We start from the raw sequence: 143,654 nt of genomic DNA, 5'->3' as shown, positions 1-143,654 counted from the left end.
GGCAGGTGGGATAGGAGGGCTCAGTGATGTTAAAACTGTGCTGAGGAACGGAAGAAAAGGTGGGAAGGGCATTCTGCAGGCTGCCAAGATGAGTAGAGAGAAGACCGCTGTTGAACAAAGAGAGAAAATCCAGTCACAAAGGACACTCCTTGGTGTGAGGGTAGTCAAGTGCCAGGCCCTCAGGTTACCTGAGATGTGGGAGCAGCTCAAATTGCTAAGCATCATGGAGAACTGCACTTCTTTTTCATTTTCATGCATTTCAATACCAATTCCTGTAATCAAATGTCATAATATTTTTATGGCAGAAATTTCCTTTTTCTTCTGAGGTTTATCTCTTATCAAGGTGAAGTCCCTCTTGACACAGATTAGTTAGTGACCAACCAGTAAGCGATGGGACAGGAACCCCATATGGTATAAAGGGAGTTACAAAACCAAAAAAACAAAAACCCACAAACGAGCCCAAAGGTTCATCCTGTTTCTTAGGGAAGAGGCAGAAATACAACTGCACATGTACCTACAAAGGACTGGAGCTCTTAGAAGCTTTGATGACCTCTAACTATAACTGCTGCTGTTTCTAGTAAGACTTCTACATAAATATCACTTGATCAATAGGCCTTTATCTGTACAAAACCTTTCTAGAAAATCCTTTACTTGTGTAATTTTTCATATCATCCCAATTTTGTTTCCAGCTGTGCTGGCAAGCTGTAAGTTTGCCTGATTTTCAGAAAGTTGATGGGGAGATGTTTCAACCCTGATTTCCACATTAAACAGATTTAATAATCAAAAAATAATTTTAAAGAAAATAGGTAGCTTTAGTCAACTAGGCAAGTTCATCACTGTAACAGATACCTTTTTTTACCTCAGTTCGTAATTATAGCACATGGGATTGTCTATTGGCAGATACTTTAAAATAACTGGATTTTATACCTTCAACAGCTTCACTGAGTAACTCAGGAAGATGCCATGCAGAGGATGTCCTTTGAGAAACAGTAATTATTTCCTTAGGTCTCTCTGTTAACCTTCAAAGCTTCATCCAGGGGTTTAGAAGCATACAGAAAAGCCCCAAGAAAAAATAGTTTAGTCTTGGCAAGCTTTCCCCAACAGCAGCCTGTGAAAGAGCCTATTACAGAATTCAATGATGACGAACAGAGTTCATCAACCACAAATTATATCAATCCAAAAGCTGGCAGAGGTTCCACTTAATGTATTAAAATACTTTTGCCCTCATGAATGGATCATGGGGCCAGGTCACAGAAGAATAATGAGGAATATAATACCTACTCTTACTGAGCAACCTTTGCACAGCTATTGAGCTTCAAGTGTCAGTTTTCAATGGTGTTTGTATTTTTTCTAAATTGACTGACTTGACCTCAAAAACTCCGGCTAATTGGACTAAATGAGAGAAGAGAGGCTGATGTGAAAAGGTGTCTTGGAAGTACATTACAGCTTCTTGTCAGGCTGAGAGAAAAAAGCTGTTTCTGCAAACTCTCAGCAACACTAAGGTGATGATTGCCCTTCCCCAGTATTGAGCTGTTCTTTCCTGTGTTCAGGGCAACATGCTGCACTCTCAGTCCTGCCAAACAAGCAGTTCAGCTCAAGACAAAATACAGCCCATGTCCTCGGCCTTGACTCAGGCTGTTTTGATGATCCAGTCAAAGCTGAGACCTTGGCTGGCAGGGACAGCAAGGGCTGGGGGGGCAGGCAGGAGGCTGAGGCTTTCACGCTTCCATAAGGGTCTTGTATCAGTGAGTATTGTGGATCAACAGGAGCAGGTGTCTAGAGTGAAACACTTGTGCTGAGGACCTGGTACCTATACTACACCTGTCCTGTATGGGCCATGTCTTCAGCTCTAGCCCAGCTTTGTAAACTGAAAGCACATCTGTGGCTATGACACACTCACTGCACTCCTGAAACAGCACCTCCAGTTTTTCCAAGGAAATCCAGAGCCTGCAACCCAAAAGTGCTTTGTTGTCTCTGAAATGCTGTGCTGAAGGGGTGTCTGTGCTGGGAGTGTGCTGTAACACATCCCCCCTGAGCTGAACTAATGCAGGTGCACCCTGCAGTGCAGCTGCAGCCCTGTCCAGCCTCACCTGCTGCCAGCAGGGTGAACGTCCTCGCCGATGGGGAATCTCTCAGCCCAGCTGCAACACTCCTGACCCACACTAGTGGCCTCAAAGGCTCCCTCAGCTGCACCAGCAGTAGAACAAGGCAGACATTGATCAATTTATACTTTTCACTACCGTTTTTCTCTCCTTGATTTTATCACACACCTTCCAGAGGGCTCCTCACCCCTTGCCCATCTTCCTTGGTCAAAAGTAGTCAGCTCTCCAACCAGATCTCCAAGTGAGACAGTGCTGCCTAGGGCAGCCTCTGGCAGCAGCGATGAGGAGTGGGCCAGGAAGGCTCAACAAATGAAGCCATCCAAGGCACCTTTTTCTCTTGCCCAAACATCCTGCAGTGGGAACTCCACTTCTCCCATCTAGGCATCAGATGGGGCCCATAAACTGTGGGTGGAAGAAGAAGGATACATCACTACTCTTTGTTCCCCATCTTAAGGGCTAGAGTGAAAACTCACAGTCCCCACTAATAGCAGGATAGAAATAGGACATATCCTGTTACTTTTAGGCAATAATCTCTTCACATCATTCACTTCCAAGACCAGAGAAAGAGAAAGCACACACAAAAAGACAGGACATATTCAGGGAATAGATTTCACAGTTGCAGGTTCCATAAAAAGCTTGAAGACAGATGTATGGCATAGTTAATTAGCCTTTTTAATTTTTTTTTTTTTTTTAATAGGACACATAAATGACAATGAGATAAACTGAAATGCCTTTTGTTTTTGTGAAATGCCATGAAGAATAGAGGGATTCTCTTTTCACTGTCACATTTTGGATGCTGTGCAATTCTTATGATACAGCTACTTGGGAGCTTCTGCAGCATTACCAAGCAAATTTACTGAGATTATCATTTTTACAGTGGATAACGAAAGAATGCATTTAAATTATGAGCCTGACATGAATATAGCATTTAAGTATATTTAAAATTGGAAAAGTACTTTGAGACTCTCTTTACTTAAGTCTTAGTTCATGTCTTATTGCAAGAAATAAATTCTGATGTTTGATTATTCAATGTCCTAATGGTGTTACCTGCCATTAATTGCTGAATACAGATAATATTTTACTTATAGATAAAAATATGTTTGTTCAGGAGTGGTAGAAAGCAGTAATTAAATAAAAAAAAATCCAAATATAAATAAAATAAATAAGTTAATAGTAACTGAAGGATAAAATCATGTTTATATTAGTAGAAGAATTATCTCCTATTTGTGACTAAATTCTGCCAATAATATATTAGTAGAGTCTTCATATTTTGCACTGCAAAATTAACTTGCCACTTCTGCAGTAATTCTTTACGAAAGATGTATTAAGGTCATGACAGAGTTCCTAACTAATCAAAAATATTTCACAATGGCAATGATTAAGTGTTAAAAACTAAAAAAAAATCCAGCCTCAGGATTACTTTACAAGCACCGACTTTGGTCATTGAATCCAGAGTGTTGGAGCCTGTTAAATATTAACAGACAAATGCTGCGAAAGGATTAGCTCAGACTGTGAGCAGGTACTGTGAGAGACAAGCCCTTCATGCTGGGGCTGGGTAGAAAGGACTGTGTTTGTTATAATTCTGAGGTGAAAGCAGAGAAGTGGATGCCTATTTGACATTCAAAATGGTCAGACTTTTTGTCAGAACATAAAATAAGTGGAAATATCAGGAATTTTTCCAGTTTGTAAGCAGTGTCCCACATTTGGCAGTTTTAACACTGTAGATAAACATAATTGAATAATTCTTTTAAAATATACTTTAAAAATGTAACAAAAAAATCTGAAAATTAGTTTGTGATGCCTTTTTTTACCCAAGAAATCTAACTAGTGGGAACAAAAAGTCTGTTCTAGCATGTGGGAAGATGGTAATAGCTTCATGAGTTTTAAATTAATGGTTGTCTGTTTTGATCTTTCCAGGTATGCCACTTCAGACAGAGTTACTAAGGTGCTACAGTGGTGTCTTGTTAGTGTCATCCTGTTATCATGCTTATAGAGTTGCAAAATAATCCTGAGCAGCTTCTGCAAACTAAACTGTAAGCAGGGAGGCAGGGCTGGGTCTGGTACAAACTCTGTGACTGCACTGACACAGGTTATTTTGCCACAGGAATCTCCCCTGAGAGCTGTGGTGAGTGTCTGGGGGCAAGAGGCTGTGGCTTCTCCAGGCTGCTGTGTGCTGGTGACACCCAGATTAAGTATTTCTCTCCTTTTTTGGACTGCTGAAAGCTTCTTAGGTCACTTAATATGGCTCGTGCAACTTTTCATACATCACAGAATCACACAATAGTTTGGGCTGGAAGGGTTCTTTAAAGGTTATCTAATCCCCTCCTGCCCTTGGCACGGACAACTTTCACAGATTACTCCCAGCTCTGTCCAGCCTGGCCTTGAACTTCCAGGGATGGGGCATCCAGAGCTCCTCTGGGCAGCCTGTTCTAGTGCCTCACCACCTTCACAGTTAAGAATTTCCTCCTAATATCCATGGGTAAGTGTGAGCTCAGAATCAGGGACAGGGTATTGGGATTCAGAGAGAAGCTGAAATGCAAACTTCAGCAGAAACATCTGAGGGGCTTAACCTGTTAGAGACCACCAAGGACCAAGGCCTGCAGCAACAGCTCTGCATGACCTACCAGAGAAGGACTGAAGATGTCACATCACGAGGAGAACTCCGGGCCTGGCCTGGGGACAACCACCCTGCTGCAAGGCAGGCCTGTCCTTGGAGAGACTTTGCACCCACCCCGTTGGAGCTATGTCCGTGTATCTGTGTCAGCTGAGGGAAAAGACTGCTTCTTATGAAAAGCAGTGAGTTGAGGAAGGGCTTGGTGATGGCTGTAACACAGAAAAGTCAACATAAAAAGAAGCGTCAGGCTAGGGCTGGAAGGTTATATTGGTTCTGTATGTGGCAATTTTAAGACTGCTGCTAGAATAGTGTGTTGCCAAGGAGGATGTTGGAGAGGGGAGATTCAAAGAAAGGACACAAAAAATGAACCTGAATGAGGAAGGGATTTGTAGAACTGAGTTACTCAGCTTGTTTGAGAAAGGGTAAGAGATCTTACAATCTTTTTAGATAGATATCTACATGTGAAACAATGCTGGTTTGAGGGTTACTTTCACAGGCATGAATTAATGGGAAAAAGAGAGGAGGAAAACTTTAATACGGTTGTAATCTGCTATCAGCACTGTCTGGCGCTGCCCATTTGCTTTTTTTAGTGATACAGGAGCAACACCCACACACTTTCCCTTCATCCCTGGGAAAACAGCACAGCTCCTCCAACCTGGCTCTTCCATTCTGCAGACAGCAGGTTCCCAGCATTCAGTAGCCAGGAGCTGAACTCTGCCAGGTAAACTCAGACTTGAAATAGGACAGCATTTCCCTGAAATAAGGTAATTAACAGCTGGAGTGATTTGTGGGGGAAATGCCCAGGCTCCTAAAATGAAATTAAGTGTCTTTCAAAACAGGCTGTAATCCAGTTGGAGAGAACAGCTTTATGCCCTGTTTATGCAGAAGACCCGAGTGAAAAAACACTTGGGTTGCTTTCACCTCTACAGTCTATGAAAAATACACCTGATGTTTATAGACACTTCAGTTCCTGATCATCCTGCTGACTTTGCAGTAGTGCGTGTTCCCGAGCTGACTGGAGACAGAATGTGGTGCTGCTCTATTTGCTGCTTGTCAAGTTTGACAGTTGTAAAGAGGAGGGGAATGGATCACTTGCAAAAAACTAAAAATGTATTTCTTCACTTCTCTTTTCTAATACCAATCAGTATAGCAGCTAGTTAAAAACAAAACAAAACAAAACAAAACAAAACAACACAACCAACAAACCAACCAAAAAAAAAAAAAAAAAAAACCACAAAAAAAACCCAACAGAAAACAAAAAACAAAAAACAAACAAACAAAAAAAACACCACAAAACAAAGCAAAAAAAAAAACAACAAACCAGAAAGAATAAAACCAGCATCCAGTACAAAATTTCATGCCTGTTTGGTAAAATGTTCAAAATAAATGTGTGGATGTAGAGAAATTCTACAGAAGAAAGAGGTGAGTCAGATCTCAAAAACCCAGCTCTGGCAGTTTGCATTTCCTTTGGTTCCATCCCTTTCCATGTGGTGTGTCTGAGCACAGCCCAGAGCACTGATGGCCGTGTTTTGGCTGACATGGATGAGGGTGCACCCAGGAGAAATAAACTGCCATCGTGTCCTCTGCTTTCTTCTCTGATCCTGATGCCTGCTGGCTACGAAATGGTGCTGTAGCACTTCTGCTTTACATATACACTGGCCAAGCCTTAATGTGCATTCAGAGCAAGCTGTTTTCCTTGGTCATGACAGCTGCAATGCAGAGTAAAAGGAAAGGCAAACAGGCACTTAAATGGGCTTTGAAGCCCTCATTGCAATGCAGTGAGAATAAAAGCCTCTTTGCTGCCAAAAAAAAAAAATGCAGCAGTATAGAGGCTCTTTCTTCACTGCATCCTCAGCTTACACTCACAGTTTTACTTATTATGTTCCTCCACAAATTGACACCAGTTAAGATGTGGCAGCATGTGTTGTCTGCTGCTATTACATGTCTGGCCTGGGAGAGCATCCCACTCCTCCACTCTCCCAACTCACCTTGAGCACCCACCTTCCAGCATGGAGGTGCATATGACATGGAAGTGGCAAGATCTGCCTGCATCCCTCTGCTCAGCTGGGGCATGAGGCCAGGTGCTGATTGGGCTGGGGCAGTAGCAGGAGCTGGCTGCAGGTTCCACTTGGCATAGGTGGGTTTTGGTCACAGCACTGCCAAAGGCTGTCTCGGCAGCTTTGGCCAGGCATTTCCATCCCTGAGCCTTTGCCTTTCTCCCCTCATCCCGCAAGCTCCTCAGGTGTGGGGCTTTTCCTGTGCAATGCACAGAATTACACCAAATAACAAATAAACAGTCTATAACAATCCATGTTGCTCTATTCCTCCCCTGGCTGCACACACAGCTCCTCCACTGCTTATGTTTGTCCATCTAGTCAATGCAAGCAGGTTCCTGAGCACAGGACCACAGCTGTCTACCCTAACCTGCCATGGCTCCCACTGTGGCTGAGCGAACGCTCCCCAGAGCTGCTTCCAGGCACAGTCTGGCAGCGAGGGCAGCAGGGTGGCCCTGGCTAGCAGGCAGTGTGCCTACAGCCATCTCCATCTGCCAGCCAGATGGTGAACTGGCACAAACATGGGCTGTCCCACAGCAGGCAGTCCTGGCTCCCAAGGAAGTTTCTGGCATTCATTTTTGAGTCGAGACACATGTCCATGGTCAGCCTGCCCCTGAGTCCATTTAGCCCCAACACAGGCAGTGTCTGTCCACAGACTGTGTGCAGCTGCACCCAGGTCCAAAAGATGTAAACTGGTTTTTTAGAACCAAGCTGGACTGAACTTGTAGCCCAAAAGGAGTGGGAGGTAAAGCAGCATCATATCCATGCTACTGCTTTCATTCCTCAGCTGTTCCAGAGAATGGAGTTGTTTCTGACATAATTAGGGCTCTACTGCTCTGCCGACAGAACTTATGGTAGAGTCCTTGTGAAGAAACTTGATAGCAGTTATCTTCAATTGCTAGAAGATTTCTGCAATCATCCCCTTGGATTTTCCTTCATTTATTGAAGAGGATGGAATAAGAAAGTGGATCTTTATATTGCACAAAATATATCAGAGCACTGGGAGTAGCATCTCAAAAGCAATAGATTTTAACTTTATGGGAAACATTTGAATAACCAACTGGACAAAAATGTGTACTTAAGTAAGTATTCCCAAAGTCTATAAACTTTATGCTCCAGGAAAATTTTGCTTTTTGGAAAGCTTATTCCTCAGCTTTATACCTGAGGTTGAAAAGCTAAGTGGAAAATATGAGGTAGTCCTAACTGCTATTTATATCATTCTAAATTATGGAAAACATACATTTTCTCTTGAATAATGCTTGCATCACCTTTTTCCAAGCAGCTGCACAAAATCATTAGACTTCCCTAAATTAATATGTTTGCTCAACATTGGAAAAAAGAATTTGCCCATATCAGCATTTTGTTTCAGTAACTTACAAATTATTATCTCCAAATGTCAGATCCTACATGTTGATTAATAGTAGGCAATTTTACATTGCAACTGTCCAGTTTTTATTGTAAGACTCTGTAGGTCTTAGTGGAGGACTTGAGTTCATAATGAAATCGAAAAATGCAGGTTTAGTTATTTTGTATTCTCAAGCTGTCAAGACAGTTGAACTAGTTTCTCGGAAAAGCAAGCTCAGGTTTGGGAGATGAAAATCTAACCACAAGATGGCATCTCGTTCTCACAGGAACACCCAGCAGTGGGCAGGAATATTGCTGAAAACAAAAAGAAGCAGTCATAGGCATTTCAGTAATACAAAACCATATTAGACAGGACATTTGCTCATAGTGCTGCCCAGAATAGGGCTGGTATGAGAATGAAGTAAAATATGGAGACAAGCATATCTTCCTCTCACCCCACCCAAACTGTGGTTGTGATCTAATGTTTTTAATTGCTGCAATTGAAATAGAAAAAAAAAGTCTGAATCCACCATGAACATAATGCAGGCACTTTGAGGCTATTAAAGGGAAGATGGATAACTAAAACTGGTTTGAAAACATTTTGAGTGTGAATTATTCCAAAAGACAGTCTGTGGCTGATGTTCTTAACAGGAAAATACTTTATCTGTCTCACAGATGAGACAACCCTTTCCTATAATTCTTTATTTCCAGTACATGCATAATATTTGCAGTATGTTTCCAGTTATCAAAGAGTGATGAGACACAAAGCCAAGGGCTCACCTGAGAATTATTTTAGTAATATTACCACAGGGAAAATGTGACTGGCACTGGAATTGATATAGTATGAAAGCTAAATTTAAAGATACACACATTTTAGCTGACACTGCAGTTTAAAACAGAAGGCTCTAGAACATAAATGTCTTTTATTTCTTATGTGTTCTATTAAGTAGAACCTTTGCAGTCTCAAAGCACTGTATTAATTAAAGACATGAGTGTGGGTCCTCTCTTGCCTCAGACATTTGTTTTTCCCTGAGTTTTTCCCTCTGCACCAGAAGTGGTACCCCAGGGACCCCAGTGCCTTGGGGAATGTGCTCCCAAGAGCAGAGGGAGAGGAGAGGCAGCGAGGTTCCCTCCAGGCAGCCCTCTGCTTCATGGCAGCAGCACATTCACCACCCCCTGGTTTCAGCTAGGGTTTAAACAGGATCCATGGGATGAGATGCTGGATTCTAGAACATCCCCCTGGCCACCCTGGAGGGTTTGGAGACCAGACAGGGGGGTCTGGGATCTGTACAAGGGGGTCAGCCAGCCTCACACAGAGCCCAGGAGGACACTGCCTCTGATCCTTGTCCATGGGAGTGAATGTCCCCATTGTGTGAAGAATCACAAGCCAAGAGAATTTGAAATAAGTAGTAGCTAGTTTATCACAGTGTGTAAATGTAGAATCTAGGATTTTTAGTATATGGGTTTGAAGAGGCAAAATGGAGGAATTGGGGAATGGTCCTGTCCTCCTTGTCCTTGTTCTTTCCCCCCATTTTCTGCTGAGTTGTATTACAAGGATTGGTTTAGAGTAGAAATGACATGTTAATATAGGTAGTAAGTATTGGTAAAATTCTGTAAATAAAAAGTACATTGTGGACGGTGGTTGGGTCAGAGAAATGGTACAAAAAGTCTGGGACTCTCTGATCTGGCCCAGTCTGCCACGTGTCCTGCTCTGCTGGAGATGCCTTGCAGAACTGAGAAAGAACTAAGATAATGTACCCTGCCTTGCAGAGCTGAGAAAGAACTGAGAGATAATGAGGAATAAACAACCTTGGAAACATGCACTAGCTGACTCAGCCTGTCTTCTCTGGCTCCGGTGTGAGACATTTTGGGCAAGAGAAGCTCGAAAACCTTATTACCTCAGGGAACAGCAACCCTGAGAATGAGGGGCATGGTAGAGAAGGAGCATTTGCCTGCTTAGCCTGAAGCTGCCTGAAATCTCCCTCTTGGCCTGGGTCATGCCTCTGTGTGCTGGAGAGGTTACAGGCAGTCCCAAGAGCAGTGGAGTGGGGCCAGTGGACGGAAAGCAGATGAGCTGAAAGGTTGGTTGCCTGTGATATCCCCAAAACCAGCAGCCTATTTGGCCAAGAGAGTGTCTTGTAAATCATAGTCCTTTCAAAGGCTGCTCCTCTAAGGGTGCACATACATGAGACCTTGCTCAGGCATGCTGCTGTACTTGCAGCTGCTGTTCTGCTTGCTCTGAAGTGAAGTATCTTGTAAGTGTCCTGTAAATCATAAGCTAAGACAAAACTGCATCTGGTTGAAACTGCAGTGAGAGTTTCAAGAGTCAGGCTGCTGTCATCTGTATTGGATTGACAGCACCTCTTCACAAAATTTTACATGGGCCCTCTAATAACCATGAGAGGTCATGAACCCCCCACAGTGGCTTATCAGGCAGACAGCACCATGTTCCCCAGTAAAGTACTGAGGATTCAGCTCATCTGCTCAGCTGCGAGTATTGACTGCTGAAGCACGTTTGTCCTACTGAAGGCTTTCACTAATGCATTGGACAAGTATCCTGCTGCAATTATCTGAATCTAAGAATCTTAAAAATCTGAAATTTAAGAAATAAAAGTGCAGCTGTCTTCAGCTGTGGCTTGTAGAAATGCCTTATCAAAGTTCTCCCAAGCTCTGTCCCTTTTGTAGCTGTGTAAGAGACAAAACATTAAGTGAACGACTGTGTATTATTACTGTGTTTATTAATGGGAGGAAACTCTTTCAAAAGTTTTGTCTGGTCTTGAATAGAAAGAACTATGCAATAAAAAATAAAAACAATTATGACAAGAGTTCAGGAAATATCAGGCAAAATATAATTGAAATTGTTCTTTTTTCCCACATTGAATTCTGTGTCATTTTTATCCAGCCTGTTTAAAAACGGATCTGTTCTGTTTGCAGTGGGAAAACAACAGCATAGACAATTTACTGAGAAAAATCACTTATTTGAGATTTGTTATACTCAGAGAGTTCCAGCAAAACCTATGTCATCACAGAAGCTCATGAATGCTATTACACATCTGCACACATAGAATGTGACATTCCTGACACTCCACTGCCATCTGACTAGATGAAAAAATACTTTAGGACACACTTCAGGGCTGAGTGCATCTTGCAAGAGCTTCCTTAAAACACTGTGGTTTTTTTATTAATTATGAAAATTTTACTCAGAATTATTAGTATTTTTGTTTCTAGTACTGTGGATTAATTTCAGCTTTCTCCTCATCATTGCTTTCATCCAGGAGAGTTATGTTCCATCTTGTGCTGCACAAACCCCTGACACTTGGAGAAAAGCCCAAACTATGCTGGCAGAGCTCCCCAGAACTGAATCTTGCTCAGGTAGACATGGCTGCTTTGCCTACATAACATGAGTCTGAGCTTCCCAAGCCAGAGAGGAAGCAAAAATGAGCCAGATTTGAGATCTTTGCACATGATCTTGCCAGCAGCTCCTTCATTTACTAACACTTGAGACCTGGGACTTCACAATAAAACTGTTTAGCCCTGAAGATTACCCTTCTTCCACCTCTGTTACCAAATCTGGGAGCACACTGGAGTTCTGGTGCCTGAACTAGAGCAAGCACCAACAACAATTTGGTGTCCCTCCTCCACTCTGGTTCCCACAGACAGAACATTCTGATGAGTGCTGCAATGTATCTGCAGGTAAATACAGGTGCAACTTCAGCTTGAATAGCTTACATGCAATCGTTTCCCAGACGTTCAATAATATGAGCCCATTTTTTAAAAGACATCACATATATAGAATATAATACATGCAGGCTTCTTAGATTCCAAAATAAGTGGATCTTCACTAAGGTTATCCAAATAACTCAAACAAATAGATTAAATAACAAATGCAACATGCACTTCCTTGACTTCGTAAGTCTTCAAGTTTAAACTGCATAATTTAAGATATTCACACAAGTCCCATAGCTGCTTTTCTGACCATTATGCCTCTTTTGCCATTGAACATCAGCCTTCCTGGCATGGTGAGTTCTGTGGTTAAAAGATCTTCCTGTTCGTCATAACTCCTGCCAAAAGAGGCCTCTTGACTCTCCCTTTATCCCCAAACATGTGGCTCCACATGCTGCAATCTTCTATAGAGTTGTGATGAACACACAACCAACACAATGTACAATGAGAACTCCCAGGGCCCAACAGAGTCATGACATCCAACCTTTACCTTGAGTCAGTTAGGGGTGATGGAAGGGAAGGGAAGGGAAGGGAAGGGAAGGGAAGGGAAGGGAAGGGAAGGGAAGGGAAGGGAAGGGAAGGGAAGGGAAGGGAAGGGAAGGGAAGGGAAGGGAAGGGAAGGGAAGGGAAGGGAAGGGAAGGGAAGGGAAGGGAAGGGAAGGGAAGGGAAGGGAAGGGAAGGGAAGGGAAGGGAAGGGAAGGGAAGGGAAGGGAAGGGAAGGGAAGGGAAGGGAAGGGAAGGGAAGGGAAGGGAAGGGAAGGGAAGGGAAGGGAAGGGAAGGGAAGGGAAGGGAAGGGAAGGGAAGGGAAGGGAAGGGAAGGGAAGGGAAGGGAAGGGAAGGGAAGGGAAGGGAAGGGAAGGGAAGGGAAGGGAAGGGAAGGGAAGGGAAGGGAAGGGAAGGGAAGGGAAGGGAAGGGAAGGGAAGGGAAGGGAAGGGAAGGGAAGGGAAGGGAAGGGAAGGGAAGGGAAGGGAAGGGAAGGGAAGGGAAGGGAAGCTATGCAATGCACAGTACAATCTTGGTAATTCTGCCTGTGTAACTCCACATATTGGTATCACATCAGCACTGTTACAGATTATAGTGAAAATCTGAGAAGCCACAGACCAGAAGATCACCTTTCCTGCCCCTGGCAGTAGCCTGTTAACATATACTTATTAAATGGGGCTTCAGCTTCTCACCTAAAAAGACACCCTCCAGATACATTTTCCTTTATTGATCTTTTATCCAGAAGATACTTCTTCCTAGAGAGAGCTTCTATGTTCCTCTCCTTATGCATCTGTTCATTTGTTGTACAAGACTTGCAAATGTTTTAATATTTGTTCTGTTTTCACATGGTCCATAAGCACATTATTGTGACAGAGAATAAGTGTTTCAGTTCCAAACACATACAGCCTGGAGACAGATCACGGACACAGATGTATCTCAGAAATATCCCAGAGACTGGCAACACTTACTGTGTGGTTATCAAGAAAATTTTCTGCTTATAGTAGATCTTCCCTAATTTAGCTACAAAATTTATTAGAAGAGTGGGATTAGGAGATAGCACAAATGCTATTGTTATGATCAAAGAACATCTTTAAGCCTTAAGGTGCTTGAAGATTGCTCTGGTTCCACAATGAGTGGATTAATTAGTAAAATCAGTAACATCTCTTCAAAAGGATGTAAGGAACCCTTATCAAATGAGTATTGGTGCCATCAGACTGCACTGCAGATCAGTTAGCCTATAATCTTCTCTTTCCCTATGGAACAGGGAAAGGGAGCACCACACTCCCAATAATAGAAATATTAATGCAGTGCTGAGCCTGCTTTGCCATGTTGACAACATACACTTAAGGAGATAAAATGATGTCAAAAGACCACTTTAGATGGAAAATGAGAGCTTCTCTCTGTTTCTCTTCCAGCTGCCACTCCTGTGACTTCATTTTAGTGTTAAGAATACAGTTTTCAATCCAAGATGCAGGTGTTGCACTGAAGTGGTGGTGAGGATGTCCTATAGGATGTCCAAGGGATGGAAGCATTGACAGCTAACTCTGTGCAGACTTCTGCACTCACAAAACCAGTCTGGGTCTGCTGAACACCACTGGATACAAAAGGAAGAAGGAGACCATGAAGTTCAGTGCTCTCATATCTGAAAGCAAAGTATGAAGACATTTCATTGAAACCCTGATTTAGCCTGTAAGCATCCAGATTGCATTTGCACAGTGCCTAACACACTAGGTTTTGGAAGGTCTAGGGACCAGAAAATAACATTATTTTTTTCTAGGTAGGATTTAAATAAGCATTATAGAGCTACTTTAGCAAATTTATTTATTTATTTATTTACTCAGCTTTAATGTGCTGGGTAGCTTCCTTGACTAAATTAAAATGACCTAATAAAAACATCCAAATGCTTCAGATGACTCTGTGGGCCTTAAAAGAGCATTATCATGTGACCATATTACTTAAGCATTTTCCAGGCACAATTAAGAAAACAGTGATTGGAAAAGTATTGCAATTGGGACAGATAACATTTATGTGGTGTGTGGGCTGATGGAAGATTTAAAAGCGCTGTTTGTTACGCTACAGACAGTTATGAAACAAATGATCTGGCTCTAACATAAACTGTTAAACTGAAAACGTGCCAGAGGGAGACAGCTGCCAGTACATTAAAAAGTCATTTTCTCAGACAACAAAGACTTAAACCAATCATTTTATAAACATATTTCTTTGCCCAACCAGATTTTGGTAATTCTAATGGTTTGCCTACTGCATGGAGAAACAAAGTAAGCTTTTGCTCATATGATTTGTCAGGAATTTCCAATTTGGAAGAACAGATGGTGCTAAAAAACTGAGCAAGGATAACAGAATTATCAGGCTTTCAACTGCAAAATCCATTCTTTCTACACACATTTAAAATGGAAGCAATGCATATCACAAACCTCTGACCACAGCAAATCCACAGTTTGCATTTACATGATAACAGTTCCCAGTGCTGAGAATCAAAGTTTGGAGTCATTTTCTTCAGATTTGTGACAAACATTTTGGATGAGAAATTAAAGACATGGCCAAACTTGCCATTGGTTCAAATTTGGACATCCCTATTACATTGCTGAATGTAGGGATTTACATGGCATAAGGACTCAATGCCACACTTTCCAAACAATCTATGCTATATTTCATCCTCATCCAGGTGACTGCCAGGACAAGTCTTAAGAAAGCTGGGCATCCAGACAAAAGTCAGAGCACTGTCTTTTCTTCAAAATAATTTTGTACTTTCATATCATCACCCAAACAATTATTCTTGGGTCCCCTACTCCACTTCTGATATCATGTCTGTGACCTTCAGCCAGGTGGGGAAACCAGAGATCCCAAATTACTGTCCTTCTGCATCTGCATGTTCAATAGCCAAGAAAGTAAAGGCAAAACTTGAATGTAAAAATCTGAATTCCCAGCACTAACAAAAAAACGAAACAAAATAAAATAAAATAAAAAAAACACAAAGGTGACTCATCACCTAGGCTGCTCTGAGTCTCAAGAATGAAGAGTACTGAGGGGACAAGAAATCTCAAATTCACTAATTCAAGCCACAGAATTAATGAGGAGAAAATGGGGTGGCTCTACAACCCTGTTAATGTCCATATTTTGCTAGACAACATATATTCGTTTACTTTGCCTTTCACATTTGTTCAGTGAGCCATATTCTGACAGAACTATTGTCTCTGGTTTTATGAGAAAATTATTTTAGCAGTTACTTTTCTAAAAAGTACAGTTCCTGGCACTGTTCTAGAGAAATTATTTTTCTTTTCTTCTTTTTCTTGCTTGCTATTCTTCCCTTTCTCCCTTCCCTTCTCATTTTCTTTCCCTTCTTCCACCCTTTTCTTAATTTCTTCTATCCTTTCCTCCCCTCTTCTCCCCTTCCTTCCCTTCCTTCTGTAACTAAAATCTTAGCCTACTGTGAAAGGAAAAATGAAAAATTGCCTGTATGGATTATAAAGACCTAGAAGCCAAACCATAAGGCAAACCTCTTATGTATTTATTACCTAAATTCCATAATTTGGGTCCAGGTTTCTGTGGGCTTTAAAAACATGGAACTGGTAACAAGGTCACCACTAGGATTTAAATCCAGGGCTCTCTTTACAGCACAGAACTGAGAGTGGCAGGTGGCAGCCATGCACAGACACAATCTGTTAAAGCAATAGTAATGATCACCACTCAGCATTCCTCTGTCTCCAGAAGTGGCAACACTAATGAAAATGGAATCTGATGTATTTTAAATACGTCATTACCAGACTTCTAAGACAAGTCTAACAGCAGTGGCTGCATCCATCAGCAGCAAGGCCCACAGCTTCTGCTTCCCAAGAGATGGCAAGGCACTGGCTCTGCTCTGCAGCAAAGGGAGAAAAGAGCAACCACATAAGTCTGCCTGCCTGGTGTCTGGCGAATCTGCCTTTTTCTGATACAGACCCTGCATGTCTGGCTCTGCCTAGTTCAGGAGGCATCAGCCTTGCATGGGTGAGAGAGTGTCTGTGCTCCCACCTAGGAACCAAGGGTGTGCCAAACCCCCACATTCACCCTGATCCTCAAAGCTCATCCAAAGCCCCAGCCAGGCACATACCCTGGCATCCCTCCCCTGGCCAGGTGCTGCTCATCCCAGCTGAGCAGGATGATTCAGCACTTGCTGGAAGGTAAGTGGAGAGGCTGCCAAAGTCTCCAAAGTGCCGATGTCTACACTGGAGAGTTATTCAGGGCTCCCAGCCAGTTTTCAGCCTGCACACATCTATCATCCCCCCCTTAGTCTGGCAATTTCAGTCTGGAGCTGCTTTAAGACCCAAAACTAACATAGTGCCTGTTTCTAGGACTGGGTGGATCTGCAGTGAGGGTTCAGGCAAGCCAGTGTCAGTAGTCCTGCATCCCTGACCCACAGCCCTGTCATTCCCAGGCATGCCAGGGTTCCCACGGGTGGCACAGTGGCAGTCCTGGCACACAGAGAGCTACTGGCTCAATGCTCCAGTACACACGAACGGGTACAGCAATAACGAGTCAATGGGAGCATCAGTCACGCTGTGACATGGAAATGTTCCCACGCTGGGCTGATGTGTAAGCTCAGAGCTCCTCAGCTCTGAGGGGGGACCTCAGCAAAGTGTACAGTGGGCAAGCATCAGATCTAAACATGCACACCGTTGTCTTAAACAAAACTTGCTGTGGAGGGTGCCAAGTCACACAGAAAGAATTTTTTAAAGCATGTCATTCCTAATTTAGGAGATTTTCTCATGAAAGTTGTTCTGAGCACACATATAAATGAAAGATAGAAAAGGAAAAAAACTTTCTTCTTCTATCTATGTTTTCTTCTATCTACACTGGCATCACAAGTCATTTCATCCAGCTGCCTATGAAGAGATAATCTTTATTCTCGATTGTGAACAAATAAGGTATCTAAGAGACAGCAGCCCAGCTCTCTGTTTCATTAGGAGGTATACAAAAGTGTATATTCTATATGACAATTCTAAATGCAATATTCTTATGAGGCCTTCTTTGGGGAAAATTAAGCTGAGACACTAATTTTCGTCTTGTGTTGGTGTTTTGCACAAACGGGATGGGAGCACTGGAGATGTTCCTCGAGCTTTATTGCAACATCAGCCTCATAGGAGGCTGAGACAACTGAGAGATGGCAACAACACACGTCTTGCCAGCAGCAGCCAAAGATCTCTTTGTTACAGGGCATTTTAAAAATTTTCCAGCCAATAGCACATTGCTAAAGCTTACAGACAATTGTTCTAGCCAATCACTGAAAGCACATGTACACCTGCTTCAAACAATGCTTGCTTGTGTGCTTTCTAGTAACAATACACAATGCTCCATTATTAAGCTTAAAACCTTCTACTATCTTGCTAAGCATATTTTTCTGCAGTCTTAAGGTCTATTCTAGCCAAGCCTAAAAACTCAAACTATTGTTTCATGTCCTTGCTTACTGTATCACTGTATCTTCTCTGCTTTCAGATTTTGCAGCTGCAGCTAACTCTAAGCTGTCTGTTCTTTGTTTCTGAGGCCTGATTTTACAGCTTCTGAAAATCTTCTTCCCTTTACTAGTAATTTCCCACACCATCTCTTTTCTTCAGACAGTATTTTTTAACCAGTATCTGTAATAGACACACATTTGAGTAGCCCCCTTCACCTGTCAGCCATCACCTCATCCAAACCACCTCGGCTGTTGTATGAAAATGAGGGTAATGTGGGGAAAGAGCAGACGAGCTTAGTTTATCTGTTAAATGCACTCTCTTAAAAAGCAAGTGGTGAGGTAAATTATACCTAACTAGAACCTCAGGTAGTGTCTGCATCTGTAGTCTCTAGAAGCCATAACAACCCAGGCACACTGTGTACATATGAGAGTGAGAAACCTGAAAACTGTTGTGCACAGAAGTATCTCTCAAAGCAGACATCTGTGATGGGGAAACCACTGATCTCTAGCTTTGGACAACCATGCTGCTTTCCTGGTTTTGCACTATTTGCTTTTTCAGCTACTTAGCTGTGATGAATTGTAATGGGAGCCATTCTGGGTAATGCAAGTGAGAGTGGGCTGGAGCAGGCGAGCTGCTACATAAATTGGGCTGTTTGTTACAGCTTTTAAGTTGCTTAAACAGCCACACTGATGAAATGTTGGTAACCATCTGCTACAAACATTCGTAAATAAATATAAACCAACCTAAATATTTCCTGGCTTGTTGCTCTGTTGCAGGCATGAGTTTTTTCTTTGAGGAATCTTTTTAAATTTACCTGCAGTTTATGCACAGGCCTGATTTTTTCAGGCTATTTAGCTACCTGGGGGTGATTTCACGACACTGTTCTTTGGTCCCCCTCCATGCAAATTACTCATGACTGGACGGAGAGGGAAGATGTGTAATTCTGAAGGTGACAATGATGATTAGTATTGATATTATTTATCAGTGTCAAAGCAAACTCTTAAACTTTGAATTCTTCAAGAAAGACTGGTTAGAGAGATTAATTTTAAGCTTTCTTTACCTGCAATCTGAGCAAGTGGGACAAACTTGATCTCCTTACAGAAGGAAGAGATTTTTAAAGCATTTAGAAGTCTTGTCCAAATCTCAGCTGTGTTTGCCTCTATATAATAGAGAAATAATAATATAATAATATAGAAATAAGAGATGGAATTCTGAAAGTCTGAATCTTTGGTTTTGGCCTTACATCAGGGCCGACTGTGTTTTACACAACACTTCTCATTTCAATGCATCCTATTCAATGCTTCCTCTCTGGCTTGTGATCACATATCTTTTGTTTCCATAACAATATTTTTTCCATAATAATATTTTTTCCATACTTAATGGAAAAAATATTATTACGAAAACTGTACTAGAAGTAAGATATTGGATACTTCTTCAAGCATCTACCACAATAAATGTTACTTGTTGACTGTCACTATCATTTTGCACCAGACTGCCCTGAGGAAAAAATGCTGCTCACTCTCAGATCCACTCTCCTTTCTGACACCTTTGTCTCTGCAACAAAAACTGCCTCCAAGCTAAGAGTTCTCTAAGCAAAACCCACAATTTGGGGAGAGTGTTTAAAATATTATGAAGAAATGAAAGGACTTCTTGAAAGCTAGATTTTTCTGTGAGAATATTACTTTCTGGCAAGGGGTAGTTAAGGTTTACAACATGATTTTACAATTCCTCCAACACACCAAGGACCGTGTTCATTTTAGACATCTTTTGTATTTTATTGAGGATCTATATTGAGTTATCTCTTATGTGAACAAGACTTCTAAATCAACTGGTGAGATGTAACATAGTAGAAATGTCTTTTAAGTTTTTTTTTAATTCAATTATTCCTTTTCCACTAGAAAACTAGATCAAATATGAGCATAGCTGTATTGTTTTGTACAAACCGGTGACCTTTTTATTTCTTCCCTCACTTCCGCATGATTGCAATGCTTCTGAAAGCTGCCAGGATGCATTAAAATCATTCATGAATTTGTAATAAGGGTCTTGGGTTCCACACAGCAAGTATTTTGCAGTAGAAAGGATACACTGCCAAAGGATTCATCCCTGTTAATAGCATACTCTGCACTTGTGAAACACTGGCCTTTCAGACTTGAGCAAATAATTGAATGTCCTTTTGGCTCTGTTCCACTAATGACCCTCTGGAATAGCACAGAATCCTAAAGTCAGAGACTAAATGGGGTCCCTTCTTACTGGGACAGTCTGCTGAGTGTATTTGATATCCTGCTGTATTAAATAAATCCTGATTAAATAAAAAGTGAGGCTTGCACTTGAACAAAGTGCTCAGGGAGGTAGGATGAGCTACTTGTTTCTTTTACAGTAATTTGAAAAAAAATATTAAGATTGGCATTAATGGAGTGAGAGTGGAAGTGTCTATGTTTGTGTGTGAAAGTACCAGAAGAAGCAGTTGGATATGTTAAAAAGTTATGTGAACAGAGAGGAAGAACAAACTGACCTAGAGATAAAATATCAAACAAGGCAAAGAACAAGTCCAGGGCCAAAAGATACACAAAGGCAACACACATTCATGAAATTCATTAATTTGTGAAGAGTGAAACAAAATAGTGAATTATCCCAAACACCACTCCCTCCCAGAGAATATAAAAAAGCAAGTTCAAAATCTGTTCACTTGCCAATCCAGAAACCAAGAGGCACAACGAGGAATAACAGACAGCATCCTTATTCTATGTGTGATCACACACATGATCTTGGCCAGACCAATTAAAGACACACATTTTAGTATTTCCCAGTATGTGGGTGTGAAAGCATGAAAAGAAACAGTCAACTGTTTACAGAGACTTTGTTCTTCAAAATCTGTCAAAACCTTGAGTTCCCAGGTAAATGATGCACATATCCCCCTGGCACAGATGTTTGCTGTCATTGCCGTTCTGCAGCTTTGTGTAAGGCCAAGGGCTGCACTGCAAAGACTGGCTTCACAAAGCCATGGCAATAGAGGTGGTCTGGGCAGCTTGAATGAGAATTCACACGGATAAAATTGTCACAAGTGAACACAGCCAGCACAATATCTACTCATCATTTATATTCTTCTTGAGCCTTTAAAACTAGACAGTAAATGGATTACAGGCCTTGACTGTCCTAGTTTCCTCACCTTAAAACACTTCAGCCAAAGAAGAAAATGGCAGTAAATTAAGACCTTACAGACTGTGTGATCCCTTTATGCTAGAGGTAGAACATTTTCTTTAAAACAACAGAGGAAGTTATACTGAGTCTTCCAGAATGATTTGAGATGAAATCTTAGTGTAATGCTGTAGCATCAGTGTGGAAGTTTGGGAGATTTATAAGTTTGACTATAACATGAAAAATTCTGATTTCAGGTTGCCATCCCAGAGTCAGAGCAGTTTCCAAGTTTTCATGAAAAGTTTCTATGTGCTGAAAATTAAGATACTTGCTGTGGAAGTTCATATCTCCTGGCTATACAAAGCAATGTGCCAATCTGGGAAAGTCGTAAGTTTGAAACTGGATTATCTCCTTGGTGCAAAAGGTAAGTACCTCCTAAGGTATGTTAGATCAGTCTCACAGATCAAGAGGCCTTACAGATCACCAGCTGGGCCTGTGTCAAAGCAAGGACAGAAGTGGACATAGATACCTAAATGAGGACTTCAGTGGATTCAGGATGACCGAACTGTGTACCAGAAAACCTATTGCAGTGTCTTCCTCTGAATGTGTCTGACTTCCCAGGTGTCCTATCCAAAGTCATGCCCTGGTACACATTAAAAAAATTTCCTCATCCTGGGAAATATTGAGTAGTTCTGCACAAGCCTGTCCAGATACTCCTTCATATGAGGGGATGGATACAGCAAGAACATTAACCTGGAGCATCAGCCACTTCAGAAACAGCAGTGGCAGCAACTGCTTTCTTAGGATTGCCAAAGGATGAGCAAGATATACGTGAGATGTGGTATTGAACAACTCTTTAAAGTATTGATGCAGTCTCAGAAATCCCAGCCTCCTCTCTTTTCCTCTCTCCATTCCTCCCAGCCACTACCTTGTGAGGCTAAAAATTCAGGTTTCCTCACACACTTCCTTCAGAAACTGTTGAGTTCTTTGCTGCACTATGGCAGAGTTTGTAGCAGTGGAGCTGGAAGAAGCATTAGCAGTCATAACAACTTCTTCATAAATGTCTGCAGTGCAGTTATGATCTTCACTTCTGGGGCCTCTGGGCACTACTCCAATATAAACATGGACAAGCAAAAGATAAGAACATGACCCAAGGAAGAGAGAAATCTGCTCACTAGCCCAACACAGCCAATGCTGCCAGCTGGCTCATGCGTGTCCTATTCAAATGGCTCCTGTGTCTTGCACCAGGCAGAGGCTAATAAATACAACAGCTAAGAGGAAGCCTCACTGACTGGCATCTGCCATACTCCCTTGCCTCATTTCTACATATCCAGATACTTTTAAAAGCATGTTTTTATTTTCCAAAGTAAAGGACATATGTAAGGCATAGTTTAGACTGTAATTCTCATAACCAGGCTGCACACTTCAGTTTCAAACTATTCCTTCAGGTCTGAAAATTCAGCTTCAGGGATAAACCTCCATGATGATCGTTTTGGAGCTGTGCCTATCACATGTGACCCGACATCTGTGCTCCTCAGAGCCATATGTGAAAACCAACTGTGTTCAAAGGAAGAAGACAGGCAAACCTGTAACCCCTACAAAGAAAAGACAGAGGAGTAAGGATGTGAGCCATGATCTGATGATTTAATAGCACCTAGCAATTAGGCTACTGGATTGCACATAATAGTACTTCATCAAGAGGGATTGCTCCATGTAAAAAAAAAAAAAAAAAAAAAAAAAAAGAGCATAGCAATGAAAACTGTCATTTGTGGTCTCATTTATGCTTCCATTGGTTCCACTGGGATTAGTGTTCTGCATGAATCATAATGGAACACTGATAGCTTGGCCAATGCTCAGACAGCACATCAGGGAAGGGAATAGCAAACAGTAACGTAACGTCCTGTTTGGAGCCTTAAGAGGCAAAAATCCAGCAGTAATCACTTCCAAGGGTAGTAACTCAGTTCTTATTGCCTTCATAATGACTCCACAGTTATTCAGTCAATGAAAATGTAGCCTGATATTGAGCATCAAGAAGACAAATTAAGAGTAAAATGAGTCTCACTCACACATCCATGCCCTACTTCAGTAGAGGACTGCAAAACCACAGCATGTACTCTTAAAGTATATTGCCCTCCTCTGTAGCGTGCCGAGATGGCTGAAAAAGAGGCAGGAGCAAACTCTTTCTTTACTAAATACTGTGTGAAGAAAAAAAGCTGTTAAAATTTAGTAAGAAAATTTTCCATTGGAATTAATGAATAGTTAATGTTATAAAGTTCATGTTACCCATCATTTTGGCTGAGAGTGAGAACACACCAAAATTATTTTATGAGCTTCAGATTTGGCAATAACAACATGCATGAAGTGCCAAATGCCAGGAGGTTGGTCTTATTAATTTTTGTATAAGACCCACTATTCCACACAAAACAACTCTAATCAAATAACAGCAAACAAACAAACCCATCAAAATTGACATAAACCATACCAGTGAAACACAAGCAAATTTAATCTTGTTTGATATAAGCTTCCTTCCTGCCTCTCTCCTGTATCTCAAGTCATGCTGGAAATAACTTACAAAGCAAACTCCTGGCTGCGGACCCCAAATGTCTTATGGTCAATGAACATATCCCCCAAAGACTTGCCTCGCATCTAAAATGGAATACAAAGGATTTTACAACTACACAAAGGATTCTACAACTATAGCAGCTAAAAAATCCATCCAAAATGAATCAGGGGATTACCATCAAACTGGATATAAGACAATGAACAAAAGCTAATGAACAGAAGACTCACTGTGTCATGTCTAAAATTAGACTGCATTGACATTTGCACTGTCATGGGTTTGTGGAATACTCAAAGGTATATTATTGTTACAAGCATCATATATATCTTTATCAATTTGATAATTAGAGCTAGTTCAGTACATTGCTAGTTCAATGGGTAAGTGACAGGACAATTTTATACAGGAATAGATGATGGAGTCGGTATGAAGAGGGCAAATTAGTGCAAACTGTAACACTGAAATAAAAAGAGAACAGCAAATCTTCTGAAGTTCCTGAAAGAATGGATGAACAGCATGAACAGAAGGGACAGCAGTATCTGCATCACTGTTCCCCAATGCAAGTGCTCAGTTCTGAAGCCTGTACAACCAAACCAACCTTGTTGGCAATATGAGATGCAGAAAAGTGCCAGCATCAGAAAAAAGATAGAAACACACAAGTGGGAATGGAAGGAGAGGTTGGGAGAAGTTGGTGTTTAGATGATCTGAAACTGACATGGAATCATGCCTAAAAGGCTTGAAATAAGCAGGGTCATTTTGAGAGAAATGTGTCAAGGAATGATCGTATGAGTGGTAATCCCGGCAGGTTTGAGAACACTGCACCCTCTGTCTGAAATTGGGATGGGGAGGCAGGACAGGCTGTGGAAGACAGAAAGCTTCTGCCAAGCTGGACCTGGCTGGAGTTTCCACCAGTGCTTCCACCATGTAGCACTGGTCTCACATGCCTTATCACCTGAAAATCCATATTGCCGAGTGATTCTGCCCAGGAGATGCAACGAAGAAACTTTAGGTTACAGTCTGAAGAAATCCAGCCAAGTAAAAGAGAGAAGGGAGAGAAGTAGTGGAACAATGGCCCTTGTATCACTGTAAGAAATTATACACTGTAAATGAGCAGTAAAAGCTGGCAAAAGAAAAAAGAAAAAAGAAAAAAGAAAAAAGAAAAAAGAAAAAAGAAAAAAGAAAAAAGAAAAAAGAAAAAAGAAAAAAGAAAAAAGAAAAAAGAAAAAAGAAAAAAGAAAAAAGAAAAAAGAAAAAAGAAAAAAAGAAAAAAAACCCTGAAGCTGAAGCTTCAAGTCATTATGGCACCAAAACACAGACATTTCTTGAACCATCTGGGTAGTTTGATTTCAATCAACTATGTGTTTGCAAAATGGATAGTCTGATCCATATGCAGAAATATTTCCCTGAGCTGAGAAGTGACAAATCATAACACAGGTCTGGTGTAACTCTTTCAGAAATTCATTTTGGAGCTCCTGTTACCATAATGATGCTAATAAACTGCAAGTTGTACAGATGAAGAGAAATAAAAGTTGGTTGTTGGCTTAAATTATGGTTTAGAAAGTCTCAAAGCCCGTGAAGTGTACATACACTCAGAGAATCACCAAATGCATGATGCTGAATTCAAAGATGAGCGAAGTGCCGATTAGGAAAGAGATTATTTATGAAAGTTTTTTGAAAAACGGAGTTTTTTAGTCCATGGAATATTCTCACAGAAAACAAGCAGAAATGCAAAGCCTGGCAACTGCTGAGGACAAAGTAACACCCTGGTGTAAGTCGGAGGTAACAGATCCACGCACAACTGTTTCTGTGCTTGATGAAAGGCTGGTTAACACGAGAATGGGACAGCTGCTCAACGAACATTAAACGTGACAGGAACAAGCCCCTACAACAGCAGCTCTCATTTTCTACATGACCTCTAATACTGCAATTGCCATTCAGCTTGGTTTCACATATGCCTCCTTGTCCTCATGCCACTTCACTCTTACAATTATAACCTCTTCTATAAAATCAGGAATATGTCTGCAGTTTTCCTCAAGTACAATTGACTATAGCACTCCTTGAAACGCCAGGAAAATGGCTTTTCTTTCAGACCATGCACATTTTTACACAAAAGCACTTCCAGCCTCAGTTTCTGCTGCCATAGCCGTTTCGTAGCCAGAAGAATGGGCGCTTATTTAAAGTGTCAATAATAGAAAGTAATAAAAGTGTGACACATCCTGAGGCGCTGTGAGCTGCTCCTGACGGTGAGCTGCTTTGGGAGCACGACCCTTTCCCGTTCTGTCGGTCGCTGTCACACCATTATCGGATCAGGCTGGTCAGGGCAGCCTTGCTGTTCATTCAGTGCTGGGGGGTGGTGAGCAGCGGCGATGCTGAGAGCTTTAGCCGTTCGAAACATTTTTTTTTACAATAAGGAGCTCCGACTTCGGCTTGCAGAGACACCGCTCTGTTTCTTTCAACTGTTTTCAGCCCACCTCCATTAGAATTTTGACACCAAACCAACCCACAACACCACCAAAACCAGACAGTCAACCAACCCCACAAACTGAGCTGTTTAAGCACGCAGAGCCTCTGTAGATACACACGAATGATAATTTTAAAACCAAGTATTTATGAAACATAACACCGCTAAGTCCATGTCGGCGGCTGGTCCTGCCAATCTAACTGCAGCTCGCAATCAAGGTGACTTGAGGGGAAAAATTTCCCCTTGCAGGGACAATCCCCTCACAACAGGGTCTGTCCCCTCAGAAGGACGATCCCCTCACAGGCTTGGTCCCCTGAGAAGAACAAACCCCTCACAGGCTCGATCCCCTCACAAGAACAAGCCCCTCACAGGCTCGGTCCCCTCAGAAGGACAAGTCCCTCACAGGCTCGGTCCCCTCAGAAGGACAAGCCCCTCACAGGCTCGGTCCCCTCACAAGAACAAGCCCCTCACAGGCTCGGTCCCCTCACAAGAACAAGCCCCTCACAGGCTCGGTCCCCGCACGAGCAGCCCCGCCCCTCCCGCCCGGCGCGCGCCCCCTCAGCCTCCGCCCCCCTCCATCCCCGCCCCCCCGGGCGCGCACGTGCTGGAAGCAAACACCGCGCGGCGCATGCGCAGTTCGGCCGCCCCTCCCTTAACCCCTCCGGCTGGCGGCTGGCGGGGCCGGGGGAGGAGCCTCAGTCTCCAGGCGCCTGATTGACTGATGTCATTTCCCCGGCTCCGTGCCGCGCCAGCCCATTGGCTGCCCACGGACCGCTATCTGCACCGCGCCGCCCGGTTGGCTGTTGCCGCGCCGGCCGTTGCCCTATCGCAATTCGGGCCACGAGGATTAGGGCATCTAAACCCCGCCTCGTCCCTCCTTGCTCCAGCCCCTCCTGCCGCCAACACCAGCTCCGCCTTCCCCGCCTTTTCCTGCCTCCCATTGGTCCAGAACCGCGTCGCTCCTCCCTCCGGCCCGCGCGCTGAGCTCTCCGATTGGGCGACGGCCGAGCTCGCTCCGGTCCCCCCCTCCGCGGCCGCTGATAAAGTTTTGTTCGGAGGCGCTCGGGCCCCGCCCCCTCAGTCCTGGCCCCGCCCCCTGCGATCCCCGCCCCGCCCCTGACCTGCCCGAGGGGGGCGGCCGTTGAGGCGCGCGCGCGCTCGCGGCGGCGGCATCTCCTGTCCCCTCCCGACCCTTCCCTCAGTCCCGCTCGGCGGCCGCGGCGGCAGCACCGGGGGCGCCGGTCTGGGCAGAGGTTCTTCCTTCTCCTCCGCCTCAGCCCCGCTATACCCCGGGCACGGTGAGCACAGCCGCTCGGAGCCGGGCTCGCCTCCCGAGCCGCCCGCTCCGCGAGGGGGGAGCCGGGGCGGTGCTGGGGCCGGCGGGGAGGCGAGGCGGGATGTTGGGAGGCTGCGGGGGCTGCGGGGCTCTGCCCCCGCCCTGGCACCGCGGAGCCGCTGCGGGCGCGGCCGCCGCTCGTCGCGGCTAGCGCTGCTCACGCTTGTCACCCGGGACCAGGCTGGGTTTTCGCATCGTATTTCATGTTTGTCGTATTGCCTGGGAAACTTCCCCAGCCCGATACAACTTCGAGCAAAAAGGCAAAAGAAAAAAGCCCAAGCCATTTCATTTAATGTTACAGCTGCTGGAAAACACAGCCCGGCAAGTTCCTCTTAAAATATAATTGCAACATCACTCCTGTAGAGGAAGCGAGACCTGGAACATAGGACCGCAGGGAAAGCACTTAATCTCTCCTTTTGTGTAACGTGGGAAAAGACTGGGCTTTTCTGTGCCACAGGACTCTCCGCTGGGAGGTTTGATGTCTTTTAAAGTATTCCGAAGCTTTCCAGAAAGATTTTAAGTGCAAATTGCTCCTGTAAGGCTCTGATCCGGTGAATTGGAAATGAGGTTGGGTGTTGGAAGAGTCTGCTGTGCTGTTTTTCTGTCATTTTGGGTAGAAAACGCAAATGAAACCATACTGGTGCTGGACGTGGCTGGTCTGAAATTGGAGAATATTCACTCGCCAGCCGATGGTTCTAACACCCCTTTCTGAAACTTGTGTGCGCTTTTTTCTGCCTTTGGCTTGACTGACCTTGCTCAGCAGAATCCTTTGTATCATTGCTACTACCAAATCTTGTGTAACATCTGCCAGTGCTATGGAAATGCATAATGTAATTAGGGGTTTGGATGTCCGTTTCGCTTCCTGTTTGGTTTTTCTCAGAGAGATCTTTTTGAAACTCGGAGACAGATTAATGCTTTTCTTTTTTTTCCCCTCCTTCCAATTCAACAGATGCAGTTTATGTTGCTTTTTAGTCGCCAGGGGAAACTGAGACTCCAGAAGTGGTATGTCCCATTATCTGACAAAGAAAAGAAGAAAATCACAAGGGAACTTGTTCAAACAGTATTAGCCCGCAAGCCGAAAATGTGCAGCTTCCTGGAATGGAGAGATCTGAAGATTGTCTACAAAAGGTGGTTCTGTCTCACTAACCTCGTAATTGCCATACATTACAAACTGTGTATTAAGTAGCAAGAAAATAATGAAGGTTGTTTCTGTTTTGTTTTGTTTTCCTTCCCTCTGCTGGTTACAGAGAAGACTGACTTTTCCCTTGAATCTAATTTGATAACCAAGCGAGAGTCATTCATGTGTAGAAAATCACTCATGCATTTAGAAATATACTGAAGAAATGAGCTTTCCTCCTGTTTTCATAAGGAGTGGCAGTTCTTCTTGGTACACTGTTTAGGCTCACAGAGTACATACATGCTTCATACTTGTACGCATTTCAGATTTAATAAGTCATAAAAAATTGAGGTAAATATTTACCTCAAGCAGTGGCTTCATGAATCACCTGAAAATGTAACTTGCTTTTAAAGGCTCATAGAAATAAGGAAATGATTTTTCAAAGTACTTGTTGGGTTTTTTGTTTATTTGGGGGTTTCTTGTTGTATTTTTTTTTCCTCTGTAAGTACAAAAAGGGATTTTTCATAATTGAAAAAACCATAGCTAGCTTTCTTTTTGGTGGAAGTACTGTATAATTTTCTTTACAATAATTTCATTTTTCAGTTGTTCTCTAACCTTTCTAGGAGTATTTGGCAAGCATATTTTAGCTTTGTGTTGATCTTTAGAATGCATCACAGTGTAGTGGTGTGACTATAATTCTTCTCCAGAAATAACAGTAAACCTCCTCCTGATGTGGTAGGCTGCATCTCCTCCAGCTAAAGGTGGTGCTACAAAGCCTTGAGTTATCTCTCTTCCCTAGTTAGCTGTAAACCTGAGAAGGTTTATGCATTTCTGTTTTCTCATGGAGGTGATAGATAGTTTGTGCCCCACAGTAAATATTGTTGTATTCCCTGTAGATAGGATAGAAAGGACTGGACCAGAAAAGAGGAATTTGTAACTCTTTTCCAGGATAACAAATGAGTAGTATGAAATATGTTTAGATGTTTTAAGTGCTGCTCTCATACATACATTGGTTTGTGTAAAGACGTGTGTGAGTATTGGTGGTCTGCCTAATGCATATAGTTATTCAACAGGAGGAGGAAAGAAGAGAAACAATGCATGAGGCTGTGCTGATACCATACACAGCTTCTTCTGCTTCTTGATTTCCTCACAGAACTCTTTGAACATGTATGTAGACAAGCTTGCTCAAGCACTTGCTGTGCTTCCTTGCGTATGAATGCCTGCAAGTGCATTTTCAGCTGGGCATTCATGGGACTAAATCAGAAAAATGAGGCATTAGTAGGCCCCTCTGTTTCCTTCCTTACCCAGTCTTGAACAACCTTAGCTGTTCTGGGGATGATTCCACACAGCTGCTTTCCCTCACTGTTTGTTGCTGTTATCAGCTACTTTGCCACGTCCTTTTGTGTCTAGGGAAGTTTCTGGGTGGAAATTTGGGTAGGACTGTTTGAGTTGCTGAACGTTGTGGTGTTCTTGCATCTCAGTGGTGTCTTATGGGTCTCGTGGTCAAGGAGAATGAAGAAATTTCCTGGGAGATGTCTATGTCTGGCTAAAAATGGTCTAAATACTGCAGTCTGCTGGACTGCTGGTGTGCACAGCTGACTGCAGTAGCTTATTTCACTCTCTGCAGACCAGCCTGGCACAGAGAGCCTATGAAACTGCTAAAGATGAGCTTGTACCAAGCTAATGAACATCTCAACTTTTTTTTTTTGACTGAAACATCACCAGAAGGACTAGGTATAAGAGGCTATAGTTTAAATGTATCTGGTTACACTAACAGCTCTTAGGTTTGTGGGACTTGTTCCCATCATTGCATCATAATTAAAGCACCAACTAGTATGATTTCTCTGTAAAGGGTGACTTTTTGTAGCTGAAAAGGTGATAGCTAAGAGAAGAACACACCAGAAGGAACTCTGTGGCTTGTGAAATTGAAAAAGGTGCTCCCAGTTCCTCTTGAGCATCTCTGGAGGATCTCTGCTGAGATTTGTCCTTGCCTGATCTATTGCTGGGAAAGATCTGAATCTGCTGGTGCACATGTTTTTCAATATAAGTTATAGAAGTATGTGCCTATTGCTGTTTTGAGTCTTAAATTATTGAAATTTAAGTGCTGGTTTTTTTTTTTTAGAGTGTGTTTTTTTCATATGTAGGAGAATTGAATCTAGATATTGCAGCTCAAAGAGTGATTGGCAGTTTCAAGAGTATATTCAAGGGTCTCATCATAGCTTTTTGCAGGAACAAAATGAACTCAAATGCAGAAGTTGGTGAGACAGTAGCTTTAGCTTCCTTATGATACCTAACATTTGTTAAGACTGCTGGTCTGTTTTGATTAGCCTCCTTACCTCTGTAGCATTTCATCGTTATAGGACGTTTTCTGACTCTTCAGGGAAGTGGATCTTAAAATTCATCTCAATGTAAGTGATGTAGCTTTTATTTCCCTCTGGTTTCATACATGTAGTATTCATTTATAATGGTTGCAACATAGGCTTAGTCATTGCCTTCTTTTTTTCTTTCAGCACTGCAAAACACACAGGGAAAGGTGCCTAGCTTTTGTCATGGTGTGTGAATTGCCTTATATGTATGCCTTATATATATGCCTTATCTGTGGCTGGTTTGGAAGATAGTTTTTCAGGCTGATGGATGCCAGAAGATTAAAAAGAAGATGTGAGCTTCTAACTTCAAGAAGCATAGAGATTTGAAGTGACTTGCTGGGAGAATAAAAATTTAAATATGAGAAGCCAACAACAATTCCACTTTATGAAAATGGAGGGGTAGTCATCTGCAGACAGCTGATTAGAAACTTAACAAACACAACTGATGTCTTTGCTCTTCTCATGTTGTCATTTTAAAATATTATAGTGGTTTTTGGAGCATACAGGGTAGAAGTTCATGTGGCTTTCCTCCTGCAGCAGAAAAAATGTGTTAAATGTTAAAATACCTAATTTTGCTAAAGAAGGAACTTGGGATGTGAATTTTTTTTCTTTGAAGGCTTGTATTCACAATTTTAGCTTCTGGCAATATGAGTTATTTTCATTGTGTAGTATATTGCAGTCAAAATCAGAACTTGGAGAAAAACTTAGTTTATATAAATTTTACTTCATTAGCATTTGGTTAACTGCATTCATGGGACTTATTATTAGTTATTGTTGATTAGTTATTTGATTAAGAATTGTGTCTTTGCTTTGTGTGTCAGTTTGGAACTGTATTTGGAGTATGATATTATGAAACTCTTATAGCTTTTGCTGCTCTTAACGCGGCAGTTGTCTTTTACTTTTGTACAACATAACCATAATCAGAAGTTATGTTAAAGACTTAGAACAAGTTTTAAAACTTTCTACTCTCCCTGCACTGAAAGAAGCAATGAAAGAGCCAATTGTGCAGGTTTTGTGGCTCTTAAAGTACTGTGAACTGAAGGTACCATGTGGCCAGTGGGATGTGCCCAGCTTGGCCTGATCCTCTTTTTCCTTGTATATAACTTAGCAGCCAGTTGTACCTCTTAAAAGTATTACTGTGCTGTTGATTAGGTAGCTTTGTAAAACTGGCAGAATGCAATGATTATAGCGAATTAGATACTTAAGCTTGATAACTTTAATTAGATCAGGTCTTCTTTGTACAGGATTCTAGTTTGTGTGGCACTAGGAGGACCTCAGTATCAAGAAGCAACAGCTTTTCCTTAGAGAATTAGCAGTATCAAATTCTTGTTCATTTTGAAACTGCCGGGGGCTATAAGCTTTGCTGAAATAACAAACTGGAAAAGTGCTTCACTGTGGTAGACTCTGTCCTGGACTCTCAGAAGTTCATGTTTTATTAAAGAAACGTGTGAAGTTGTGGGACAAAAAAAAAACTTTTGTCAAGCACAGCTTATTAGTGATCCCAATTTTCATTGGGTCAGCTATCAGCAAACCACAGATTCGCGGGCTCATTAAGCACTTGTCTGCCTCCTCCTTGTCACTGAGAGTTCACTTCTGTTTGTAGCAAACTTTGTAAGCTTTGGACTTGGACAGTTAGGATGTACGTACATGCAAAGTGACTTAGACGCTGACAGACTCACAGGTGATGAACTTCCAGGGGTGACTTCAAGCAGGTTTTTTCTCATCTAGAAGGAGAACACCACTGAGCTGGTGGAATTTGCAAGTTGTGCTCTGCCCACAGTGACCCGGTCTCTCAGCAGAATTACTGAACCTGGCTGGGAGAGCAGAAGAGGAGAACTCTGCTGAAGCATTGCTTGTTTTGAGGCTTCCCACTGCTGAGTTATTGCAGCTCTTGAGGGGAAGATGCATGGATTTGTTTGCTATCAAAAAAAAAAAAAAAAAAAAAAATCTGAGGCTATCTGTCTGAAGGCAGGAATTTGCATAAGTATTTATACAGGCTGTGTTACCTTTTTGTTCTTTAATCCTGTAGTACATTTTCAGGTGATTTTGTCCAAACAGTTTTTGGTAGCTCTGATTTTGCTCCCCTTTCTGATAAGTGGAGGTATTTATCATAGAATATTTTCCTAAATGAGGATTAACAGCTGAGTTGAGTCTGAAGATAATTTAATAATATTTAGTGAGATAAAGACCAGAACTGCAATAGAAATTGAAAAGGCAGAATGTTTCTTACAGGCTGCACTTCATTTACTTTTGACTATGTACTTTTCTGTCAGAGTTTGCCTTTTTGTTGGGTGCATATGAAAGGTTTCTGTCAGGCTCATTAGGAAGAAGCTGTTACTGCAGAGCAGAAATCTCTTTGAGCCCGAGTAATCTACTTGCCTTTGTGTGGGTACTGTCCGTGTAAACTTCTACACTTGGCAAAACTTCCAGTGTCTTCCTCAGTGCTGTGTATTATAAGAGAGCACCTTTTTCTGAAGACCTTCCTGCAGGGGAAAAAAAATAAAATAATGCCCCTGAGAATGTGGATCTGAAGCATTCCTTTGTAGTATGCTCATGCTTTTGGGTATGACTAGTTTATACTCTTCTGCCATTTGCCATTCAGGCTTATTAAATCTGCATTTGTTTACTTTTATTGAGTAGTGATCCATTAGTCATGGTTGCTACTTAAAAAATAAATACCAAAATATTCTCTGCATATAATAATAGATACCCAGGCCTCCATTCTATGTTGATACCTGCTGAGTGGTTTTTGTTTCTTGGTCTTACTTCTCCAGAACTGCAGTTGGCAGAGCTTGAATGTGCAGTCTACTCACTAGCTGCCAAATATGGTCTTTTGAAAGTATGTTATGTTCTCTTTTAAATGAGGACACTGAGAACAGACCATTTTCTGAGGAAGTATTTTATGTTGGTCTCCCTCTCTCCCCTTCCCCCCTTCTTTTTCCATGAAATAGTTCTGTGCATCAAGAGAGACTCTCAAGTACTAAGGGAGCAGAGAGGGACTGTCCCATGTGAATAAACTTAAAATACGAGTCAAATTGGATTTGACAGTGTCTGCTGGTACATGATTCAACTTGTGTTTAGGCACTGTAAGGAAACAGTTTAGCTACACTTCATCATAATCAATGCTGCTCATCTGAAGGTGATGAAAGGCTTTGTTTAGATGGATTTGGCCTGAGTGCTGGTGATTAGTGTAAATGTCAAATAATGTGTCGATGCTCTTTTTGCTACAATGAAATATGATAGCATGGAGCCTAACTTACAAATTCCTCAGTAGGTTTGAAAGTATGTTTTTTCTTTACAAGATTTCTTTCTTTTTAAAATAAACTTTTTAAAAATAGTTTAGGTTCCTTATACATATTGAATATTGCAAGCTACTACAGTGACTATAAATGTCCTTGAAAAATTAGTGAGGCATAAACAGAACAATGTAAAATCAAAAGAACTGTGCTCAGATAGGACTTCTGATGAGCTGATGAATCCCCATGGCAAAGAGATGAAAGAGAGGGAATGAAGATGTCCTCAGTGGAGGGGTCTTCCTCTTTTCACCCATCATGTTTTGTGGTAGGATAGGCAGTATTATTTTATAGTATGTATCATGTAGTTTAAAGATTTTGTATAAAACCTTGTATAAAAGCTATTTGATTCATCTTTCATGTTGAAGCCATAGCAATTTGATTTGGAGCATTTTGAGATCATAAATGGTACTGGATAGGTATCTAGGAGACAAATTTCAGCATAGCTGAAAATACAGTGGGGTTTTTTTCAGAACTTCTAGCCAAAAAGTCTAAGTTCCAGCTGGTAAAATATGTGTAATGTTTAAAGGATGCATGGATTTCTCTCTACAGGAAACAACTATGCACCTTAAACTAGGCATTCACATCTGAATGACTTCTTTTTCAGTAGGGCTGGCTACTCCAGAGTGCTTAATGTGGTCCCCTCTAAAGAGGCAAACAAAAGCTGTTTCTGGTTCATGTAAATTAGCAGTTAGGACAGGTGGTACTTGAAATCTGGTTTGTGCCATATGTGACTGAAAGGCATATGGTTTTGGCATGTTAGAAAAGACTAAATGGAGTTTTCAGCTTTCATTCCTGCTTTGTTTTTTTATCAGCTTTCTTTAAACATGACTTGAACAAATGTATGGTAGAGCAGTAGAATTGGATGGTCTTTCTGTTAAAGTAGAACTCGGTCGTGTTTGAAGTTATGACTTCCCTGTCTTCCAAGATGGAAATGGATTGCTAGAAACTATTTGATGGCCTCTCGTCAGTCTGATGCCAGGACAGTTGGTAGGGTTTGAGTTGTTGACTTAGTAGTAATTGGGGTGGATGACATTGGTCTTGGTTTTGGAGTTTTTTGAAATTTTTAAATTCTCTATAAAGACCAAATCCTAATTGCTAATTCAGTTTATCTTTCTTGAGGCATTTTCTGTGTTTTTTGATATCTGTGTATAGCTTACATCATGGAAGTTTAACATTAGATCAGTTAATATACTGGTGTATAGATGTTAAAAAAGAAGATAAAATATCTCAGAACTCTTCCCATGATACCACAAAATCAAATTATTTAGTTTTCCAACCACTTCTTTAGCTACTGTAGTTCTGTCACCTAAAGGATATCAAAGAGTGAAGTCATGCTTGACTCAAAGACCTCCCTTGTACATGTATGTGTCTCTCATGTCTTTCAGCCATTCTTTGGTAGGACTTGGTTGTGATTTGGAGTACCAATATGCTGGACTTGAGTAAGGAGGACTGCTGAGAATATGATACTCCTCAAGTGCATTCATTTTGCTTATGCTCGTACACTAACATCAGGATTACTTTGTTGTTACAGATATGCAAGCCTCTATTTCTGCTGTGCTATTGAGGATCAGGACAATGAACTAATAACTCTGGAAATAATTCATCGCTATGTAGAACTTCTTGACAAGTATTTTGGCAGCGTGAGTTAGTTTCTTTATATTTTGTCTTTTTGTTTTATGCCCAGAGCACTTCTACAAGAATGTAACCAACCCCGTAATTGAAAAGGTGCATTTAATAGATTTTGTGTGGCTTGCTTGGCCAAACTAAACCGGTGGTTGCCTCTATTAAAATACAAAATTAAATTACTGATTTGGAGAAGAACTGTTATTAAACTGGTGTTAATTGCCTGTATTTGTTTCATTTCATAGTAGTCTCACTTGGGGTCAGATAAAATCTTACTCTTAGCAGGAAGTTTTCTTCTCCCTGGCACTGCTCTCGTGTGAGCACTTCTTACATCTGCTTCCAAAGGAGGCAGTTGGTTGTGAAGTGGCAGGAATGGTAAGGAAAGACGAGACATCTGTTTGCCCAGAGAGCAAACACAAACAGCTGTAGTAATGTGCATGAGCACTCCTAGAAAAACTGGTGCTCATTCTGCCTTGCTTCATAGTCCTTCTGACCATGAAATGTCAGACTGAACGAGAAATTTGAGGTATTTGTGTTCATATCCTTCTGTAAGATCGCGTGAACTGCCTTTGCATACTGCGGGCAACAAGAGAACTTTTCTAGGGAATATTCTCTTGTGTCTTGAAGAGCTTTGTCTTACAGACTGCTGTGAATTGAAGCCTTTTTAACAGTGAAAGCTTTTCTCAGAGGTTGCTGTAGCTGTTTTTAACTCAAGCAAAAAATGCAATGAGTTTTTCTTTTCCTCCAAGGTGTGATTTTTTTTTTTATTGTTGCCCCAGTCCTTACAAGGTTACAGGCTTAGGCTAATGTCTTGGTTTGGGAAAGTTTGGTGAAGCTGTGAATAAGTTAAGTTTTGTGAGAGGATGTACCTCAAGTGAGAATATCGTCCCACTTTACAATAATGCTTGATGTTCTTTTTAGGTATGTGAACTTGATATCATCTTCAATTTTGAGAAAGCCTATTTCATTCTGGATGAGTTCCTCTTAGGAGGGGAAGTTCAGGAGACTTCCAAGAAAAATGTTCTTAAAGCCATCGAACAAGCAGATCTTTTACAGGAGGTAAGCAAATCCAACTTCTCTGGCCAAAGTGTCAGCATGGTAGGCTGTGACTCAAAAACTTCCTGTTCCTCTAAGCTTCTAGAAGGTATTTATAGCATGCTTAGCATGTCGTTTTAGCTAGTTGTCCGAAGTGTGCAATAGGATGATGTTAGCTGCTGTTTTCATTTGGTTTGGCATGTGTACACGTTACCTCCTGTGACTTTGTGTTCTGCTAGTAAATGCAAGTGGCTGTTTTGTGTTTATACCTAGATAACTGTAGATCATGCTAATTTAACTTAGTGTTGTTCATGTGTCTTTCATTCCTCCTTTTTATTTATTAACCATTAGTTTTTATTTGTCATACCTGATGCATGTTCACTTCTTTACTGTTCCTTTGCTGAAATCCAGAAGCTAGACTCTCTTCTTTGAGACTTGTTCAGGTATAGTTCTAATTAGTTCTTAGACCTGCTTTTCTGCTATAGGCTGCCTACTGTGGAACATTTCCAAGCTGACAAAGCAGTAGTAGTAGTGCCTATAGAAACATAAAGAATAAAGTATAAGAATGTTGTTTTTTCACTTTGAATGCTTTTGTTATTTGTTGTTATCATTGAAGAATGACGGATTGCATGTCTACCATTTTTTAAAAAACATTTGATGTGAAGGAGTTCAATGGTATAGAAAAACTTAATATCATTTCTCTATTTTTCTCCATCCTTTGCTGGTTATTTTGTGTTTATTTGATTTTGTTTGGCTTTTTTCGTACTGAAATGTATACTGTTAAGGTCCTTGAATGTCTAAATGAGAATCAAAAATTCTGATGTGCTGTGGGAATCATCAGTCTTGTGTGCAAGTGAGTGGAACATATGGTTTAAGAGGGATGGTTCACCTTTATTTTTTAAAGTGTACTGAGGTTTATTGCCCAGATTCCATATAGATCCAGGTTGCTCTATTTTTCCTCCTCTGTGAATATTCAGTTTATTTTCTCCCATGAAGAAATTGCTTTATTCTCTTAAAAGCCTTCTGTGTTCCACTTGGTAGTCTTTTGTTGGACGTAATATTAGTAGGATGGGGAAACACATGGTATTCTTTACCCTGGTAGCTGTGTTTGTAATCCCTTCAGAGTACAGGCAGATCCATTGAAGTTCTTGTCATGAATAAGGTCAGCCATTACACACAGATTTGCTACCCTGTTTTTCTACAAAGGAAATATATACACTTATTTACTTCTTGTGTTCTGATTCAATTTAAGTCCTTCTTTACTCTTCGTAGGAATTATCTTAACCAGAAATCCTGTTGGAGTTTACAAAGAGGGGAGAAAAATAATCTGTTTATTCTCTTAAAATCTTTTGGTCTTTATATGAAAACAGATATAAGAGATTAGTTCTATATTCCAGTTTATCTCCTGCAAATGCAGTTAATTGTACATAAAGTAGAATAACTGTATTCTTTCTCAGTGTTTTTGAAATTCACTATTTTTGTGAGGCTCCTCTAAAGATAAAATGTATTCTATTTCCAGGAATTCATTACTATTTTTCTTTCCAAGCAATGAACATTCTTTTTTTACAGAGAATATAATTTCATACTAATGTAACTTCAAGTTAAAAATCTTACACAAATGGAAAGACCACTTTTTCAGTGTGAGGCTTTTCCCTAGCCCTCGTGGCTTTACTCTGATTACCCTTCCTTTCCCCATCTTTAGGAGATTTTCAGTTGTCGATGTTCGTGAAATAATTCTGGTTAACTTGAAATCTAGCAGTTTATCACAGCACCACTGGAGTCCTATGTTGGGCTTCTGTGTTTTTTCACTCTTAGTTATATTGACTGTTGATTAAGCATAAAACCACTCCCTATATCTGCATTTTAGTTTATAAACCCTGTAAAACTCCGAGCTCATATTTAAATTGAGCTTCCAATAGCTTTGGACTCTTCTCCGAAGTTTGGTTTTGTATCAACTGCTGCAATGTAAATGCTGGGTTTGATGAAGAGAGTTGTTAAAACAACAGTTTCTCACATACGCAGTTTTTTTATACTTTGAGTTAATATCTACTTCCCAGAATACTTCAAAACTACCAGCCTGAAACATGGTGTGATTCCAAATGCAGAACATATTTCTCGAAGGGTTGTCATGTGTTTGTTTTTGACTGTGTCAGATTTTAATTACGTGCAACAAAGTGTTTTTTCTTTGGTCGTGAATACTCAGATTGCCAAACATGTATATGTACGTATGTACACACATACGTATATGTAGTTGAATACACAATAATATTAATTGAATATGCAACATTGTTAATTAATAATGCTACATGCATTCGTGTATGAAGTACCTTAAAGATCAAGAGCTGTATGGCATACTTACACAAAAGAAAATCATTACAGATACATTAAGTGACTATATATGTAATGTTAAGAGGAAATATGCTAAGGCACAAACTGCTGAGTAGTGAATTAGTTCTTAATAGCCTTGCCTACTTGTGTTTTCTGTGGAGGTTTTCCAGAATGTACTTCTGTGTCTGAGCACTTACTTCAATTTGTCCTAAAGTTCTTGCTGCTGTGAGGTTCCTTTACTAACTGCTACAGCTTGTGTGACTGAGACAGGCTAACTTGCTAAACCCCTCTCACCCTCACATTCTTGTTAGTTCTTCAGGAATGTACTTAGTTCAAGTATTCATTCCCTGCCCTCTCCCCTGTATTTATTACCCCCTGATAACTTATCAACAGTCAGTCATCAATACTGGCAGTGGTACCCAGATGAAGGGTAGTAAAAGGTTATTAACTCCAGAGCTTCCATTCTTCATTGTCACTCTATTGTTGAAATACTTCTGCTCAAAAGAATGCTGTTACATGTCACTGATCATTTTATATCTTGTTTGCTAGAGAGATTTTAATACTTAACTAGTGATTACAAAGGCATGCTCTGCTGAGAAGGTGGTTTTTGCTTTTGTGAACAGCTCAATTATACTGAAAGAAGCTGGTAGATGCAGTGTGCTGTTGCATGAATTAAATATATACATGTGATGTGTGGAACAGCTAAACGATAAGCCTGTGCATCATTTTGTGACACTTGAGTTTTTTAAACATGAAACTACCAATGATAGATGTTCTATACAAAAGAGAGCATTTGATTTATTTCTCTCAAAAGGCCAATTTCTCTGTTTTTTTTGATGGCTTGAGAAATTCAGTATGGTGCTTGGAAGTTTGTGGCCATTTACTGTGCTAAAATCAAGGAGTTAATAATTTAATATTTAAACTGAGCAGTCATGTATATATTTTAAAGCAAATCTGTACAGATTGCTCATCTTCCTTTGAAGTAGGAAAAAATTCCTAAACATTGGCTATGAATAAAAATGAGTTTTGTTGATTATGCTTTGTAAATTTTAGAAAAGTATTTTGGAAATTATCTCCATTTTGTCCACTGCTATTCTTTTGTTGGATTTATTTTTTTTTTAGTATTTGATTGCAGAACATCTAAATACTTAAAATTATACATATTTTTAAGAAGTATCTAAATAAAAAGGCCAGTGAGTCTGTTCACAAATCACACTTGCTTGTGTTACTACTTCAGTAAAGATCAAAAACCTAGAAGATATGTGAATTTTTTTTTTTACTTAGGCTTTTGCAGTTTGGCCTCAGGCAGTATTTACTAGTCCTTTCACATGAAGAATAAGAGATAAGCTATCAATTAACCTCTTTTCCTTTGCTATTTCAAACCCTTGCCTCATCCTATATTCAGAAGGGTGCTGACAGTGTTCATATTGGCTGACTTGCCTTAGATGCTTAAGGTTGCTGCACAGATTTAAGCTTTTGGTTTTAGAATGAGCATCTTTGGAAATGAAACTGGTGAATTTCCTGCATATGCCATGAGAATTTTCTTACTGGAGTTGAAATTTGCTTATTGGAAATCACAGGTTTTAAGGTATGCATAACAGTAGATACTAGGTTGTTCTTGAGATATGCCAAAACTCCTTCATTTTGTCATTAGCACTGGCAAAAGAAAATTCTTATATTTAAACCTCCAGTGGGTGAGAGTATAAGGGATTTAGTCTGCTTTAGCAAACAGCCTTTGTAAGCATCTTTTTATTACCATTTGCCTGGGAAACTTACCACAACGAATGCAGTTAATTCAGTCTTCACTTAATGTTCTTAAATATGGACTGTTGAAATAGACTGCCTTCCTAAATTGGCAGTGACATTATTTGCTTTGGCTGTACCTGTGTTCCCCTGAATGTGAAAGAAGAATGAGTAATGGAATCTTTATTATCATGGAGATCCAACTGCCTTGACTGCCATCTGCTCTTCACATATAACTTCCATCTCAGTTTCAGGTGGTCAGCTTTGTTGGCCAGTTGGTCACTGCAGTTTTAAGACATGTATCTGCTTGATTTTAGGCACAGATCATGATCTACAATTACATTTTAGAAGATACCTATATATGGGGACCTATGAGAGTTAATGTGAATGAGAAATGATAGATTGTTAGTTCATTATTTAGGGATTAGGAAATAGCTATGATTTTTATGGATTTGGAATCCTTTCCAGCTCACAGAAGAACAAGTTGTTGTGCTTTGGTAGCTGATGTTTTGTAAAATGTGTTTCAGAATTCAGTCTCTGGAGATGTATTTATAGAAGAAAGGGGTTATAGGGCTAGTAGAGTGTTTGCCACTCTCCATGATACTCAGAAAGTTCCCCATAGCATTGTTCTCTCTGAATTCAGGAGAGATGGATTTGACGGGTGGGCAGTTACATCCAAAGGACAGTGGTCAATGGCTTGGTGTCCCGGTGAATACCAGTGGTGTTCCTTAGGGGTCAGTAATGGGATCTGTGCTATCTAATGGCTTGGTTAATGACATAGAGGGATTGAGTGCACCCCCAGTAAATTTGCAGGTGACACCAGGCTGAATGGTGCAGTTGACACTCATGAAGGATGGGATGCCATCCAGAGGGACCCGGACAAAGCCTGAGAAGTGGGCCCATAGGAATCTCACAAAGTTCCACAAGATCAAGTACAAGGTGCTGCACTGCTTCAAGGCAATCCCTGGTGTCTGTACAGGCTGGAGGGTGAACAGGTCAAGAGCAGCTGGGGAGGACTGGGGGGTGCTGGTGGATGAGAGGCTGGACGTGACCTGGCATTGTGTGTTGGCAGCCCAGCAAGCCAGTTCTACCCACGGCTGCAGCAGTAGCAGTGTCCCAGCAGGTGGAGGGAGGGATTCTGCCCTCCCACCCTGCTCTGGTGAGACTCCACCTGGAGTGCTGCATGCAGCTCTTAGGAACAGACCTCTAAAGACTGTGAATTTAATTGTAGCAGACAGCTCTGTAAACTTTGATATTTTTGGGTTTTTAACAGATAATTTTGAACTGTCCTTCTTGCACTGTGGAGTAGGCTTTCCTGCAAATACTTAGCTAATCATACTGTCATGTCTAAAGCAATAGGAAATATTCTAGAAAACGAATAGTAGAACATGCATCTCTTTTTCCCAAATACTAATGGGGGAAGAGGAGGTTAACACTTGCAGATTTAAATATCTTCTTGAAAAAGGGGCATTGAGTAGCCAGGAAGTTAGCATATCATGCTTTGACCTCTTCCCATGCTCAGTCTGATTTTTTTTTTTTGGTTGTTTCTTTGTTTAAGTGTGTATGCATGTAAGATGTGACTAATTCTATTACATCAAAGAAATCAAAATTAGAAGATCTTAAGACTCAACATGTTGAAGAAAGAGTCTTTCATAAAAGTTTTAAATATGCATTCATTAAGCTTTGCAAATTGAAACATCAGAAAGTTTCAATTAAAAATAAGACAAATTAGCATAAGCAGTCCTTGCTGTCTCATAACTATTCAGTACCCTCTCTGATGTGAATTCCAATACTGATCAGTTTTCTAACTGTGAACTTGATCATTTATTGGTATAAGCAGTTATGGTAGAACTGTTGAGGGTATGTTAACAGTACTCTGAACTCTTTGTAGATTGCAATTCTAATAAGAGTGTATTTATTCTGTGCATTGAACTGATAGATTCTTTCCCAGAGACTTTCTTCTGTCCTGAGCAACAGCAGCACTGTGTCAGGGTGATGCAATGAAAATTTTAGCACTGCTGCATGTACCATAGCTGTTTTCAGGAGTTTAGTCATGTGCTACTCGTCAATTAATTTACAAAATTCAATGAACAATTGCAGAAGGCTCGAGAGTAAGGAGTATCTTATCTTCAGAATCAGGTGCTCTTTCTGAATGCTCACATTAATCTGCACTTTAATAGAACAAGTTCACTGGATGTGGCAGAACGTTGAAAAGAGCAATGTTAATGTTTTGATCTTGAGATTGTGAGGAGAAAATCCCATTTTTACTGTGTTGTCTGAGATTATCTGTCATGTTGCAGTGCTGCTACCCTTTCCTAGAATTTTCACTACCTGTGAGATGGTCTTGAGTGCCAGAGAATATTAGGTGAAAAGAATACCGATGTCCCCAGGAGTCATCCTGTTGTGTTTGGTTTTAGATTCTCATTTCTTTGTGGTCTTCTCTGTGTGTTGTACAGATGTTGAGGCACATTGCTGGTATGTGTTTTAGGGCTTTTATTTATTTTTAAGGGAGAAGATATATTTTTTGTTGCCAAGCTGTCTAGCAACAGTAGTAGTTCTGGTGATGGATATGAAGATACAATAGAAGTCTGTATATTAAATTTTATAAAGGCTGAAAATTTGATATTAAAAGGCAAAAAAAAAGTCTGAGAAGACTTATTGTTCACAACTCTGAGAATTCTAAGTATGTTTGATTAACAGATGGATTGATTAAAGTGTAAATGTTGAACTTTTTTGCACTAAGCAATAAGACATGAAAGTGACTACTCAGCAAGTAACAATGGTGACTTAATTAATATGAATTTTGAATGAAACTTATTTTTCTTCATGAAACAAGTCTTATTTTAATATTAATGTTAATAATAATACTGTGTGACAGTTAATCACTGAATGAAATATATGTAAATTTGGTATCATCCTATTCTATTACGCTCTCAATCTGTTCCAGTAATGAACAACTGCTTTCAAGTCTCTTTAAAAAAGTAAAATCTTTGAATTAATATTCCTTCATGCACAACTGAAGCTTTCTAAAGAACTCTCTACAACTTACTCTTTTAAGGTACTAATGTCCTTTATGTGGTTAAGAAATGAAAAGCAAACTTTAGAGGTTTATTTAATGCATCTACTTTAAGTCTTTGAACAGATGTTTTCTTCTGACACATTTCAATTTACTTTCTTAACAGTGGACTTTCAGGAAAACTATTAAAATTGTATTAACCTAAAGAATAACAATAGCTGAAACCGATTTAAGTGAAATAACTGAATTTACTCTTGTATATAGTTTAGAATATTTTAAGTCTTATTTTAAATGTAAATAAGCTGTACATGATTGGGGGGATGTTGGTGGTTTTTTTTTTTTTTTTTAATTTAGTAGTTATTACATTTTCACTGCTGCTTGATTTTGTTTGTAGAGCCAGAATGAAGACTGGGGAGGTTTGTCTGAGGATATCTTATGATTAAGAGCAATCTAAGGCATTAGCCCTTTTGACCCCATCTAAACAATTGGTAACTACCAAGTTTACCATTTTGGTGGCATGGATTAAATGGGTGCTATGCAAAGAGTGCTGCACGTGTAATTAAGTCCTTGCAAGGGTAAACAGAAAATGGGTGATGGGCTTAACTTTCTGCAACACTTGCATGATGGTCTTTGAAGAGTGCTTTGAGTGTTTCCTTTATTTTCCTTTTATGTACTAACCGCATCAACTTGAAATGTCTGACTTCTATTGGCTTTCTTTGGTGTTGATAATTGAGATAATGCAAGTTAGAGAAATGGATACCAAAGCTAATAACTAAACAGATGTTTGGCTTTGTTTACTTACAATCAGCCCATATAAACATGTGTTTATTGGAAAATGAGCTGTTTACATCTGCTATGCAAAGAAAATGGGCCCTAAAAAGACTGGGTGCTGCTGCAATTGACTGTATGTCAAAATGCCGGATGCTGCATGACAGAACAAAGCTTATTTGCATATATAGTGCATTGCAACATATTTTTGTCCAGAGCATAAGTGGAATACGTTGTGGCAGTCCTACTAAAAAAGGTAAGATTTTAATTTGCATAAAGTAAGTTTAAAACATACATGAAAATGATATGTTGGAGAAAACTTAATTAGTCTGCTGCTTACTTGATATAATGATAAATAAGTAGTTCAGTAAACAAATTGGCTTTTGTAGTGTGGAACTGTGCTAATGGATCTAATTTCATATGCAACTTTATAAATATCAGCATTTAGTTTCTAGATAACAGAAAATAATTATCGTAGGCAAAAATATTTGTAACATGTTCAAATTCACAGTTGGTGTATGGGTATTTTTACCATTTTAGAGTTTCCTAGTATATGATACAGTCAGTGATGTGTGTTGGGTGCAGGGGAGTAGCCAATAATCTGCTTGCATATTAGACCTGAAGAATTAGGGCAGCCAACAAGTCATTTGTTGAAAACGATTTTTTACGAGCTTGGACATACTCTAAAACAACTGTAAGAAAAACCTAAGTGCTCATGATACTTTACACATTTTCCCACAATTTTATTGCTTTTTGTATGCCCTTCATGATAAGAAGTTCATGTACAAAGAGTGTGATTCTCATGGTGAGGTTAGAATTGAAACTATGCCTGTAAAACTTTCCTTGCAATTAGAACTTTAAAAAGCTACCTGTATTGTTTGAGACCTGTGCTATGAACAGAGCTTAGGAGTCCTAATCTTTTTTTTTTATTGTCATTTGTGTCTCAGATGCCTACAAAGACCAATTCTGGCACCTACAAGCTCGGGCTTAGATAATTCTGTGTAAAACTAATTTACTTACCTACAGTATGTTCCTGGGTGAATTCTGTGTATGGGCATAGCTTTAGTTGAAGAACTATGCTTTGTCCCCATTAAATTAAACACAGTGGCATTGTCTGATGCCCACGGAGTGCTCCTTCCTGGCCTGTACTGTTCCCTGGAAGGAGTGAAGGAGTAGTTACTGTGGTCAGACCCTAATTTACAAGGTTGTCATGGTTCCTTGGAATATGGAGAAGTAGAAATGGCAGCTGCTGGGCTGAGTGGAGAGGGACAGATAGATGGTTGCACATAATCAGAGATGGGGAATAGTTTGCTTGCAGTAAGGAGCTGCAGCTTGTATATAGGCATGAAGATCATCTGGGTTAAGGAAAGATCTCCTGAGGTAAAGGAGGTTGCCTTGGGGCAAGGGGCGGAGTTTGACTCATAGCTTTGGTGTTTGGATTAACCTGACATTTAACTAATTGGTTATACAACTTTAAATTACTTTAATCCTTGTTACTCTTTGAGGCATAACCAAGCCCAGGATGAGTAGAACTTGTTTTTTTGTTGGCTGTTTTAGAGAGAGATTTTCCTGTAAACGAGGGTGTTGAGTACTATATGTTCCATGTGGCAATTTTGATAGGCCACATATTCAGAAATAGTCGGTTCCCTAAAGAATGTGGTGAAATTTATGGTAAGCCTTGCATAATATTGGAAAACCAGGTGAAATCTTTATATACTTCCAAATTGTACTGTGTAGATTCTCCTGTCTGCTGAGAGGATTTTACAGTGTCTTGATCTTGAGTCAGGACGCAGTTTGCTCATCACTCAAACTCATGGTGACAGTGACTTCTATTGAGAAGGCCGGATCCAGCCCTACTGCCACGTTTGTGTTGTGTTGATCCATTTGCCCTGTTGTTCTGGTGCTCCTGGCTTTTTAGCCAAAACTTGAGCTCATGCAGGGCTAGCATGAGGGAAGTGCCAGGAGGAAAAAAGCAGTGACATTGAAAAGGGAAGTAAAAAGCAGCTGCTTTTGGCAAGCCAGGACTTCTGCTAAAGCCGATAGTGCAGCTTAAATTGCATCCTATTTTTAAAAAAATCACTGTATCTAAGTGCTTTAAATGCCAGTGTTCCACACATCTTGTCCTGGCTCACTGTCTGCTATGAACCCCTAAGTCAGCTTGCATAGGTAGGTTCTAATTTACTTGTCATATGCTGCACCCCTGCTGTTGGCCTGAATCACAGGAGTGTAGCAAGGAGCTTCAGCAGCAGTATTGACTTTCAGAGTTTTCAGCTGTCCTTTTTCTTCCTCTTTCCTTTGTGCCAGAAAAACTATACGACTATTCTAGAACTGGATTTCAGATCCATTTAAACTGATCCAATTCAAATTGCTAATTTTTAAAAACATATACTCAGCAGCTTTTTTCCCCATGTGTACAACTTGTGCCTGCAAACATTTGTCCAAACAATTGCAAGGACACAAAGGGCTGCAGGACCAGGAAAGAAGGGGGATGCTTAAATGCCATTGCCATGGAAGCTGAATAATATTGGAAGTGACATGGCTTGTTGCAGCAGTATATTCTGGTCATCCCTTCAAAGATAACAGCTCTGCAGTTAAAGAAATGCTTCCTTAAGCAGAAGAGAATAAGCAATTCAAACCTGTATCTGCAGTGCTGGTAGAAAACATAAATGAATCCTTATGTTCATAGTTTGGCAATTTGCCAAACATCCGGACACTGTCTGATTATCTGGTGGAGAAGTCCGGGATTTTTAATAATTCTGGCTCAAACTTAGCAATACAAAGCATTCAGTATGTGCATTTGTGTTTTTGTTGTGGGGAGGTTGAGCCTCTGATGGATTCTTAGGACCATCCATACTGTTCAAGGCTGGGCTCTCGATTGTTCCTGGCTCGCTGCATAGCAACTGATTGGCACATGTGAAGCAGAGCCTCCCGGAGCGATTATCACCTCTGAGCTGGCAGATCAGAGCAGCAGCTGAGAGGCAGGAAGCACCTACTATTATCCGGTTAGAGTACACAAAGCTTCAGCTGATCTTTGTACTGCCTGTGGGAGAGAGGCAGGCAGGCCACTGCTGTCATACCCTTCTGCTCTGCTCTGTTGAGGAGGTGTTTTAAACCCGAAGTCTGCGCATATGCTCGGATATTTCGGTGAATAACATTTGCAGGACAACTTGCTGTTTCATACTCTAGTTGAGAATTGTGTTGACTGGTTTGCATCAGTCTTGAAGATTTTTTGTTTTCTCTATACAGAAAGCTGTAGACAAGATCTTGACTAGGAGTTGACATTGATGAAGCATGCTTTTTTTATTTGTTTGCTTGTGGGGTGGTTTTTTTTTTTTTGTTTTTTTGTTTTTTTGGATTTTTTTTTTTGTAAGAGCATTATAGTTAATACTTGTCTTTGAAGATGTTCAGGACCTTGTGTTTTAGGCTCTCTGAAAAAACACTGGGTTCTTCTTTGAAAGTTCAAATAGAATTTTGTAATAAAAATACCCTAATGGGAAATGCCAAGGCCAGGCTAGATGGGCCCTGAACAACCTGGCCTATTGGAAGGTGTCTCTGCCCATGGCACAAGAGTTGGAACTAAATGATCTAAAATATCCCTTCCAGCCCAAACCCATCTATCTAATAGAAGTTTCTGAATGTTAGCTAACCAAAGATTGGGAAACAGTTACTCTCCTGTTTTGAAATCCTTGAAAAGACAAGTGAACAGCAGCAATTTCCTAAAGCAGCCATTCATTAGAAATATTTCCTAATAACGATTCATAAGTAGAGAGTGTAAAAGTAATTGCTTTTGAAGCATTGCTAAGGAAGTGGTTGTTAAATGTGAATCTCTTCCTACTGCAAAAACTTCATGTTTCTAAACAGAAACCCTCATCCTCTGCTCTTGATTTCCCCAGAGCTTGCTTCTGTAGAATTCTTCAAACTTGCATACACTCCATGGACCCCCATCTTGTCTGTTGTTTGAGCTAGGGTTTTGTTAGATGCTGAGTAAAAAAGCCAAGACTTTATCAAAAGGTGGCAGTTGTAACTTTTGTGGCTTGCCTTCATAGACTTTGTGCTGGTTTTGACAGAGAAGTTAAAATAATAACCTAAGCAAACTTTCCCTGAAAAAGAAGTCACGCCAAGTATTGATGAAGTCTGTGTCACCGCCCTGAGATGTCACCACTAAAATGGCAGCCCTGCAACACGCTGAACTTGAGACAGTTTGGCAGAGACATAAATAATTTCTTTTCTCTCTCTTGCCTGAGGAAAGAACACAGTTTTTTCTTGTCCACTAGAGACAAAAAAATACCTTAAATTGCAGCAAGAAAGTAATTCAAGGTAGATGTTAGGCAGTTTTTTTAGTGGAGATGATAATGTAGCATTTAAGTAGATTGCCTAGGGCACAATAAAAAGGCATTACTGGATTCCTTTAATAGATGAAATACCTCTCAGGAAAGTTATAGGTATGCTGTTTGGGGGACTGGATTAAATTAAGTCCCTTCTAATTTTATTTTGGTTATGATTTTTAATTAGTTTGGGTCATGACACTGTTGGCTGAGAAAATGTCAGTTGGGTTGGACTGGCTAAATAGTTGTGTTTATTCAGAACAACTCTACCATTTTTCTAATTTAAAACATCTCCAATGACTCAGCCTGAAAATTTCAGAGAGTATTATTAGCTTTTTAAAATGAGTTGTAAACACAGATGTCGTTTTGAAAAAGATTAATTCTAGTAACTTTAAAATATTGCAATTCTACAATGTGCAGCTTGTGTTGTGGAGCTATTACTTTTGTGGCAATACTAGGATCTAAGACCTGTGTGTTAAAGTCAGATAAATTGTTTACATCCAAAGTTTTAAGTGATGATTTTTCAGAGGTGGTATTTCATGTTAGTTTGCCCTTGTGTTGTGCTGTAAGGATACCATTGCCTCTTCCCTAGCTTCTAGATCAACTAATTTATAAAATCATTAGATCTAGATTGTCTTAGGCAACATCTGAGCCTGTGAAGCATGTCCTTGAGGTCTGCACGTTCCCACCAAAGGAAGGCAAGGTAGTGTAGATACTGATCGTGGAATTTGGCAACTGTCCCTTCCCTATATTGTCTTTTCTGGTATTTAGACCACCAGGCCAACTGCTCTGGAGATAGTGTAGTGGGGAACACAAAAAAAAAAAGTCATAGTTGAAACTTGTGAGATGCTATAGTTCTGTGATGGCAAACAATTGGTCAAAACTTGATTTTCCTTTTGGTTGTTTGTCAGGCTGTCCACAGTGCCAGGCCCTCAGTGTGGGATGGTCCTGGACATCCTTGGTGGGGAACAGAGGCCTCACAGGAATGCCACTGTTCGGCTTCTCAATATTGCTGTGTTATCACTTTGTATCTCCATTTCTGTTGTCTTCCATTTAATCCTTTAGTTTCACCCCTACAAGGTCAATTTATTGCTTTAAGTCTGCTTACAGATGGTGTTTACATGTTCTTTAAGCTAGAAAACCACCAGGAGTGAAATAACTACTTTCTTCCTATTGCTATCTGACTATCTATCTTGTTTTATCAATAAACCATAAGTTTCTGTGAAGATGAGGCACTAATCCCACAACAGAAATGTGAGTCAATCATCTAATTTTGTGTACCATGATTTCCTCAAGGTATAAACCATTGAAAATACAGACCGGATGGGGAATACCCCAGGACTGTGTGACACTGCAAGTTGGGAAAGTACATGAAACGAGCACTTCCATGGCCTTATTTGTTGATGTTTACAGTTAAAGAGGACATGGTCAGTGGTTCCAGGCCAAAGAGGGTGCTTAAGAATGTGTACACACATAATCCTTGAGTACAACAGTGGGTTGCAGTCAGCTTGAAAAGACCGCCAGAAAATGAGCTGCTCTTACTCTTCTTTCTGTCCAGAGAGCTAATGTAAAATTAAGGAGAAATCAGTTAGGAGATTTGACAGGCATTTCAGTGAAGACACCAATTTTGATGGCTCCACATTTCCAATGGTGAACACTGGAACACATGAGGTTTTTTCAAGGAAGAGGGGAATCATGTGTATGCATACATTTCCCAGATAAAAACCAGGCATTTTAGATTATTACAGTATGCCTGTTCTTCAGTTGTCTTCATGAACAGTCAGCAGTGTAAGTAAAGCAGAAGTTTTCCTTAGGGACCTTTCTGGGAATATTTGTCTGTGGAGGCTCAAGGAATGCTAAAGTTAGTACTTTCTTCTTTTTAATCAAACCACTGCTCCATAATAATGTACACTATCATCATGCAATGCCTTTTCCAGTTAGGAATGTGCCTCAGCATTTTGTTTTTAATGTCCACTGTCCTACTTAGACCATGTGAGAGGTGTTAAGTGTTGAAATTCACATTTGTAATTCTTCATTATATATATTCTTTTGAAACTTAAAATTATAGCATGCATCATATAACTTACTTGTAGCTTTCAGAGTTATATAGGTGCTATTATTTTGTGAGCTACTGGATTTCTAATTAGCTTGGTCAGAATAATTTAAACTACTGTGACATGGTCTTCATATTACTGATACTGAAAAACAGTATAAAAACTGTACAGCTTCTAGAATATTTTGTGCTTTTTTTGTAATTTGAGACTAGAATTTAAAAACATGCAAACTTGGACATGCAAATAAACTGAGATGGCACAGAGGAGAGAGCTTTAGAAGTCCATGGGAACTCTGTCAGTTCTGTTTTAAAACTTTGGTCATTCTGGGAAGTGGGATACTAAAATAGATTGACGATTGTAATTGGTACAGGATCAAAGATGGAAACTGACACACAGAGAGTTGAGTTCCGTGTGTTTTCATCCCAGAAAAAGTTTAATCGGCTTATATGGGGCTGATGCTCCTAAACTGCTGTTACTCCATAATTAAAATTGAGTGTTGCTTTCTTTCTAGCTTATCTTTCAGCAGATTGAATACTAACATTCATGCCAATCATGCAAGAGTGTATTGAGTTCCGCAACATAATCCAAAAGCAAAGAAAACTTTGCCTGCTGTGAGAGGTGTATCAGAGGCCTCAGTTTTTCTAAACAGACCCTCTTTCTAAGAAATGTAATTTTTGTCACCAATAATGCCAGTGCTGGCCCTGGCTCACTGCCTTTCTCTAACAGAAGCCAACAGTTGATGCCTGATGTAGAGACAAGTAATAGATAGGGTGGTCTATCTCTGGAGCTTCAAACTTTTTTTGGCTAAGAAGAAACTCTGAGCTTATGTAATAAAGTATTTGTCACATGAAGTTGTTTGGTCTGTTGTTGGACACAGCATTCTAGTATGGGGGGGTAAAATGATGACTCTCCCCACTACCCTCACCCCCTGGAAATCTAGAGTAGTCAAAAATACAATATTGTATTTCTGTATCAAATGTCCTTTTAATGTCAGAGATAAAATAGAGAGATATTTTTGTTTTCTTATTTATCTGTCCATCCTTCTGTTATTTGTAAGAATATGTACATTTCTTTTGTAGCCACGTCATGAATACTTTAATGTACCAGTGTACTAAATGGCTTCATTCATCATGCATGCAGAATTTCAGAGGAGATAGACCTGTGACTTACTCATGACAGAACATTATCATCAGCTTGCTGAATCCAGTCATCCTGAATCTAATAGAATGCCACAACCATTCTCTGCTGTTGTACTTTCCTCTTTCCCCTCTGTTTTACAGTGTTGTCTCTTCATGTCTCATTTCAACAAAACTTGTGCTTGTTGGCATATGGTTTAACTTTTTTATTGTGTGTAAGCTTGAAGTCTTATGCTTTAAAGTTCTGTAGCATTTTCTGAGCTAAACATCTATATACTGCAACATCTATACTGTAACATTACTCAACCCACATTTATCTTTTAAGTAGGTTGTGGTGGTATTTAAACATATGCTTAAAGTCTGCAGGTGAAGTTAAGACTTACAGAGAAAGTAGTGAAGAAGTATCATGTGAAATGTGTGTACACACAAGTATTAAATGATGACAAATGAAATTCTACGTAGACCATGCATCTTAGTTAAAGGTGCAAATAACACTACCCTTTCTGAAGACTGGCACAATAGTGTGACTGACCTTACAAAAAGGAGGGAGGCAGAATTGATTAGGTCAAAGAGAAAGATGGGTAAATCTGAAATTAAAACATTTGTATTTAAATGTGCAGAACGCTCTTGTGAGTAATTTAACAGTTACTGCCACTGAGAGAACAGTATGGTTGCTTTACAAAGGAATAATGGAATCATAGAATCGTTAAGGTGGGAAAAGACCTCTAAGCTTATTGAGTCCAACCATTAATGGTTAGGATTGGAAAGATCTAAGTCCATTAACAGTGAACTTGCAATATGCCTTCTTAAATTGGCGTTTCCAGTTTTAAATGGAGGCTGCCTTGGGTGAATTGGAGAGCTGCCACAAGGGTGAATATAAGTGCATTCAGTTGAAAAGTGGGCAGAGTGAGAGGGCATATAATGAATCCTGTTTGTAACCTAAAACCAGTGCTGATTCTGAAAATTTGTTTCCATGAGTTATCAAGGAGGCGCTTACCAAAATGAACTACAAACAAGCTAGTTCCATGTACTATATGTGGTAATGCACTACCTTCCAAATGTTAAACTGACATAAAAATGGGAGATTTAGAGGATTAGACAAAAGATTTGGATTGGATTTGCAGCATTCTGAAATCTTACAAAACAAGATCGTAGGAGTGGTTTTTCCATTTCCAAGTTTGCCTTTTTTTTCTGTAAGCCATTAACAATGTGTTTGGATGTCTGGTTAATGCTGCTTTAGCCTGCATTATTTCATGCCTGTTGGCTTAAAATGCTGTGCATTGAGCTGTAATGAGATGTTGTTTTTCTTGTTATCTGTATACAGCTGCTTGCTTCTAAATGACTAGGTAATGAATTAGCTTTTCTGGCATGTCTGAAATAAAGTATTGCATGCACTTTTGTCTCATGTGAATGACTTTTTTCCTCATCTTTGTTCTGATAGTTCAAATTTGTGTTGTTTGCCTTGGGTGATTCTGAGCTGCAGGTAGTATGTAACACTGCAGAATATTTTACCTAAGAATTGGATAAAATGTTTGACACTTAGTAAAACAAATAATGTGAACAAAATGTTATTAATTCTATTTTTTTCTTAAAAGTAATAATTAATGAAGTTATTCCTCTAGGAAAAGACATTAGCCTTTAGGTGTTCCTTGAGATCTTATTGTTGATGAGCACATAAGAAGGCACATTTATCTCAAGGTTACTGCTTTAGTAATAAAAAAATTAAAATATGTTTGACTTCTATGGGTGATGTATCTGTGGACAAGTAGCTAATGTCCTTGAAATAGGTTGCTTTTAATGGTTAGCCAATGACCTTAATTCACTTGAAGAAATTTAGTGTTTAAGTATATGAGTGTTGGAAATCATCTCAGACTTTGAATTGGCAGTGAAAACAAACTGCTCTAAAAACAGGAGCAGTACTGCTCTGTATGTCTTCATAGCTATACAGAAGTTTATTTTCAGGAAACTTTGTAAATACCCTGTTTCAATCCTGAGTAACTCTTAAGTGCCCACTGCTGTCTAATCAATTTAAAATTGAAAAGTGAATTTATTTCAAATATTTTGAAGACCCTGAAATGCTTGAGAAGTTGTATTCTTGTAGAATGCTCTTGAGTTCTGGTGCCATAGTTAGTTAACAGTACAGGATTTTTTGAGTAAAATGCCTCATGTTGGTGGATAGGAGAGGAGTGTGTCTTCTAAAATGAATACAGCAAAGTAATCTGGGAATATAATACAAAAAGTTACATTAAAAATGCTACATAGGCATTTCTTCAGTCAGTGCCTCCTTTTGGGGATTTGTTAAAATACACATGTAAATCTTTAATCCTGCCATCCTGTCTGGCTTTGTCAAGGTCACTACAGTTCTAAGAATATTTAAATATTACATCAGTGAGGGAAGAAAACCAAGACAACACTACATCTTTAATACACCAAGTATCTTGTTTTCAGATTTAACTTGCCTTTTTATTGCAATTTTTTAGTTGCTGCTTTTTGGATTTTAGAAGCCATCTCAAAATGCTGATGGCCTGTTCCAAGCTCTGACTTTAGAATGAAGTTGCCTTAAAGTATTATAGCTTGTTCCTTCACTGCAGAATCACCTTCTACATGAATGATGATAGTAAACTTGATCATTTTATGCCATATAGTCAAGGTTGATAGAATGTTCTGATGTTATTTGCAAGGTTTGAAGTGCTTTAATTTGTATTTTACTGACATTATTTTTCTAATAAATATTTGCAAAGCAGTTGAAAAATAATTGGTTGGCTGCCTTAACTGTTATCTGCCTTTTTTTTTCTGCATGACATGTCTTGTTTTAGGATGCTAAAGTAAGTTTATTCATAGTCTTGATATTAAAGCTTTTGTTTCAATACAGACACAGTATCCCTTTTTATTTATGATGGAATTGTTAATAGTCATGGAAAAGCTCAGCCTGATGTTTCTAGTTTAAACCATTTCTTTTCAGATGTTATGGAAGTAATGAATACAAAACAGATGATAATTCTTTGGAATTTGGTATTAATCAACTTTCTCTGAATCTAAGGAAATCTTTCCAAGATGAGAATTAGCCTAAAACTTTATGCCTGGTGTGGAATAATAAAACTCCTGTCCTGAAAACTCTTCCTCTTTGAAAGGGATCAATTTAACACCAGGCATACCAAGGTACCTTGACCTGGCTTTATGAATTAAGCATGGGATCACTGTATTAAAAAATCCAAACAAATGAAACTCTTTTATAAAGATCTTAAGGGATACTGTGTCTTAGTTGCTTCAGTAGTTTCATTCACCCATTTATTTGTTATTCCCGAACAGATTTTTGAGAGCCTTGAAACAATTTACCACAAAATTCACTGACTCCATTGCAAGGTCCTTCCCCTCCCTCCCCGGTTGCTGTCTCTGTTACTCGGCTGTGCTTTGTTCCCTGCTGGTACATCTTAATTGTTTTATTTTATTATGCTTAAGGGCAATAAAATGTACCAGCTATTCCTGTGAACCATGGCAATCTAATTAACAGCTCTGTGAAAAGTGCAACTAATGTCATGTTTGCAAACTGCAGTGCTTCCATGTTTTCATGTCTTTTCAGCTTTCTTTTTCAATTCAGCATCTTCCATACTAACTCATGTACAGCACCGCTCAGTAGAAACAGTGTTCATTTACTACTGTCTCAAATTTTCCCTCCCTAGGAAGCAGAGACCCCACGTAGTGTACTTGAAGAAATTGGATTGACATAAATCTCCTCTTCAGCTGATGCCATCTCAGTGTTTCATACTGTAAATGTTCACTGCCTTCATTGTAATGTTTAGCTAATGGTGTAAGATGCTGTTTGTCAGTATTACTGTTTTGCTAAGCTGCTTCATTCAGGCCTACAAGAAAAATACTTTTTTTTTAAAAGGGAACAAGAAACCTAAGTTCAAAATTTATAAATGAAAGGGAATTAGATTTAAATTGACCCTGTGTTTCCCTTCACTGCATTTATAGGAAAATTGCATTTGACTTGGATAAGTCTACTTTTTTTATAAGCGAACTTGACTTCAGGAAATAAATGTATCATTATGACATAAGCATAAATGAAAAGAAACTACATGGACAACTCCAAATATGAAATGTTACGCTGTAGAAATTGTGTTTATGCAACCAAAGAACTTGTTCATCTACATTTTAGTCATCACTTGTGATTATTCTGCTTATTTCAGTTGTTGCATAAAGATTGGAAACATCTGTTTACTACTGAATTTGTCATTATACCAAAGAATCCTGCCAAGATCTGCATATCAAACTGGTAAAAAACTGTTAAGGTCATAACTGCTTTTTTAAGAAAACTGATCAACTCACTAGACATGAAGGTGTACTTTAGTGTAGCTACCTTGAGGAAAACTGCAAGTTACTATACTACAAAGGGAATGCATGTAGGACAAAAGGAAAACCAGTCTGAATAAGGAAACCGTTTTTAGGTCTGATATTAGCTTGCTTTTGAACACAAGAACACAAGAAAGGAGGTCAGCTTTCTAACTGAATAGAGAGAGATGCATAATGAAAACTGAATACTTTCAAAGATGGGAAAGAAGAAGCTTTACAGAAGGGACCTTTTACTATTTTCTTTCAAAGTCTACCAATTTATTTGTATTTATTGGTGTTTTATAGTTATGCTTTATTGGGTGTATAGTATCTTTAGGACTCACTGAGCGTCAAAAGTCATTTAACTGCTTTTCTTGATCAACACGTTAACCACGTGACACATCCCTTAATATTCCTGTGTGATGTACAGTTGAACCAACTAAGTTGCAGTGAGAGCTCTAAAACATTAGATTTGTACAGTATATTCACTACAAATCATGTAAGCTGATATCCAGTAGTATTTTGACACTTGGAGCAGACTGTCAGTAATTACCGAGCCTGTTTCACTTGCAGAAATGTGATCCATGTGTGGTTTTGAGGAGACAGTGGGAGTCTACACCTGGGAGTAGCCAAGTCCTGTTGCCTGTCCCCATGAGAGGAGTTGTCTCCTCCCTCTCCACCCAGACACCTTCACCTAGGAGTTTTGTCTTGTTCACCTGAGTAGTGCCACGTTTTCACAAAGCTTAGCTTTGGCAATGCTGCTGGAGGCATCCCTTTTGTGGCCAGCTGTAGAGTGGGTTCAGGAGTACCCAGCCAAAGGAAAGGTGCAGCGCTGCCTCTTCCAAGGCCCCAGTCCTCGAGGCAGCAGAGCAGCCAGCCAGGCCCGGGCTGTGTGTGCCTCTCCTGTGGCAGGACCAGGGTGGTGCCTGGGAACTCGGGCCATTAGAACTTGTCCACGGATTCCCATTCTGTGATTCACACACAGATTCCAGATGACCAGAGGCTGTTTTTTTTTCCCAGGGCAATTGCCCAGTGCACAGCGGGCAGGGATAGAGGAGCGTAGAGGGGTCACGAAAGGACCCTGTGTGTGAGATTGAAGTGGTAAAATGCATTTAAGTCAAACCAGAAGCAATTTTCTATGTATTAAACATGTTTTTAAAGTTTACACTGTCACTTGTATGTGCTTGGCTGGATTAAGCTTTGTTGTGATTGTGACAAACTGTTTGACCTTTGTCTGTCACATTGGTTGAGTTGTAATAAATGTCCATTTTTACACCACTGCTGTGTTTACATGTAATTAGTACCTATATTCACAGAGAAAAGAAGAGGCCACTCACTGCTGTCTTAAAAAAAGGGAAATTTTATTACAGTGCTTAACCTGTTCTTGAGCACTTCATTAAAAAATGTTGAGGATACTGTGTCCAAGTTTAGTTATTTACATCCATTTAAATTGTAGAGAAAGCAATAAATTAGCAAGTTTTTGGAAAGCTTGCCACATTAAACATGAAATTTATTTAAGTGGATGTTAAATTGATGGGGTAGTACCATTTCATTTGAAAATTAAACCATATGTTGAGAGAGATTTCTGGATAATACAGACAATATTCTGTTCACAGAATTCTGAGCAAGTCAGTGCAATGTTTACAATCCTGGTCTCAGTCAAGAATATATCAGATGAATCTGTTCTCAACCTTTCTAAAAGAACTGAACTGCTGGATGTTATCAGCAAAAGCATGGGGAAAATTAACATCTTCAGGTATTTCTGAAATTAATTTATAATAAAATCTCGGTTTTTGAATTTCCTGTCTTGTGGGGAAGGGGAGCTAAAGAACAAGTAGGAATTTCTGGATTGTTCAGGCAAGTTGATTGTTGTCTTGAGTGTCTTCAGCTTCACTGACGTAAGTCTTCAACTCGAAGAGGCCTTTGTAAACGTCGGGGTAAGGCCACAATGATTGTCACCCTGTGGCTGCTTCTGGAGGTTACGCTTGTCCAGCTTGCTTTGCCGCCTGTCCCATGGCTCAACACGGTGTTGCCTGTCCATGTCACATCAGTTCTGAGTTTCAGCCATAGATACTGAATTCACCTCATTCATCAGTGCTGAGCAGGATTATATGTGGAATAATTGGGGTTTATTTTAATTACAGCCTTACAGAAAACAAAATGAGCTGCACTCTTTGGATGATGTAAGAAAGTAAATTAAGCTCTTAGGTTAACTAATTGTAAACGTCCATCTTTCATGTTTTGTAAGAAGTGCTGATCCAGGACAGGAAGCAGTAGCATCTTTTAGCAAACTCTTCATGTCTTTAGAAAAAACCCAGGTCATTTAGTGCACAGGAATGTGACAGTAAACCAGAGGGCAGTTTCCAATACACGGAATGTGCTCATGCCAGACAGGATGCAAAACGGCCACGCTGCCACCACAGGGCAGAGAAGGGGGGGAGGGATCACTTGGGCTGCATTTTGGACAACATGCCCTGTACGCAAGGGCTGGGGCCAGAGAGGGAAGGGAAGGCCTTGTTGGGTGTGCAAAGGAAATGCCTTGCATCCAACACACAGACATGTAGCACCCCTCCTCAACCCTGATGGGGGTTTGCTACTCCGGGCGGGCAGACAGGGAATGAATCCCCCAGAAGTGGCCACCAGCTGCAGTTGGAGGGAAGGCCCTCTGCTGCAAGGGGTTAAGCGCAGTTCCCTGATGCCTTAGTTCTGCTGGGCAGCAGCAGTGCCCATGCCTACAGGGGTTCCCCCTGTGCTGCTGCCTGCCTGGGCTGCTCCCCCTCCACTGAGGGGCAGGAGCAGCACCTGCTCCCCGTCCTGACTGAAGTTGGGCAGTGGCAGGCCCTGGCACTGCCACCCTGAACCTCTGCGTAAATGCCAGAACTACTCCAAAACACCTCCGTGATCCCTGCAGAATTCACAACTGAAAAAAAACTATTTTGAAAGCTGCTGCTTTTAAGTACTCGATAAAGACAAAACAAAACTTGGCCCATATTAATTCACTTTATAAGGTCCTTTTCTGTGGAATATGTGGGATAACATGCAATGGGAATAGGATGTTCCTTAGAAATTTAAATCCTTTCTGTCTTCATCTCAGGCTTTTTCCGCTTGGGAAAGAAAATAATTAAGCTTAACATTAAAAAACTTCTAGTCTGTTTGTCTCTCCAGAATAAAATAGCTCACTCAGATAATAATAAGGAAACACAAAACCATGCATATAACACTACTTAAGGTTATGAAGCAGAGAAACAATACTGAAAAACACAAACTCTGAAGTTGGAAAACTGGTGGAATCCCAGGTTTCATGCTAACAAATGCAAGCTAAATGTCAGATCTACAGCACTCTAATTCTGTGTAATAAACAAGACAGTGTGTGAAAGTGAAGGGCAATCACAGCTACCAGTCCTACACTGCACAGGTACAGACAGAACATTTGGGTCCAGACCTCAAGCAAGCTGAAGCTTCAGCCATTGTAGTAGCAGAAATAAAGTATATTTAAATTTTTACATGCATTTCTGAGCAAGTTTGGTTTTTTGGTTTGGTATTTTAAATACAGCCACTAAGCTTCCCAAATCCTGTTGCAAAACTATGAGGACAAGGAGCCTAATTACCCATGGAATTCTCACATGGTTGCTAGTGGGCCCTTAGTTTCTAATCCCACGGAGGCCTGGTTTGCTTATTTCACCTGACTGGTCACAGGTCCCCATCACCCACTCGGCCACCTCTACTGAGCTGGGCAACAGAGTTTGCTGGGATAATGCCCCGTGACAGGCGGCTGCGTGACGCGGGGTGCACAGCCAGCTCTCCCACCACAGGGCTGTGGGAAGCAGGGCAGCCCAGGGAATGCAGGATAAAACCCACCTGCCGGTGGCAAACTGAACCAGAGTCTGCCACGTGAGGTGCAAGTGACCCAGCGAGACAACTGAGCGTCTATAAAAAAAATAGAAACCTCAGGGAAAATTGGTCTCTAAGGTGTGGTGAGAAAAAAGTACATTATAAGAAACTGGCAGTAACAAATTCCTCAAAGGGAATTAAAAACTTAGTGCTATCCTTTGAAATATGCCTTTTAAAAAAGTTATTATTTCAAAAGTTATGTTAATTAATTACAATTCCTACATCTGTTAATAACGAAAACATTTAATCAAATTAACAAAGCTACAGCTCTGCCTACAGTTATGACAATATATAGTGAAAGTCGGGTTTGAACTGAACATCACTTTTGTTGTATTACTCCATATTGGACAAGTTACACATGAAGAAAAGGAAAAATGTATACTCAGCATGCTAGGTGCACTATGCATTTAGAAAAGCAAAAATATATATATATCATGTCCAGAAGCAATCTTAACTATTCTGAGGAAAAACGTTCTTACTGTGAGGAATTCTGTTGGTAAAGTTCAGATACCCAAATATTCTAAAGGAGTTTATGTTACATTGCTGGGAATTGTAATTGATTCCTATCTGGGAGCACTTCATGCCTGCTTTAGGCTTCTTACTCATGGGGTCTGATGGGTTCTCTAAAGGCAGGAGCCCAGTTCGTTGGAGAGGCTAAAGACAGGGAGGTATCTCTACACACTGTTAGGGCACCTGCAACTTCAATGCCACAAGCTCCTGAGGACACCTGAAGCCCAAGTTAAAACCTGAAGATAAGCCATGTGAAATACAGTACATCTAACAGCACAAATCTTTCAAATAAAAGTGAAAAAATACTGGTAAGCATTTATCGAACTGCAGGTACTTTGCTAATGTAGCTGTCATTTCAAGGTTTTGTCCCAGTAATTTCAATTTTGTGTACCCTACTCTTCACCTTGGCCGTAAGGCAGTAGGGTGCCTTAAAATATTTGTAAAATAAACCCAGAAAGGCTGTAAGTCAAGTCCTCCTCTCCCAAAGCCATAAAGTATTCTTCCATGTATAAACCCTTCAGTTTCTTCAGCCACTCTGCAGCCATCTTGATTGAGCCTTCACAATCCTGTTTTTGGTTCCCAGATGGACACTTTCCACCCCTCCAGCACAAGTTAGGCAGGTTGTTTTCACCTACAAATGGTGTGCAACCAAGAGGTATGCAAAGTATTTCTAATCTCACTTGAGGATTACAGTTGCCTGGTCTCCACTCTTACTTGGGGATTAAGGTACTGAATAAACCAATTGTTTCTTTGTGTACTTGCTACTTGGTTTTAGTCTACTGCAATCCCTAGAAGCAATCAGCTCAGCAGCTCAGTCAGGGCAGAGCAAAATCCAACACTCATGACCAAAAAGCTCCTACTGGGCAAGAATAGTACAATCAAACAGTGATGTCTTTGAGATCCCTTTGCTCCAACTCAGAAAACGATGATATTTTTTTTGTCTAGAAAGCGATTTCCAGTAAACAGAGGAAAATACAAATGGCAGTCATCTACACAGACCTGGATCTGCAGTGTGCAGGGGTGTGCATTTACTGCACATGGGCTGTTCTGTACTAACTCCTTACAGGAACAGCAAACACTTAACATACACACAACAGAAATAAGCATATACCAAAGAGGCTTCACTTCTCTATTAATATTCAGTGTGCATCCAGGTGTTGCAGCAGTTCAGAGGGACAGAGTAGCTAGAGTACTTGACATTCACACCTTCTATAGGACTTAAAACTTTTAATTTTCTCAAGCTTCGCACACAGTAAACTACGTTCCTTTATTAGGAAGAAACATTTTAATGTGCAAGAACACTTTATTTGAAATTCAAATATATCTGGTACCCTATTGGGAAGATTTCTTTTGTCAGCTCTATTTTTATCAATTAGTGATTTCTGAAAGTAATTCTCACTTTGTTTTGGGAGTTTCACTATTTTTTCCTCTGCTGCTTGATCTCTTTTTACCCCTGCTCCTGGATCGAGAGGAACTCCTGCTTCTGCTCCTGCTCCTGCTCCTGCTGCGTGTCCGACTGTGACTCCTGCTGCGGCTGCGGCCTCTCCTCTTCCTGCCCCTGCTGTGAGACCTCCTCCTCTCCCGGCTCCTCGACCTCCCCGACCGGCGCCGCCTCTTGCTTTTGCGGCGACTCTTTTTCCTCTCGGACTCTCCGTTCCTGCGGTAGGAGTGGTCTGGGCTCGGGCTGCCCCTTCTCCTGGACCGGCTGTAGTAGTCGTCACGGTGGCTCGACCTGTTTCTCCTCTCAGAGTTTTTAGACAACTGATGAGTCCGTTCAGGAGAAATACGTATGTCTCTGTTGGCCTCCCAAAACTCGTTGTTTGGATTTTTGAATACGTGAAGAAAGTTGCAGTGTTTGCCTCTTGGACACTTCTGCCTTTCAAATAAGCCTGCAACAGATTAGGGTTTACTTTTTAATGAACAAGACCTGTCAAATCTCTTTCTTCATTATGTACCAACTGGAAGAAATGTAATAAACTGAATTTTGCTTCTTCAAACAGAAGAACATGCATCTGACCACCTATCAATTTAACTCAAACAAGATTAATTTCACTGTGTACTTTTCTAAGAATTAGCTTTTTAATAGCTATGAAAATTTGGTTTTAGCTTAGAACCAACTCAACTTTTAATTTAATTTCATTAAATTTTATTACCTTAATGTAAGAAGGTAAATATAGATAAGTCACATGTTATATTTACTGCTCAGAACTCTTGATAGTCCAGAAACTGTTGTTGCTTCTCAAGAGATAAATCAATTCCTGGAGTTTCACGTTAAGATTATTATTTCCAAAGCTAGAATCCAAACTTTTTTCCTAGACCATGGTAAATCCACTAGAACAATGGTGTAATACTCCCTTTCTTTCCCGGATCTACACAAGCAAGTTAGCACATTTGTCTTCCAAACAGAAATGCATACCACATTAGACAGATCTGAAAGCTACAGCCTAATTCCTCTTTTTCACTTCCATGAATGAATACTCTTCCAGTAACATATTCTCCTTTCCAAGACTCACCACATATGGCAGTTTTCCACCTTGTCACAGGACAGAATTCACAGTGAAGCTGTCTGCCTGCATACCATCGTCCACTGAACAGAGCCAGAGCTGTCTGGCAGTCCTTCTCCCTTTAAAAAGTAAAAACACATGGCATTACCATCACACAATCATTTCAGACACCCCTTACCAATTCTGGATCCCAATACAGCATGAGAACGAACTGCATGGATGACACAAACACTTCTTATTCGTTACTCAACTCTGGAGTTTAGTTCTGATGCTTGGTAAGACTGTGAGTACTTACGACTGGTACTGGACGTACACATTTCCTCGCAGGTGAGGCTCGTAGTTACAGCTGACCTGAGGGGATGGAAACACGAAGTTAGGGCAGTGGAAGGGTTATGTTGTACAGCACCTCACACATTCTGAGATGGGCAATTCTCATTTACGACAGTTTGCCCATATCAACTTAGACATGATGTTTTTCTGAATACTTAGTGTTAAAAAAAAAAGTAAAAAGAGAAGAAAAAAAAAGCCTTTCTGGCTTATGTTTAACTGTTTCCAGCATTATGCTTTGATTAACTCTGGGACCTTGGCTTCACTTAGTCCACAAGAAAGCTTGTATTCCATTGTCTTGCACTTGTCTGGGCCAGCCCTACTGTGGAACAGCCAAATCCTCCTCTGACAACAATCAGTAGTACCCTCAAGTGGAAATGAGGGATTCATTACAGTAAGAGACTCTATAGCAATGTATCTTCACAGAATCCCTGTGAAATGGGTTTGAAAAGCTAAAGACACCATCTTTTACCGTAAAGTTCTGAAAAAAACCTTTTTTTGTAATGACTCAGCATTCAAAGTGTATCTAAAGCTCTCAAAAGTACACAAATCACCTTTGAAAAAGCTTGCTGCTAATTAAAAAAGATTCCGAGACAGGCAGGCTAAGCAGGTGGAACCCAGTTCTCCAGGGCAAACTGTGATTCCCGCCTCTGTTGCCTGCAGCAAATGAGGTTAGTGGCTCCTTTTATCCCTGAACCCTGACTGACCCTCAGGGAATTCCTCTTTGTATGCTGGATCAGCAAAGGGCTTCAGCCACAATAACAATTTGTATAATTAAGTACTACAGGATAAGGAGTCAAACTATTTGAGATAAACAGTGTCCATAGAAGAACAACTGACAATGATTTTGCCATAATTTTGGGGGGTAGGAAAAGAACCCTAGTGTTCTAGGTTAGTGTTCTATCAGGATCTCCCAGATTAGTGAGCAGCTTCCCAGAAAAAAACAGCCAGAATAAAACCTTGGGCTACACTGGGAAAGGAAGTCAGCTGGAAGAGGCACGTGTATAATCTGATTCCAAACGGTTACAGTCTCAGCTCGCTCACAGTTAAGACCCCTGCAGCCAACATGTCACTCCGAAGCATCTCTAATGCAGTGAAAACCTGCATGAGAATCATCTTGCTGTTGCACAACTGCCTCAGAAGCCCAAGAATCCCACACCAGCAGTCACAGCGACCAAGCAGATGCAGCTTAGCACAGCTGCACACAACGCGGGTACAAAGCCAAGGACCTGACTTTGCTGATAAGGCTTTTCAAGCTGTGCTCCACAGGGAATCTGCATCCTGTCTTCTAGTAGAGAAAGTTATTTATTAGTTATTATGTCTTCTAGTAACTGGCTATTATTCCATGACTCAAAATATGGAGGGAATGCTCCACTCCTCCAAACAAGTGAAGGTTTCTTACCTATAAAGCTCATTATACAACTACTGAAAACTCACTCTTTCTACTTTCCTCTTGCTTGAAATGCTAATGCCATCTCAGTCCTGAGGCAGCTGTCAGTAGATGAACACAAAAGAGCAAAAGGCACTATGTGCCTCCTGGTGACTGCAGGAAAACACTCAGGGATGGCAAGCAGAAAGGGATGCTGCAATATATTCTAATACAAAGAGACTGCACCATCCAAGCTGAATATTTTGGGACAACATGGGACTGTTAACACACATCATTCATCTGAGATCTCCATTAACAGATCCCTCTTTATCCTTGTAAGAATTAACGATGGGAAAAAAAATCAGTACAAAACACTGAGCAAACCAAATGCACAAACCAAGGATGGATGACAAATCTCAAGACCATTTATGTAACTTACCTTTCTATAATCCTTCCTACTAAAATATCTGCTATCTTTTCAGTTCATTGTAATCTGATTTTAATTTTTTCAGCCAGTCCTAAAATAACACTGTTTGGGTGTACACTCCAAATACATTTCATACCCCCACTATTTCATTCCTTAGGCTCAAATACAGTAGCTCAGATGTATTTATATTGTCTAACAGTCTTAATTGACCCTCCAGGGCTTAGCACAAGATAAGAAAAGAAAGGACTATGAGATAAGAGGACTGTTGAGCAGTGTGAATAACTTGCAATATAGAAGCACAAGCTTTTGTAACGCTTCAGGGGAACGGGAGAGAAGATTCACCTGGAGTAAGATGGTGCTCTGTAAGAGCAGTGACAAATTTACAGGTGACATGAGAGACGCACAGTTTGCTGTGAGTCACTGCACAGTTCCCTAGTGCACACAGGACTTAGCTGGGGCATGCTGAATTTCTCTTCAGGCTCACACAGATGCATACCTTGAACTGAACCACCTTGCCCACATTCTGAAATTCGGGGAGCACATCCTCATAGAACTCCAGGAACTGCTGGTAGGTCTCCTCGTCACTGTACTCCAGACTGGCGTCTGTGTCGTAGTCGTCTCTGCGGCACTGCTCCATGCCAAAGGTGATGAACATCCCTCGCACCAGCAGTGTCTTGCTAGATGTGGGGTAGTTATGCTTGCGAGAACACCTGCACACGTGTAGTGAAGAAAGAAAAGTGGAAAGATTGGCACTTTCAGCAGAAGATACACTTGTTGAAGATTCTAACATTTGCCATTTTCAGTTACAGTTATTTTGAAAGAAATCCATTAGTGGAAAATCAAGATATTTCAATTACTAAACCGAATCTTTCGGAGTGAATTTGTACATAACCCTAAGTCTTCCTTAATGAAATTAGCAAACACATTCTTGCTTAAGCAAGCAGAACTACACAAGCTATAGATACCAGTGTCACAATGCGAGCTGAAGTAATTTCTTTTAGGCTACTAGGGTTAATGTGTTCCCATTTTCTGAAGGACTTACAAGATTGTCAGGAGTCTTTCTATAAAGAGATTTTTAAAGCAAGTCCCTGCTCTTCTTTCTGCAAACTGAACAACTTTTACTGAAGCTGTTCTTACCATATAAGGGTGGAAAGTAGGGATGAGGGAAGAACAGCACATTTAGACCTGCACCTGGATGAGTACAAAACTGGTATTTTTCCATTTCTAACAAAAACCCCCCAAAACAAAAAAACCAACCAACCCCAAAATGCCTAACCACCCCTCCCCCCCAAAAAACAACCAAAAAAAGGGAATTCTTCTAAATCAGTTCAATGTTAATTTGCATCTTCTTGGCAGCCATAAAAGTATTAGGTCTCCCTCACCATCCATGATATTCAGGCTACCTCACTAACTGAAATACACTTCTCTAGACACTTTTAGATTCAATAAGAACACAGATGTTCTCTGTGTTTATTTCACTGTGCTTTATGATTCCCATTTAATATGTCCCCAAGCAACTGGGTCATGCACTCTCCAAAACATTTCTCCTTTTCATGACATGATAAGAAAAACATCCAGACTAGTCTGGCTTCTTTACGTCACTGGACAGCACAGATGAACTGCAGGGAGGTCAGGGCTCAAAATGGACAATGACAACCCACACTCCAGCTAGGAAGTTTTTCTGCACCTAGTCAGAAATGGACCCTCACCTTCTGGTTGACCCCTTGGACTTCAAAAAGCAAACAACAAAATAAAAATCCAAACTCCAAACCTAAAACTAAACCAGGAGACAATTAATTTGATGATTATTCATTTTTTACATTTTACAAGCTGCCTACTTTTGCTGCTCAATATCAATAACAGAACACAAAATATTAAAACCACCTGATATTGTCTGTACACAAAATGATATATTCACATGACAGAAAAAAGGGTACCCCAAGGAAAATGAACGGCCCAAGAATCTCAATATTACTGCAAAATGTCAAGGCTTGAATTACTGGGGAAATTGGTAGTAGCAAACTCAGCCAGTTTTAGCTTCTTCAGGACATAGTGAGCTTTGACAAGATTCAAGAGTTATTTGTTGATAACACTGGCTCCTAGTTTTTCACAACTCCTTCCAACCCATCCTTCCAGTCCTACCCTAGCTGTAGCAGTTGTTCAGTTTACAGACAGCACCAGATGTTCAAGTGACCAGATTAGGAGAGAAGCAGGTATATGAGGAAAAAAAAGGAGGATGCAAGAGAGTTATCTGAGATCAACAGGGGTGAAAGAAGAAGGGCAGAATATGTTTCTTAGTATTTACTTTCCAAGGGTTATTCATAGTTCAAATGCAAAGTTCAAAGCAAAACTGAATTTTATGCAATCCATAAATAATCCATGGAGGTTATCTCCATTAGAGACCACTGAAACAAAAATACTGCAAAGATTACAAAGACCCAGGCATTTGAAAAAAAAATGCTGTCTGCAGTGACATAGCTGGTGAAATTTTTATTATGGAATTCAACACATTTCAGAATAGAAAAAAAAATATGTGAACTTGAAGCTTCCATATAGTTGAATGATCTTATAATTACCCACAATATACCTCACACTGGAACAAATTACTCCCAGGATAAAGAAAACTACAATAGCTAGACCACACATGTTTCAGTGATACAAGTTAGTAAAATAACCTCAGAAGTTTTTTCTGAAGATTCATGTAATAGGTATCAAAGTCCTTCCCTGATAGGGGAAGCTGTTGTTTCTCCTTAGCACAAAAAGAAATCAGGGATTTTCAAACCAGAAGCTGCATTTGGGTCAGCACTGTTCCTGGATGCCAATGAACACATTCTCCGTAAACTAATTTATATTTCTGGCTTCCTCTACGTCTTCTGCAAACAAGTTTGTTTCATATGAAAAAGTCTTTTCTTTTTCAAAGCTGGTAAACATTCTGAGACACCTGACTAAATCATCATTCCCACCCTACTCCTGAGTTTGCTGTTCATCTATCACAGTCCTCTTCCATCCCTCTCTTTGAAAGCTGAATCTGGACTTGCCAGCCATTTCTATAGAGGTGTTGCTCGTCTCTCATCCTCCTGATGAGCTTCTCTGTTCTTGCCTTACTACACTTCCCTCCTGAGACAGGGGCACCCTGTCAGTGTACCAGAACCACAACTGAATGCATCACACATTTAAACAGTGAGAACTCTGTAAGCTACCTGACAACTTTCCCAAGTGTGCAGATTTACCTTAATTTCCTTTAGTCCATCTGGGATTTGAACACATGCAAATTAGAAAATACAAAAAACTATCATCTGACATATCAGCCCTGTACTAATAACAGAACATATACATTCTGTCAGAATGTACCTGTGCATGAGTCTAAGCTGAGGAAAACTCAAGTCTGACCAATGTAACCAGAATGCACCATCAATAATACACCATAACAATAAATAGTTCAATTCCAGCCAGGCAATGCTCTGCTCTCAATCCACATCCAAAAACATAGAAGTGTTTTATGCAGCAATTTTTCCTCAGTTTGCTTATGACCTACCCAAACACACTTCCATACTGGTAAATATTCAATGGATTTACCTGTCTCCAAATCGGCAGGAACCTGTTTTAATATAAAATGGGCAATTTGCTCTATCCTTCTCTGTTCCCAGATTCTCTGGCGGCTCCGGGTTATGCCAACTCACACCATTCTCCAGCTGTGGAAGAAACATTAAAATAGACAAAAGTGAGAAAAAAGTAAAGAAATGGAGTGTCAAAAATAAAACTTAGCAACTGAATTCACATGCAGTTATGAGCACTGTGTTTCTACAAGGCAAGTTGAACCTATTTAAAGGATTGTTTTTCAAAGCTGCCTTGTGCCTTGTGTCTCACTTTTTACACCTGTGTCATGGTTTAACCCCAGCCAGCAGCCAAGCCCCACAGAGCCACTTGCTCCCAGCCCCACCAAGCAGGATCAGGGAGAGAATGGAAGGGTAAAAGATATAAAACTCCCACATTGAAATAAAGACGGTTTAAGAAGGAAAGCAAAAGCCAGGCACACAAGCAAAGCAAACCCAGGAATGCATTCATTGCTTCCCATGGGCAGGCAGCTGTTCAGCCATCTCCAGGAAAGCAAGGCCCCACCACGTATGACAGTGACTTGGGAAGACAAACTCCATCTCTCCAAATGTCTCCCCTTTCCTCCTTCTTCCTCTCACTTCATACACTGAGCATGATGTCAGATGCTCTGGAACATTCCCTTGGTCAGTTTGGGTGACCTGTCCTGGCTGTCTCCTCCCAGCCAACCACGCACCCTCTGCCTCTTCACCTGATTGGCAGTATGAGAAGCAGAAAAGGCCTTAGATCTGTGTAAGCCCTGCTCAGCAGTAACAAAAACACTTGTGGTAACATCTCCACATCTCCAAACCCTATTTTAAGCACAAATCCAAAATGAAGCCCCATACTAGCCACCATGAAACCTCAGCCAAAACCACCACAACCTGGCAGAGAGAAAGCTAGGACTATTTACTTGTTTTTCTCTGCAACAGCCCAAAGCTCAGCAAGCTCATTGTTACCACCGTTATGTGCATCTAGAAAAGGCTAAAAAAAAAGTAACCTGCCCAAGGCCAGAATTTCAAAAAATTAAATTCATAGTTAGCACTGGAAGTACAAGTGCCCATACTGATGGGTCATTAAGATTTCTGTAATTCAACATAGCCTCACCAAGTTGCAAGCCTTGAATGACTACAACCAAGGCATGTATTTAAAAAGGAATTTTTGTTATAACAAAACAATCTGTAAAGATGACTGGCCTAAGTTCCCATTTTTAATCAACTGAAAATTCTTTTTATTCACAAGCAGCACTTGACCCAGCTACCAATTCTGTTCATGACTTGCAGCCATAATTTTCTATCACCAGAACAGCCCTGTTATGTCAGCAGTAACTGAACCCTGAACTGATACTCTAATGCAGTCTCTAACATACCACGTTTCTGACTATTCCTTTGCAGACATGACTGCTAATGCATCTTTGAGCTCTGGGCAGGCAGCAGTACACAGCAGTTTCCTACCCATCTTATGAAACAGATCCCCTACCTAAAGAACTGTCTAAACATGATTTGGAACCAAATGTAACTCCACTGTAGCTATGGCAATCAATAAACAATGATTTAACCAAGTTAAAACTTATTTTTCAGATTCATGCAATAAACATAGCAAGAATCTTCACAAGTTTAACCATGCGACAGGGATAAAAAGTCAAATTATTCTTTCAGGCAATCTCTAAGATTCAAATGAAAACTACAGTTTTCTTTTTCTATACACTATCAGCTTGAGATCCATGCTTTTCCAGGCATCCAAGCAGTCAAGCTTCTCCCTCCCCCACCGTTTTTTCTTTTCCTTAGGGATCTATGTCCTCCTCTACCACTGAATCCTCTTATTTAGAGCCTGACATCTGCTTAAAAAGACAAGTTTATCTTGCCACTCAGGACTGACAGATTTATTTAGAATTACAATTCACAAATAAACCACCATGCATAGTGTTTTTTAACAACACACAGCAGTATTTCCAGGTTCATTTTGACTCAGACCTCCTGAACAGTCATCAGCATGCACAACTGCACTGCCACCAACCAGCCAGAAATATGCTTAATTATGTTCCACCCAGTAAATAATTGTTTACAGCTCATGCAAGCCACTATATATTAAATTTATTCAGGCCATTAGGTTCTCGAGAGCAGATGGACAGCATGCTAGAAGGCAAACACCGGATGGAAATTAAATTACTTTTCAGTTCTTTTTTCAGAAAGTCTCTGAGCATACCTGGCTTTCAGCTTGATCCAGCATCCTCTGCACAGCTGCCTATAAATGGTGCAAACACAGGACTAGTGAAAACCCTGAGGATATGCAAAACATCTGGTTTCTTTAGTTAAGAACCTAATTTACAATGCTCAGTGATTATGCATAATGGAAATGTGATGGGGTTTGCTTTAAAACAGGAGATTTACTTTGTCTCTGTAGCAATTCATGTACTACAAAGCTGTTAAAGGATACATCGTACAAGACTCTCACATAGATGATTTTCTAAACTAAAGGACAGACAATGTAAAAGTTTAATTTTCTTTTTTAAAACTATAATTGAACTATTGATTCTTAAATCTGTCTCCTGCTCTAGTATACAGCCTGGTTACAGGTAAGTCCATATCATTTAGTTGCATGAAATGTGTTAACTTACACATTTTATGGAACACACATAAAAACACAATGCTTAGTGAGCCTCTGTTAAAGCAAGAGATGTAACTGTCAAGAAAACTTAAACATCATAAGTTAACCATATCTAGCCTTCCAAATACAGGAAAGCAATGAGGATATTCTTTCCCTTCCTTTTTCTAAGTGGGCTGAGCCAAACAATACCACTCTTCAAAAGTGGCTGGACACTACTTCTAATGAATTGTTCTATGAAGTTCCTAGAAAAAAGACATTTAAACATAATCAATACAAGAAAATATGGTAGGACTGGTTTAATTTGGAAGATAATTAATTAAATTTGAAAAGAGGAAATAAAAATTTAAAAATGCAATTCAAAAGATGAGGACCCAGACAGTGTCTGGTACTGATCACCAAGGATGTCAGATAGTACCCCCCTTAATAAAGAAAAACAAAACAGAACAATTAAAACTCCCTGAACCACACAAACAAACAAAACAAACAAAAACCCCCCAAACAAACAAACAAACCCCCCAAAACCCCAAAGCCAAAACTACTCCTTCACCCTCTCCAAAAAAGTCTCAAACCACCACTGCCCATCAAACCAGAAAATCTATTTCTTCATTTTAGGGAGGGAAATCAGGGGGTTTTTGTATCACTGTTAGAATTTGAATAAAGACACAGGCAAAACCAATTAAACAACTTTCTGCTGCTAAAATGGGTGGCTCTGCTCCTAGCTGGGTAATCAGTTTCCCTCTGGGTGCCTGTCATTGCCCTCTATGAGCCAATTTAACTCACTATCACTGTAAATAATGACTCAGAAAAACACAAAGTCAAGAATCCAACAACCAAACAAAAAAGAAAGCTTCCATCTAGTTCAGGGACACCAGTTATCCCACTGAGGGCTTGGACAAACCCAGACACAAATACAGAGGGGTGAATAAAATCCTGCTGTTGTCCTGGTTCAACTCTCTCCAAGCTGTATCTCAGCCCTAAACAAAGGACACGAGCATTGTTTTCTCTCCCTACTCTGCAGAGAGAAATGGACACTTGAACACCAGGGGAAGTAAGACAGGAAATACAATAACTGCTGTTCTCTGGCATCCCTCATTCAAGTGTTACATAATCAGTGGCACAACCATTAACTGCAGAGAGCCAGAACTGTCTGCTCATGCTCTTCTGCTGTGGCTATCAGACCCAGCTGCGAGACACCTCCCAGTGAAATGACTGGAAACTTTGTGATTGTGGAGAATCTAAAATGACCACATCCTAGAAAGCTGCAGCCACGCTTCGGTGGCAATTAGAGGCCAATCACACTGGATTACTGTAAAGGATATCTTACATCCAGGTCACTGAACTTCTAAAACTTAAGAAGAATGTATCATTAACAGAAACACTATCAATGACTTGTATCTTCAATACCATTTTTTATTCCACCCAAGGAGCTCTGAAAAAAGATACATCCTGTTGGATGAGTCAGGTAAAGAAGAGTTGTAACACATCTTTTGATTAAGAACTGTGTTTAGGAACAGCAGCAATGTACTTCCATATTCCATATCCTCTCTGGGCATTTTCTTCAGCACTGACTGTGTTCACCAGGACATTAGGGAAGGATTATCTTTAACACATGATGCAGAAAGTGCACTTATCAGAATCTGCATTGGCACAGTACCTTCATATTTACCTGATGTAAACAGTCACACACTGTGCACAAGAGCTGCACTTCAATATCTAGACCCCTGGATGCTCTTTAACGCTGAATAATGGCTTAGTAACTTAGACAGAATGGGTTAACTAATGCATTTGCTAATTATAACAAAATCCCTCTTCAACGTGCATAACTGTTGCATCTGATCATGTCACATGATATATCCTCCCACCACCAGGAATCACCTCTCTCTCTCTCTTCTCCTGTTGCTTCTGCTCTGCCACTTCTCTCTCTTTTCTTTGCTGCTCTTCCCATTCTTCTTTGATCTTCCTCTTTATAAAATAAAAAAAATAAATGAACAATGCTTTACAATCAATCAACGTCAAAACTACCATGTTGCATGATAACTCCTTGATCATTAAGTATTCATCCAGTGAGAAGCAATTATATCTCTGACAAAAACCCTTTTAAGAGTTGTTGTTTTCTTCTCCATTCAGTTTTGCTTTTCTATACAATAGAGTGGAGAGTCTATGCTTTCAAACACACCAACATCAAGAAAAATGGGTCCATCACAAAATAATCAAAGCTATTACACTAAGTCTACCTTGTTGCCAAGCACAACTGTAAGGTTTCACATCTTTATACCTCCTCTTCTTCTTGACGCTTTCTTGCAGCCTCTTCTTTTTCTTTCTTTAGCTTGAATTCTTCTTGGGCCTTTTCTTCTCTCAGCAACCACTGCTCATGTAGTTTTTGTCTACCAAAGAAACCAGACAGACCACCAGCTTAAGGACTACCCATGGCTGATGCAACTGGCATAAACACAATTCAAATTTATTACTACAGTAATAACTGCAACTTTTCTAATATTATTTAAAAGAGAAAATTCCATAGGAATCATTCAAGCTTTAGAGAAAAGGACTGTGTAGCCTGATATATCAAATAAAGATTGTGTTTCACAGACTATATTCAAACTTTTCGAAGTACTACAATGGAATTTATTACACAAGTGTTTATTGCATAGATGACATTTTCTAGATTCCTCACCTTTCTGCCTCAAGTTTTTTTTCCTCCTCTTCTTCCTCCTCTCCTTCCACTTCCTCCTCTTCCTCCTCAGACACAGATTCATCTTTTTCTGCAGCTTCTGAGAAAAAACACAATTCAATGCATCTACATATCTGCATGCTGCAGCCAACACAGATACACAAAATGGAATCTTCAAAAAAAATCACCAAAAAACCCCAGTCACTTCTAATTCCACTGGCAGTACCAAATACTTCAGTTACCTGAGTCCCTTAGTTTGGCAAGTGCCTGTCGCTTTTTTTTCCTCTTCTCCTTCTTCAGAATAGCTCTGTACTTTTGATGGCTGAAGATGAGAGAACATTACTTATGTTAAAACAGCCAAACAAGTATTTTTACTGTCATACATGCACCTAATTTCTTTCAGCAATACAAAATCCCACAAACTGCAAAATTAACAGGCATTTATATGAAACAGTAACTCCACTGCAGCATCTGATGTGACAAAGAAATCTGTAAATCTGTGGCAGTGCTGTTCTTGCATGTGGGCAGCAGCAGCAAGAAGACACCACACATGGGGTCCCATCTTTATGAGCTCTGCAGTATTTGACATCATCACCAACTCCATGAAAGCTCCTGAAACTTGGTCACTAGATAAGACAAGGGAGAAAAACTTGGGGATCTCCTGCCTTACACTTTTGGTACACCATTCAGCACATTCTAGTTTTTCTTACAGGACATGAAATGGCAAGTCCTTTCCTTTCTCCTTTGATATTCTCCACAGGCAGCAGTCTCAATTCACAGCTAAGTAAACACACTCCCCAGCCCCCACAGACAATGCTCAGCACTACTCTTCTGCTACAGAAGCTTGGCTGGACTCTTCCTTGCTTGTCTGACAGCTTTGAACAGCTGCCTACAAGCAGCACCATGTTTTCACTATGGTTAAAATGCCTCTAATGTCCAAAAGCCTTTTCACATCAAGCTCTTTTCTGTCAAGTTTCATTCTATTTTTCCTCTTCCTAGCCAGGCCATAATGGAGAAATAGGAAGGAAGGATGATCTTCAGCTTTTGTCACTGTGTCACACCAAATACTGATGGGAGATCAACACTTTCCCCTTTTGGAGTGTGTAATTTTAAAAAATTCCACAGGTGTAACTCAGCCAGCCAGAACTTCACCCACATCTCCAATCCTGTTCAGGGCTGCCACATCCTCAGCACCTGTCCGTGTCCAGGTGACACCGCTGTGTTGTCCCGGCAGCAGCCCCTGCCCGCGCACACCGGTGTCCCCACCCGGGCCCTCCGCCCTGACCGGCCAGCCCGGCCGCTTCCCGGCGTGTCCCTGCCTGAAATGCACCGCATCCCTCAGCAGGTGCCCGGGGCTGACAAGAGATAAACTCGTGCCCAGTTCCCTGGGAACTTCCCCTTCTCGAAACCCACGGGAGGCAGGGACGGAGGCTCTCCCCTTACTCCCAGCACACGAGGAGGGGGCACACAGCGGACGCGTAAGGAGCAGCGGCGCCCAAGCCGCTCCAGGGCTGGGTTCGCCTCTCCCTGCAGCCGCCCACAGCGGAGCAAGGCTTGGCAACCACCTGGAGACCCCCACTGGGGAATCCCACTGTGAGCACGGCTGGCCCGGCCCACAGCCTCCGCGGCGGGGCTGGACGGGCTCAGCCCGGGCACGCACCCGCCGCTGCCTCCCCGCGCCGCGGCCTCCGCCGCTCCTCACACCGCCCGGGGCCGCCGCTGTCCCGCCCCGCCGCATCTCGGTCGGGCGGGCACGGCAGCCCCGCTCCCCCCGGTGCCGGCCGGGTCGGGGCCGGCAGCTCCCCCCGCCCGCGGCTCCGCCGCCTCCGGGATCGCTGGCAACCCCCAGCGCGGCCGCGCTCCCGTCCCGCGAACCCCGAGCCCAGATCCGCCCGTCTCGCCGGGCCACGGCCGCGCGGAGCTGCGCCACTGCTGGGGCCGGCCACGGGGCGGCCTCAGCCGCGGCCGCCGTGCGCTCGGGCGGTCCTGGCCAGGACGGGGCCGCGACTCTCCACAGGGAAGCACGGGCCCCTCCCCTTGCCCCGGGGTGTCCCGGCCCCGGCCCGGCCGCGGCCTCACCTCGGCTTCCCCAGGGGGGGCTCGGGCACCAACATGGGCGCCGCCATCTTGCGGTACCGACGGGACGTCACGTGACCCCGCGGCGGAAGGGCGCGGAATCGGTTCCGGCGGGCGCGCGCGGGCCGGGCTCGCGCCGTGCTCCCGCGGCTGAGGGGCGGCTGAGGGGGCACGGAGAGGCAGCAGCGGGGAGCCCCGCTGGCCAAACTCCCCCAGAGGCCACAAGCGAGGGAGTGCACAGAACGTGCCGGTGTCACAGAATCACAGAAGGGGTCGGGTTGGAGGGAACCACAGTGGATCATCTCCTCCAAGCTCCCTGCTCAAACAGAGCCACCACAGGGCGCAGGGCTGTGTCCAGGCGGTTCCTGAATACCTCCAGTGAGGGAGACTCTACACCCTCTCTGGCAATCTGTTCCAGTGCTTGCTCACACACAGTAAAGAAGTTCTTGCTCATGTTCTGGTGGAATTTCCTGTGCATTAGTCTCAGCCTGTTGCCTCTTGTCCTATTGCCTCTTGTCCTATTGCTTGGCACCACCGAGAATTTGGTCCACTGCTGGACCCATCCTCTGACACCTCCCTTTCGATACTAACGTGCTGATGAGTTCTTCTCTCAGTTGTTCTCTCAAGGCTGAGCAGTCCCAGTTCCCTCAGCCTTCCCTGGCTCTGTGTAATGTCCTCAGCCCTGCCGGGTGCCTGTGCAGTGGTCCCTGGCCTTGCCCGGGGTGTTGCTGCACTGGCAGTGCCCGAGTGACGCTCTGGGCAGTGCCCGGCTGCCCACAGCCCGTGCTCTGTGTGTGCTGCCTCGGTTGTGTTCTTGGTTGTGTTGGGAATTGTGTGTGGGAGCGGGGTGTTCTTCCAGCGTGTCCCTTGGCTGCTGTGAGCATGGCTGCTGTGCCCCACAGCCTCGCAGAGCTGAGGGAAGTCACAGTTCACAGCACCAGCAGCAGCAGCAGCACACCAGAGTGGTACATTGATCAATTTAGCTCACACTGCTGGTGTATTCCCATCATCGTCTCTGAGGCATAGTACCTGACCTGATTATAAACGCATTGCATGGCAGGAAACTTCCACACAGACCCTCATGGGTATGATGGATGGAAATATGCAAGTTGTCAGTAATCAATTCCTCTGTGACAGGAGTGATAGATTGCAACCTTCAGAGGCAGTGTATTTCTAGCTTTCATTTGGGCATGTTTTGCATAGCTATTAATAATGTACATTGTTGATTAAGGTCTAAATTATTCTCCTAAACCACAACATAGGAGCTTATTTCCTGTATCCTGGAGGTAGTGCACTGCAGAAACAGCCGGAGCTGCTGATGGTGAAGCATACCACAGCAGGCTCTGTCTAAATCTGACTAATTGACTGTGCTGTTCATTAACAGCATAATGAGTATCCTCTCTTTTACTCTGAAGCTCAGTCAAGTTATTCAAAGCAAGCATGTGACTGCTGTAGTCAGCAGTTACATTTGCCATTTGACCAATGAATATTCAGACCATGACCTCTCTGCTGTTTCTTAACCATGGACCAGATCCTGGACTCTCTTAAAATGAAGTTGTCATCAGTAGTACTTCCACTGTTCCTTGTGCAGAACATACATGTAGAATAACACGTAATTTGCTGTTTCATGGATACAGAAGATGGCAGTATTGTGCATTTAACAACTGATGAACCCTTGACACCCATGAAACTTTTGAAAAAAACAACAAAATATGTTTCATAATCTTATTTCATTAGGAAATTGTAACTACAACTTTAATCCTCCTATCAACAGAGGAAGTGCCATAATATTAACCTTCCTCTAAGCTATTTTTGAGTCTAAATTGAGAAATTCTATCATTTCTTTCTTTAGTATGCTACAATTCATCATGGCATTTTTCCAATGTTCTTGGGGAAGTCACCATCTTAAGCTTATATATTTTAGTAATGAACAGTAGGATCTTGTTTTAAGAAAACACATAACATCTGTTACAGGCAGCCATAATGATTCTGAAAAAAGCTCTTGTTCTCTTCAAAACAAGAACACAATTGTTGCATTTTTCTCCATTTTGTTAATTTTTATTAATTTATACACATATGGCAGCTTCATCTTCAAGTCCAGGTGCAGACTTACATATAATTTAATTGATACAGTGTTAGAAAGAAAAAGATATGGCAGTTCCAGGCAAGAGCTATTCACATATCCAATGTAATACTGCATTCCAGTCAGTAGCTGTTACTCCTTACACTGGAATTATAGACCACAGGCCTTCACAAGCGTGGTTTATTTTTTGTGGCAACCTTCAGGCTGTAGAACTCACTCTTCCATATTTCCCAAAGAAAAATACTCCTTCATGGTCCAGCAGCACATGAACCCCATCATGAGAAGATCAATACTGGATGCACAGATTGTACTGTACAAAACAGCCCAGAATAGAGAAACTTTTATCTTACAGCTTGTAGTTACCTACCATGCAGTAGCTACCATGCATGTACCACGTTGCACTGTAAATCTCTGTGTGTCTTTCAAGATGTGTGCACAGAACTGAGCATACATGTGAGAGCATACACAGAGCTCTGTGTTGAAGTGCAGTGACTCTGGCACACATTTGAACTTCTTTTCTCTGTGGTTCTTGTGGTTTCCATTTCTTGTCTTTTTTTCCATACTGACCTAAGCAGAAAAGAGGGGGTCACTCTGTTGTATGTCCAAGCCCTCTGTGGAAAACAGAAAGATACATTTGATAAGCATACAGGTTATGTAGAAGTTGTCCTCACCATAATATTTCCCATATGCTCTAGGAGAAGAGTGGTGCCTTTCCTCATGGAAATGCACATCTCTTTTTTTTCCTTTTTTTTTCCTGGATGTCACAAATGGAAATAACAGAACATGAGGAAAATAGCAGTCAAATCACTAGCTTGGATTTGTTGAATCCAGAAAATATGTACTAAGTAGGGGACATCCAGGAAGCGTGGGTTTGGGATGGTCAGTTTTCTTTGACCCTTCTAGGCGTGTGGTTTGTATAATAAACATGACAATGAAGTGGTAGCAGCAGACCTGTCCTCCAACCCCCTGCATGCTGAAAGTCTCTGTTTGCCCGCTGGAGGCTGTCCTTGGTGCTTTCCACTGCAGAGTGCCCTTTCCAAGGCAGTATATGGGAATGCTGACAAGTGCATCCTTCCCCCACCTGCATGGCTGTCTCAAGAGCTTAATGATTTCTCACACACTGTTGTTTCTGTGAGCACTGATAAAAACCTGGTGACTACCAAATCACTTTTGAACTATTACAGTGATGACTCTGGTAGCAGTCGTCATTCAACACCCTGTTCCCCCACGTCTCCTGCAAAAGACATGTGGTGTTTGTCATTTCCACTGCCCTCAGGAGACTGCACAGCACTGTGCACAGCTGCACTTCGGGTCTGCTGTTCGCCAGGTACATTTCCATGAGTGGCTAATGCTGACAGTCATACATTGACTCTTTCCTCATAAGAGTTGGACACAGCTATCTGAGACTAAAGATTAACTTCCTCAGAGTTTAAAACTGTTAATTTGTCAAATTTGAAAACTGAGGTTAAGTTTAGCCATAGCTGTTAATTAACTTATACAATAGCTATCAATATTTTACTTGCCTGGGATTTTCCATTTCAAAGACATTGAAAGCAGCAGAAAAAGTACATTACTAATCACATGGAGAGGATGGAGGGGGTTTGTTTGTTTTACCAAGTCATATGCGTTCTTGAAATTTCAGTCCTCTCCTGAGTTGTTTGGTAGTCCAAATTTTGATATAGTTTTAAATGTATACATGCAGATTATACATGAACTTTTGTATATCAAAAGCACTGAAAAAAATTACAGAGATACTCTTATTTTCAACCAGGCAGACACATTCATTTGGTACAATAAGAGAAATAATTCTTTGTACTAGTTCAGTGATATTTCTGGAATGCAGATTGTGCATGAAATTCTTTATGGCTGTGACCCGTAGCTCCACAGTAGTTTGGAAAAACAAAGATACTATAAAAGAGGAACTATTTGGAAATCTAACACCTCGCAAAGTAGTCAGGTAAAAACATACCTTGCATGAAGATTGTAATTTATTCCAGCAAAATGATTAATCAGCCTGACTGATTAATTAGTGGCAAACAAATGCAGACATGCTTAAACAGTGCTGTGTATCTGGCCAAAATGGGAGCAGAGAGGGTCGGCAGAAAGTTATCTATGCATGTAGATTTATTACAAAGACACAAAGTGGCAGAATGTCTGTCTGTCTTTTTAGATTATACAGATATACTCCATTTTTAAACTGAAAAGTTGCAGTGCTTTTTAAGGCAGTATTTAAAAATCCCATTAATTTGAAGCAAAGTTATCTTCTGACTAACACCTGATATAGTCTTGCACATCCACCTGGCTTATTTAAAAAACATGCTGGCTTTGGGAAAAGATTTATTGATGTGTAGCAATTGCTTGCTTATGTGCAGCACTCTGTGCATGTACAACTGGGTACGCACATGGGCCTTCAGCTGGATGCATTTGGCACACATCCACGTTGCTGTGCACATATTTATCAACTGCACGATGCTCTCCCTGTGAGCTCTGAGCTGGGGTGTTTATCACACTGCTGCTTTTTCTGGCCTCCTCCCCTCTCTGCTGGAAAAAATCATTTGTCTTGCTTCTTGCGAGCAAGACAAATTGGGGAAAATCAGCCATCCTGGCCGGAATTCAGCAGCTCTGATCAGGGAATCCAGTCATGTCCTCTGAGTTTGTTCCTGCTGGGTGTCGTGTGCCTTCGCTGTACTTTGACACCGGCCCCGTGCAATTCTGTGGGGAAGAGCTGATTTGTGGTGCTTTACAGCAGGGAGAAGCAGTGATGCTGTGTGTCACACTCAGTTCCATTTGCCGTCTGGCAGCAGGGAAAGAGTGCTTGGCTTTTCTTCTCTCTTCCCAAGTTCTTCAGTGTTTCCCCCAAAGGTAGAAAAAAGTTCACGTGTTTGCTATTGAAGCAATGCACATGAATTTACCATGAAATGGACTGCATTCACATTATTTTAAGTTTTTTTTTAAGTTACAAATGCTACAGAAACCTGATAGTTTTTCATAAATCTGTGCATTTTTCAGTGTACTCCTTTTGATGTGCATATATACAGCATGTTTTTTTAAGCTGTCATTAGAAATGAATGCATCACTTTTTTGTTTTCATAGGCATAGATTGAACATCTAAGCAGATAATGTATCCAATAGTTTTGTACCCAGACTGGGTTGCCTAGTGAGGGTAAAGAGGTGCCTGGGAACCAGCTTGGTGAATGACTTTTAAAGATGGGCTATCAAGTCCTTTAACAGTGGCTTCTAAAACAGTAAGTTCTCTGTTATGCGAAAGTCCAAGTATCTAATGCAGTAAATATTGGTTATTGTTTTTCATAAATTCAGCCCCACAGTTAAGTCAGATTTTCTCACTATTTGTGTGAAGCTCTTTGGGTTTGCAATCTCAAGACACGGTTCTTGGTGCTAAAGGACCACCTGAAAGTAATTCTGAAGTGATATTCAAGGTAGGAACTAACCATTAATCAGAAAGGCTACAGGGGGAGTACAGCAACAGAATGAAATAAAGTAATCCTGTCTTGCTCCCTAGATTGCAGAGACTGTTCAAATACCTGCAATACATTTCAGTTTCCGAATTGTTTTTCCTCCACATTTATTTATTTGTCTTGGTAAACATTTGATTAACAGTTCAGAGTGCTTTAAAATATTTCCACACGTGTGTACATGTATACACAGTGGGTCTACAAAACAAGAATATGTTCCTTTTCAACATGCTTTCTACTAAGTCCTTTATTGTACCTCTGCTTGTTCTAGTTGCTACCGTAACAAGCCTCTGACAGGAAAAAAGTATTCCTACCTATAACAGTTCTTTTCATGCAAAGCAGTGCTTCAGATGTGGGGTGTTTTTGTGTAGAACAAGGCACTTTCTCTGCTGGGCTTGATCCAGGACACAGGAGTGGGGCTGTGGTGGGGTTGGGGGGACACGGCACTGTGACCATCTGGCCCAGGCTGGCCCTTCCCTGTGAGTTCAAAAATGCTGTGAGTTCAAAAGCAAGTGAGGGGCAATGCCTGAGCCCTGGTTTTGGGTCCAGGTATTCTGTATTCATCACACATTTCTTTTGGAGGGGTGAACAGGGTGCCCAGTCTTCCTTTATCATCAAGGACCCTCAGTGGGGTCAGTTTCCCATGGGAGACAGGTGGCAGCTTCCTTTGGGATCTGGTGGCAGCCAAGCTTCAGATTCGCCTGCTGTGGGTAACAGTTGCCAGCTGCTCTGGTGTGGCATCCCACAGACACCTCGTGTGTCTGACACTATGAGAAAAAAAGATTGGCCTGGAACCCTCTGTAAAATGTTGTATTTTTCTAAAAAGGAAGAAGGAAAATTAAATACTTGTTGCAACTTTTTTTTTTTCTACCTAGAAAGGTAGTAAATAACTAACAGAAGACAGTTGTTTCTAGTGCCTGTTTTTAGCTAAAATAATGGGGGTTAATCATTAAACCTTTTACTTGGTCGCTCACTTGTGCTCCTGATGCTTTAATCCTGGGTCACACAAAGTTTAAGAGTGCTTTACAGGGGAGACTCACTTCTTTTTGCCTCAAACCTTTCCATGCTGACGGGATGTTACGGGCTTTGCTGTTTACACTCTCTGTAGTTGCCATTGCTCACGCTGAGCTCTGCAAACCAGGTAAGATTTGGAGCTGATTCCCATCCTTCTTTAGGTAAAGTAGCTATCAGTTTAGACTGCAAAGTTGCCAGCTTCTAAGATTTTTATTTTAACTGATTGTCTTCAGTTGGAAGATTGAACTGAGCATTCAGTTCTTTTATGAGTTTGCAAATTAAGTATAGAAGTTGGTCTCACTTAAAGAGGTCATGATAAACCTCATTGAGACTCCATAGGGCTTTTTTTCATGCAAGTAACTTCTATTCTCCTAAGTGGGTGATTTCTTAAGACACATTTAGAAACTGACATTTGTGAAATAATCAGAGAAGTAAATGATTTTAAATCCTATTTTGGGTGACTATCAATATATGTTTGCTTTTTTTTCTCTTTGTGTCAGATGCACAGAATGCTTTCAAAGTACGGATTAGTATCAAAACAGCTTTGGGAGATAATGCAGTAAGTAAAATATCTTCACATATTCTTCCTAACTCAGTATCTGCCAAAATAAAGGTAATATATACTATAAAATTTCTGAATACAATACAAGCAATTTGTTCTGCAGTGTTAATTGTAATAGTTTGCTCAAGTCATGATCCACTCATCCATTTCTTGACATTCGACTAGTCCACTCCTTAAAATGGCATCCTTCAGGAGAAATATAAAGCTCGCTTCTTCATAAAGATAATTTTCTGTCAATTTTTTTTTTGTCCCTTGGAAGAGCAATAGGGATGTTACAGTTTATGCATGAAAAGTGCTGCTTAAATGTAAGTCCGTATTTTGGGAAAAGCACTTTTGCTCAAGAGTGCTAATTGTAAAGTCAAGTGTGTCTAGGAAGAGAAGGAGAAAAACATTTTTAGGTCTTTATGAAATGGGACTTTATATCAAGCATTAATTGTAAAGACCATTCAAGCATGTCTCATCAATTCCCTGCTAATGGAGGGCTTCAGATAGTGGCCTTTCTTCTCTGCCTGTGGTACACAGGCTTGCCTCATGAGGACTGAAATGCTTTGGCTTAATTCAGATATTTGGGCTTAATGTAGAAATACTGGTGTGAGCACAAAGAGATGCGTAAGAGATTGGAACATTAGATGACTGAGTGGTCCTTTTTGATCTAAGGCAGTATTTGATGTGTCAGAGCCCAGCACTTTGTTAGTGGTTTTGAATAACTAGAGCAAATCTGCAGCATGTTAACAAGGCTCAGCAGAAAATTAGGTAGGAAACATCCTAGATGGTCATGTCCACTCTAATTCTGGTGTCTGATTATGTTATGAGCCCTGGGAAACAAAAAGCAGTAGGTTACATGTTTTAAAAGACTGGTGATACGAGACACTCCCTATGACTGTAGAAGCTGTTCTAAAATTACCCTGAAAAATCAGGTAATTTAAACTAACACTAGCAGGGACCTAGATTTCATAAACCAGACAAAGTACAAAGAAATATTCGAGATACCTGCTAAAATAAATGTCTTGAAATTCATACTGGAGTCAATTCTCTTGCATAGGAGACTTTTAATTAAACAGTAGTGCTAGCCAGGATTTTTTTTTAATTATTAGAAATAGTGTAATACTATGACTGAAAATATGTCAAAATAATTATTAAAGCTCCTCTTGATGATAATATTGATGATATGATGATAACTGCTAATATTTTGATTTAATCTTGGTTCAACATAGCAGCAAAGAACAAAAATTGGAGTTTCCAATAATGTCCTTTTTAGTGCATTTTCCTTTTCCAGCTGTAGTAAAATAAGGGGAGGTTGTTTGATAATTTATATTTCTTTTTGTTTTCCATTCAAAAAGGGTATAAGACAAATAATTATCCTTGAAGGCACTTTGTATTGCTAGAAAAAAAGCAATAACTGAGGAGTCTTTTTTTTTGTAGTTATTTATTTCATGTATCAAAGTGTGTGAAAGGTGAAGGAATGGCACAATCAAGAGCACCACTTTAGAACAACAGCTTGCCAAAAGTGCTATGATGCCATAGAAAGTCATCTACAAATAATAAACAATGTATTAAGTACACAGGTAGTAGTAGTTCCTTTCCATAGCCATTGCAGTCTTCTCTGTGAATGACTGAAATTGAAAACTGAAACTACTATGAAACTGAAATTAGTTTCTGTTAAAGAATTTAGAGCACTTTACTTCTTTCTGTTATTTATTTATTTATTTAAGCAAAGAAAAGTGTAATTACTTCAAGCTCCATGATAACAGAAAGCCCTGATACTGTGGGAATTTTTCTCTAGGAGTGGCGGGATAACTCCAGTGTACATTCAGGGGCATATGAAATAAGTTGGTGCAGCTTTTCACATGATGTAGTGCATGCCATCCCCTGTGTGTGAGGCTGATGAAAACAGGACACCATTTTTAAATTTGTTCACTAGGTAAGCTGTACTCTGAGGCAGGGAGTTCCATTTAGTGTATTTATTTAGTTCTTATCACAATGGAGCTGGAAAGAGCGGCTCTGATGCAGTAGGTATTCAGCCATTACCATTTTATTTGCAAATAATGGGTGTACTTGAGAGAGATGCTGTTTGCTGATCCGTGGGAGGAAACACGGTGCCTGTAGATCTAAAGGGAAGGTGATTTATGAGTCTCTCTGTGAATGGTTTTGACTTTCTGAGTGGCTTCTGAAATAGCTGCTAGTCACTAGTTGCTTTCTGTTCATGGAGCCAGCAGAGGAGTAGAGAATTAATTCAAAAGGGACAGAGGGAGGTAGGGAGTGAGAAGTGATGGGCACTGACAAGTCTGTATAACTTCATGTCACCACTTGTTTTAACCATAAGAGTCAAAGAGCTGGCACCTCAGGGGCTGCAGGCAGCTGAAGTAGACAGTGCACTTCCCTTCTGGCTCATGTATTCAGGCTGCTTCTGGGGTAGAGAGTGAAGAGGAGGAAGGCTGATGCACACCTTGTGTTTTGCCACCAGATCCAGAAGGGTGCTTCTGTGTCTGTAGCCACCCTGCAGTCTGAATGGCTCTATAGTTAAGCACAGAACCATTCAGGAGGGAAGAGATCTTGGATGGTCCCTAGTCCTCTCCTACTCAAAGCCGGGTCAACACAGAAATCAGGTCAGGTTGGTCAGAGCAATCTTGTAATATTATATTCTCATATCTTAAATTTTGTCTATTACAGCAGTATTACAGCATTTCACCCCATCAGCAACCTACAGTCATAATCTTTTGTGCATTATCTCATCATCTTCTTCATTCAGTAAGAGGCATTTACGATTGCCTTTCACAGTTAGCTGTGCCCAATTCTGCTCCTCCTTAACGTATAAAGGATGGCAAGTGCAACTGAGCCAATGTCTTTGTGTTGGTTCCTTTGTAGTGCAATAAAGATGGTAAATTTAATAGTTCTGATACCATCATGTAGCGTTTCATTGATAACAGTTATGTTTACAGTGTGTGGTTGCAAATGATATTTAAATGTGGTTGCAAATGATATTTACTGTTACCTCTAGAGCAGCAGAAAGAGTGCATCAAGCTGCCCTGCATAGGGACATCCTCAGTCATCAGTTGTGCTCCAGGCCCTTGTATTTGGAGGATAAAGATGAAGCTGATAAAGCCTTATAGTAGAATAAATCTGGTCTAGTGGAAGGTCTCCCTGCCCATGGCAGGGAAGTTGGAATTAGATGATCTTTTGAGTCCCTTCCAATCCAAATCATTCAAGGTTTCCTTGCACCTCTGATTAGAGAAGGCTGCTGATTAGAAACTGTTTTCTGGGAATTCATGCCCACCTGTCCTGAGTTCATACAGTTTATTAGCCTAAAGTTGTTCTTGCCTTACTTTTCCTCCTAATTATGTTGCCTTCCTCTTGTATATTCTTGTATGCAGTCATGTACAGAGGTTCTTGTTCACCTGGAGCCCACAGCCATCTCCATCTCCTCTACTTTCTGTTTAGTCTCCATTTTCTTGGGGCCTCTTGCCCTTCTGCCCAGAAGGTTGTCTGCAATAACTTCTCCTGACTCAGGCAGACCCGTGATTTCTATTAAGCTTTATCTGCCAGCCTCCTCCCCCTCTTTCTTGCAGTTTTGTGTTTATTCTTTCTCTTTTCAAGAGCCTACTCTTTCAACTGGGCCTGGAATTCCTCACTACAAATTATCTTCCCTGATTTGAGATACTCTTTTTTGTTACTGTGACTTAAAGAAGTGCTAGGCTTCTGCATTATTTATGAGAGCTGTGACAAACTGTGCATGTATATATGCATTGCACTAAACATAAACATACCGGGTACATGTACTTGGTAATGCTGCATTGTATTTGTGTCCATGTGAGCATGAAATGGAGTGTGTTTCATCATTATCCATTTTCAAGACAACTGATTAAATTATCCCTGCAGCTGGTTTAATCCACTGGCTAACAAATTGGTTTTTTCTTTCGTTTTGGACCTGTTCTCAAAGACTGCAGATGGCATGTAGGGATTCAGTCAATAGTGCCACACAGAGAAAAAACAGATATTCCCTTTTAGTACTGCAAATTGTGTTTCATGGTTTAAATACAGATATCTTTAAAATGATGATAAATAGTTCTATGGCTCTGATCTGTATTAATTCCTTTACTACACAATCTTTTTTTTCAGTACTAGTTGCTCTCATTTCTGTCACATTTTCATCATTGCAAGTGGGATCAAAACACAGGCTTTTATAATTTTTTTCCAAAGTTTCTCTCTGGGTTTTTTTTTCAGTGTAAGTTCCCAGGTTGGCAGGCGTTATCACAGTATGCTCACAAGCCCCTTCATTCACGAGGCAAGAGTGGTGAGTCAGAACCCAGGTTCTCAGCAGTGCAGCTGCACTTTAATGCTGCACAAATTGTCTGCTGCCTCAGCTTTGTTGTCCCTGACCTATCTCATCTCAGAGAGCCCATTTCACTCAACATCCATCCAGGGGTGATAAACAAGATCACTTTCTGCCCTTTAAATGACTGCATCCTTCCCTGTTCAGTTTCCTAGGATGCTAGTACAACATGAGGGCTGCAGATACCTGAAAGGTGGAGAAGGTGGAGTCTCTTTTTATTTTTTTTCTTTTTTTTGTGGAGAGGTTGGATCTCCATGCACCCAAAATCAGAATTTAAAAACCAGAATTAAGATTTGGACTTTTCAATGCTATTTACTGCTTTTTGATGTATATTGCTGTTTTTTGACTGTGTTATAAAGGACCATGAAAAAGTAGGTCCAAGTTGATAACAGAGTTAAGTGTCCACACCACTGAGTTTCTGGTTTGGATGATTACAGAGCAGATTTTTTTAATGCTGAAAGTTAAAGATTAGATTTGTGTTCTGACTGACTGAAGAAAGCTGTTTCTAACCTCCCTTAATATAATTCCAAGAAACTAATAATCTTTGTAACCTGCTGAAAGGGGAAGAAATTCAATCAGTATGCCTCAGTCATGGCTCCTGTTATAAAAATGTAATAGATGCAGTTCTTACAGGTCATTAGAATTGCATATGTGAATGAAAGCCCAGGGGAATACAGTGAAGCTGTCTCAGAAAACTTAAATTAAGAAAGCATGATTTTTCATCAAGACAACAGAGAACAGTTTTTAGAGTCTACATTCTTCTTATTTGAGTAGTAAGGATGTTACTTTCTTTCTTTTATCTCACATGTAATATAATAATTTGTAATGTAGATGAGTCTTGTAATCAGGACAGTGTGCAGCAGTAAGGCTGCAATCTCAGTTTATTTCCTGGTGTCCTAATGTCCAGTTCCCAGAGACCACTTTAAACATGAGGGATTTTTTTATTATTATTTTTCACCAGAGCTAAATAGTCTTTGAGGGTGGATTTAAACCCTCTGCTTTAACTGAATTTCTCCAGCAAAAGACACAATGCCAAGAGTGCAGCTTTGTGGAAGAATTCTAGTAATACGCCTAGTCTTTGGTATAATAAACTTTACTTATCCAGTTTGGCCAGCTTTCAGAAATATTCAGTTAATTCAATTTTTGGAAACATTGTTTGCAGTTTATATTATTTATATTACAGTTTATATTACACTTTTTTTTTTCCATTTGAGAGTGTCCTTTGTTCATACTAAATAATGGGCATTTATTTTCTTAGCACAACCAGAGAATTTATTCATTTTCTTGATCAATACAGCATTTCAAGTTCAGCAACCCCTTTTCCTCTCTGTACTGCCAGCACTGGTGCTGAAACTAATTATTTTCCATTTTCCTTTACAGTATGCCTGGGATGCTAATGAGGAGTACCTCTTCAGAGCAATGGTGGCTTTTGCAATGAGAAGATATTCCAGCAAGAGCACAACTCAGTAAGCATCTGCTTGGATTTGCCTTATACATATTAACAATGCTGCATGCAGTGACCTGTCCTCTGCTATACCAAGCTGTAGAAATCGTTACACAGGGATTCTAAAGGCAGGCTGTTCCTGTATGCTTCTGACACTCAGATACATATTCAACATCACACTGTCTCCATCTTAAGCAGTGTTCAATCTTTGAACCAGTATCCCTGTGCATGTGAAGTGACACGCACAGCTGTGGATCTCAGTGGGATGGTGCCAGTTCACTTTCAGCAGGATGCAGCAGGAAGATCTGACACCTTCTGGAGACCATACTGGGAGGAGTGAAGGGTCACACTGGGAGGTCAGGAAAGGCAGCACAGAATTTTGAGTAAGCAGCTCTGGTGTGTGCTTCCTCAGAGCTCAGCTTCAGCAGTGTGCTGAAGATGAGCTGACTCGGAGCCCTGGGAGGTGGATAGCTGAGCCAGTGCTGTGCTCTGCTGGGTATTCCTGTCCCTGATATCACAGCAGTTGAGTTACCTACCATCAAGGAGTTTCTGATGTTGCAGTGCAGATGGAAATCAGCCTTTAATTGGTTTTGGGATTAAATCTACCCTGAGGTATTGAATGTTCTTTTCAGACTTCTGATCATTGCTACTCTATGAAATGAGATACCAGATTAGAAAGAGCACTTAGCAAGCTGTATTTTCACAATGTTCTTATCTTTCTTAAATGAAAAACCTTGTAAATGCATTTCCATAGGCCTGGTATTTTTTCCATTGTTTTTTCAATCTGAAACAGAGATTAATGGTTCTGGTAGGCTAGCTAAAATAAGGTTTTCAATTTACTTAAAAATAAAATTGCTTCAGGCTGTCATCAGGTGAAGCATATTCCACATTTGAAAAGATATTAGTTAACTTTAGTCATGTGATTATTACTGTGGCTGCTGCACTTCTCTTAAGTAAGAGGGGATTTCCTCCTCCATGTGACAGAAATGTTTGATTACTGCTGTCTCATTTTTATTCCTCAGAAGTGGTCTCCTTTGAGCAAAAGAGCTGTTACATCAAGCTTAGCAAAAACAGCCGAATGTGCTACTCAACCCAATTAAAACGGCACTTTAAAAAATGAGTTCAAGATATAAGCTAATTACAGATGATTTGGACTTTTTCTCAGGTTTTCAAGGCAGCAGAGTTTTCATTTAGCATCTGATCCATAAGGGTTCACTTTTGTATACTTTATTTTAGTCCTGGGTCCTTCTTTTAAATTATTATCTTTTTTCAAAGTCATGCTGCTTTCACACAGCAAAAATCCTGTATCAGAAGCAAGTGATCTTTTTTCTTCTTCAAGCACTGTGGTTTTCTGCAGATTAAAATAAGGCTGTTGCAGGAATGGGAAAAAATCAAGCCAGTATGGAAGGAGTAGAAGTTTTAATGGCAGTTATCAATACCCACTCTGGGCAATCATGGAATTTATATTCATTAATTCAGTTTCCTATCTAGAGAGTTTTCCCTGTGGACAAATACGATGATGCCAGTGTTACTCCAGTTTGGAGGTGGTGTTGCACACATCAGTAATTCCCTACTATTAAGTTGGTCAGAAAAGTCAGTATAATATTTGGAATCAGCTATCTATGGTTTACCTCTTTTTAAGATGATATCAGACTTTCTCATGGGGTATAACTTGGGTACACACCTCATGGGGTGTATGTTGCAGGTATAGCTGATAACTCAGGTAGCACTTAGAGACACCTTTGGGGTCATTGTAGACAGCATGTCACCTGAAGGAGAGCTGTGCAGCTCTGAGATCTGGCACAACTTCCTAGGCAACAGGCTGAGAGTTTCCTGTGCATAGATCTCCCTCAAATCCCAAGGGACCTCAGAGTCCCTGTTTAGTGATGGAGAGGCTAAATGAACCTCCCAATACACCTCATAAAATCTGCCTGTTACATGGGAGCAGGAGGGCTTTGAAAGCCTCCATCCTGTTAGATGTCCTGGAAATAACACACTCCTTTCCCCACCCTTGTGGCTGGCAGCTGGAAGGAAGGAGTGCAGTCCTGCTCCATCCCCTCTGCAGCGGGCATGGAGGTGTGGGAGCAGCCAGCACCCCAGAGGGAACAGCAGCACGGTGTGCACAGCAACAGCGCCTTGGCAGAGCTGGTGAAGAGACTTCACTGTGGTGAAGAGGGAGGTACAAGCAGGAGCTTGTAGCAAATAAATTACATTGCACTGCTGGCAAATAAATTGCATTTTACTACATGAGCTTTTGCAGGAAAATGTCAACAGATTTTCTTCAGGAGATGTAAAAGACCAGTGACCAATTATTCTGTCATATAAGAACAAAAAAAGTTGCCTGTGACTGCATCCTGGTAGCATCTAAATGTATGGCAATTTTGCATCTGGTTAACTGAAGTTTTTTGTCAAAATAAAACCTATGGCAAAAATCACTATTACTTCCATAACTGAATACCAGTTTTGCCAGGGTATAAATTATGCATGTGGCCATAGCCAGGATGTGACAAACCTCCCCTTTAAAATCCCATTAATTTCTAACACACCCAGCCTTGAAGTAACTCCCAGCCACAACTAAATTCCACATGAGACACAAATGCCATTAACTTCAGCAAGCTGTATCAGGCCCCAAAATAATTTTTCTGGTGGATCAGGATAACCATTGTTGCAGTCTGCCCCATCATTTTTGATATTCAAAGTCACCTTTAATTAGATTTCTGAAGCTGGATGAAAGCCAGCCTGCAATGACAAGCATTTCAATGTGGTGCTGCAAACACCACAAACAGCAGCTGATGCTGTTGTTGCCCTTGTGTAACCACTGAGTGACCCAGCACAGAATGGGAAGGATTGCACATTACATCTTGAGTTCTCTAAAGTTAATTTCCAAACTCAACTTTAATAAATCATGGAGCAGCATTTAATGTTTGAAAGGCTTGTACAAATTTTCAAGTTTGTACAAAACAGAAGAAAGGTACAATCAATCAAACCACTCAGTAACTATTAACAGAGATACAAATAAATACTTCTTTTTCAGTGGAGAATTAATACCCCATTTTCCCTGCTTTATATATGGCCTCTCAATTGATTCTCAATACATATGGTCATGAACTATGTAAGCCAACCTTTGATCTCTCAGTGTTAAAAAATTATTGTTGTAGCCTGTGTTAGTAACCCTGGTTTCTCTAATCTGTGACTCATTTGAAATTATATGCATCTCTTTTGGGCCTGAGACTAGTTAATCTTTAGAGCAGAAAGAATGTCAACACATTTGTTTTCATTCAAATAACAGAATCTACTTTTGGTGCATCTTCCCCCCATTTATAGATAAAACTGAAATTTTCATTATGAAGTGATCAGAAAAAAAATCATCAGCATTATCCATTTTCCTAAGATAGGGGTTTTTTGATACTAAACATATTGTGACCATTTAGAACAACAAAATAGGAGTCCAGAGTAAAGCTGTTAACTCAAGGTGATCCCATGGCTGGGAATAAAATAAAGTTCCTTTGCAGGAGCAGCTGCAGAGCCCTGTGTTGGAAGAGGCGTGATGCTTTTGAGAGAGCTGGATAGAGGCACCCGGGACTTGGGGACTGTGGTTCTTTCATGAGCTAACAGCCATTATGGGCACTCAGCTCCCTTCAACTCTCTGACAGCTCCTTCTTATCCCTAACAATCATTTAAATCTCCATAAGGAGCAATAATGGTGTTACAGGCCAAAGAATTGCCAGGGTTTCCTGCACTCTACTCACCAGTATATTAAAGGAAATGCAGTTTTGGACTTTTGCCATGGTGCCATAAGGCCAAACCAGGATCTTGTCATTTTGATGATAACAGTCTCTTATAATCCCATGTCAAAAGTCCATTAACTACTAAGGAAAGGAAGAAATGTCCACATATATATTTACAAATACATTTCATTAGTGCCTGGAGAAGCCAGGTTTCTCAGATCTATATACAGTGTGATGGCATAGTTGTAATGGTTCTTCATGTTGTGAACCAAACCTGCAAGCAAATGGCATGGGAGAAAAAAACATGCACCACTGAACAGAAATTGCCACATTGATGCTGGTTGAACCAGTCTGTTTGGGTGTTTACTCATATCCTATGAACTTCTCATCAGTGGGATTATTCTCTTTGGGGCCAGGAAAAGTTTATGGCATTTGTATTCCACTGATGAAAAAGTGGTGGTGGTGAAACCAGAGTTTGGATGCTTGTAATTGAGGAGGATTTTAGAACAACAGGGGAAAGCAAACAAAAGACAAATTTACATACCCTAGTGCCATCCTTGCTGCCCCTTGTTTCAGTGCTGTTTGTTCTGTGGAGAGATGCTACCCCTGTGGTGACTGACTGCCTTGTCTCATGCTAAAAACCTTGGCACTTTAGGGAAGATCCTAGCTTGAAGAGTCTTTGAATGAAAGTCAGGGTATGAAAGTCAGGGTGTTCTGCCAGACCTTGTCTGCCTTTCTCTTTGGAGATCAATCTTTCTTATCCCATTTCAAGGACATCTGTAGGGCAACACCAACTCAGATTTTCCACCTGGTCCAGTTTTTGATTGCACCACAGAAACTGCAGCTTTAGGAACTTTGGCAACATTAAGTTTTGGGTCCTACTGTTATAAACACCTAGAGAGAAAACTTCCTCTGCAGTTACAATTGTAGATATTCTGTGAAGTCAGCAAGAGTTTTTCAGTCACCAGCCAAAAGTAGGCATTTTTCCCCTCTCCTGTAAATTTTGTGCTTTCTTTTTGTTTTGCAAAGACTAAATCTGCTTTCATCTCCTGACTGTTGCCAGCAAACATCTTTTCAAATTCCAGAGGATGGCTTTCCTCTTTTATCCATAAAAATTCTCTGTAAAATTGATTCTGTTCTAGAGAGGTAAAAGTGGTTCTTCTGTCTCTGCAAAACCATTGCTTTCCATTTTACTGTGTATCTCTCTGGAATGGGTGCTTATAGCCCAGAAAGCCAACTGCATCCTGGGGTGCATCCAAAACAGTGTGGCCAGCAGGGCAAGAGAGGGGACTCTGCCCTTCTGCTCTGCTCAGCTCTAGTGAGATCCCTCCTGGAATGCTGCATCCAGCTTTGGGGTCCCCAGCACAGGAAGGACACGAACCTGTTGGAGTAAGCTCCAAAGAGCCAAAATGAAACCAGCTCACTTGGTTGGAGCACGATGCTAATAATGCCAAGGTTGTGACTTTGATCCATATACATCACTCCCATAAGAGTTGGTCTTAATGATCCTTGTGGGTCCCTTCCAACTCAGAATTTTCTGTGATTCTGTGATTAGAGGACTGTAGCTCCTCTCCTTCCAGGAAAAGATGAGATTTGGTTTGCTTAGCCTGGAAAACAGAGAGTTCTGGCATGACCTTACAGCACCATCCAGTACCTGAAGCGAGCCTATGAGAAAGATGGAAAGAGGCTTTTGACAAGGGCATGTGACAGGGCAAATGGGAATGTCTTCAAACTGAAAGAGTAGGTTTAGATTAGATATCAATAAGAAATTCTTTACTGGTGGTGACTCACTGGCACAGGTTGCCAGAGAAGCTGTGGATGCCCCATCCATGGCAGTATGCAAAGCCAGGCTGGGTGGAGCTCTGAGCAGCCTGGTCTAGTCAAAGGTGCACTGCCCATGGCATGAGGGCTGGAACAAATCTCTGAGTCCTTTTCAGCTAAAGACATTCCATGATTCCTGAGATAGATAGATAGATAGATAGATAGATAGATAGATAGATAGATAGATAGATAGATAGATAGATAGATAGATAGATAGATAGATAGATAGATAAGCCAACCTGTGTAAAATGATATCTTGCACTACCTGGGGCACCCAAAACATTATTCAAAAGAAGTTTGGGAAGTAAAACATATTTACAAAATATTCACAGTGAGGCACTGTGATCTCCCTTACAAACAGATCCTTGGCTGAATGGGGAATGCCCAGGCGCAGGCGTTCTTGCTCCCTCCTGTCCCTTTCACCCTCAATCCCACAAATCCCCCAACTCCCCACAATCCCACCAATCCCCCCAGTCCCCCCAGTCCCCCCAGTCCTACCAGTCTCACCAATCCCCCAATTGTCTCCAATCCCCCCAGTCTCCCCAATCCCACCAGTCCCACCAGTCCCACCAATCTCCCCAATCCCCCCAACGCCCCCAGTCCCCCCAGTCCCAGGCGGGCTCGGGCGGGCCCGGGGCGGTGCTGCGGGCGGCCGGCAGGCGGCGCTGCAGCAGAGCGCGGGGGCGGTCACGGTGCTAAAATGGATCGGTTTTCACTTCCTTTGCTCAAATACTGCCGATTGTGTCAGTCCAGGAGGGTTTTCTGATCTTTCCACCATTCACTAGTAGAAATCTGGAAAAAAAAATGTTTAAAAGGCATTTTGCACACTATTTACGTAGTATGCCACGAGAAGCCACGTGCTTGTGCCCCTCCACATTTAATTTCACATAAAATGGAACAATCTGCCTTTAAAATAGGTGATATAAATATTTGACATCTCAAAAGCTAAAAGGAAGAGGCCAGTGCCAGTAGAATGACTAACTTTAGCTTGTTCCCCTTACTCTATGCCTGGCTCTGGGAACAAAGATGACGAAAAGAATAAAATCAATTCCACTGATCTTCCCTCCTACGAATGTATCTTGTAGAAGAACTGCATTCACTTGACAATCACCTGGGCAATTCTCGATGACTGGTTCCTGTATTTGCTGTCAAAACCAGAATTCTTAGTTCACCAATGCACTTGTTCCATTATATGGCCTTTGTCACAGCCAATGATGGTTGTTATTCGCATGTTTTTTTTCATTTGATTAAACTAAATGTATGTCCAAGACCATGCAAGTCTGTAATAGATTTAGAAATTTGTTTGAAGACTCATTTGGTCTTCATAAGCTCGATTTCTTTAAAATCGTATGGGAAATGAGAAATGCTGTGAATGGTATTTCTTTCTTGAGTATTAACTGTTAACTTTTTTAAAAATAAGAATTTTTCCCCCTTAGTTGAGAGCAATATTTTAGGAAAAACTAAACTATTTCAATAATTCCTTCCACGATTCTTTAATGATCATTTTTGTTTTAACTGTCTGCAGAATTTCCAATGTGCTGCTCTGCAATGTGACAGACCGGGTGTCCTTTTGGTTTGTGGTCACAGATTCTTCCAAAAATGTGACAACTGTTCCTGGAAGCGTGGTAGAGGCAGCCATCAGGTACAGTCATTGCTTTTGCAATGTTTTCTTTCTTGTTTACTGAGGATGTTTTCTCTCTGTGGGCCTTGTATGAATAAGCACTCTGCCTCTTTAAGGATGAACTAATCCAAGTTGCTAAAACACTGAAGGGTCAGTATTCTTTAATGAATGTGAGATTAGAGGATGTTTAACAGCCGCACAGAATGCAAAGAATGTGAGCCTTAGGATTGTGACTTTGGAAAGAGTCTTTGTTGATGCTGGAGACTCAGAAGAAGTCTAGTCCCTTTCCAGAGCCCTACCTGTCGTGTGCTGTCCAATGTGTGGCACACTGCTCTCATCCAGCTGCCACAGTTCCCAGTGAGACAGCCTTCTTCCTCAGGTGATGGAAGGGCACACTTTCTGGGTGGGATTAACATAATTTAGCTTTCACTGCATGCTACATGCACATTTACACCTGGGCTAATGACCATAGGCTCCCTTGAAGTGCTTCTCACTAACAGTTCATCTGACTTAATGCAGAAGTCAGCTTTCACATGAGAGGAGCTCCTGTGAACTCCTCATGAGCAGAGCTGGCTGTGTCCTGGCTTGGCTTAAGCAATCTCATGCTCACATTCTTTTCATACCAGCTCATTCTAGAATGCCAGTCAATATCACAGTTGAGCATTGCTTGTACAAAGTACAGTGCACTACAAATCACTTTGCCTTCTACTATCACATTCTGTAGCAAGTAAAAAGAAGAATGTGGAGCTGACAAGGAAAAAAAGAAAAAAATGGGATAATCTGACTTCAGTGGTCCAAAAAACCTACACCAGAGGTTTATAGGGATGAGTCCCTCAAGCATCATAATGCACATGTATTTCTCAAGCATGGAGTGGAAAATGGATCTCTTTGTTTTCAGGCATTCTATGCTCTGTCTTGAAAATTCGTGTTATCTCTATGGAGGTGTAATGCCTAATTCCTGATGAATGACTATGCGTTCTTTTGGAAAGATTAATTTAATCTTATGAGCAGATTAAACTATTTCCTACAGAGACACCAAACAATAGCTTCATAGCATTAGTGGAGGAAGCAGATTATTTATTCACTGAAGCTCTCTGTAAGAGTGCTGGAATGCGGGGGTTTTGCATTTCTGTTATTCTTTGATACATTCAGTAGCATAAGCTGATTTATTTAAGTCTTTTATATGCCCTGTTTGGCACAGAAATTGGATGCTGTTATTGTTTGGTTTTTAACTGTTGTCTGTCACCTGATAAAGAATATGCTATTTATGAAAAGTTTTAATTCCTACCTAATTTAAAAACAAGAAATAAAATGTTCTATAAAACTACAATGCTTTTTGTTCAATTGCTTCTGATTGTAGGCTTCCATACAAAACCTTTATTATAATTCTTTATGGTAGGGTAGCACACAACACTAGTCATGAACTAGATGAGAGTATGAGAGTCCTACAAAGTAAGAATAAAGAGGAAGGTAAACCATGTCAGAACTCTGTATGATACCCAAGGTTTTGCATAATATACAAGATATAGTTATGCATATGCAAACATGAAAATGCACTTGTAGTTGCCTGCATGTGTTTCAGCACATAATTCTGAAACTCAAGCCATTAGATGAGGGTGCACAAGGCTTAGTTCAGCTGTTCACAATGACCCTTTCATATCAGTAAGGAAATCTTTCCTAAATGGCAGACGGCTTATGGAATTATGGGTCTTAAAACATGCCATGGCTTTCAGTCCTGCCCAGGAATGCTGACTTTCCTTTAAGGCTAAGAACTTCCTGTTTAAGGGACAGCCAAACATTATGATTTCCAAGAAGAGAAATTTGTTAAATCTTACCTGTATTTCCCATATATCTTTTCTCAGGAAAAACTTACTCTGTGGTAAATAAGTCAAATTGTATACAAAAAGAGCTGCATTAATTCATCCAACTGCTATCAAAAAGAATCTCTCGAGACCAATATATGTAATCCATTTGATTAAAAAATTTTAACATTTGGAAAAAGCTAATGAAAGATACTTCTAAAGCCTCTTAAGGCTGCTTAGATTTAGATCCAGAAATATCTTACAGGCAGTTAAACGCTTACAGGCAGTGAAAATGGGTGAAGATATCCACTAAAGGATAGCAGTTGTACTACTTCTGTAAAAAAGCATATTTCTCAGACTTACAGTTTCTCATATGGAAATAGAAAAAATGTGGAAAGTACAAATCCCTTTAGCTGCCTCCTGCAGGGAAGAAGGACATGTTGACAATAGGTGTGGATTCTTCCAGACCAAATTGTATCCTGTGCCTCATGGATCTAATAAAATCTACAGCAGCAGGGGCAGATGTACCAGCCCATAATATGCAGGATGGTTTAGTTTGAGGCACTAGGGGGAACTGTAAGTAAATCCTGCAAGTACTGAAAGGTAGATCTGCCACTCCTGTGCTAATCTTGAATGCTGCTTGAGAAAGGCAACAGAGCCAGCCTTACAGCTTACCACCTGCTATGTCTTCAGGACATGGTTCAAACCAGAAATAAATAATAATATCATACCTCAGGTTTTGTCTGTATTTCCCAGTTTTTTAGATAAATGCATATGGAAATCTGGTGTTCTAAGTGTGTGGGTGTCTATGGATTACTAAGGTCTCTGTTACAGTCAAGGTCTGTGTAATCCTACCAATATCACAGAGTCGTAAAATCATAGAATCACAGAATCATTTAGGTTGGAAAAGACCTCCAAGGTTGCGAAGTTCAACCTTTAACTGAACCAGCACTGTGTCAAGCAGACCATGGCATTAAGTGCTATGTACAGTTGTGTCGTGAACACCTCCATGGATGGTGACTCCACCAATCCCTGGGCAGCCTTTTCCAATGCTTAACCAGCTTTACAGTGAAGAAAATTTTTCCTGTTGTCCAACCTGAACCTTCCCTGGTGCTGTTTGAGGTGATGTCCTCTTGTCCTGTTGCTTGAGAGAGTCACTTCTGAGCCCCACTAATGGTAGACAACATCCTTTTCTTCATCATGCTGGGTGACATTCAGCCCTGCCTAACTTGCAGCACATTCATGAAAATTCCTTTTATTTTCTACTATCTTTTAAACTTGTAAAATACCTTTTTACTTGTAAAACTTGTAAAATACCTTTATAAAGAGTTGTGATGTTTTTCTTTTTGTGGTTTTTTTTTTTTTTTTCTCCTGAAGGATGAACCGGAACAGAATCAACAATGCCTTCCTACTGAGTGACAAAACACTGCAGTTTCTGAAGATAACCTCAACCTTATCACCTCCTGTTGAACCCTCTACACCTGTCTGGCTTATTGTATTCGGTGTTGTTCTTTGTCTCATTGTGGCTGGGATTGTTTTCCTCATTGTTTCGGGGATTCAGAAACACAAGAAGTAAGCAGCCTAGCCTTTCTTCTGTTTGAATGGAATGCTGGTTAGTTAGGTCAGCTGAGCTGGTTTTGAGTTTCAGAGCAGCCTCAGCCAGATTAATGCTGTGCATCCTTCCCTAGCTAGGTAAAGATAACCCATTCTCCTTTCCTGAGGGAAAGACTTAAAATCTTTAACAGTAAAGTATAGATGCCTTAGTAATTTTAGGACGTAATAAGGAAATGGAGGGTGCAAGAGTATGATCCTGGAGGCCACCTAACTAGAGATGAGCTTTAAAAAGACAATTGATGTCATTCTTGTGAGGGTTTATTGTGACACAGGTGAGTCTCCTCTCACAGACCACCCACACAGCTACCAAGAGGAGGATGTCTGGCACTGACTGTGTCCCTTCCAGGGCAGGAGTGTCAAAAGCTGGTAGGGCTAAAAAACCTGTGCTGCTGCAGCTTGAGAAGACTCAGTAGAGCACACAGTAATGATTAATGTATGGCTGAAGAGGGTCTGCTCACTGGAACAGAGCAGGGTTTCACTTACTATTCATGACCTGATGAGCCCAAAATACCCAGCCCTTCACAGGTTCATGGCCAGATCTCCCCATGAGCTTAGGAGTTTTTCTGGTGGTAAGATAGGAGAGAGATACCCTCTTTTCCTCTCCGTTTCTGCCCTGGTGGCACTGGTGAAAAAGAGAAGAGTGTTCACGCTTCCCTATTGTGAGCATGTGGGAGCAGCACAGAGAGCAGGTGGGGTTTTGGTCCTGCCATCTCTGCTGGCTCTGAACTGAGCATAAGGAATAGAAATTTCTCAACTGAGTTGAGATTCTGCCATAGAAGTTCAGCTTCTGCCTTGCTTTTGGCTGCCACAGAGTTTAGGTTTACACAAAATTGTGACTTCAGCAATAGATTCATACAGGAACAGCAGAAGAACTGAAAAGGGTAAATTCCTGCTGATAACCAGATAATATCACAATTATTGACTGTATAATGGATTGTATCCCCAAATACATCAGAACAAGGAATTAATATATGAAAAGTGGTATGTTGCAGAGACGTCTCCTTTCTGTGTTTTTATTATCTTGAAGAATGTTAAAAGACCTCATAACAGCACTTGTGAAGGTTAAGTGCTTCCCACAGAGAAACTTTAGTATTGTAGTCAGAATCCCTTCAGTTATATTTTGCAATCAGAGGAGTTGAATGAATTTCCAGAACCCCTTTCTGTTTTCAAAAAAACCACACCAAATTCAGCAAACAATAGATGAACTGCTGTTGGGGAAAGAGTCTGGGAAGGTATTTGGAATCTGTGGATAGTTAAAGGCCTATCACAACCATGCTGTGTGGACTGAATTATTTCATGCTCTAAATGCAGGCAACCTCTTTTGTAATACTGAATGATGTAGCTACCTGAAGCCCATACCTGCCCTCTGTGGCATCATGGCTCTGTGTTTCTTTATAGTGTCTAACTTTAAGGGGGTCTTTGAATGTTTCACATAAGTGTAATATAAATAAACTATGATAAATAGCTGTGATTTTTCTAGCTAAAATAATCACTTCTGCTTCATATCATGCTGAAAGACAGGATTACCCCCTGTATTATCAAAATAACTCATCTGAGCTTGAGCAGTTCCCCTCAATATGGTGTAAACTGCATGCTTTTATCATCACACTGCTATCAAAATGGCTTGTTGTTGCCTGCCTGTGCTCACCTGGCACCCTCTCTGTCTCATGCTCTTGTCTTTTTAGTTCCTGTGTTTTTTTCACTTCTCCCTCTGTTTCCCTACCCTACCATTACCTATAACCTTTCCTCAGAGCAGGTTCATCTGTGGCTGAACTCTAACCCTCCTTTCACATCAATAACATCTGCAGGCAGGGGCTGGGAAGTGAGAGAGAGGGTAAACCAAGCATATATTTCTTCTATCTATGTTGCAAGGACTGGAGAGCTAAAAGTGATGGTCTGGGATATTTGGCTTCTTGGAAATAACAAAAAGCCAGACATGAGAGAAAAGGATTTCAAAAGCGCTGATCTCTGTGTCAGACACTGAAGTGACCAGGTTTTATAAGACTTCAGCATGTCCAGTAATTAGTTTTCTTATAATTCTGTCCAGAGCTTACATAATGGAAGCTGCTTGCCTAGTAAGCTGCATTGGAACTCTGGCCCTAAGGATGGTGTTGTCTTCTCATAAATCTGGGATTTTGTCTTTAAAGGCCTTTAACGTACCATTTAAATACCTCAGTTGAGATAAGACCAAAAGCAAGTGCTCCGGGCTGTCTGTGCTCAGGGTGTCAGGGAAGGGGAGTTGGCCAGCAGAGGAGTTTCAGTGTTGAGTTAGACTCAAGCATCACTTATTGAACTGAGAGATTTGCTGAATTCAGTGCCTACAGTGAGCTGGGGCAGACACACTGTCTCCCAGACTTGTGCTTGTTCTCCTGCCCTTGCAGGAATAGGATACCTCCGCCTACAGCAACAGATTAACCACATGCCCAGAGCAGGATCATCCTCTAGTCTGCCCTGAACTAGCCCAAATTCTCCCCTTATCCCCCAAAATCCCATCTGCAGCAGGGGCCATAAGCATTTGCCTTGGGAAGAGTGAAAACAGAGTAAGCACACAGTCTTTCCCTGTATTAGTTCTCCCAGGAATTAACTTGCAGCTGTGGGCCTTCCTGAGCTGGATTTGGTCTTCTTGTGGTAACTCACAATATTTTCTCTTCCCTTAAGAGTCACCCCTTGGATTCATGGAAACTTTTAGCTTCTCTGAATTCCTCTGGTAATGAGTTTCACACATCTTCTACTCCTCTCATTTCTTTTGAACCTCCTTCTTAGTAACTTTTATGTTCTGTCCCCACAGTTCTGTATTAAAGAGCACTCCTTTTTATCAATGTAAGAGCAGCCAGAGGTCAGAGGTTCCTGCTACTACACCCCAAATTTATTTTAACAAGTCTGTAACCACAAGAATCTCCCAAAGGCCAATAAAATTTTATTATTGTTAATATCTCTGTCCTTAGGAGTTACACTGAGTCAGATTCTTACCGTTGTCCTGAGTCAGGTTGTTACAGTACACGTTGTGAGATAGGAAGAAGCAGTGCAGCTGACCTTTGGGTTCCTTGTCCTCTGAAACCGCTGATGCTGCAGGCCATAAAGTACAGCAGGTTTTTCAACTCTGAACTAGTTGTTCTCAAGGTCAGAATAAATCTGGAATTAAAGGAACATCATGACCTGTTGACTGATATTTGTTTATTACATCTTCTCATGATTGCATTTTAGAGAATTTTTACTTGGGTTTTTTTTAATGTAGATAATTTTATTCAACCATTATTATAATATGTTTTTGGGACCACTGGAGTCTGGAAAAGTGAAAGCCATGCAATTGTTTGACATAGAAAACAAAAGTTTAAAATAGTGGGTAGGAAGGTGGCTGTTAATGAAGTTTGAAGGAAAAATGCAGATTTGCAGCACTGAGATTAGCCAAGAAAGTAATCATGAATGTTCTGAAGAAGGTAACCATGAATGTTCTGAAGAAGGTAAACATGGATGTTCTGAAGAAGGTAACCATGGATGTGAGGGCACCCAAGTCTCCACATTTGGAAGCTATAGTTAGTCCAAGATTGATCTGTTCCTAAAAAATATATTTTATTTTGTACTGATCATGGAGTGAGATCTATGAGATCTATGACATACATTGCAGACAGCGTGCTTAGTATAGACTTCATGAGTTAAAAAAAAACCCAAATAGATTTAGAGATTTTTTTTTCAAATTTTGTTTTGCCCTAGCTTTTCTTTTGCACCTTCTAGTCATGTTGCAGACTAAGAAGGTGAAATAATATTTAAAACATACTTACAACATGTCTACTTCAGGTTTTCTGGTCTCCAATTCTGAGCTCAAACTGCTAAACTAGGGCTTCCAATCTGTGGGTTCCCCAGCTGTTGCATTAAGATACACCCATCTGATATATTTACTACAGCAAGGAAGTACACCAGATTGTGCCTTTAGGAGCATAACCTATGACAAACTTCTAAATAATACGCAGTTTTCTTTCTGTGGAATAGAGTGCTGCAGGTCAATAGAATAAGATGATCTTTTCTTTCTTGTTTCTAGAAAGAATAAAGAGTCAACAGAAGCAGAAAATTTAGAAGAGAAAGTTGAAGTGACACTAGAAAATGGGATTCCTTGTGAAGCACTGGATTTAAAAGCAGGCCACATTAATGGAGTCTTTGCAGCAGATGATGAACGGTTCACGTCCCTATGAAATGCTGCCATTGCGCTCTGGTGGTTTTCTGAAAGACTCCTGTGCCTGCCTTTTCTCGTCACTGCTCCTGAATGTCAAACATGAAGACAAGAGAAATGTCCTTTCACGTAATTTCCCTTGAGAGAAACTTTTGCTGATAACACGTACACTCAAACCTCCATTACAGTTCTTTTTTCATGAGCAATGCAAATAAGAAGGCCTCAGACGATATCCAGAAAAGATTTCCAGAAGATGTGTGGAAGAACAGGGTTGGAACCTGCTTTGTGCCAGGCATCTCATTTTTAATGATTATTTGAATATGTGCATTGTTTGTTTTTCCCTGACATAAATGTGAAATTGCATTATTCCTGAATGTCACTGGGGGGATCATCTATCATTGTCAACTCTTGATGGGTTTTCTTTCAAGCCATATGCAAAAGTGTCTTTGTAAAATTACTTCTGTTTGCTTCTATGTAGTATGCCTTTGGATGGAACAGTCATCAGTGCATGAAAGTTTTCATTTATTGAGAAACAAAAAAGCTTTCACAGCCTCTGTAAGACCAGGTCAAAATACCTGGATCATCTAAAGCTCTGGGGCTAGAAAAAAAATCTGGTACTAGAAGTGTTTTTTACTTAACTGTCAAAGTTACAGATTATGTTAGCTGGAAATTAAAAGCTACAAAACTCTGAAATTTGTTGTAATGAAAAGCTGCAACAAAGGGCAGATCTTCCACAGGTGCAGTGTTTAATGGCCCAGCTCTCATTAAATCATAGAATCACAGGCCAGCCTGGGTTGGAAGGGATCTTAAGATCATCGAGTTCCAATTCCCCTGTCATGGACAGGGACACCTTCCACTGGACCAAGTTACTCAGAGCCCCATCCAGTCCAGCCTTGAACACTTTCAGGGATGGGGCATCCACAGCTTCTCTGGGCACTCTGTTCCAGTGACTCAACAACCTCACACTAAAGGTTTTTTCTAATCTAATCTAATCTAATCTAATCTAATCTAATCTAATCTAATCTAATCTAATCTAATCTAATCTAATCTAATCTAATCTAATCTAATTCTGCAGTCTTTCAGTTTGAAGCAATTCCCCCTTGTCCTGTCACTACCTGCCCTTGTAAATAGTCTTTCACAGCTCTCTGGAAAAGTCTTGCTTACAGTTTTTAATAATAAAGCTAGAGTAGATTTCCAGCATAGCCAGCCTGGGATCAGATGAACCTTCATGTTCACGTGATAGGTGGATAACTTTTGAAAGGATTCAAGGTGTGAAACACCAACTTGTTTGGTTTGGTTCACCTGACCTGGATAAGTGACAAAATTCTGTCTGTCTTCAGAAGCACTGGTCCAGAGAAATGGGGAGTTTTGTGTGTGGGTAACTGTAGAAACAGAATGGAAAGGTGTTGAAGCAAAATAGTGTATCTGCAGTCACTATGCATCCCCCACATCACTGGAGGCAGGATTTGACCATTAGCCATCCTGTTTCCAGTGTCATGTTTAGAAGCAATACTAGAAAACCCCTTTGCTTATTAGGATTATTTCATCAGACTCCTCATCAACAGGAACAGGCTTAAACAGAGTAAAAGCTGCTCGTAAAGGACCATCCAGTGTCCTGAAGGGTACAAAGCTTTCTTGTTTCCCAGGGTGGCAATCCTGCAGCCTTTTGGCTGTGTTGAGCACCTTTGATTTGTCTCAGTACTGGCTTTTGGGACAATGTCAGCAGAAAGGGAGGAATGGGAAGGAGAAGGGAAAGCAGCAGGGTGAAAGGGGAAAGCTGAACAGGGGAAGCACAACTCTAGGGAAGGCAGGGGAGAGGAAGGCTAAATACAAAATAAAACTCTGGAACCCACTAATCATTTGCGTCATGTGGTCTCATTTGTCTTTGATGTCCTGCTGGTGGATCCCTCTGGACAAAGACTGCATCATCTCTGTGTCCCAGTGTGTGCTGCTCCATTCTGAAAAGGATTAATAAAGTTGGTTATTAGTGATAATATCTCAGTGCTTCAAAATTACCATCCACAACATGTGGATGTACTTCTCACAGGAATGTCGAAGATGAAGCTTGCCAGTGTTGGAGGGGAAATATTGAGTACAGTGTTATTACTGCCTCGGTCATTCCTCCAAGGTCTCTCATGCAGGCAAAGTTTTATTGAGGTAATTCAAATCCCATCATTTCTAAACCTTCACACTTTTCCCATTCTTTGCATGACAGATAGCTACACCTCAGTGTGACCACAATGGATTGCTGTGACTGCAGCACCTCTGCAAAAACCTGTGAAAGATTTTGGTGAGAACAGCTTAGCAGTGCAAGAGCAACCTCAAGCTACAGATTAAGAATTGCTGTTATCCTGCATCATACTATATGATACTGAAATAAAATTCTCTTGAGATGAAAAAGGGCCAAGCTTATCTGAGCATACTTCTCAAGGCCTGAGTGATGGTTCAGTTCAGCCCATGGCATTGGCCACCAATTTGAAAACAGATTGAAATCCTCTGAACAAGACATTATGCAACGTGGACTGACTGTGGTGGTAAGTGTTTAATCAGTGCCTTCCTTACAGCTCACCTTTTAGCAGCATAATTACTTTACAGCAGTTTGGCTTAATTTTCTGCTAATGATGATATGAGAATCACCCAGAGCATACATCTAACTTGCCTCTCTGCTGACAGAAAATGGCTTGAGAGAAGCAAATGATACATGAGCAGCCATATACCACGTTTAGCAACACTTTGAAGTCAGTGTAGGTATTGGCTCCTTCACTGAAATAGATACCACAAATGAGGTTAATCAAGGTCACAGTGCTACAGGAGAAATAAATCTCTTTTCTAGTCTGTGCAGTAGGATCATATTAGAAAACAAAGAACACTTTGATTTGGTACAGCCTGTCCTCCAGAGCCTTCAAATGGTACAACAACAGTTTATATCCCTTGAGGATCTGTCCCAGATATTTTATGTAATTTCCACTTTTTTTTTATTTCTCTAAAAAAGAGAGCACCTGGATCCAAGCCCTGATAATAAACAGGAAAGTGAGTAACAAGCAATATAGACTATATGGTGAACTTCTTCCTAAAACAGTGAGTTGGTTCTGCTTTCAGTTATATTTGTACTGTGCCAATGAATTTTAAAAAAGGCACATGGTGTGCCCAAGACTGAACTGTTTCATTTTCAAGAGTTGTGTTTGAGAAAAGAGAGGAGAAAGGAAAATTCAATTAAATGAAGCAATAAACCCAGAGAAGTTCTGTTTGAAGAAAATCTGCAGCATTTATCACTAGCTCCACATCCCTGGCAAGCTGACATTTCAGAGAGGACATTTACAGTTCTGTTCAGCTTACTTGAGAGAAATCATTGATGTCTACACTAGAATGAGCACAAATCATGCACGAGTAAGTTGTTTACACTGTCAGTCATTAGCTGCACATTTGGAGTGCTGAAGAACATCGGTATAAAGAGTCTGTCTGTGGTACTCAGCCCTAAACATCTCCATCAGCCCACCTTGCAGCCTGGTACTCAGTATTCCTGGACCCAGTATTCCCCTGGGGCTCTCCAGTGCTGAGGAGCCTGTGGGAATGAGCTCATGGGCCTCATGCACACTATATGCTCCTGTATGTTTGTCTGTCCAAGTACAACATTTGCTTCTATCATACTGATCTTCATGGAGAACTCTTTCCTGGCTGAGCCTTCATAAAGTAGCCCCTTTATTCTACATTTTGAGGGAAGCCAGTCCATTTTTTCTGCTGTTGTTCAGAAAAGAGATGAGTGAAGTGGGTCCAAGAAGTCTCAGGGCAGGATTCAAGTCCTGTTCCTTCATCACTGACTGAGTATGAAATAATTCCCAAATTAATAGAAATCACAGTATTAGCACAAGAGCTTTTGGTTTGATGATTTCTTTCAAGAACTGGATGACAGTTTTGACCAAGCAAACAGAGTTATCACATCTTGACAGAAAGAGTTTTTCATGTGTAAACTCCCACATTTGGGAAAACAAATTACTTTCAAGCTCAGGGAAGAAGTGCATCAAAGACGTGAAGCAACTCAGTGAAAACAGGGAGTCTGTGATCCTAGATACCCTTAAAACATGGCTCAGATGCCCTCAGAAGTTTGGTCAGTTCATCAGTGCAGTAATCTGTGACTCATGAAATGAGCTGCATTAACTATGCCAAGTTTTTATAGAAAATGCATTGGCCAAGTGTCCACAATCCATTAGCAATGAGCAATCTGTGCTTGGCTTTCCATGAGCACCTCCTTTTGGCCTCTCATGGTTTTGGTTTCCTTTTTATGTGGCGTGCAAGAAGGGATGTGTGCAATGGAGTGACACCACAGCTTCCTACACAAACAGACAATTGCTAATGAAAAATTTGGACAGTTAGATGCCTAATTTGACGGTCTGAACTTGCTGTTTTTCAAACCATGTGAAGCTAAAGAACATCGACAGTGATGAGTGGTTCACTCTTGCCAGCACAGATGTGCCAGTATTTTCAGTTTTGTGGATACATTAAGCTCTGGGGATGCACTTCGCATAAAAGACCTGTGTTTTAACTGGATATTTTGTGTCTGCACTGACATTTGCCTCAGTTCAGAATAATTTTTCCCTTATAGCTCAGATCCAGCTTTGTTCTGAGTAAAGTAAGCAGGTTCAGTAGGAACTGAATTTGACTTTAGATGAAAAAGGAAAGTTTGATTTTGTTAGTCTGTCCTCTTCCTACCAGAATCCGTGTCTGCTGGCTGGCCAAGGAACAGAGGGTGCTGAGGAAAAAATAAGCTCACGAGGAAGTCAAGTACACTTTAAACTCTTCAAGAAAAATGAGAAACTCAATGTCCAAAGCCCCGAAGGAAGCACTAGACCCCCTAGAACTTATGACTGAAGCTCATCCTAGATTATCTTTAATCATCTAGGTTAAATCAAGATTTAAGGATGGAGAAATCTAAGAAATCTAAGAGTGTTCTTGCATTATTTCTCTATCACCTTTGCTTTTCTTCTATAATTTGAATTATAATTACTACAAATTACAGTAGGTAGCTTTTATCAGTTGTGGACCAACAGGAATTTTAGACTTTGGACTAATATCTTGATGATACTGTATCTAAACAACCTTGCAGGTGCTGATGTGCAAACACATGCTCACTGTAAAATGAACTGGGACCACTCACTTAGTAAAACTGAAGTGAGAAACACATGTTGCCTGGATGCAAAGCCATGTTTCAGAAGATCAATACCTTTCCCTTCATTATTGGGGAAAGGAGTTTTTTTGTAAAGGGCAAAATGTAAGGGGTGCAGAATATTGTACCCCTGAGTGGTTGCCTCTCCTTTACCTTTAGAGTATATGGTTTTGATTTTTATTGTAGCCTTCAAATTAACACTTTATGATACCCTAATTTAATCTGCCCGTTTGTACACTCATCTTCCTAAAAATCGTTCAGCTTCTAAGCTTTCTCCTAAACTTTGCAAGAACATTTTGGTTTCCTGACACTTCAGGAAAGTGAGAGCATCTTTACACAGTTCCTGATGTCCTCAGATCTGAGGCTGGCCCCTGTGCATGGAGCACTCTCCCCTTGGGAATGCTGAGCACTCTCTGACTTGGGAAACAGCCTGTGGCAGCCTTGGGGTGCAGTGGAGCTGTGTGGATGGAGGTGACAGCTTTTTTTAGGTCTGAAAAAGAAGAACAGGGAGCGAGTCAGCCTGTCTTGGGACAGGTGCTCTGGGAGGTCACTGGGCGGTGGCTGGGCAGTCCACCTGCAGGAGAGGGTGCTCTCCGGAGAGCAGCCTCCCCTCTCTTCTTCCCCTCCGACACAGAGGTCCGGAGTGTGCACAGCAGGTGGGAAGCGTCTCTTGCTGCCTTTACCTCCGTTCCTGCTGGGCAACAGGGAATTCATCCGGCCAGCCGCTTGTCTGCCCTGTCTCGTTCCCGCAGAGGAAGAGCAGCTAAGCGCAAACCGCGATGCTCCAGCTGAGGCTTCGTGCTGGTGCCTTTGGTGATTCCGGTGTCGAGCTGGACGGGCCGTGCCTCCTGCAGGGGAGGGCTGCCCACCCTCCCCGCTGTCACACGGCTCCGGTCCCCCGAGAGAGCGGACACCAGGAGCTCATGAAAACCTCCTCTTGTAGGCAGGGCTGTGTCCCAGCGGGGGAAAGCCCCTCTCGAAGCTCGCAGCTGGGGAGACGGGGTGACAGGGTGACAGGGTGACAGGGTGCCAGGGAGCCAGGGTGACAGGGTGACAGGGTGCCAAGAAGCCAGGGTGCCAGGGTGCCAGGGAGCCAGCATCCCAGCGCCAGCCCTGGCGGGAGGGCTTTCATCTGAGAAAACGCGGATGGCACGCATGCAGAAGAGTCAGTCATGTGGGAGAAAGGCTGCTCAGGGGATTACAAGGACTGTTTGCCTGTTTGCCCAGCCCCCGGTCCGAAGCACGAGGAAGAGGAGAGGATGCGGGGTTGCCCTCCAGCGATGCCCAGGTCGAGACAGCGCGGCCCCTCTGCAGGCACTGCTGCAGGGAGATGTGCGGAGGGGCTGAAGCCGCCCCTGGGCTGTTCACTGCCTCCACAAAGCCGCTTCACGGGAGGCCCCAGAGCAAGGGTTTGCCAGGTATTTGCAGCGAGCTGCTCTTTGGCAAAGGGCAGAGCAGTGCCAGGGAGCGGGCGCAGCCCCGTGCCGGCGCTGAGGTGGCTCTGCCGTGGCAGCTCGTTTTCCCTGGGATGGATGATCCAGGAATGCTCCAGGACAGGCAATCCCGGCGCCGTGAGGAGCTTTCAGAGCCCTTCTTCACAAAGTGGGCACTGAGGAACGCTTCTGTCCGTCTTTTGTGCGCTAGGCAGAATGACAAAATGTAACAGAGAGCCTAAACAGCGCTGCTGTGTGCAACAATTGTCCTGATAATGGTATTTTACGCCATTTTAAGGGTATGTGGTGCCCAATACACAACACAGAGGGTTTTTATTGAGGCATGTCCTAACTGCAATTCTCTGTTATTGCAGTCCTAGCTTCATAGCACGGCTCAGCCAACAACATAAGTGGTGAGGCAGAAAACTGCTCTGACAGAGCCAGAGTTCAGATGGACATCGGTGGGCAGCGCTTCCAGCAGATGTCACACAACTCGTGTGACACCCGGGGACAGCACTGGGAGTACCAGGTAGGAGCTGGGAGCCACAGCCCCGCTGCAGACGGGCGGGTGGAGGGGAGGACTGGCACACGGGAGGACAAGGAGCCTGTGTCAGCACTCAGCTTGCAGGCAGCCTTTGTGCTGTGGCAGTGGCAGACTGACACAGCCCTTTGCCCCTGCCAAGCAGGCTGGCTGCCATCGCACACAGCAGTGGATTTCACTGAGGCGCTGTTCAAACCCCCAGCTGCTCTCCACCCAAACCCTTGCCTTGCTGCCTTGCCTTGCTGCCCTTGGAGATTTGAATTTCCTGAAATGTCTCGAGGTGCTTCCCTTTCTTGGCTGTTTACTGTTTTGTTTTTGCTGTGGTACAATTGTCTTCATGCTCCCATCAGCTTTCCAGACCAGCATGAACATCCACCACAAGAAATGCTCCTCACCCAAGCATGGATGGCCATCACCATCTCTGGCTATGTAAATAAATACTCCCAGTAAGAGCCTGGCCAATCTGCAGAAAGCCTGCTGGGCTAGTAAAGCTGACATAATCAAGTCTCCATCACCCCAGAGGGTGGCTGGGCACTGCAACAGGCTCTCCAGGGAAATGATCACAGTACCAACCCTGTCAGAGTTCAAGAAGGACTCGGATAACACTCTCAGGCACATGATATGAGCCTTGGAGTAGTCCTGTGTGGGGCCAGGAGTTGGACTTTGATGATCCTTGTGAATCCCTTCCAACTCAGGATATTCTAGGATTCTATGATTCTACAAATCTCCCATATGTCTTCTCAATGTGTCTCCCATATGTCTTCTCAGTGGGAGCAAATCCATCCATGAAGGTTTGATGTGCTTGAGGCTCAGAGACTCCTCACTGTTCCAACACAGTTTTTCAAAATGTAGCTTTGTGCTAATTCATCTCACAGCTTATTTTTTCTCTTGTGTAAAGGCAATAGCAAGAAAGGAGGAGTGTAATTATTGTATTATTCCTCAGATATGATATCAAGGTTTGCATTTAGGTATGCAACAGAAAAGAACTCAGAAATATGGCTGAGAATTTGCAGCATATTTCAGCGTGACTCTTTCTGCTCCATTCCAGCTCACTGCAGTGCTTGCACACACATTTAAATGCAGGTGCAGAAGCAAGCCCTATGTGAAATGAGGTGACACCTTTTCTACCCTATGGGTATCCCCTAGAAGTATCCTGCTTTTTGAGGGCTCCTGGGCTGTGCATTTACCCCTGGGGTTTCAGGCTGTGCACGGACAGGTGGTGGCAGCAGGCAGGAGTGAGGAGCAAAGGTGACTCCTGCACCATAACAGAGAGGTGACAGCTACCAGGGCTGCCTCTGGACAAGCAGAGCACTGTAAAGGGGGAAAAATAACACCTGCATGTAAAAAGGGAGTTTTGAATCAGCCAGCCCTTTTACAGTACCCTAAAAAGTACCCAGTTCAATGATTGTGTAATTAACTTGCCAGCATAGAGGAGAAAATAGGAGAGTTAAAGTGAAGAGTCAACACAGCCCCTGTTCTCTGCTGGAGAAGAAGAAATCAAGGTAATAATAGGCATAATTCTCTGCTCTGACAGACAACAGCTGAAACAACAGCACAAAAACCTTTCATCATTTCACCATGTGACAGTCTCACTGGCAAATTGAGAAGCAATGAGCAAGACAAGAATCACAAAAGGCACATAATTACTTGGAAAACAGGCTTTGTGGTTCTCAGTCAAGAGCAGGGGTCATTTTAATATCTCTCCTGGGCTTTACTGTGTCCCATATCATCTGGATGTGAGAAGAGAATATCTATCTATTAACAGGTTTTTGGGCATTGCCAAGCACTTCCAAGGGAGTCCTTCAAAGGATTACAATTCCAAATGATCATAAAATTTTGAAAAATGGACTGAAATCAGTGCAATGCGCTTCAGCCCAGACAAATTCACAGTGCAGTAATTGGTGCCACCCTAGAACCAGATGTACAGAGGCAAAAGAAAAAAAAAAAAAGGAATGGCTGAGCAAGTAGCACTACCAGAAAGGTCTCAACTGGAATGTGAGTTGATATTAATTAATGTTGCCAGAAAGAAGGTGTGTATCAGTGAGGCACTGCATGTAACATGTTCCAGTGATTGGATTCCTGGTCACTGATACAGTTTTAGTTATTTGCAGATGTGGACACCATCACTAAGGGCCCACAAAACGTGGCAAGTCTGGATGGCACCAAGAAGAGCAACATGAAATTTAGGGAACATGACCTCTGGGGAAGGGTTGAGTGAATGTTGTTAACTTTCACTTGAAAAAAAACTATTGTTAGAAGATTGCACATGGATGAGAGAGATCAGTCACCCCGGTCCACAGCACGTGGGTACCACAAGATATTGAAGCTGGGTGTTTCCTCAAGGTGTTTCCTCAAGGTGGTTGCTTTCTGGCTGTGCTTGCCAGGTGCTTGTTGCTGGTGGCCCTGCTGAGGCTGTGCTGGGTTCCCAAGGGCTCCTGAGGGCTGGATCTGCTCTCCAAGGTTTGGCAATGAAGGGGCTGATTCCTGCTGCTCCCAGGCAGACTCATGGTGGTTTCACAGAAACTCTGCTGGGAATGGGAGACCAACCCTGTGGATGTGGCTTCAGAGTTGCATCTCAAAGCAAACCCCCACAAGACCCAAAACAAAACCAACCATGTGATCCTGAGCAGAAATAGGCTAGTTTAAAAAATACTAAGTCATTGTCTGATCGATAACACTCGATCTAAACTGCATTTCCAGAGCTAATTCATGCATTGATTTTCCCATTGATTTGCAGTAACTGCTGGGTTCCTAGCTAGATTAGCAAAGGTATTCAAATATTAAGATGGAGTCATTTTAGTAGCCTTAGTCACCTTATACTTAAATCCAGTTGATTTATAGTTCAGATTAGGTCTCTGCACAAGATGCTGTGATTCCACAAAGTCTCTTGCTGCTTTTTGATGGCTCAGTGAACACATTTAAAATTCAGGCTTTTTATGCCCCAATTGCTTTGAAAAGGAGGTTTGTTCCCCAAATCACCTGGGCTTTGCAAAGCCTTTTAAAATGTGGCCCTAAATACTCAACCATGTATCCTATCTCAGACTAACTGGGGTTTTGTCCTGCCTGAGAGTTAAGGTTCTTGGCTTGGTGTTTCAGTGAAGTTTCTAAATATTTTTACAGCTTATCACCAACCTGTTAAAGGATTGACAGATTCTGAGCTACCAGAGACACGGGTAGGCTATAGATAAAATGACCAGCTGTATCATTGACAGCACATTTGGGAAACATTAACCAAAAGTAAAAACCTTTTATAAGAAGGCCATAAAATGGCAGGAGTAATTATGTTTTTCCAAAGTTAATCATTGACTTTTGTTTATTTGGCTTTTTATAAAAAAACTTTTTCCTTTCTCTCCTATAATGAATAAAACCTATAAAAGCTCCAGCAAATTGGATTCAGCCTTTCTTCTTCACAGTGGCCATGCTTGAAGGCTGATGAGGCAGAGGCCAACTGAAAAGCTAACCTGAGGAAACCTACTTTGTTGAGAGGTTCTCATGCTGCATGTGAATATGTTGGTCCACTTCTGGCTTCTCTGTGGCCTGAGCGCTGTTGTGACCCCTCAGGATGTCACACAACAAGCCCAGAAGTTTTTAGAAGAGTTTAACAGGAGGGCAGAAGATGTCAGCTATGAGAACTCCATTGCCTCATGGAACTACAACACCAACATCACTGAGGAGAATGCCAATAAAATGGTAAGTGCTCCATCCTGTGGGTTTTACTGTTCTCGTAGGAATCTTAATCTTTCTGGTTTGTTTTGGTTCCACCAAGCTTGGCTGAAATCAGAGTGTTACTTCTTTGGTATCAGTGCTTAATTTTGGGGAGGGTAGAGGAGCTTGCTCTAATGTAGCAATGCTCATTGGATGTGCCTGGGCCTCTACCAGCCTCCACAGCCTTGGGTTAGTACCTGGACTACCTGCACTGCACAGGGATGTCCAGAAGCTGGACTGTCCCCAGCCATCACTGCAGATCACTCCAGTGAGTGGAGGGAAAAGTCAGGGGAACAGTCCATGTTCATCCTCAAAATCTCTGTTGGATGGAGAGAGATGCTTTCTTCTGCTGAGTCCAACACCACCAGTGCCTCCTGGTGTGGTGTTTCCCTTTCCTCTTTTAGAGGGCATATCCTGAGGGTGAAGATCCTCTCCAAGGGCCTGGGGTAGGTGCTGTCTGTGGTGCAAGGAAAAAGGATTTGACTCTTGCACCCACATGAGCTCATGTCTGCCACTTTCCCTAAGACTGGATGAACACTGGGCTTTTTATTGACACAGGCAGTTGCTTTACTTCTCAGTGAATATGCAAATATTTTCTGGATGCAGGCATTCTGTTAAATGTTTGCTGATGGATTTATGTGGTGGCCCACACCAGTTACCCAGTGGTGGACCTTTCCCCCATCACTCTTCTCATAGTCAGGGCTGTTGGTAAACTGCCTGGAGGTATTAGACCAGGAAAAATGAAGTGAGATCACAGACTAGCAAATGCCAGCAGTGGAGTTTCTGTTACAGTGGTCTTGAATGTTGGTTTGAAAGTCCATTTCTATCTGCAGGAAGGACCACAGCATCTTTACTTATGCTGTCTTCCAACACAGTCCTTACTTCTCAACAACAGCCTCTGTCTGCCCCAGCCCAGGGGTCTGTAGGCAAGAACTTGTCAAAAGCAGGCAGCCATGGTCTGGCTGGTTACTGATAATGCCATGCCTCAGCTCAGTATCTTGTAAGCTCAAAGCCTGTCAAAATGAACAAAACCACCTTGAATTTTGCTTTGTTTTAAGGAGTATCTTTTTTAAAGTTAACTCTAGCCTTAGAGAAAACAATTCAGAGCATAAAAATGAAGCTGATCTTCCTACATCTATTTTTGCCTAATGGCTGGTCTTTCACTTTGTGGTCATATAACCTAATTAAAACATGTTCTAATTATCATATTTCTTAATTAAAGCAAGGAGACTGGTTGCTGGAAGAAATCCTAATGACTAATCATTGTCAATCTGGAATTTTTTCTGCGGCGCCAGATACTTAAACTGTAATGTTTCCAAGCACGTAAAATGAAAGCCCTATATAGTATTTTCAGCATTAATGAGATGATAATAAAATACATGAGGAGATACCAGCAATAAAACCCAATTAGTCTAGTGTTTAGAGAGAACTTTTTCTCTCTCTTGGTCTCCTCAGAAGTGCTGGTAATAAACTCACTGATTCCCCTCCTCCCATTCTGCTGGAGGAGAGTTAATGAATACTGTCCCTTCTGGCTCCTTCACATCCATTTTCCTTCTAAATTGTGTCACAAACCCTACAACTATTCCTCTGACTTACCAACCATTTCCTCTAATTGTGAACATGTCAGACAGGAAGATAACTGCTTTCCCCTGGCTTTTGTAACCAGTGACCCCTCTCTTCTGCCCAGCCACTCCTGAGGCACCTCTCTGTCCCTGCTCAGGACAAGGAGCTCAGGAGTTCATGGGTGCAGCAATGCTCCTCCTCTGGGTGCTTATCAAGCTCTTGCCCACTGCTCTGCAGGCTGCTGGGGAGTGTCAGGACTGTTTGCTCCTGTGAAGGGCAGTTTGGAAAGGCTCCCAGTGCTACCCTCCTGCAGCCAGGATGGAGGAGATGTGGGGATGGGATTGCCACGGGTTCACAGCTGCCAGCAGCCCTCTCTGCTGGAGCCTGGAGCAGTGGGAGCTGTACCCCTGTCACACAAGGGGCTGAACAACTCGGGCACAGCCCTGCAGAAAGTGCTGGTCTTACTGGTGTGGCTGCACAGGGGTGAGGGGTGCCTGGAAGAGCTCTTGAGGCACAATATGACATTTGAGTTCCCTGATGGCTCAGCAGAGGGAGATGGGTGTTGCACATGCTTTATCCACAAGCTGGAAATCTCTGGCATAAGCATAATTAAATAAACTCTCCCAAGGACCCAGGTTAATTAGTGCTGTTCTTGTTGCTGTTTGGAATTGGTGCTGATGTGTTAAACTGTGTACAAACACATTAGAAAAAGGTGAATAAGACAGTCCCAACTCCAATTTGTGTTCCAATGCTGCTACTTTGTGCACTGAAATTTGAGAGTTTCACTTACCATGGTCTGTAATTGCAGAAGTGTTAAAAGAAATCTCGCACAAAATGTTGAGATTTCGCACGCCCAATTTGGGCACCAGTTTAGAGCCTCCTTTGCCCAAGTATAATCTTTTATTTGCCAGCATTTCAAAAGGAAGTGATATTTGCCTTAAAAACAGACGAGTACCGCTACCTTGGCTGCTGAGTGTTCCTGCTGCTGCAGCAGAAATGGGGATTGACATCTGGGTCAGAGATCTCTTTGTGCCCTGGCTGATTTCTTCACAGGTGGGTGAAGAAAAGCACAAAGGGAAGAAAACGTGATTTAGAATAGCAGTAGACACAGCAAAGTGATGCTGGGTCAATTATAACAAGCAAGGTGTGAATAGACAGTCATGCTTTTTGCCGTTCCCAAAGAAAAATGGTTATCTGGATGTGTGAATTAAACAAAGCCAAAGAGCTCTCTAGCCATTTCACTGTGCGGTGCAGGTGCTCAGGCCGCAATCCATGGGTGTTCTTCACAAATGAAGTTCATCCTGGAAATGATATTTTTGTCCGCTGAGTGCATCAGGCCACCCCACTCCTTTGGAGGGATTAATTCAGGGTTGTGTGACCCCCCTGCAGAGTGAGGCAGGCGCCAAGTGGTCCGAGTTTTACGAGGAGGCCTCCAGGAATGCCAGCAGCTTCCCAGCAGACAGCATCACAGATGAGCTCACCAAGCTCCAGATCCAGACCCTCCAGGAAAGAGGATCCTCTGTGCTGTCACCAGAAAAATATAACAGAGTAAGTTGTTGAATTTGTATAATTTATATAATAATTTGCATGAGTTATAATATATATTTAGTTATATATCTATATCTGTATCTATATCTATATCTATATCTATATCTATATCTATATCTATATCTATATCACCTCTATATCTATATATCTATCTCTATCTCTATCTCTATCTCTATGTTTTATGTATAATACATATTTATTTTTATATCATTTATATAATTTATAAATCATCTTTTTTTGGTGAGTGATGCCACCGCCCTGCTTGTTTTGGGACAATGCAGTATATGGTATGGAAGTGTACCTGCTCTAGGTGTTCACAGCAATGCAGGACTGTGGGGTAGCCTGGCTGGGAAGCTGGTTGCCATTTCTGTCAGCAGTTTTGCCATGAAATAGATTCTAAACATGCCTCAGAGCAGTCCTTGCACTTATAGCTGGATTAACCATAAAACCAAGAAGGGACATGTGGTAAGTGCTTGGTGAAGTCCAGACCTAGGGCAATGAGCAGAAAGAGATGGGTAAAAGGCCATTCAGTGAGTCAGAAAGGTGAAGATGGAGGAATTCTTTCTTTCTCTGAACATGGTACATTATCACACTGTGAAAAAGAAGGAATGTGTCATTGCACTGGGCACCCTGGGATGCCTGAAAATGGGGAGGGTTCCACAGAAAGGTGCTGAAGGCCAGCAAGATTTGACATTTGCACTGACAAGTTCACCTAAGAGGCGGGTATATGGATAATGAAATTTCACGGTATGTGAAATTGGAGTGAGCAGCTCTGCAGACTCAAAAGGGAGAGTTAAATTACTTTCCCTTTGCTGAAGATCAAATTGAAACATAGCATTGAAGCATGGGAACCTACAGTCCAGGGTCCTACAGTCCTAATTACAGAAGAATCCTGAGATTGTTCTGCTAAGGGCAGCAGTGCTAATCACCATCCAAGGGAAGCAGTGGATTGGCTGGATCTCTTGTCTGATCCCAATATGATGCATTTCTGAAGAACAGATTGTGTTGGTGGGAATACTGGCAGTTCATACAAACATATATTCATTTATGGATCACAACAGTGCAGCAATGGTAATGTTGTCTCTGTTGAGGAGGTATGTTCTTCAGTACCCTCCCTGTTTAGACACTTAGAATTTCCTAGATAATGGCCTTTGGGGCTGAAGTTGTTGATTCATGTTTGAAAAGTGGCTTTTTTATATAGTCTGATGGGATTCTAAGTATCCTTCACTGACACAAAAATATGCTTGGGCACTGGTTTATTTTAATGCTGACAGAGGTAAAGTTAGAGCTACTCACTAACTGCCCCTCCCACTGACAGCTCTTCAGAGTTCTGATTTAAAGCTCTAAGTGAGAAAATGCATAGTGCTAAAGGGAAAGCTAAAAGTGGTATGCATTTTCCTTGAGGCATGAAGATGTGAAAACATTAAAAAATATTTTAAACAAAGCTACATAGCATAGGTTCTGAGATAGAGCTGAATGATTTCAGGGGCATTTTGGCCTTCAGCTGGCCCAAGACATGAGCCACAGCTCCTCTGTGGTGGAGTCCAAGCAGGTCCATGCAATTAGTGTGATGTGATGTTAACACCCACAGGCAGCAGTCAGCCTGGCAGCACCTGCCAAAGGGGCCCTTTTTTGCCAGCACTCAAAGCCACAACCTCCCTGCAAAGCTTATGTGGATTCATGCTTATGGAAGCACACTGATAAACTTTATTTTCTTATTGCTGCTGTGTATTGACAGCTCTCTTGTGACAGTCAGTGCCTATTGAATCCAGACCTCTGCCTGACTAGATATTAAGAACCTGTAGGTTATGTCATGTATTTGGGAGATCATCTGTCTTTTCCAGCTAGGTCTGGTTCAGTAATGCATTTAGGCAAGTTCTTTCATTGATCTCTCCTGAGCTCAAATATATGCTTTAATATTAAGCTGGTGGGTGAAGTGTTGATTCTAGTTCTTAAGGAATTAGCATAATTGGCTGTTATTTTGCACAGAGTGGGTTTCTAACAGGCTGTCTTGCATCTAACTTGCAGCTGGGCACTGTGCTAAATACCATGAGTACCATCTACAGCACTGGGACCGTCTGTAAAATCAACAATCCCTCTGAGTGTTTGGTGCTGGAGCCAGGTATGACCCCAACCACTGCCCCTGAGGGTGCAGAGAAAGCCAAAGGGTGGCTCCTGACTGCAAAAGAACAGGCTGTAACTTCAGCAGATATTTCCTGCTATCTAAAGCTTAGTCATAATTTAATTGCACCTTGCAGATCAGGGACCTACATTGGACCTTCTGCCCAGGAGACATACTGTCTCCTGTTTGTAGCAAAAAAAGTTGGTGGAGGCTGCTCAGCTTGTTTGGCAGCCTGCCTGTCACTTGGGGTTGCCTATATCACAGAAAATCCATTTTTTATGCCCTGCCATCAGGGTGGACTCAGTGTTGCCGTGAGGCCAGTCCTGAGACTTGTACCAACTTAAGGGAAGCTAATGTGGAGAGAGCATTTAAGAGACTCATGATGTACTCCAAAAGACAAGGGGAAAACCTTAAATTAGGAAAGGATGCAATGAAATAATGGGATCTTTCAGTATATCAAATATAAATTGTTTTGTTCTCTGTTCATGAATTTCTTTCACTTTGGTTTGTATGCCTGCTGTGAAAGAAAAACTCTGCTTTTTCAAAGCCTAGTACCTAAATTTTGTTCTGACAGGTCTGGATGCTATTATGGCTGACAGCACTGATTATCATGAGAGACTGTGGGCCTGGGAAGGCTGGAGAGCTGATGTTGGCAGAATGATGAGACCATTATATGAAGAGTATGTTGAACTCGAAAATGAGGTTGCAAGGCTTAATGGTAAGTCACTTTTTGTTTCTTTTTTTTTTTTCCCTTCTGTCTTCCAGAAACTAGTAAACACACTTCAGTCTTACACAGTTTTCCCAGGACTTCAAAACACATCTATAATTTGCACACAATTTGCTCTTGGTGTGCATGTCTCAAAGTAAGAGGCAATGCAGACAACTGCCATTGAGCAGTTCAGAGGTTTCTTCCCAGCCTGGAACAAGAGGCACCTTTCTGCTGGCACCCTTCCTTGTTGGCACTTTTCCCAAAGGCCATAATGCATCAGTGCTCCTCACTACAAACCACCCAGAACTGCAGAGTTTGTGGTTTATTGAGAAACACACTCCATTTAAACAGCTTCTGAGTGTTGCTGAGTTTTGGTGACATCTCTTTCCTATGGGCCTTGACCTTTTTGCAGCAGCCACAATCATTGGTACATTTATAAGCATTATTCCCTAGCTGGAATGATCAGATTTGGTAGTTCAGCTGGGTCTTCAAAAAGGATTTTGTACTAAGGGAAGTGTGCTCCCAGTCTGAGATCTCCACACAAATCATATGGAACTGTCTTTTCAAGGAACAGCAGCAGCTGCCTTCTAATTTTCTTTTGGGGTCTGTTAAGATGGCTTCTCAAGTAGCTGCATCATCTGTCTCTTGGCCAGACTGCAGCTGTACCACCTGCTTTCCCATCCTCCTTGTTTTGCAAAAACTGCCAAGCTGGAACTGGATAAGCGAATATGGCCCAAATAGTAAGACAGGGGGAAAAACCAAACATTAGGAAGTGGTTATCATGGCCTTCCTCCATACCACTACGGAAGAGACTTCAGCTAGGAGCCATTTTTACTCCAGGCTTGATGGAGCTCAGTGGACTGGAAGACTTAGTGGAACTGGGAGCTGAATTTCACTTCTGGTGTCCACATGTGTCCTGGTGGTTTAGGTTCTGGAAGAGGGGGCCCGTGTTCAATGTCCACCAGTTTGTGCCTTCTGTGAGAACCCCTTAGGATCCAGCCTGAGCAGAGGATGCTGCCCCTCACAGCCACAGGAGCTCCAGTCAGGATTCCTGATTTCCTTTGACATCCATCTCCAGAATCACCCTAACTAGCAGATAACCATGACATCAATTTCTGAATGTCTTGGAAGTCTCCCATACTTGCATGTTCATGAGACAGACCCTCAGGGAGGCTGTTTCCTCTCTGCTAAACCCAAACTTGCATTTTGCTGCTTTGCTTTGGGGGAAGGCTGCAGGTCTGCATGGGATCTGCAGGGAGCTGCACTTCTCCTGCAGACCTAAGCAGTGCCACGTGTGGTGTCCTCATGTGGTGCATCCATGCTTTACAGGTTATTCTGACTACGGAGACTACTGGAGAGCAAATTATGAAGCAAAGTCTCCAGAAAATTACAAATACAGCCGTGACCAGCTGATCGAGGATGTGGAGAAGACTTTTGAGCAGGTAGAGGCAGGAAAAGCTCTCACCTGGTTGCAGGATTGTGTTTTGAATTGGTGGGCTCACATGCTGATGTTATGAATGAAAATGAAACCTGCTTTAAGCTGGCTGATCACAGTCTACATGGGTTTAACAGAAACAGATGTGAGGAGACATACATGACATTTCTACCTCTGTGGCCATTCAAGGACCAGCTTGGTTCCCCAAGGCTGGGAAAGAGGGAGCTCTGCAGGTCCATGTCTCTCCTCCAGGCAGGGTCCATGGGTAGCTGGCATCCTTCATACTCCAGCTCAAAAGTTAGCAATGCTCCCTCCCTCACACCTGAGCAGGACTTCTGTGCCTGGAATCTGGACTCAGTGCCTGAGCCCTGAGGCAGGGGGAAGAGCTCAGCTGCAGGTTTGGGGTGTAGTTACCTGCCAGGAGCTTTTTGTCAGAGGGAGCTTCAAGGCTCTCTGTTTTGGGGTAATGAGTGGAATCGAGCAAAGTGAAAAAAAAAAAAGTTTCCTTCTCCTCCTCTGCCTCCAGATCAAACCTCTGTACGAGCAGCTGCATGCCTATGTGAGACACAAGCTGGAGCAAGTGTATGGCCCCGAGCTCATCAGCTCCACAGGAAGCCTCCCTGCTCACTTGCTGGGTATGTCAACACTTCCATGTCATGCAGGCCTGACTTTATACACAGGACACCTTTATACACCTTCAAGGCATGTGGGTGGAGAGTGATTTGACTCTTTAATCAGGATGTCAACAAAAAGGTTACAGATAAGAGGAGGGTAGAGGAGAAAGGATAAATTCCTAGCAGAGATGACACAAGTGCTTAGCAGCAGAGGCAGGAAGGGAAGGGAGGTGTTCTCATCCTCACAGAACACAAAACTCTAGCAGTTGGCTGGGATGTTTCCCTCCCCTCTGCAGCACTTGTCTTCCTTAGAAATGAAAGTTTCAGGGAGACTAATTTTTCCTTTCAAATTTTACTCTAAGATTCCACATTTTACGACTTGGCTTTCAAATCATGCAGCATTAAGCTGCCCTAACTGTTGTGTACCTGAACATGGCACAACAATCATGTGGACTAACAAAAAGGATATTCAGTTTTCATACACCTTTAGGAGTGTGACCGGTCCTGAAACTATAGTATCCAAGAATTGCTGATATTGGGTAATAAAAGGATCCTTGATCTGAGTTTGACCTATTCATGACCTTCCTGAACTGCTCCCCTCCACATCTGGATCAGGCCTGGTTAGATGACTAATAGTCACTATTTTTGACACTGCACAGTTTATGGACATGTCTGGCACCTTTGAGCAATACATAATAAATCATTTAAAGTATTTCTTTGTTTCTCTCTTTTTATGAAGGTGATATGTGGGGTAGATTCTGGACAAATCTGTATCCCTTGACTGTTCCTTATCCAGCCAAACCAAACATTGATGTAACTTCTGCAATGGTTGAAAAGGTAAGACATGCCTTTATGCAATATGCATTATGAAACAAATCTAGAAAGTATAAAAATTATGTACCACATATCAGCTGCTCTCTAAAAATCCATGGCTGCCCTCAGGCAGACACACTGCCAACAAAGTGTTTCTTTTTGCATCCTTCTTTTGCTTTTCACCTTTAAGTGTTTATGCCTTTTCCACTGTACCTATCCCCTTAGCTGTTCTGTTTTCCTCCACCCTCTTTGACCCCCTGAATCTTATCTCCAAGTCTATTTCCCTCAGAGACACTTATCCATTAAGAGATAGATTTTGTACTTATGAATATTTCAGGACTCCTGGAGTGGACTGGTATCAAATATGACCTTTGCCAGTCATTACCATAATCAAATAGTTTGTATACCACAGTTTGTTTTTGTCAGTCTTCTTTATTTGGATACAGCTAGAGAAACTTCAATGCTGTCTATTATCTTTTGATAACTGCATAAGATCTGTGTTTGAGACCGTAGAGCCAACAGCTGTGACAGCACTTTTACCAACCAAGAACATGGGTGAAGATAATTCCCTGTAGTCTTGCCAAAGCCTTACTCCTTTTTTAAACTAAAGGGTGGTAGATGGAATTTGATTTCTGAAATGCAATTATTGACCTGAAATCTACTCCTCTCATAGGCATCACTCCATTAAAATGTTATGCTGGTAAGAGAAAGAATAGTTGAATTTCATTCATTAGCAGTTTGCACAAGTCTTCATTAATATCAGCTCTGTTTTACACTACTGACCCCCTTGTAGTCATAAATTTGAGTCTGTTGAAGTATCACTGCAAGAAGGGAAGCATTATTTACAGAGCCTTTGATCAATAGGTGGGCTCATCCTTGTTGTGCCCCATATGGGTGTGCCCCATTTGGGATTTCCATCCAAATGAGCTGTTTGCCACCCAGGTCTCTGTGAAAGCTCAGTCCACTATGTGAAGAGCTCCTGCTGGGTAGAATAATAAAACTGCTGAATGGCTTAATTATCCTGCACATAACCACCAGTTTTAATCTGATAAGCAACTCCCATAGATACATTTGCCAGGTTTTATGGTTCTGGCTGAAATCTCCTATGCTCATCATCGGCTGGGAATGGAGCTCCACTTCCTCAAAGGAGTTGTCCCCAAGCTGACTGAAGGGTTGGATCACAGATCTGACATTGTACTGCCAGGAGTGCATTTTTTATCTTACCTTATCTCTTATTGAGGGTTTCTCTGGTCTGAGTCAGGTGCTATCTGCTGAACCTCTGAGTGCAGAAACCTATTTTGTTTGCAGGAAAACAGTTAATTCCAGTTCCCAGCAGAATTCACAGAAGTGCCAAAGGCAGACACTACTGACCTACTCTCAACAGGCCAGGTGCAGGTGTGAAGTTCTTGGGAAATGAATATGAAATCAGCTGCCCTGCATTAAGCAGGGCACTGGGAACAGGCTGCATGCAGGAGCAGAGGTTAACAGTGGCATTTTCTCTTTCAGAAATGGGATGCAATTAAAATATTCAAATCTGCTGAGGCCTTCTTTGTTTCTATTGGCCTTGATAACATGACTGAGGGCTTCTGGGCAAACTCCATGCTGATCGAGCCCAACGACAACAGGAAGGTTGTCTGCCATCCCACAGCATGGGACATGGGCAAAAGGGATTACAGGTACTGAAATTGCTGTGACCCCTTTTTGTACCACCTCCTAGAACAAACATGTTTTCACTAAAGGTGCACCGTGCTGTCATAAGTTATAATTTCTCCTTTATTTTTTTTTCTGGCTGGAAAGAGGGGGAAGGAGGACAAGAGAGCAGGGATGCTGTGGGACTGCAAATCTTTGTGTAACTTTTCCTGTGAAGATCTACTCAAAATAACTAGTAGATCTATTCTCAAATTTTAGCTGAGAAATTACTAATATTTTTATGAATTAGAGAAATAATGACTGTGTTCTAGGGCTTAAGGAATAATGCAGGTGGATACCAGTGAGATTTGTGGACAACTGCACATTTTGCAGCAACGGCAGCGGGTCCCTGGGGAGCAAGGGAAAATCTCCTGAGAGTCCACTGTCTATCTTTAGCAGAGTTATCCAATTTCTTGAAAATCTATCAGTCTCTTCCATATTTGGGAAAGGAGTGGGACAGCAAGTTCCCACACAATGAATACTTCTCACAGAAGGGAAAGCAGCTGGTGCACAGCACAGCCTTAGTGAAACACATCAGTGTCCCACCTCAGCAGTCTGGAGAAGGTGAAAGAAACCCCATTTGAAAGGCATTGCTTTAGTAAATAGCACCTACACAAGGATGAAGTAGCAGGAGTCACCAACACACAGGGGTTTATACATTTCTGTCTTACTAAGATTTGTGGTGGCTGTTCACTCCCACATACACAGTGAGTTTATCATCAGGTTTTAGGGAACAGCTGTTCTCACAAAACAGCAGGTTTCTCTGACTCCCTGGACAGTTTCAAGGTGGCTGAAGGTGTTTTGCTGAGTTCCCCATGAGTCTTGCTGTAGCAGGAGGATCTGCACTGCACACCAGAATGCAGCTGCCCAGGTTTTGCAAGGGGCAAGAGACATTTGCAGGCTCTGGAGCGGCTTTGCCCCAGAGCCTGCAGTGGCTGTAGCAAGCAGGGCTCAGGCAGCCTTTCTCTGGGCCACCCTCTCTAACCACAGACACTTTCTTGTGGTGTGTAGGATCAAGATGTGCACCAAAGTGACCATGGATGACTTCCTGACGGCACACCACGAGATGGGGCACATCGAGTACGACATGGCCTACGCGGACCAGCCCTACCTGCTGAGGAGCGGCGCCAATGAGGGCTTCCACGAAGCTGTGGGGGAAATTATGTCACTTTCTGCAGCCACCCCTCAGCACCTGAAGTCTCTTGATCTCCTAGAGCCAACTTTCCAAGATGATGAAGGTAAATAAATGCATAAATATTATGTATTTATGTGAAAGTATTTGCTGGCCTTATTCTGTAGCAGAAGATTGTGCCTGCAAACTCAGCAAGCAGCTGACAGGCTTCTGAAAATCTTACTCCTCTAAGGTACCTGAAATATTATTTTTCCCCAAATCACATTGTGAAGCAAGGATCACTGCTTTACAATGCTGTTACATAATTTAAAAAGAAATAGCTAACACTTCACTACCTTCAGTACTGAACAACTCATCCTTAAATCTTCAAAGTTCATTTGGATGAGTCTCCAAAACTCTTTTCAATCTCTGTTGCACGAATCCATACATATCTCTATCAAGGTGTGTATTTATCAGTTCAAATGAAACGGAAACCTTGAGATTTACATCTCCCACTTAAGTGAATATCGAGTGACAACATTGAGAGGCCCTCATTATCATGCTGTTCATCTGGCTTCTGAGTACTGCCTTAGATGGATGAAGATGCACATTTTATACATTTTGAGATGTCTTCAGCTCAGAACTACTTGGAGACTGGAGAAGTTCTCAGTGATGGGTAACTAAACATAAATGTCAAAGAACTAGGTTATTTAAGAGTTTGGAGGAAAGGGAGAGAGACAAAACAGGGTACAATTCCTAAATTATCTCACGTTTTTTTCAGTAGTATTCTTCCTTCCACTTTTTCTTTAGTGAAAATCTGTAATTCAAACAAGATGTAAGCATTAGCTGTAAAGGGAAGCAACTTTAGCCATCTAATCAGATACTAATTGCTACCATAACCATTACCTTAACTGCTTCTCTCTTCAGAAACTGAAATCAACTTTCTGCTCAAACAAGCACTAACGATTGTTGGAACAATGCCTTTCACTTACATGCTGGAGAAGTGGAGGTGGATGGTGTTTAGGGGTGAGATTACAAAGCAGGAATGGACCAAACAGTGGTGGGAGATGAAGTAAGTCTGAGAAACAAAGGGGATTTTTTCATATGAACCTGCAAACTCAACATACTGAGGTGTTTGTGCCCCCACAGGGCAGGATCTGTGTCTCTGGGTGTTTATGTAAATACCAGTGGAGTGCCAGATAGAAATACCCAACTGTGGTGCAGACAATGTCTCATAAGCCATGTATCCCCATTAACTCTGTGTACAGCCCCTGGCAGTTTACCCTGCCTCTCAAAAGACTCTCCCTGTTTCTAATATCAACTTCCTGATAAAAACAGCCCATGGCCTCTGTTCAGATCAACACTGCTGTCCCCCTGACACATTCCCCAAGACATCTCCACATCTGAAGTACAGCCCTTCTCTAAGTCTCACTGGTCATGTGCTCTGGTTTGCTCCCCACATCCTTAAGGACAAGTGGAAAGGGAAGTTCATTGTACTTGCCAGCCAGAGAAGCATGAGGTTGGCAGATCTCAATCCACCAAGTATCTGAGCACACTTCTCTGCTTTGTGTTTCCTCCCCACTGTATAGTGCTTTTGGAGGCAAATTGTCTGAAAGATTTCCGACTGAATCTTTCCTTTCTTGTGTACTAAGATACACCTTTCTCAGTAAAGAAGCTACAGTTCCCCTGGCATGCAACACTCAGAGGTGCCTTTTCAGATTTTGCCCATCAGTCAATTTTCAGCACCTTGGAGCACAAGATTAAAAATAAGTATGATTCAGACTGGAGTTTGTAATTTCCCAGGTTGGTTTTAATATAAGGGCAGAAAAATGCAGAGAAACCAAACAAGCCCCACACTGAAAATGGAGCCTGAACTCTAACACGAACAGTAAGCCTCCATCAGCAAACAGAATCTATAATAAAACTTGATATATGCATGCCTCCTGACCCAGTGTAAAAATCAATCAGCTTCAATGTATTCAAAAGTGGCAGAGATGTCAGAGAAATAGAGAATGACAAATTGTTCAGGGAAGCTTATCACATCTGTTGCAGGGGCACTGCAAAGCTCTCTGCTTGAAATACAGGTTTATGAAAAATATTTCCATGGAAGCTTATTACCATTTTCAGAACTCAAGGCATGGGTTTGTTTCTGTAGTACTTCTCAGGAAACACAGTCTCAGGAGAGGAAAATAAAGAGAAAGCTCATCTCCAGCCCAGTGGCACAGGAGGCCATCTGCCTCTTGAGTTGCCCAGTCTCTGCATGGCCTTGCCTGGAATGAAATACAGGTCTCTAAACTTGGGATGGCCAGGGCGTGAGGTGGCTGTGTGAAGCTCATGTCTTGCAGATTATTTCATACCACTAGTTGATCCTTGCACTTGCACAGTTGATCCCTGCTGTCATACAAATCCCTTCCTTGCACTATGGATTTCCAAACAGCTTCCCCTCTCTGGTCTGCAGTAGAACTCACTTGGGGTTCTTGGGAGCTGTATGGAATTCTTCTGTTTGCAAGTGAGAGGTGTCCATGTGTATCAAACAAAACAGAAGAAAAGCTGAGTCAGATTACCTTTACTTATTGTCTATAAACAGAGACCCTGTGTTTTTCCTTCATCTCCAGGAGAGCCATAGTTGGTGTTGTGGAACCAGTCCCTCATGATGAAACCTACTGCGACCCTGCTGCGCTGTTCCACGTGGCCAATGATTACTCCTTCATAAGGTAATGTTTAATTCATGACTTCACTTTTGTCTACAGAACAAACCCCATCTACCTAAAACATCTGCTGAACAGTCTCAAGACCCAATCTTATTTTGTTTAAAGCCCAGACTGAAGGTTGCTGATTTCAGTGGGAGTGCTTTCTGCACATCAGGGGTTGTTCCATTATCTCTGCGCAGTGAGGAGGCTGCTCACCTTCTTGCTGAACAGAAAAGTTTCATGCTGCCATCAAACCAGCCGGAGCACATTTGTATGAGGTGTTTGCCTTCTGGGGAACCACTGTGCCCCATGTCACTTGGGCCATGGACATGCAGCCCTGGATGTCCACTGTGACCCAGCCACCTCATTTTAGAGGGCTCAGAGCAGAGAGCTGGACCTTAAAAACTTTACTCTCTCCTGATTTATGTGGCTTTGGGGCAGATACCAAACAGATTTGGGGCTCTTCTAGTCCATTGGATCTTGGCATTTTGCTAAATTTGAGTTAGCTTTGCCTACAAATATCAGCTGGCCTCTCTCCCTGCAGTGCAGTCTCCCAAGCAGGAGTGACAGCTGATGCAGCAGAGCTTGCCAAAGGCCAAAGGCTTGCAGGTTTCCTTGACAGACAGCTAATAAAACCTGTGCCTCCCCTTTCCTTGCCCTTCCTTTAGGTATTACACCCGCACCATCTATCAGTTCCAGTTTCAGGAGGCACTTTGCAAGGCAGCTAACCACACTGGCCCTCTTCACAAATGTGACATCACCAACTCCACTGCAGCTGGGCAGAAACTCAGGTAATGAAGCAAATTTCTCACATGTAATAAATCAGAGTATAACAAAGCTTCTGGAGTAAACGAGGTTGCATCATTTAGCAAATGGAAATTTAGCCTCAATTAATTTTGACAAATTGACTAAATTTATGTACACTAAGGTTCTAAACATCAAAAGTTTAATTACTTGTTTGTGGGTATAAAATATTTTTATTAATAGGAATAATAGGAGAGAGGAGTGAATTCAAAAGCAAAGAACACTTTCATACTGATCACAGTGTTTTTCTTATCTATATGAAACATTGCAATAACGTATTACTCTTGTTCCACATATACAGACAATTGCTGGCATTAGGGAGATCCAAGCCCTGGACTCAGGCACTGGAAAGTGTAACAGGAGAAAAATACATGAATGCAGCTCCCTTGCTCCACTACTTTGAGCCTTTATATGAGTGGCTGAAAAAAAACAATTCTGGCAGATACATTGGCTGGAAGACAGACTGGGCTCCATGTACGTATGGCTTGTGGGTGATTTAAGGACACTAGTTACTCTTCACAACCCTTGGTTAGCAAAGTCCCTCTCTTTGTAGCTGTTGGAGGGTATTCTCCTTAGAAAAGAAGGGTTATGGGAAATAAACACTCAGCTGAAAGTTTTACAGGAAAACAGACTGGCTTCCTCATGGCCAGAGCTGGAGAAGTCAGCACATGTGTTTGTCAGAGCCCCACACAGTTCTCAGAAATTGAGAAAACTCTTTTTTCCTAATGGCAGCACTCAGACTGTGAGATGGCTCTACAGAAGGAGGAAAGGTTCAGAAGCTTGGCCTTGTGTGGCACTTTCCCAAGAGCAGTGTGCCTGTGTTGCAGAGCTGGGAGCCACTGGTCCTGGGAGCCAGGTGTAGGGGCAAACCAGAACGAAAATTACTGCTATGCTTTTTACTGACATGTGTTAGTCAAAGAGGGGAGCTTAAGGGGAGGAAAAGGAAGAGACTGTGGAAAAATGCATTTCTCAGCTTATTGTGACATTGAGTGATGAACCAGCCAGGTTATATTTGTGTAATCATTGCGGGTACTGGAGAGCACCAAAACCCTTACAGCCCTGTGCCAGTCTCTGATGGTGGGATTCACCTATAACCAGGCACTAGCATCTGCACCTAAGCTGCTCATTCCCAGTGGTGGAGGACAGGGATTTTCCTTCTATCTGCTACAAAACCAGGCTTGGGAACTGACAGCTCAGATGAGTGTGTTTGCAGTAGAGATGACTGAAGGGAAACAAAATCAGTCCCACCAAGGTCTCCAAGGGGAGCAAGGGAACCTGTGTGGAAACTTCAGCCACCTCAGCATTTCCAAGGAGCAGACTTTTTGTTGCTGCAGCTCTAACATGGCCCTTGTTTCTTTTAAAACCAGATTCTAGCAATGCCATCAAAGTGCGCATCAGCCTGAAGTCAGCTCTGGGGGACCAGGCGGTGAGTGTGTTTGTACCTTGGCACCCTTCTTACTGCTTGGGCAACTTAAGTGTGGTGATAATGGCTCAGAAAAGGAGTCAGGCCGTGGCTGATCTTTGTGTCTGAAGGCTGACATCAGCTCAGGTGAAGGGCTGTCACATACAAGATGTCTTGTCTGAGTTTGTGGTCAAGGCTCCCTCTAGAATTAGTGGAGGAATTTCTCCAGGGAGGGAGCCCACTCATTTTAGGAAAGGCAATCTCAGCTAGATGAGTTATTCTGCAGAGATACAAATCGCAATTTTTGCCTCCTACAGAACAGGCCTGGAGCACTAACATGGAGGAACCTGTGTACATGAAAATGGCTGTATTTTCCCCAGATTTGCTGATGTGTCCACTTAAAGCTTCTACCTAATTTCTTTTAATTGCCATTATCGTGGCTATGGTGGCTGCCTTCAGAAGTTACTAGAGCAGCTAACTTCACATTTAAAAGCAGGCTGATGGCTCCCGCTCTGTATCCTCAAACGCTCTTGATTTCAAACTAAAACACATCTGTTAGCATTTCTCTGTAGATTTTTGTTTGGCTGTTTACTGTGATATTTCCAGGCCCTGATATATTCAGCTGCCTCCCTGCCCTCCAACCCTGGTGCAGAGACAGCTTTGTTATTGAGATTGCGGGGGACAGTGCAGTGCAGCTGCTTCTGTTTCTGAAGAGGAGAAGGGCTTTCATTCCCAAGAGCTTGTCTGCTTTCCCCAATTATACCAGCTGGTCCAATAAAATGTATTACAGCAATGAAAAAAATCTCATCAAACCCAAAGATGGGTTTTACGATTTTAAACAGAGTATTGGCTTAGCCCATCTGCTTAACCCAGGCTGAAAATTCACTCCTTATTCTAATTCTTCCTCTTTATGCTAATCTCATGGAGGCAGTGTAGAAGGTTTAAGTGCACACACTTCATTCCCGTTAATAGCCATTTTCACCTTGCAGGACATTAGTAATTTTCCAAGAACGAGTATGTCATCAGGCAGGTCATTTAGACCTGCTTTTTGGAGCCTATTGCACTAGCAAGGACACAAACCATGGGCTCATTTTTCATGTGAATTGATGCTCTTGCTTCAATCACTCTCACATGCAAGCCCCAGTGGAGTTTTATTGCTTCCTAGACTGCCTAGTCGAGTTAGATACAATTCAAAACTGATATCAACAGCATAGAAAGGTTCCATATTACAACACATTTATTAGTCATTATGGTTAATGTTTAGCTTAATATCATTTTTATGCCTGCCTTTAGCCATCATAGTCTTTTGTTGTGCAATTGAGCAGCTGTAAAACAATCTCATACAGATTACTTAATTTGAATTATTGTATAGACAGTAGGTTCCTAAGCTCTGAAGAGCAAGCTATACCTTTTCCTCTCAAAACCAGTTCCCATCACCAGCTTTCAAGAAACCTTTTCTATTTGCTTGCTTTCTGCCTCCCACAAATCTCCCTTTTGCTGAGCCCCAGGGGCATGGCTGAATGCTGGCGTGGCAGCAGCAGGTGATGCTACATGCACGAACTGGCACAGAGAAAAGGCAGGGGGAACCTCGGGCAGGGATCTCAGCCCAGCTACCCAGAGCAGTGTGCTCTCGGGGCTTTGCACAGCTCACAGTGCACTGTGGGCTCCGTGCAATTGTTTGCTTAAGGTGTATTTTGAGTTGCTTTGCACTGACCTAACAGCACAAAGCTCTGGTGCTCCTTAGCTCTGGAGAGCAGGCAGGGGAAGATTCCTGTCTTGGGCTCAGCTACAGCTGCAGCTCACACAGACCCTGACAGCCCCGGCTCCTACCAGCAGGGATGTTTCAAAAGCCCCAAGCTCTGGCAAATTGAGCATCCAGACTCTGGGATGGGCTCAGCGCCAGCTGTACCGGAGCGTGCACTGCCGCAATTACCCTGCTAATTGTTTTCAGGCTGATGAGATTAGAGCTGCAGCCGCAGCACGGCTGCATCGCCAGTGCAGCTGATGAGGCTGACACATCCACAGCTTTGCTTCAGCTGGGGCTTCACAAGAGGGCCCACACAAGGGAAAGTGCTGCAAGATCCCCAATGAATCCCTTGGGGTCTGTCGTATTTAAAATAAACAGTTCCAGGAGCGCTAGCCCCTGAGTGCCACTTGAAAACCAGAACCCTCTCCAAACATTAATTCAGAATTCTCTACCAGGTCAATGCCGTATGTGTGATCACCTTGTAAAGAGCTGTCACACAAGACGGTGCTAGGGAAGGGAGAGCTGTCAGCCTGCAGGCATTTAGATGTATCTTACCATGAAAAATCCTTTTTGAATCAGAGGCCACACTTGCACTGTCTTCCAAATCACATGTGGGAACTTGGAGTGAACACCCTGTAACAGAGCAGAGGTGCTTGGCAGAGTTCCTTTCTCTCAGAAAGCAAAGCAGCTTCTGTAACACACAGTGCATGGTGGGTGCCTGGGGAAGCCGTGTGAGCAGCCACGACTCAAAGATCAGAAGCCAGCCAGGTACTTCCCATCCACACAGCCTGCAATAGGATTTATAAGGCAACAGAGAGGCACAGTGGCAATTAGGATACATTAGACTGAAAAAGACAAAGCGTAAGCTAGAGAAATGAATAAATGATTTAAAAAAGTCAACATGCTAAGTACAGAAAGCATCAGTAGCGGCATCAAGCTCAATTAGATCCTGGTAAAAATAATAACAATAAAAAAGCAGCACTGCAAGCCTAAATATTTTGGGCATAAATGGAAAATTGAGAAGCCTCAACAATAGCCTCTTAGCTGTGACAATGAACAGTGCCAGCTGCCGGAGGCAGCAGCAGTCACAAGAAGGGGTGCTTCCAGTGCAGGGCTGTGCAAGCAAGAGAAAGCCTCGCACAGGGGACTCAGCCTCAGCCTTCCCTGGTGGGAACAGCCAGGCTGGCACAGCCCCTGCCCTCAAATGCCCTGGGCACTGCTCTGATTGCTGTCGCTTTGGGTGCCTTCCCCAGGACCTGGTCCTGAATGGACTGACAGCAGTGGGTTCTTTCTGCCCTTTCCTCCCCTTTATTAATAGAATCAACACTCTTTAGGTTGTGAGGGACCTCTAAAGACAGCTAGCCCAACCCTGCTGCAATGAGCAGAGACATCTTCAGCTGGATCAAGTTGCTGTAAGCCTCACCAGCCTGACCTTGAATGTTTCCAGAAACTGAGCATCCACCACCTCTCTGGGCAACCTGTTCCAATGCCTCACCATCTGCACATTCCTTCACATAGAATTTCTTCCTAGTAACTAATCTAAATCAACTCTCTTTTAATCTAAAACAATTACTCCTTGTCCTATTGCAACAGACCCAGCTAAACAGTGTATCCCTGTCTATCCCTGTCTTCCTCATAGATATTTATACATCCCTCCAATTTTACATCAGTGTCAAGAGGTGGACATATTTGAAAAATGCAGCTGGGTTTTATAAGCCTATTACAACAGAGCTGCCTTCTACCACACCTTCCTGAATAATCTGAAGAAAGTCAGGAGCTGGCTTTCTATCACTGGCAGCATTTATAGGCCTTCCTGCCCAGTACCATAAACACAATCAAATCTGTGCCTGAGGGGAATAAAAAGAGATTGCCACAGAGTTCAGCTGGGAATTTTCCCTTTGTGCACACATGCTATTTCACAACAGACCAGGCTGCTTTATCACCTCCTGTGGTGGTTTTTGCCCCCTGTGCAGCTCTTGGTTCCTGCCCCAGAGAAGCTGTTTTTGTCTTCCCCTGCGAATAACTTTGGACTCATAAGGCAGGCCAGAAGAAGCCTGCACACAGGCAATACTTTTTTTTTATCACCTATCTATGCTCCAGGGAAAAAAACAAATATGTGCTTGTTGCAGAAATACTGATGCAAAGAGTTTTTTACCAAAAACAGACCCTGAACAAAAATCTGAGCTCATCAAGCAAATAAATTAGCAACCTTCACACAACAACTCTACCACAAAGGTTCTCCTCCTTAATAGAACAGGTCTGCAAATAAAATTATGTGATTAAAATAAGATCTAAAGCATGAAATCTTTAAACTTCAAAGAAAATGCACAATATTTAGTAGGAATGGCCTTGCTGATGCCTTTTCTCCCTGTAAGGCAGAGAGTTGTGCTGGGACTGCAGCATCTTCAGCAGCCCTGTATGAAGGTGCTAGAGATTGCAGAGGGGCAGCAGGATGTCTGGTAGCAGGGATGCCTCCTTGGTTATTCTCCTGCACAGTGCCCAGATTAACAGATCTAAAGGGTTTGGTTGGTTTCTGATGTGCTATCATGGCACAGATAAATAATACTGAAGTGCATGCCAAGCATTACAGTTGCTATTTCTTTTTAGAAGGATTTCTTATTGTCTCTGATTTCTTGCCGTCTCTGAGGAATTTCTCTTGTGCTGTTTCTGCAGTATGAATGGGATGAAAGCGAGCTCTTCTTGTTCAAGTCATCTGTCGCCTATGCCATGAGAAAATACTTTGCAAAGGAGAAGAAACAGAACGTTGACTTCCAGTGAGTGGCTTGCTTAATTGTGCCAGCTATGCCTGCATTGCTTCTGCTTGGCTAACAGTATGAACTGGTGGGATTAATTGTGCCTTCTGTCAAATGTAAGGTGACAGAAACAATGTCAAACATCAGCTGTTTGTAAAAGGCAAGATGCCAGCTTGGGTATATGGTATATTTCCCCTCAAGAGCCTGAAGTTTAGGAATAATGTGCTAAAGTTAGGTAAGAAGGCTTTGTCTCTGGCAGCTTATCAGTGATGGAGATGAACCTTGACAATTTGTGTCCAACATGTATATAGGAATATCAGGGAAGGTACATTGATTAGAAATAAACATTTCTAGCAATGTATGTGTATCCTATTCAAGAGGTTTGGGGCCAAGGAAAGATAAACATGTTGACTATAAAGCACTAGAATTTGGTAAAGACTTACTAATCTTATCTGGGTTCAGTTACAAGCATAAAATCTTTCACCTGAAAGTGATTTTGGTAGAAAAACGACCCTTTTGATTAAGTATCTTGAATAATGTTTAGAAGCTATCTACTCAAGCTATTAGGTATTACTTTATAGAACATCAGTCATGTAATATCTAGAATCTACTCTAGAAAAATAAGGAAGAAAGCTATTTTTTTCCACTTTGTGCTTCATACATCACCTCATTCATGAGCCCAACCCCAGACACTCTCTGTTCTGCAAGTGATTATGTGCTGTGGAAAATTACACCAAGTCTTTTCGTAGGTATGAGGGAGACTCTCTTCAGCTCATGTTACAAATTAGCACAAAGGAAAAGGAATTCTGGCTGGAAAATTGAATTCACTTCCCAGCTGATTTCACTAGAAAGCATTCCCCCAGTGCAAACTAAACCCCTCACAACTGTTCACTTGCCCGAATTTAAAGCTAATGTCATCTCAGCAATGAAAATAACCTTTTTCTGTTTTCCCTTCAGAATTACAGACATTCATGTCGGGGAACAGACACAAAGGATCTCCTTCTACATTACTGTCAGCATGCCAGGTAATATCAGTGATATCGTGCCCAAAGCTGATGTGGAAAAGGCCATCAGGTGAGATTTTGCTCTCTGGGGGAAAAAAAAAACAACCAACCAGATGGAAGGTTGGAAAGGAAAGCAGTGGTTAAGTCAGCTGAGGCAGAAGCAGTGACAAGAAAGTAAATTCTGCAGTTAAAATGGAAACAGTGGGATGAGAGATACTAGGATGAAAACTATTATGACAGAAAGAAAACAGTCCATCTATCAGATGGTATCTTGGACAACAGCCAAAATAAAATGCTTCAGGGGTCTTGTAAAATTGCCAAAACACATCTTATGGCATCATACCTTGCCAGAAGATCTAATTGCTCAAACTTTAACAGGAATTATTTTATATCCCGAAATACAGAATACAGTAATGATGTATGCACACATGTTCTTCCTCTCGTTTTTGAAAAGTCAGTGCAAGATATGTTGTTATCAAGGACTCCAGAATAATGGTGTACTAGAAAGACAGACAGATGTATTTGATTATATAGAAGAGGTCAGGGCAGGAGCTAGCTCCCACTTACAGGTCAATGAACAGCTCTTTTATAGCATGAGGTGACACCACTGTAAGTCATTGCTATAAAAATGATAAGTAAAACTGCAACTCTGCAGAAGATCATGGGTAATGTGCAGTGGGAAATGAAGAGGGCACAAATCTAAAAGCACCATCAGCATGAGATGGGGTTGAAGAAGCAGAGAGATAAATTGGTGAACTAAGGGAGAGGAATATGGCTGTGAAAGTCACTCTTGGGTTAGCACTCAGTAGCAGACGTGGAAGGAAAAACAAGGCACAGATGATACACTAGGGGAAGGGTTTTCAGGGCAGTGAGAAGCATACTAATCAGAATTGTGTAAGATTGTAGGAGGGAAAACAGGTAAGATGTCAAAACTGTGGTTTTGTGTGGCATAACTGAGAAACTTTTCAATAGACAAGAAGTGGTAAAGAGAATGAAGGGCAAAGTACAAAGAGAGATCAGAAGGTTCATTTGGCAAATGTTAAGATTGAGTTTAAGAATCCATACAGTGTCTGAACATGTCAGTTAAGCTGCAAAAGGTTAAGGGTTTAAGTTCCTGTGGTTGTCACTCACATGCCAGAAGGAATATGGGTTTAGCAGTACCTCCTCTGCAGCCTTTTCAACTGAGCACTTCAGGGGAAGCTTGGCATGCTGAAGGTTTATAAAACAACTGAAAACCGTTCCTTTCCTTCCAATAAATGTGTGAAACTCTTTGAATTTGCATTTGATGGCAGGATGTCTCGAGGACGAATCAATGAGGCTTTCAGACTGGACGATAATACGCTGGAGTTTGTGGGAATACTTCCAACCCTGGCTGCACCTTATGAACCACCAGTAACCATCTGGTTAATTGTATTTGGGGTGGTCATTAGTCTGATTGTCATTGGAGTTATTGCCTTGATCATCACTGGGCAAAGAGATCGCAAAAAGTGAGTAATGTTTTTTGATACTATGATCAAGACTACTACTATTGGGATCAAGATGTCCCAATAATTCAGTCATCAGGATTTTTACAAATTAGGCTTCAGTTTACCTGAAGCAAGTTTAGGTCAGTTATTCCTTTCCCATCAGCAGTGATGGCTGAAGGTTCATCTCCCTGTCTCTCAGTACATGACAGCTTTGGCAGCTTAATGCAATTCCCCCATCACCATCAGTTTAACCTGGCGCTGGCCACAGGGAGCTGCAGGGTGGCCAGGCTTCTGCCAACCCTGCTGCAAGGAGGAGGGGATGTCCTGCTGGGAAGAGGGTGCCTTCTCCAACAGCAGAGCTGCTCACATGCATCAGCACCTGAAGTTTTCTGTAATATGACTGTAGGCTAAACAGTAATGATGTTTTCCTTAAATATTGCTGCATCGACAAATATAGCTTGGTTGGTTTTCCATGTCCCTCTTCTAAGAGCGTTTCTAAGAACATAGAAGATTTGCTACAGTTCTCCTTAAACCCAACTCAATTTCTTTTATATCAATATTTCCAGTTAAACACAGCATTATTTATAGTCAGGGATTCTGGGGATCCACAAGGACTTGAACAGAACAGGAAGCTTCTAATATAAAATGAATTTCCATTACAGGAGAGCAAGAGAAAGCAGAGGTGAAGCAGGATCAAATCGTGAAGAGGTGAACCCTTATGCTGAAGAGGGAAGAAGCAACCTGGGCTTTGAGCCAGCTGAAGAGACACAAACATCATTTTAAATGGTGTGGGTGCACTAAGGGCTTCTGGGTTTTTTCATTTCACCTTTAGCAATAGTACCTAGCAAAGGAGCAAAACATGTTGGATGTCATCAAACAATGTATTCTGGTTGACCATTAATCTACTGGTTCATGGCCAAAACAACTAAATCTGCTGTCTGTGTGGTAACTGGAAAACATGCATGGCTTTTCTAAGAGTTATCTGCATAACATTACACACCATTTATGCTGCTTTTCATGTGTCAGCTGCATCCAGCTTCTGCTTCCTGTGTAATGAGATACACAAAAGCTTGGAAATATACAGTTGTATACAGACCAAGACACACATAAAAATAACTCATATACTCCTGAAGAATATCTTGATCTTTCCTGATGGAGACCTCAAAAGTGTTTCTAAAGACAGTGATGAAAAATCCCTTGACTAACCTTAGTGATAAAGAACTCTGTTTGCTATAACTGCAATTTTTGCACCTTCAAGAAATCTGTATCAATGTAAAGTGGATACTGGATGAAGACTAACAAGCACTGGAAGTTTATTAGAAAATCATAACATAAGTTATTTTTCTAACTGTTTGCTTGATAAGTATTGTAGGGATGAAATATCCCACGTTCCCTCAAAAAAACCCCACCTCTTTTATGTTGACATTAAAAATGGAAACTTCCTTAATACAAAATGATCAAAGTGGTTTTGGTTATTTTTCCCTATACCTTGTCTATTGCCTCCACAATTACAAATACTGCATTACAAATCCTGCATACAACTAATACAATTGTGCTATTACATACAAGGGACAGTAGATTGAGGCTTGGGAAATTCTGCTTGCACCTGAAAAACAAAACCTGTTCACATGGAGGGTAGATCAGCACTGGACCAGGTTTGCTGTTCCATACTCGGGGAGAGGCTGTGGGATCTCCACCTTTAGAAGTGTCCAGAGATCACTTGGATGAAGGTATGGATGAAGGTATGGATGAAGGTATGGATGAAGGTATGGATGAAGGTATGGATGAAGGTATGGATGATGGAGCAGTGGGGATAATCCCACTCTGAGTCAGAAGTTTGACTAGATGACCTCCAGAGGACCCTTTCAGCCAGATTTTCTATGATTCTGAGTCTTGCAGTTTCCCCACCATAGCTGCAACCATGCCACTGTGGTGTTTTTCTGTACACACCCAGTCACTGAAAACCACAAAGTTTTCTGATACTCAGTCCCTGATTGCAACAAAGAGCTGTTAGCAAACATGATCCTGCATGAAAAGTGCTCAGAAAAATGCATGGACTCTTAAAATCAAGGGCCTCCAAAATGATCACAATCTGTAGAGAGCAGCCAAACATGCATCTGAAAAGTACATCTGGGCTCTGCAGGTTCACAAAACACTGTTGTAATGCTCCACATCCATTTCCTATTTAAGAGACAAGACGCTTAAATGAAGCAGTTCAAACTGGTAAGCAGACAATACTAATTAATTGCAAACTAGACACTAATGCAAACAAATGAAAATACTTTTTTTGAGTTGCATATCTATACCACACATTCCATTGCCATATAAGCCCCAAACCTTAGTACTTGAGCTGAAATTTTAGGATAAATAAATCAACTATTTGAGGTCTTCCTACTTACTTTGCAGTAACAGAAAAAGGAATGGCAATTCTGGAAACAATCAAATAAAGTAATTAGTCATGCTGGCCATCTTCAGATCTGTTGTTAAGATTTAACTTTTTCATTATGACAAAGTTTTGATTTCAATGCAATTAATTTTTAAATCTGTGCTATGAATCAAAAAACACCATTCAGAACTGTCGACACACAAAGACTGTGGCACTATAACCACTATATGAATATAGCAGGGTGTTGGAAGAACATTAAAAAAAGACAACATTTAGATGAAAAAAATCACCTGCCTGTGTTAGGCCCATCAATAGCTCACACCTTCTATGCTGGGGGAGCCCTCCTTCTCCTGCTTTCTCACTGTCTTCACTCCTTCCCTTTTTCTGAGCCAGCACTCCTTGGCCCAGCTTGGTCCATGGGCAGCATCATATCAAGCCCTGCCCCTCTTTCCTGTGCAGCCTCCATGGCCCCAGCCTGCACAGATCTCAGGGTCATTTGCATGGCCCCAAATGCAGCTTTCCCTCAAACACACCTGCAGGGCCCCACGAGGGCAAGGATGTGATCTCTGAGCCAGCTTCCAGTGCTGGGACCAAGCAGTGCTAGCAAGCACAGGAGTGGGAGCCTCTGCCTGGCCACAGACCTTCATCCCTTTCTCCTTTTTTCCCACATGTCTACACCCTGTATTTCTGTCCTGCATTGAGAAATGTAACCAAAAATGTGTATTCTATTTTCATCTGTTGAAATCGGATGGGAGATATTGTTCCTTATCTTTTGTAACTCTAGGGGGGGAAGAGGGCGGATGCCCTCTGTTAATGGGACACCTGATAACACCAGATAAGGCAGTGCCTCCTTATCTCTTCCTGCACCCATCCTCCTCCGAGGGACATCACCTGTGAATGGGCCATTGAAGGCCTCTCACATGACTGATAACATCACCTCATTCCATTGTGAGATGCTCCATCCAGTGGGAGGAGCCAAAGCCTCTCCACCAGGATAAAACCTGCAATCCCAAACACCAAGGGAGCCTGTTTCCACTGGATTCCTAGAGGGTGAGTGTACCCTTTTCTTGAGGATCATCTGTACTTCAACAGAACCACATCTGTCACTCCAGGAGGACTTACTTCAGCCTGCTTCCAACACCCTGACCAACAGGGTGTCAGGTTTGCATTCTGACTCTGTCAGTGGTCCTTTGTACTCTTGCATTTGTCTTATTTTATCTTTATTTTATTTTTACCTTTCTTGTTGTTTGTTCTTTATTAAATTGTATTTCTGACTTGAAGTCTCACTGGTTTTGCTTTCAAACCAGCAGTTTCTTATTCCTTAGGTTCAGGTGAGCTCAAACTAGAGCTGCAGAGAGGCCCCTGTTAGTGCTGGGCCAGCTCCATCAGGGAAAAGGCAAGCAGACATCACTTGGACTCTTACAGGCACCATATGCTGAACTAGCTCAGATATGAGGAGAGAGAAAAGGATTTATTTCAGAAATTACTTTATTTTAAAGCCTCTTTATACATATTGGATCAGCATTTTACAACTGTCAGTGTCTAAGTTTAGATGCCTCTGTTATGTAGCTTCAGATGTATCTGTATCTCGAGACTTGCTGAAGTTAGCACTAATTTCTGTAGTGCTGTGCACATTTGAAAGTTGGGTGCTCCTATTTAAGCGCTAACATCAGAAGCCGAATTTCAGTGCCTCAGTAGTAAAATATTTGGCTAAGCAATTATATTAATAGCATTTTCATTTATCTTCAAATTTTTGCTTCTCAAGTTTTATAGAGATCAGCAAATTTACCATTTACTGTTGCAATGACTATAGAATTCTGCATAAAACATTATTTTCTTTATTTCTACTTGTTATTGCAGGAAGCAATAACACTCCACTAGATGCCTCATATGTTGCTAAATTGAAAATATCCTAAATATGAAGCTTAGAATGAATTCCAAATCAAATGTACACCCTGAGGGCCAAAACCAGAGTCAATAATACTGGTGAAAAAACAGATATAATATTTTACCTGTAGTAATTTGTAAGTAATTGAAAGTCAGACAATATCTATTTATGTTGCTGTCACTTGCAGTAGTTCTAAATTCACCTTAAAGTGTCAGCTTCAAGTGATTATGAAGAAAAAAACACATTCAGATGAGTTATGATAATCAGAAAACCTACCAAGCATATTTTTCCCTGTTCACATTTCCCAAGTTAAGGCCAAATAGTGACAGTTTGGAGGCACTGAAGGAGTGCACATAATTGGTATATATATCTCAGTGTCTGAGAAGTCTTTTGAAAAAATGCTAACAAAATAAATTATATTCTTCCACAGTATCTTTCCAAATTCTGTCACCCACAGAGTGTCAGAAATGCTTTCTCCATATGCCTCTTGGTCAACCCCCTGATTAAATGAGAAGAACACTAAAATACAGAATAATAAGTGTGGCTAATGTCAAGCAGATTTCAGGTTCAGCTCTTGAGAGGTGGTATGGTAGAGAGGTGATGTGGAGCCAGGATGCACAGTCATTTGTTTCTCCATCTTATTTTTCAAGCTCTGTTGCCTTCTCTCAATGCCTCAAAAGAATGGTAAAAGCTGATAAAAGGCAGGCCACTGTTCTGGTAGCTAAATGAAGCAAAGATGATAGGTATAATTACTTAATATTAAAATTGTAAAATAATTCAGCAACTGTAATTTGCATTCATTTTTCTTGATTTTTAGCATGCAAAAATTCATAGATGGTAATGTTGCTACAAGTTTCTGCATGCTAAAAAAAGTTGCAGGTGGTAAATAAAATTTAACTTACTTTTTATATTATCTTACATTGTGATAGTTTAATCTTCTTTCTGTGCATTAATATGTCCTCTAATATAAGTCACTTTACTCATTTTCCTGGCAATTATATTAAAAAACCCAAGAGAACATCACAGTCATTTCATGGTG

At 41.6% G+C, this 143,654-nt stretch overlaps 4 protein-coding genes across 9 annotated transcripts; 3 read left to right on the top strand and 1 right to left on the bottom strand.

Annotated features, from left to right (window-relative positions):
* The first annotated feature begins 27,036 nt into the window (after positions 1-27,036).
* On the top strand, positions 27,037-57,679 carry AP1S2 (adaptor related protein complex 1 subunit sigma 2). Of its 5 annotated transcripts, XR_010079733.1 has the most exons (7): positions 27,037-27,224; positions 28,212-28,390; positions 35,573-35,681; positions 36,586-36,723; positions 44,181-44,274; positions 44,771-44,810; positions 52,013-53,474. XR_010079733.1 is itself a non-coding variant. In XM_063392890.1 (6 exons), the coding sequence occupies exons 2-5, from the start codon at positions 28,212-28,214 to the stop codon at positions 44,223-44,225; spliced, it is 471 nt and encodes a 156-aa protein (XP_063248960.1). In that variant the 5' UTR covers positions 27,037-27,224; the 3' UTR covers positions 44,226-44,274; positions 55,750-57,679. The 5 variants fall into 5 exon arrangements, 4 of the variants coding, with proteins under 4 accessions (XP_063248960.1, XP_063248961.1, XP_063248959.1 ...); XM_063392890.1 differs by lacking the exons at positions 44,771-44,810; positions 52,013-53,474 and adding an exon at positions 55,750-57,679; XM_063392891.1 differs by lacking the exon at positions 44,771-44,810.
* A 62-nt stretch (positions 57,680-57,741) lies between these two features.
* On the bottom strand, positions 57,742-76,684 carry ZRSR2 (zinc finger CCCH-type, RNA binding motif and serine/arginine rich 2). 2 transcript variants are annotated; one of them, XM_063392886.1, is made up of 11 exons: positions 76,378-76,684; positions 74,541-74,620; positions 74,302-74,398; positions 73,903-74,011; positions 73,503-73,589; positions 71,226-71,264; positions 69,006-69,121; positions 65,926-66,139; positions 63,602-63,657; positions 63,316-63,425; positions 57,742-62,691 (listed from the first exon to the last, which is right to left on the bottom strand). In XM_063392886.1, exons 1-11 carry the CDS (start codon positions 76,674-76,676, stop codon positions 62,198-62,200), a joined length of 1,701 nt encoding a protein of 566 aa, XP_063248956.1. In that variant the 5' UTR covers positions 76,677-76,684; the 3' UTR covers positions 57,742-62,197. The 2 variants fall into 2 exon arrangements, with proteins under 2 accessions (XP_063248956.1, XP_063248957.1); XM_063392887.1 differs by having other exon boundaries at positions 74,302-74,395.
* A 6,262-nt stretch (positions 76,685-82,946) lies between these two features.
* CLTRN (collectrin, amino acid transport regulator) lies at positions 82,947-105,874 on the top strand. The gene is made up of 6 exons (XM_063392885.1): positions 82,947-83,071; positions 83,445-83,503; positions 89,217-89,302; positions 96,355-96,471; positions 99,630-99,824; positions 103,903-105,874. Exons 1-6 carry the CDS (start codon positions 83,005-83,007, stop codon positions 104,051-104,053), a joined length of 675 nt encoding a protein of 224 aa, XP_063248955.1. The 5' UTR covers positions 82,947-83,004; the 3' UTR covers positions 104,054-105,874.
* Positions 105,875-112,359: 6,485 nt separating this feature from the next.
* On the top strand, positions 112,360-139,795 carry ACE2 (angiotensin converting enzyme 2). Its single transcript, XM_063392884.1, has 18 exons — positions 112,360-114,856; positions 117,824-117,982; positions 120,011-120,104; positions 120,679-120,822; positions 122,143-122,255; positions 122,775-122,883; positions 123,602-123,699; positions 125,182-125,351; positions 126,376-126,602; positions 127,403-127,547; positions 129,091-129,189; positions 129,834-129,956; positions 130,271-130,443; positions 131,337-131,395; positions 135,792-135,892; positions 136,829-136,945; positions 138,168-138,362; positions 139,004-139,795. Exons 1-18 carry the CDS (start codon positions 114,659-114,661, stop codon positions 139,122-139,124), a joined length of 2,445 nt encoding a protein of 814 aa, XP_063248954.1. The 5' UTR covers positions 112,360-114,658; the 3' UTR covers positions 139,125-139,795.
* The last annotated feature ends 3,859 nt before the right edge of the window (positions 139,796-143,654 follow it).

The sequence above is a fragment of the Prinia subflava genome, chromosome 3 (assembly GCF_021018805.1).
Source record: "Prinia subflava isolate CZ2003 ecotype Zambia chromosome 3, Cam_Psub_1.2, whole genome shotgun sequence".
Taxonomy (NCBI): domain Eukaryota; kingdom Metazoa; phylum Chordata; class Aves; order Passeriformes; family Cisticolidae; genus Prinia; species Prinia subflava.
This window is presented reverse-complemented; position numbering and strand designations above follow the sequence as displayed.

Excerpts from the sequence above, each read along its gene's own strand:
- AP1S2 (XM_063392889.1), top strand. The coding sequence starts at position 28,212 with ATGCAGTTTATGTTGCTTTTTAGTCGCCAGGGGAAACTGAGACTCCAG. Across the intron at positions 28,391-35,572 it reads CTGAAGATTGTCTACAAAAG|ATATGCAAGCCTCTATTTCT; the intron begins GTGGTTCTGTCT and ends TTGTTGTTACAG. Across the intron at positions 36,724-55,749 it reads AAGCAGATCTTTTACAGGAG|GAAGCAGAGACCCCACGTAG; the intron begins GTAAGCAAATCC and ends TTCCCTCCCTAG.
- ZRSR2 (XM_063392886.1), bottom strand. The coding sequence starts at position 76,676 with ATGATCCACTGTGGTTCCCTCCAACCCGACCCCTTCTGTGATTCTGTG. Across the intron at positions 74,621-76,377 it reads CCCCCCCTGGGGAAGCCGAG|CCATCAAAAGTACAGAGCTA; the intron begins GTGAGGCCGCGG and ends TCTCATCTTCAG. Across the intron at positions 74,399-74,540 it reads TGCCAAACTAAGGGACTCAG|AAGCTGCAGAAAAAGATGAA; the intron begins GTAACTGAAGTA and ends GTTTTTTCTCAG.
- CLTRN (XM_063392885.1), top strand. The coding sequence starts at position 83,005 with ATGTTACGGGCTTTGCTGTTTACACTCTCTGTAGTTGCCATTGCTCAC. Across the intron at positions 83,072-83,444 it reads CGCTGAGCTCTGCAAACCAG|ATGCACAGAATGCTTTCAAA; the intron begins GTAAGATTTGGA and ends TCTTTGTGTCAG. Across the intron at positions 83,504-89,216 it reads CAGCTTTGGGAGATAATGCA|TATGCCTGGGATGCTAATGA; the intron begins GTAAGTAAAATA and ends TTTCCTTTACAG.
- ACE2 (XM_063392884.1), top strand. The coding sequence starts at position 114,659 with ATGCTGCATGTGAATATGTTGGTCCACTTCTGGCTTCTCTGTGGCCTG. Across the intron at positions 126,603-127,402 it reads AACTTTCCAAGATGATGAAG|AAACTGAAATCAACTTTCTG; the intron begins GTAAATAAATGC and ends TTCTCTCTTCAG. Across the intron at positions 130,444-131,336 it reads GAAGACAGACTGGGCTCCAT|ATTCTAGCAATGCCATCAAA; the intron begins GTACGTATGGCT and ends TTTTAAAACCAG.